At 45.0% G+C, this 144,179-nt stretch overlaps 2 protein-coding genes across 2 annotated transcripts; one reads left to right on the forward strand and one right to left on the reverse strand.

Moving 5' to 3' along the window:
* Positions 1-2,682: 2,682 nt before the first annotated feature.
* Positions 2,683-57,381, reverse strand: LOC141131612 (vomeronasal type-2 receptor 26-like). Its single transcript, XM_073619130.1, has 4 exons — positions 56,728-57,381; positions 53,519-53,758; positions 27,148-27,271; positions 2,683-3,587 (listed from the first exon to the last, which is right to left on the reverse strand). The coding sequence occupies exons 1-4, from the start codon at positions 57,379-57,381 to the stop codon at positions 2,683-2,685; spliced, it is 1,923 nt and encodes a 640-aa protein (XP_073475231.1).
* Positions 57,382-137,123: 79,742 nt separating this feature from the next.
* Positions 137,124-138,863, forward strand: LOC141131669 (zinc finger MYM-type protein 1-like). Its single transcript, XM_073619255.1, has one exon. It carries the CDS (start codon positions 137,124-137,126, stop codon positions 138,861-138,863), a length of 1,740 nt encoding a protein of 579 aa, XP_073475356.1.
* The last annotated feature ends 5,316 nt before the right edge of the window (positions 138,864-144,179 follow it).

A 144,179-nucleotide genomic window follows, 5' to 3' on the forward strand; every position in this document is an offset into this window, starting at 1 on the left:
GCGTTAAACTGGCAGTAATGCACACTCTATATGGCATTAAACTGGCAGTAACGCACGCAAAACTATATGGTGTTAAACTGGCAGTAACACACACAGAACTATATGGCGTTAAACTGGCAGTAACACACACAGAACTATATGGCGTTAAACTGGCAGTAATGCATGCAAAACTATATGGTGTTAAACTGGCAGTAACGCACACAGAAGTAAAAGGTGTTAAACTGGCAGTAACGCACAAAACTATATGGCGTTAAACTGGCAGTAACGCACACAAAACGATATGGAGTTAAAGCGGGGGTTCACCTATCTATCGTTTTTTTTTTTTAGTTCATTCACAAACTTTTCTTCTCAGCATTACATACTCACATATTGTGTGTAATATGTCTGCCTGTGTCAGATTTTGTCGGAAAGAATAACTTATATTATTCACTGCAGGCGGTTTCCATCTTCATTGTCGGCATTTGAAGCCCACAAGCATTTATTTCCTGGATGCGGTGAATGCTGTGCTCCCAGCATTCACCGCTCGTTCCCGCACATGCTCAGTGGCATCCTGGGAAGCCTGAGACTAGCTCCCAGGAGACTGTGCGGAGTCTGGGAGTTCTGGGAGTTTTTAGTTCATTCACAAACTTTTCTTCTCAGCATTACATACTCACATATTGTGTGTAATATGTCCGCCTGTGTCAGATTTTGTCGGAAAGAATAACTTATATTATTCACTGCAGGCGGTTTCCATCTTCATTGTGGGCATTTGAAGCCCACAAGCATTTATTTCCTGGATGCAGTGAATGCTGTGCTCCCAGCATTCACCGCTCGTTCCCGCACATGCTCAGTGGCATCCTGGGAAGCCTGAGACTAGCTCCCAGGAGACTGACGCTATCTGAACTGTACCTACTCTAGCTATACATTAATGTAAAGATTACTGACACGGTCTCACTACAGTACAGCGAAACTATGTGAGCTGTCCCTACTCTAGCTATACTCTATGCAAAGCTGAATGATGGTCCTCCTCACTACACTCACACTATCCCTAGACTGACACTAAACTAATATTCTACACTGACAATTGAAGCAAAATAGCACAGTATAGCACACTAAATAACTAATAGCACTGAACAGAGCCCTGTTCTATCTCTCTCCACGCCGAAATCACACTGAAAATGGCTGCCATTGAAAGAATACTTTTTTACTGTGGGGCGGGAATAAGCCATGATTGGATAAAGTCATGATGACAGTGTCCAATCATGACTCTGATAGTGCTCTGTGCCCTGATTGGCTGAACATTTCACTGCTTCAGCCAATCAGGGCTTGAAATGCACTGTTCAGCGCCGCAATGCATTGTGGTCAGTTCGGGGGCCTGAACAAGCGGTTAAACGACCCGTTCGTTTGGCTGTTCGCCTAACGACCGAACAACGAAAGTTCTGCCCGAACTTATGCTCGAGCCGAACCGTTCACCCATCCCTACTCTCTAACTGTAGGGTAGGTGCTTGTATTATAAGAAGACAAAGATCTCTTTCTTCTCCTGTCACAGAACAGCGATCTGCCTTGTTTACATAGGCAGACTGCTGTTCTGGCTGCCTCAGGAACGATCGTCAGGTTCCGGTGGACATCGGATCCGCCAAACCAGCTGATTGGCTCCCGCTGTGTTCAATCACAGTGGGAGCCAGTCACCGGTGGGGCACGTGTGCACCCCAGACCAGGAAGAACAAAATCATCTACAGAGGCTGTACAAATGTACAGAAGCCGCCCCGCTGCAGTACATTTACATGGGGCGGTCCAGAAACAGTTAAAAATGAATAAAACAACATTTTAAATCAGTTTTTTTTGTGTATTTTTTTTTTACTATAGCAATTTATTCATACTCAAAATATGTTGAAGTCATACCCTATAGCCCCAAAAGGACAGAGCTTAGAAACAGTAATAATAATATATATATATTTTTATTCTTTAGTGCCACAAATGACTATTTATGTCTTATAGGCTGGAAGAAGGCATGGTAGCAGGATATTTAGGTGGTGTTGGCTGCTGGTGCCAATGGTGATGGTAGTGTCTGGCATCAGGACCATGTGATTAAAAACAATGGGACTTCACTTAATTTTTATAATGGTCAACTTCTAAAAGCATTCAGGTGATACTCCAGTGCTCTTTTTTGGAAAAATGCCACCTGCTGTAATAATTAAAAAAAAATAGTGTTGAAGGCTAGGCAGCAGACAATCTATATGGAAAACTGAGCCTGTCAGGTTATTGATCCAACCTGTTGACCCAACAGCCCATGAAATCAATGGTTGTGGGTTTGAGGACCAAAAATCAATGCTTTTCATTTGCTGCCTATTCATCTCTAGATACATAGAATAGAGTGACCAGTGACGGCAAGCCTTGGCACCCCAGATGTTTTGGAACTACATTTCCCACGATGCTCAACTACACTGCAGAGTGCATGAGCATCATGGGAAATGTATTTCCAAAATATCTGGGGTGTCAAGGTTCGCCATCACTGGAATAGACCGATAAAACAGAAATTCAATTGTTGAATAAAATTATAATCCACATCCAAAATATGAATTCTATTTTTTTTTTATTTAAGATGATAAAGGATAAAACTGTGGATGAACAAATAATAAAAGAATGTTTTCAGGTGTATCATGTTATTCATGTGTTATTCAGTATAAGCATTTATTTGCTTTATTAATTTTTTTTCACCAACATAATTTTTCTGGAATTTATCTCAGGTTTAAAAAATAGGATATATATTTTTGGAAAAAATATACAGCCTAATATTCCAGCACTGGAGGCCAGTATGGCGAATACCTCCACAGCCACCATGTATTTCCCTCTGGTGCTCAGATAGGCTGGGATCATGGCAATCCAGACACTGCAGAACACCAGCATGCTGAAGGTGATGTACTTGGCCTCATTAAAACTGTCCGGTAATGTCCTCACCATGAAAGCCAGAACAAAACTCACAGCTGCCAGAAACCCCATATAACCCAACACAGAGTAGAAGCCGATAACTGACCCTTCGTTACACTGAATGAGGATCTTCCCAGGATAGGAGTCCATGTCATACTCTTGGTAGGGAGGAGACACTGACAGCCAAATAACACAGATCACAACTTGGACAGAGGAGCAGACTGAACATACAAAATAAGCCACTCTGACCCCCACCCACTTCCTCCAGGAACTTCCCGGTTTTGTAGCTTTAAATGCAATGCAGACAATGATAGTCTTGGCCAGAACAGAAGAAACTGCGATGGAGAAGAAGATCCCAAATGACATTTGTCTCAGCATGCAGGTTATATCCACAGGACGTCCGAGGAACAAGAAGACACAGAGGAAGCTCAGCAAGATGGAGGTCAGGAGGATGAAGCTCACAGTCCGGTTATTGGCTTTCACAACTGGAGTGTCCCGGTAGTAAATACAAATTAATAATATAATCATTGTTATGGCTGAAAAAAGTAAAGATGATAATGAAAATATTGTAACAATAACATCATTTTTATAGGACAAAAAATAATATACTTTGGGAACACATGTCACTTTTCTCTCATCTGGCCATTCTTCATTGGGACACCTGTAGCAGCTTTCACTGTCTGTTAAATAAGAGAAAAACTGTTGTAAATTAAAATATTTTTGCCAGCGCTAAAATGGTCTGTGTACAGCAGCGTGCGAACAGTGTAGATATACAAACACCAGATAATACAAATAAAGAAAAATGCAGCACTATTATAGGATGGATAAAACACAAATATAAGGCTAGGTTCACATCTATGCTGCTGTGCTTGATGCATTTTCAGGTACGTTTTGCAGTGCAATTTGCATTTTAAACCCTCGTTTCTAAAGCGTTTTTGCATGCAGTTTTACTTTTTTTTTCCTGTATATAGCTGGTTGCTAAGGAGGGGAGCGGGAAGCTGGCCGACACATCCTTAACAACCGATGAGTCATCAGCTGTCAGTAGGATACCCCTCTGACAACTGAATGTAAAAAAAAAAAATTGCCGGAAAAAATAAAAAAAAAATGAAAAAAGAAGAGTGGGGTCCCCCCCACCAGGTCCATATCAGGCCCTTTGGGTCTAGTATGGATTTGGAGGGGACCCTCAACGCCAAAATGTATACCAGACTCTTATCTGAGCATGCATCCCGACAGGTCAGGAAAGGGAGGGGACGATTGAGCGGCCTCTCCCCCTCCTGAACCATACTTGGCCGCATGCCCTCAACATAGGGGGATGGGTGCTTTGGGATGTCACGTGACGTCACAAGGGGTGGCAGACATCGGGCGACAACACAACAGAGGAAGACAGCCTTAGAAGAAGAGCGGCCTTTTTTGTTTTTAGCAGGTAACCGGCAGCAAGGAAGAAGACAGCTCTGGGAGAAGACACCTCTGGAAGAAGACAGCTCAGGGAGAAGACAGCTCGGGGAAAAGACAGCTCGCGGGAGAAGACAGCTCAGGGAGAAATCAGCTCAGATGGAGAAGACAGCTCGGGGGAGAAGACAGCACAAGGAGAAGACAGCTCGGGGGAGAAGACAGCACAAAGAGAAAAGACAGCTCGGGGAGAAGACAACTCAGGGAGAAGACAGATTGGGAAGAAGACAGCTCAGGGGAGAAGACAGCTCCAGGAGAAGACAGCACAAGGAGAAGACAGCTCGGGGTGAAGACAGCTCGGGGTGAAGACAGCTCGGGGAGAAGACAGCACAAAGAGAAAAGACAGCTCGGGGAGAAGACAACTCAGGGAGAAGACAGATTGGGAAGAAGACAGCTCAGGGGAGAAGACAGCTCCAGGAGAAGACAGCACAAGGAGAAGACAACTCGGGGGAGAAACCAGCTCGGGGAGAAAACAGCTTGGGGAGAAGACAGCTTGAGGGAGAAGACAGTTCCAGGAGAAGACAGTTCCAGGAGAAGACAGCACGAGGAGAAGACAGCACGAGGAGAAGACAGCTCGGGGGAGAAGACAGCTCAGGGAGAAGACAGTTCAGAGGGAAGAAAGCTTGGGGGAGAAGACAGCTCAGGGAGAAGACAACTCGGGGAGAAGACAGCTTGAGGAGAAGACAGTTTGAGGAGAAGACAGCACAAGGAGAAGACAGTTCGGGGAGAAAGCAGCTCAGGGAGAAGACAGCTCAGGGGAGAAGACAGCTTGGGGCTTATTTTTTAATAAAGGACTTGTCAAAAACTGGCTCTTGCTTTTTTTTACATTTCACTGCTTTTTGGTGTGAATGGGTAGGGGTACGATATAACCCTACCCATTCATATAGGGGTGGTGGAACCTGGGGGTCCCCTTGTTAAAGGGGGGTTCCAAATTTCTTTAAGCCTCCTGCTCACTGACCCTGACAACCACAGCCCAGGGTTGTCGGGAAGAGGCCCTTGTTCCCATCAACATGGGGGCAGGGTGCTTTGGGGTGGAGGACAGAGCAAAGCAACCAGCCCCCCATGTTGAGGGCATGCAGCCTGCCTCCCTTTCCTGGCCTGCTGGGCTGCATGCTTGGATAAGGGTCTGGTATGTATTTTGGGGGGGGGGGGGCATGCCATTTTTTTCTTAAATCTCCCCCCAAATCCATACTAGACCCCTGGTATGGACATGGGGGTGGGGCCACACCACTTTTTAAAAGTTTTTTACTTTTTGCCGGCAATTTTTTTTACATTCAGCTGTCAACGGGGAACCTCGCTGACAGCTGATGACTCATCAGTTTTTAAGGATGCAGCAGCCGGCTTCCCAGCCCCCTCCTTAGCAACCAGCTATAAACAGTGCTTAAACAGGAAAATACAAACCAGAAAATGCAAAACACATCAAAAATTGCATTACAAACACAACGCTTGCATTTCTGGTGCAATTTCATTGAAGTCTATTAGACCCAAAACGTGGAAAAAAAGTCCCATACCCTTTCCAAAAACGCACCGGCCGCAAAACGCATAGAAGTGAATGTGTACCATAGGAGACTATGTTAAATGGACTCTAGTGCATTTCTGCAAACTGCAAAACGCACTAAGAAACACATAGGTGTGAACCTAGGGTAAGTGAGTATCTGTGTAAAGTTTAAACACCCAATTCAAGATATATATAACAGAAAGTACATAAAATAGACTTAAAAAAATATATATATAAAAAATGTGTATGAACCACAGAAAAAAAATGTATAGAGTGTCTTTATGTGAAACATGAAGTCCGTATAACTCCAAAGTGATCAGCAAATTTCAGGTTAAACACCCTTGGTGTGTTGCCTCCACCAAAAAAATGCTGCCTGATTGTACACAGCAGGAGCCTGTCAGCAAATTCCAACCAATGATTCACATCCGGGACCTGCTGATTAGCTGTGTCCAATCACAGCCCAGAGCCCTGCGTTGACAATCAATGAGAGAGAACGATCTCTCTGATTTTCATCCTTGGGATGAAAAACTTAGATATCAGTTAATAAAAGCAGCAATCTTTACACATATTATACATAGTTAGGCACATATTCATCTCCTTGATCGCCCTAGATTTGAACCCCTTTCCAGCCAGTGTCATTGGTATAGTGACAGTGCATAATATTATCCAGGGCTTTTTTTTTAGAAAACAGGTGCAGGAACTCAACCACGACCTCTCAAAAAAACCCTCCCCCACCCCACACAAACACTCCAAACCGCATCAAATAGTGAGTGTGGTCAGATTTCACTAACAGTGGAAGGGGTGTTCTGACAAAATAGGCAACTCGGCAGAATATCAAACCACGTCACTTCCAGTTTATTTAAAAACATGGTTAATTGTAGATTTCTATGAAGTAATTTCACATGATGAGAAATACATGTTTTGACACAAGAGCGGCAACCGAATGAAGTCCGGTGCGCGGTGTTATGAACGGAGATTGTTACTCCGCTCCAACACTAACCAACAAAATGGGCGCCTCCGAGGCGGCGACAACTTCATCCCCGTTATCCGCTCTGCTGTGAAAACATCCAAATGTTCCTTTAGCTGACTTCTTTCGGTTGCCGCTGTTGTGTCCAAACACGAATTTGTCAAAATCTGCAATTACTGTGGGTTTAAAGAAACCGGAAGTGGTTCTATATTCTGCCGAGTTGCGTATTTTGTCAGGACAGGGGCAATAAATACCCGGAGTGCATTATGTACAGAGTGCAGAGTTTCCAGGGGGGGTGGGGATGTTACACAGAGTGCAGAGTTCAGGTGGTGTGTTTGGGGGTGGGCTATGTACATAGTGTAGAGTCTAGGGGTGCCCTGCATACAGAGTGCAAAGTTCAGGGATGCACTACACACAGAGTGCAAAGCTCAGGGGTGCACTACACAAAGAGTGCAGAGCTCAGCCTTCTTCCACAGCTGTTTATCTATGCATCCCGTATCCTCTTCACTTCCCCCCCTCTTCAACTCTGACCTCTGCATGCAACCCCCATCTTCCACATGTCTTACTTGTGTTGGTGTATTAAGCTGAAGCACCCAGCCGGCTCTAGTACCTCCCTGCACACTGTAGGTGGCTCTGCCTCTCTCACTTGCAGGGGAATCATTCAGTTGGGGTGTTGATATTTGCACCTGCATCTCTCTTGTCCCCATCCTGCACTCAGTGGCAGTCACTCAGGAGTTTAAATCTATGGGAGCTGTTGGGAAACAAGCTTACACTTGTAAACACAGAAGCCGGCTGATAGTGGTGAATATGGAGCAGAGGGCCTGAGCCAGAGGTGGTGGAACTGAGTTCCACCAAGTTCCAGCTGAAAAAAGCCCTGATATTATCACTGTATTAGTGTCACTGATGATGGCAGTGGTAGTCAGCTCTCCCCAGCTTCAGTTAGTGTCAAATTCGCCACCGCACTATCACAGTTCTATTATAAGTCACTGATCACGGCCTTTAGTAGTATAAAAAAAGTTCAGTATATACTATATTGTCAAAAGTATTGGGACAACTGCCTTTACACGCACATGAACTTTAAAGGTATGCCTATCTTAGTCCGTTGGGTTCAATATTAAGTTGGCCCACCCTTTGCATCTATAACAGCTTCAACTCTTGTGGGAAGGTTGTCCACAAGGTTTAGGAGTGTGTCTATGGGAATGTTTGATCATTCTTCCAGAAGCACATTTGTGAAGTCAGGCTGCTCTAATTCATCACAAAGATGTTCTATCGCATTGAGGTCAGGACTCTGTGCAGGCCAGTTCCTCCACCCCAAACTTGCTCATCCATGTCTTTATGGACCTTGCTTTGTGGAAGCTAAACAGTGGGGACCTTGAGTGGAAAGTGTGAACAAATTTTGCTTTTTGACTGCTGGTGATTGCTGGGTTGCATTTTTAGGTTCTTTTTGGGGCTTTTCCTTGTAGCTTTTTAACACCTTTTTCTGTCACTTTTTAAAACAGCTTTTTTTTCTTTGCTTCCTTCAGCCTACTAAGGGGAGTGGTTAATTGGTCACGGGTGCTTGAGGCCTATATAACCTTCTGTGGAACTCATTGTGAGCCTGCTCATCTTTGAGCTTGCTGGAACTTGGACCAAGTGAAACTGGACTAAGTGGTGAGTTAAAAAAAAAACAGAGTTAGTGGAACTGGACTAAGTGGTGAGCTAAAAAACCAGAGTTGAAAACAAGAGGTTGTAACAGGGGTCAAGTACCTGTGTAGGGTGAGTGTGTACCTGTGTATAGTGTGACCCGGAGGAAATCTAGACGGAGGGTCGGCATGACTATGGGAGGAACAGGTCGGCAAGGGTTAAGTTTTTACTGAGTTAGTTTTGTAAGAAAAGGGGTAGCTTACCTTATTGGAGGATCTGGTCAGGTGTTTGGGGTGGAGCAGGAAAAGGGGCTTGGGTAGTTGCACAGGCTGTTGGGAAATCATTCCAGAATATTCCTTGTTGGTAGAAGTTCTGTCAGCCCCTGCGGAGAGAAATACAGGCAAGATGAGCGATTTGGAGGCCTTGTGGAACCAGGTCAGGGCTGCAGCCTCTACACGGGGTCCTCAGTGGCTCCAGCAACAGTTATTAGGCATGTTAGGGGGGTCAGGGGTTGATCCATCTCCTCCTGGATCTCCCCCTTCATCTAAGCGCGCTAGGAGGGTTTGCCCTCCTGAGCGTTTAAGCCCTTCACATACCCCCCGGGTCCGGCGGCCGCATGGGAGCTCCACACGGAACCCTTCAGTGTCCTCTGCTGGGCCTTCAGCTTCTGGCTCCAGCGGAGGGCCTGGGAGGAATCCCCAGCATCGGCGGGACCTGCGGGAGGGTGGGACGCTGCGCTCTCTTCCCCCCTCCTCCCCCTCTGCAGTGACACAGGACGATGTGGCCGGCTCTCCTGCTGATGTGCCTAGCAGGAGGCCGGCTCGGCGTGGGACACAGTCGGATGCAGGGAGGGGCGGGAGCCCTGTCCCTTCTGGAGTGGTGGGCAGAGCGGACCGTGTGTGCCAGGAGGTCCGGTACCTGCGATCGTCGGCGGCGTCATCTGAGTGCTCAGCTCCCTCTCCTGTGGCTGGAGCGTTGGCTCGGCGTGGGAAGGCAGTTGAAACAGGCAGCAGAAGGCAGTTGGCGCCCTCTGCTGCTTCTTCACAGACATTACAGTCATCTTCAAGCAGTGATAGAGTGACAGCTGCACGGGGGAGTGGCCAAGCTCAATTAAAGGGCCGGCGACCCCCTTCCACGGTTGGGGGTGCACGTGAACCTCGCAGCTGTCAGATGGAGGCGGATGAAGATGCTGGTACGCCGAGGCGTGCGGAGCCGGAAGAATCGAGGGGAAGGACGCCTGTGGCACAGTCCGTGCGTGAGTCGTCAGCAGAATCCGGCGAGGTGTCCAGCGATGACGTCGATGGGCGATCACCGACCGTGCGCCCTACTGTGCAGAGTCAGCTGGGATCCGGATGTGCGGCTGCTCGGGATTCGGTGGGCAGGCAGCCTGGTGAGTCCAATTTTATTTCTGCTACTTCTGTAGAGCAAGGTGTTGGGTTCACGGCGGGTGGACAGGGGGGGTCACGGGGCAGGGAGCAAGCGGGTCAGATAGGTAGGGAACCTGGTGTGGCGGGTTTGGCGGAATTTTTTGCGGGTTTTTGGGAATTGTTGGACCGTTGCGCTCCGCCTGGGCCTTCTGGACCAGTAGCGGGGCCAACGGGGGCGTGGGTCCCTGCCGTGACCGCGTCGGATGGTTTGGGCCGCGATGCCCACGTTGTGCGTAGTTCTACGCTGCCGCCGGCGGTGAGCACGGCATCCCAGCGGGAAGGACAAACGGATACAGAGATCCCAATATCCTCGGCGGTAGTTGAGTCTGCTTCTCAGACGGTGAGGGCGGAGTCGCGTAAGGCTAAGGAGTCGGGGGACGATGGGGTTCGTTTGGGTGATAGAGCGCATGGTGAGGTTTACGTATGCTTTGAGGGTCCGTTAGGGGTGCATCTTAAGCCCGAAGTTAGGGAGAGGATTTGGCGGGGGGAATATGTGGAGATATTCTCCCTCTTGCCGCTAGAGAAGTTTAATATAGATAAAGGTAAAGCGGATGAGAGTAAAAAGGAGGAGGAAGAGAGGCGACGTTGGCGGCTTATCCCTAGGACTTTTTCTAACTGGCTGCAAGCCTTTGCGATATTGGCCAGCGTCATAGGTGAAAAGGAGCCGGAGAATTGTTCTCCGCTTTTTTGCTATTTAGACGCTATTGGGGAGGCTTATAGGGTATATGGCGGACTGGCATGGCTTCGCTATGATGAACAGTTTCGCCAGCGAAAAGCTGTCAGGCCTCAGCTAAGATGGGACCATAAGGATATTGGGCTTTGGATGAAGCTCATGGTGCAGGCTCGGGCTTCGGCCCAGCCCTTTCCAGGGGTGGGCGGCGGTTCAGGCGCTGGGCAGCCGGCCTCACAACGAAAAAACTACTGTTGGCAGTTCAACGAAGGAGCGTGCCGCTTTGGCGCGACCTGTCGGTTCCGTCACGAGTGCTCCGGATACGGAGGCTCTCACGGTTTTGCCAAATGCTTCAAGAAGGGGAAGCTGCAATCTAGTGAGTCCGCTTCGAAAAGGGAGGACGCCGGTAAATCTGTCCGAGATGCTGCCGTACCTAAGTAGGTATCCCAGAAGGGAGGCGGTAGTTTTTCTTGCTGAGGGCTTTGCCTATGGTTTTCGCATTCCTTGTTCGCTACCCTTGTCCGGGGACTCTGTGCCCAAGAATCTGAAATCTACTTCTCAGTTTCCTCAGGTGGTGACGGATAAGTTAGCTAAGGAGGTGGAGTTGGGTAGAATGGCTGGCCCATTCGATCACCCACCCATACCTGTGTTGCATGTGTCTCCTTTGGGGGTGGTGCCTAAAAAGGAACCACATAAATTTCGGCTGATACATCACTTGTCGTATCCTAAGGGATCTTCGGTGAATGATGCGATTGAGCCTGATTTAACGTCGGTGTCCTTTACGTCGTTTCATACGGCCGTCAGTTGGGTTCAGAGATATGGCCAGGGGGCATTATTGGCAAAGACGGACATTGAGTCCGCTTTTCGTTTATTGCCGGTTCACCCGGATAGCCAGCCGTTGCTGGGTTGTTTTTGGGATGGGCAGTTTTTTGTTGACCGTTGTCTTCCCATGGGTTGTTCTATTTCTTGTTCTTATTTTGAGACGTTTAGTACTTTTGTCGAATGGGTGGTTCGGGAAGAGTCACAAGTGCGCTCGGTTCTGCACTACCTTGATGATTTTCTTTGTATTGGCCCTCCGAAATCCACGGTTTGTTCGGTCTTGTTACGAACATTGGAAGGCGTGGCGCGGCGTTTCGGGATTCCGCTTGCACCGGAAAAGACAGAAGGGCCTTCGACGGAGATGTAATTCTTGGGTATCATCATTGATACACAGGCAATGGAGTGTCGCTTGCCGACGGCTAAACTGGAGGACTTGCGATTGTTGGTGAGGGCGGCCTTACAGGCGAAGAAAGTTAGGCTGAAGCAATTACAGTCTTTGCTGGGGAAGCTTAATTTCGCCTGCCGCATCATGCCGATGGGGCGCATCTTTTGCTGTCGCCTGAGTGCCACTACTTCTGGGGTACGAATGCCACATCATTTTATTCGGCTTTCGGCCGAACACAAGGCGGATCTGCGGGTATGGGAGGAGTTTCTGGCCACCTATAAAGGGAGGTCCTTGTTGATGGCCCCGGTGGTGTCGGCCTTTGATTTCGATTTGTATACGGATGCGGCTGGCAGTTTGGGTTTTGGGGCGTACTGTCAAGGGGCATGGTGCGCGGAGGCGTGGCCAGAGGAATGGCGTGTCGTGGGCTTCTTGAGTAATCTGGTGTTATTGGAGCTTTTCCCGATTGTGGTGGCAGTGGACATTTGGGGGTCTCGCTTTCAAAATCGGCGAGTTTGTTTTCACTGTGATAACATGGGGGTGGTGGCAGTTGTGTCTAGTCTGTCGACTTCGTCTCCGCCCGTAGTGCGTTTATTACGTTTTTTGGTCCTTCGTTGTTTGAGTTTGAATTGTTTTGTAAAAGCTGTACATGTACCGGGTGTGGAGAATTCCATTGCTGATGCCTTGTCTCGTTTTCAGTGGGACAGGTTCCGGAAGCTGGCGCCGGCGGCGGAGCAGAGGTCGGTTCCTTGTCCTACGCATCTGTGGAGACTGGCATTGGAATAGCTGGTGGCTTGGTACAGCGTTCGGTGAGTGCGGGAACATGGGCGGCTTACTCTTCGGTTTGGCGTGAATGGGACGGACTGGTAAGTTCCGTGGGGGGTTGTGTTTCGGACCAGGACAGGCTTTCACTGTTGTTGTAGGTGATTGGGTCGCAGTTTTCCAAGGGAGAGTTGGTATCGAAAATGAACCGGAGATTGGATGCGTTGGCTTTTCTTCATAAGCTACAAGGCCTGTGGGATATTACAAAGGACTTTATGGTGCGTCAGGCCATGAAGGGTTTCCGGCGCGGACGCGTGGTAAAAGATACCAGGCGCCCTGTGTCTTTTGGGCTGCTACAGGATATGGTAGGAATCTTGCCCAAGGTTTGTTCCTCGCCTTATGAGGTTCAACTGTTTACGGCAGCTTTTTCTTTGGCTTTCTTTGGAGCCTTGAGGATTGGGGAGTTGGTGAGCAAAAATAAACGCGGTGCAGGGGGTTTGATGTTTTCGGACGTGCAGATCAATGCGGATAGCATTCAGCTCCTTATCAGTAGATCTAAAACTGATCAATTGGGCAAAGGGGTTTATGTGACGTTATTTAAGGTGCTTCCGGAGGCAGTGTGTCCGGTACTTTCTGTTCAGCGCTTCGCTCAGGTTCGGAAGGGCGTGCAAGGGCCTTTTTTACAGCACGAGGATGGTTCATCCTTGTCACGTTTCCAGTTTGTGGCAATTTTTAAGCGCTGTTTGTTGACGGTTGGAATGCCAGCCTCTCAATTCAATACTCATTCTTTTAGGGTAGGGGCAGCTACGGAGGCAGCTCGTTGGGGTTTGAGTCCACAGATGGTTATGCGCATAGGGAGGTGGGAATCTGATCGTTTTAAAATTTATGTACGTCTGAACATGCTATAATGTTTTTCATGATGTTGTTGATCTGTTGTAGTTATGTTTTGGGCTATATGTTTTCTTTGGTTGTCTGTTACAGGTTTTCCTCAAGGCCTGGTGTGGATTCTGGGCGACTCTTATGTCTTCTGGGGGGCGATCAGAGCGGATGCGCGGCCCGAAGGGAGACAGCTTGGAGTTCCCCGGAGTGAAGCAGTATTCAAATGGTTGGGAGTTAGAGGCATGATGTGGGGATGGGTTCTTCCGGAATTCCACTATTATTCTAGAGTGGACAGGCCTCCTGATGTTTTGGTGCTCTCCGTGGGAGGGAATGATATGGGGGTCCGGGTAGCTAGGGACATTGTTCGGGATGTAAAATTTGACATTCTGCGACTGATGCGTGACTTCCCTGGAGTTGTCGTAGTGTGGTCAGACATAGTGGCACGACACACTTGGCGACATGCGCGTTCTGTTGAACGCTTGAACAAAGCCCGGATAAAGGCCAACAGGGAGATAGGGCGTTTTGTGTCTTGCCTTGGGGGTGTGGTGGTTCGCCATGGGGATCTGGACGACCTATCTATTAGGTATTGGAGGGATGACGGCGTACATCTAAATGCGGTTGGAACTGATTTTTGGTTTTTAGGATTGCAGGAAGGGGTTCAGAGGGCTCTGCAGGTGTGGAGGGACTCGCTTTAGTGAGGTGTCACACAAGCTCGCATGGCGGGTCAGGGGGTCTTTGGGGGGTCAAGAATTAAAACAGTTTATTAAATTTTGGGGGGACCCATGCAGGGTATGGGATCCCACCTTGGTTGGTTGTTGGTGGTTCTCCCAGGACTTAGGTCCCATGGGAAAGAGAAATTGGAAAGTCGCAATGTCCTCGAGCCGGCTGGGGCACAGCTGAGGTCACAGTTGTTATTGATAAAAATGGGACCCCAAAGACCCCCTCCTGGTGTTAAAATTTGTTCTGTTTATGGTTATATATATATTTTGTTAATAAAGGGCTGTTGTGGCCATTAAAAACCCATGTCACGCAGCGTTGTGTGGTTATTATAGGTTTAAGATAAGTATAAGACCGCAGTTGACGAATCCTATAGTCATGTAAGTACATGAGTGCTGCGAGTGCATGTAGGCTGTATTGAGTATTAGTGTCATGTAGTACCTGTGTATTGTGCGTACCTGAGTGTTGTCTAAGTAGTGTGTGTGGATCGTTAGTACTTGTGTATTGTGTGTGTACGTTGGTCTGCGAGTGCATGTTGGTCAGCAGGTGCACGTTGGTCAGCTGGTGCGCGTTGGTCAGCGGGTGCACGTTGGTCAGCGGGTGCACGTTGGTCTGCGAGTACCTGTGTATTGTCTTGTTGAGTACCTGTGTATTGTCTTATTGAGTATTAGTGTCAGGAAGCTAGTTGTTAGGTAATTTAGACAGGGTTGCGACTCTGTACATCTTGCGGCATGTATGCGTTCCTTGATCATCCAATAGAGGGCGAATACTGCTGTACAAAATGTAAGCACATTGTTTCCCTGGAAGCCCAGGTTCTGAATCTGGGGAAGCAACTGACAGCACTGAGAAGTCCCTCAATACTAAAGGAGAGCCAGGAACATACAAGACAGGTAGGAGCCAGCACAGAGGCGGGTGGAGACAAAGCGGTGCAGGCACTATGAAAGAGTACATAGGTGACAGTCAGGAAAGGTAGAGGGGGAAGTGCCAGGGAGGCTGATCCAGGGCTGAAGCATCCCAATAAGTGTGCTCCATTGAGTGAAATTGGTGAAACCAGTCAGGGACCACCACTACTGGAGCTGAGGGATTCCCCTAGATGCCTGGGGAAGAACCCCTCCAGTGAGAGTGGGGGGAAGCAAAGGGAAAGGAAAGACAGATTCTGGTGGTAGGGAACTCAATTTTTAGAAGGACAGAGAGGGCAATCTGTAACAAAGACCTGAAGCGCCGATGTATGTTGTCTACTGGGCGCTGGGGAAGACCCGGCTGTCATGGTGCATGTTGGCACCAATGACAAAGTCAGAGGCAGATGGAGTGTCCTAAAGAATGATTTTAGGGACTTGGGAGCTAAATTCAGGAAAAGGACCTCCAAGGTAGTATTCTCAGGAATACTAATGCCCTGTACACATGATAGGATTTTCGGATGGAAAATGTGTGATAGGACCTTGTTGTCGGAAATACCGACTGTGTGTAGGCTCCATCACACATTTTCCATAGGAATTTCCGACACACAAAGTTTGAGAGCTTGCTATAAAATTTGTTGTCGGATATTCCGATCGTGTGCACACAATTCCGACGCACAAAGTGCCACGCATGCTCGGAATCAAGCAGAAGAGCAGCACTGGCTATTGAATTTCATTTTTCTCGGCTCGTCATACGTGTTGTACGTCACCGCGTTCTTGACGTTCGGAATTTCCGACCAACTTTGTGTGACCGTGTGTATGTAAGACAAGTTTGAGCCAACATCCGTCGGAAAAAAAATGATGGATTTTGTTGTCCGAATTTCCAATCAATGTCCGACCATGTGTACATGGCATAACGGTACATCGAGCCACACCAGAAAGGCAGATGGAGATTAGGGAAGTAAACAAGTGGCTGAAGAGCTGGTGTAGTAAGGAGGGGTTTGGGTTCCTGGAGGACTGGGCCGACTTCTCAGTCGATCACCAGTAATATAGAAGGGACGGACTGCACCTAAATGAGGAGGGTGCAGATCAGCTGTGAGTAAAGATGGCCAAAAAGTTAGAGGGGTTTTTAAACTAGGCGATGGCGGGGGGGTCCAGAGGTAGAGATAGTCAGCTTGTAACATATTCCAGAGGGCAGTATTGGGAGCATTAGTGGTAGGTTGACTAAAGCGCATAAACCCAAGGTAAGTATAGTAACAAGTCCTAGTTGCAACCTCAGAACACCCAATAAGAGGATAGTATGTGACTGGTCTAAACTACGTGGCATGTTCACCAATGCCAGGAGCCTGGCGGACAAGATGGGTGAACTAGAGCTACTGTTGTACAAGGAGGATTTGGATTTTGTGGGAATTTCAGAGACCTGGTTCAAGAAGCTCTCATGATTGGCTGGCAACCATTCAAGGGTATACCCTTTATCGCAAGGATAAAAAAGGTGGAGGGGTATGCCTATATATCAAGAATAGGGATGAGCCGAACACCCCCCGGTTCGGTTCGCACCAGAACCTGCCAACGGACCGAAAGTTCGCACGAATGTTAGAACCCCATTGACGTCTATGGGACTCGAACGTTCGAAATCAAAAGTGCTCATTTTAAAAACTAATTTGCATGGTATTGTCCTAAAAAGGGTTTGGGGACCCGGGTCCTACCCCAGGGGACATGTATCAATGCAAAAAAAACTTTTAAAAACGGCCGTTTTTTCGGGAGCAGTGATTTTAATGATGCTTAAAGTAAAAAAAAAAAAAGTGAAATATTCCTTTAAATATCGTACCTGAGGGGTGTCTATAGTATGCCTGTAAAGTGACGCGTGTTTCCCGTGTTTAGAACAGTCCCTGCACCAAATGTCATTTTTAAAGGAAAAAATCTCATTTAAAACTGCTTGCGGGTTTAATGTAATGTCGGGTCCTGGCAATATGGATGAAAATCAGTGAGACAAACGGCATGGGTACCCCCCAGTCCATTACCAGGCCCTTTGGGTCTTGTATGGATATTAAGGGGAACCCCACACCCAAATTAAAATAAGGAAAGGTGTGGGGCCACCAGGCCCTATATACTCTGAACAGCAGTATACAGGCGGTGCAAACAAGACAGGGACTGTAGGTTTGTTGTTAAGTAGAATCTCTTTGTAATTTTGAACGGGTACATTTTTAACGTGTTTAGCTCCAGCCAAAAAATCTTTTTTAAGCTCTTTGGAAAACATAGGGAAGGGTTATCACCCCTGTGACATTTGTTTTGCTGTCTTCCTCCTCTTCAGAAGATTTCACCTCACTTTTTGTCCCAATGGATTGGAAAGCATCAGTGGAAAGGAGAAATGTTTTTCCCATATTAACTCTTACAGGAGAGAATTTCCCTTCCTAGGGGTAGATTTCATCTCACTTCCTGTTGTCTCCTTCCGTTTGCAAGTAGGAGTCGTTTGTAAGTTAGTTGTTTGAAAGTAGGGTCCTGCCCTATATACTCAGCAGAAATTTGGGCCTTAGGTGTTGCTGTGGCCACAACACTGTAAGCCCTCACAGGGCCCTGCTGTGAAATATTAGATCAAGAATTGTAATTACATGCCCCTGTTGAACAGGAGCTGAAAAATTAGGCCTTATGCCGCGTACACACGGTCGGACTTTACGGCGGACTTTGCCCGGCGGATTTTTTGACGTACTTTCCGACGGACTTTGTGAATGAACGGACTTGCCTACACACAATCCACCAAAGTCCGTCGAATTCGTACGTGATGACGTACGACCGGACTAAAACAAGGAAGTTCATAGCCAGTAGCCAATAGCTGCCCTAGCGTGCCTTTTTGTCCGTCGAACTAGCATACAGACGAGCGGACTTTTCGACCGGACTCGATTTCAACGGATAAATTTTAAACAAGTTTAAAATCTAAGTCCGTCCAACTTTTGAGAAAACAAAGTCCGCTGGAGCCCACACACATCGAATTGTCCGACGAAATCCAGTCCGCCGGGCAAAGTCCGCCGTAAAGTCCGCTCGTGTGTACGCGGCATCAGGCACTGGTGCTGGTGCCACAACACTGCAACCCCTCACAGACACTCTAGTTGGAACGCAGGAACGAGCCCTGCTGCAAAGTATTGCATCAAAAATTGTAATTACACGCCCCTGTTAAACAAGGGCTGAAAAATTGGGCCTTAGGCACTGGTACTGGTGCCACAACACTGCAACCCCTCACAGACACTCTAGTTGGAACGCGGGAACGAGCCCTGCTGCAAAGTATTGCATCAAAAATTGTAATTACACGCCCCTGTTAAACAGGGGCAGAAAAAATGGGCCTTAGGCACTGGTGCTGGTGCCACAACACTGCAACCCCTCACAGACACTCTAGTTGGAACGTAGGAACGAGCCCTGCTGCAAAGTATTGCATCAAAAATTGTAATTACACGCCCCTGTTAAACAGGGGCAGAAAAAATGGGCCTTAGGCACTGGTGCTGGTGCCACAACACTGCAACCCCTCACAGACACTCTAGTTGGAACGCAGGAACGAGCCCTGCTGCAAAGTATTGCATCAAAAATTGTAATTACACGCCCCTGTTAAACAGGGGCTGAAAAATTGTGCCTTAGGCACTGGTGGTGGCGCCCAGAACCAAAAATGTTCTTACAAGCTATCAGCGTGATGATTGAGGAGGAAGAGGATAATTACTCAGGGATAGTCACTCAGCATCAGCATAGGCAGTCTTTGAAGGGATCTGAGATTTCAAAAAAAATTATTCGGTTACATCAGCATCAGGTGCTTGGTAGCAGGTGGTGATTCAAGACTGATTCATTTTTATGAAGGTCAGTCGATCGACCGAGTCAGTGGACAGACGCACCCTGTGATCGGTTACCACGCCTCCAGCAGCACTGAATGTGCGTTCCGAAAGAACGCTGGATGCAGGACAGGCCAGTAGCTCAATTGCATACTGTGCAAGCTCTGGCCAGTGATCCATCCTCAAGACCCAGTAACCCAGAGGATTTTCGGTGGGAAAGGTGTCCAAGTCTGATCTTGCCCCTAGGTATTCCTGCACCATGTAAAACAGACGCTGGCGATGGTTGCTGGAACCGATCATACCTTGGGGCTGCGGACCAAAAAATTGTCTGAACGCATCGGTCAGACGGCCACCTTCTCCACCGCTCCTTCTTTGACTGACCGAAGCCTCAGCAACACGTTGTCCAGAAACAGGAGTTTGTAACCTCCCAGTCTCTGGGAACGCGTTGCACAGACCTTTCTGCAAGGCCTCCCGAAGATGTTTCATCCTCTGTTCCCTCTGCGATGGCAAGATAAGGTCCGCAACCTTACCCTTGTAACGTGGATCAAGGAGGGTTGCCAGCCAGTATTGGTCCTTCTCCTTGATACCACGAATATGAGGATCCTTTGCAGGATCAGGGAGGCCATGCAGCGTAGGTTTGCTAAGGCATTCGGTCCGGAGTCCTCTGGGTCACTAAGAACGACATGGTCCGCAGCCACCTCCTCCCAGCCACGTACAAGTCCATGTGTTTCTTGGGACTGATCCCTTAAAGACTGCTGCTGATGCTGAGTGCCAGGCTCCACCTCCATACTGACACAATCTTCCTCCTCCTCCTCCTCGTCCTCTTCCTGTGTGATCGGCGGGCACGCAGGAACACTGTCTGGATAAAGGGGGCCTTGAGAGCTAATGAAGTCCTCCTCTTCCTGCCTCTGTTCTGCCTCAAGTGCCCTGTCCATTATTCCACGCAGCGTGTGCTCCAACAGGTGGACAAGGGGGACAGTGTCACTGATGCATGCACTGTCACTGCTCACCATCCTCGTGGCCTCCTCAAATGGTGACAGGACAGTGCATGCATCCCTGATCATGGCCCACTGGCGTGGGGAAAAAAAAACAAGCTCCCCTGACCCTGTCCTGGTGCCATAGTCACACAGGTACTCATTGATGGCCCTCTGCTGCGTGTGCAGCCGCTGCAGCATGGCCAACGTTGAGTTCCACCTGGTGGGCATGTCACAGATTAGGCGGTTCTTGGGCAGGTTAAACTCCTTTTGGAGGTCCGTCAGCCGAGCACTGGCATTATATGACCGGCGGAAATGCACACAGACTTTCCTGGCCTGCCTCAGGACATCCTGTAAGCCCGGGTACCTGCCCAAGAACCGCTGCACCACCAAGTTAAGGACGTGAGCCAAACAGGGCACATGGGTCATTTGTCCCTGTCGGAGGGCAGAGAGGAGGTTGGTGCCATTGTCGCAAACCACCATTCCTGCCTTAAGTTGGCGTGGCGTCAACCACCCCTGCAGAGCTGACAGAACCTCTGCCCCAGTGTGGCTCCTGTCCCCCAAGCACACCAGCTCAAGCACCGCATGGCATCTTTTGGCCTGCGTACTTGCGTAGCCCCTTGAACGACTACGGAGCACCGCTGGTTCCGAGGAAGAGGCCATGGAGGAAGAAGAAGAGGAGGGGGTGGAGGAGAGAGGTGTGTCACAATCATTAGCATTTTGGAGGCGTGGTGGCGGAACAACCTCCAACACTACTGCACCTTGTCCTGCATCCTTCCCAGCTGCCAGCAGAGTCACCCAATGCGCCGTGAAACTTAGGTAACGTCCCTGTCCATGCCTGCTGGACCATGAGTCAGCGGTAATATGCACCTTACCGCTGACCGCCCTGTCCAGCGAGGCATGGACATTGCCTTCCACATGCTGGTAGAGAGCCGGAATCACCTTCCGTGAGAAAAAGTGGCGTTTGGGTACCTGCCAATGAGGAACCGCACATTCCACAAACTCACGGAAGGGGGCAGAGTCTACCAACTGAAAAGGCAGCAGTTGAAGTGCTAGCAATTTTGCCAAGCTAGCATTCAACCGCTGGGCATGTGGATGGCTGGGAGCAAACTTCTTTCGGCGGTGCAGCAGCTGGGGCAGGGAAATTTACCTGGTACAATCTGATGTCGGTGTACCAAAATCAGATTGCCCACAAGTACTTGGCTGTGACACACCTAATTCTACACCTTCATTCCTCTCAGTGCAGGTCTCAGAGAGGACTGAAGGTCTAGTGGGGTTGGAAATCTCAGCTGATGAGGAGCAAGGAGAGGTCCTCTTTGTTCTTTAGTGTGGGTCTTTTAGATACGCTTGCCAACGAACTGCATGGCAGGTCAACATATGTCTGGTCAAGCATGTGGTACCCAAGCGGGAGATGTTTTGGCCACGCGAGATACGCTTGAGACATATGTTGCAAATAGCAGCGGTGCGATCTGATGCACTCGTCTCAAAAAAGGACCACACCAAAGAACTTTTTGAATAACGCGCAGAGACTGCAGCGCCCTGCACATGTGGAGCTTTGGGGTGTGATGCAGTCAATGTGCTGCCCTTAGGCTGGCCCCTGGAGGGCATCCTGCCTTGTTGGTGATGTGCCGCCTCCTCCTCCTCCTCCTCTCTCCTATCAGGCACCCACGTTGAGTCAGTGACCTCATCATCCCCTCCCTCCTCATCACTGGAGCAAACCTGGCAGTATGCTGCAGCAGGGGGAGCATGACTGCCAGATTGCTGTCCTTCTTGGGCACCCCCTCTGTCCGTGCTCATGTTACTGCCTTCATCGAGCTCAGTATCATCATCAGAGCCTTCCAAACGCTGGGCATCCTCCTGGAGCATGTACCCAACACTGTGGTCAAACAGTTCGAGGGACTCCTCAGGAGGACATGGTGGGGCAAGGGAAGGAGTCACTGATGACATTGAGCCGAGGGAAGAGGCCGCTGCTTTGCCAGACAAAGTACCCTGGGCATTGGTGAGAGAGGATGAGGAGGATGAGGACGGCTTGGTCATCCACTCGACCAAGTCTTCTGCATGTTGCGGCTCAACATGGCCAGCTGCCGAAAAAAAGGCCAAGCGTGTCCCATGGCCGCGTGCTGATGAGGATGCACCGTCTCCACGACCAGCACTAGACACAGAGCCTGCTTGCCCTCTCTTATTGGCTTGTGACTGTCTGCCTCTCCTTCTTGGCCTTCCAGACATACTAATGGCCTGTAGCTGCACTAAGCTGGGATATATATATATATATATATATATATATATATATATATATATATATATATGTACTGATACTGCAGCTAGCAAAATCAACTGCCTGCCTGTAGTATGAGAACACCACCAACCTTCTACAGGTAGCTTTAGCTGAACACTGTGAGGTGGACGCACCCCACTAACTGTAAATAGTCTAGCTGCCTGACTGTGGTACTAATAGGATCAAAAGAACACCAGCAATTTTCTTCAGGTAGCTGTATTTACTGTAACAAGACAAGCCTGCCTGTCAGTAAGAAGATAACAGAAACGGATCTAGCTGAACACTGTGAGCAGGACGCACCCCACTAGCTTGTAGGTTTAGCTGAACACTGTGAGGTGGACGCACCCCACTAACTTGTAGGTTTAGCTGAACACTGTGAGCAGGACGCACCCCACTAACTTGTAGGTTTAGCAGAACACTGTGAGCAGGACGCACTGCACTAACTGTAAATAGTCTAGCTGCCTGACTGTGGTACTAATAGGATCAAAAGAACACCAGCAATTTTCTTCAGGTAGCTGTATTTACTGTAACAAGACAAGCCTGCCTGTCAGTAAGAAGATAACAGAAACGGATCTAGCTGAACACTGTGAGCAGGACGCACCCCACTAGCTTGTAGGTTTAGCTGAACACTGTGAGGTGGACGCACCCCACTAACTTGTAGGTTTAGCTGAACACTGTGAGCAGGACGCACCCCACTAACTTGTAGGTTTAGCAGAACACTGTGAGCAGGACGCACTGCACTAACTGTAAATAGTCTAGCTGCCTGACTGTGGTACTAATAGGATCAAAAGAACACAAGCAATTTTCTTCAGGTAGCTGTATTTACTGTAACAAGACAAGCCTGCCTGTCAGTAAGAAGATAACAGAAACGGATCTAGCTGAACACTGTGAGCAGGACGCACCCCACTAACTTGTAGGTTTAGCAGAACACTGTGAGCAGGACGCTCTGCACTAAATGTAAATAGTCTAGCTGCCTGACTGTGGTACTAATAGGATCAAAAGAACACCAGTAATTTTCTTCAGCTAGCTGTAAATACTGTAACAAGACAAGCCTGCCTGTCAGTAAGAAGAGAACAGGAACGGATCTAGCTGAACACTGTGAGCAGGATGCACTGCACTAAATGTAAATAGTCTAGCTGCCTGACTGTGGTACTAATAGGATCAAAAGAACACCAGTAATTTTCTTCAAAATACTGTAACAAGACAAGCCTGCCTGTCAGTAAGAAGATAACAGGAACGGATATAGCTGAACACTGTGAGCAGGACGCACTGCACTAAATGTAAATAGTCTAGCTGCCTGACTGTGGTACTAATAGGATCAAAAGAACACCAGTAATTTTCTTCAAAATACTGTAACAAGACAAGCCTGCCTGTCAGTAAGAAGACAACAGGAACGGATCTAGCTGAACACTGTGAGCAGGACGCACTGCACTAAATGTAAATAGTCTAGAAGATAACAGGAACGGAGCTAGCTAAACTGAATACAGTGTATATATATATATGCAACACCTGGGATGCATATATATAGACAATACACTTTAAGTGCAGCTAACTGACTGACTGTCCTGCCTAATCTAGCTAACTCAAATGAAATGACACTGTCTCTCTCTCTCTCTATTTCTCAGCACACCGGAACACACTGCACAGGGCCGCCGTGCAGGCGGCCTTATATAGTGTGGGGCGTGTACTAAATCCCCTGAGCCATAATTGGCCAAAGCCTCCTTGGCTTTGGCCAATTACGGCTCTCTGTTAAGGCGGCGCTGTGATTGGCCAAGCATGCGGGTCATAGTGCATGCTTGGCCAATCATCAGCAAGCAATGCACTGCGATGCCGCAGTGAATTATGGGCCGTGACGCGCCACACGAATTTGGCGCGAACGGCCCATATCGTTCGCAATTCGACGAACGATCGAACAGCCGATGTTCGAGTCGAACATGGGTTCGACTCGAACACGAAGCTCATCCCTAATCAAGAATAATGTACAAGTGAATGTGAGAGATGACATCACTAAGGGGGCTAGGGAGGAGGTGGAATCCTTATGGGTAGAGCTCCAAAGGGATGAAGCTAAGGAGAAAATATTACTTGGGGTATGCTATAGGCCCCCTAACCTGAAGGAGGAGGGGGAGACAGATCTCCTATCACAAGTTGGATTAGCAGCAAGGATGGGAAGTGTTATCATAATGGGGGATTTTAATTATCCAGACATAGCCTGGGCAGAGGGAACCACGCATTTGTCTAAGGCTCGCCAGTTCCTAAATGTCTTGCAGGACAATTTTATGGTTCAGATGGCAGACGCACCAACTAGAAATAAAGCGTTACTGGATCTACTGATTACCAACAATTCAGATCTGATCACGGATGTGGAAATACGGGGCAATTTAGAAAACAGCGATCAATGGTCAATTGGCTTCAGTATAAACCACACAAATAGGAAACATAAGGGGAATAGAAAGACACTGACTTTCAAAAGAGACAACTTCCCTAAACTACGAACCTTGTTAGAAGGCATGAATTGGGATAAAATCTTAGGAACAAAGAACACGGAGGAGAAATGAGTTTGCTTTAGGAGCATATTAAATAAGGGCATTAGCCAATGGTCCCATAGAGAATGAGGAAGGACATCTGGTTACAAAGGATGGGGAGATGGCTAAGGTATTGAATTTATTCTTCTCCTCAGTCTTCACAAGGTAATCGTTGGGCTTCAGTAACCAAAACTGCAGTGCTTATCCTTATGACACATCACAGGAAGCACCTCTTTGGTTAACTATGGACAGAATTAAAATTAGACTTGGGAAACTTAACATTAATAAATCACCCGGACCAGATGGCTTACACCCGAGGGTACTTGGGGAACTCAGTCAAGTAATTGCCAGACCATTTGTTCCTAATTTTTACTGACAGTCTACTGACTGGAAAGGTACCAGGTGATTGGAGAAAAGCCAATGTAGCACCAATATTTTAAAAGGGCCCAAAATATATCCCTGGGAATTACAGACCAGTTAGCCTAACATCAATAGTATGCAAGCTCTTGGAGCGGATGTTAAGGGACTATATACAGGATTTTAGTAACGAGAATGGTATCATTAGCAGTAATCAGTATGGATTCATGAAAAATTGTTCTTGCCAAACCAATCTATTAACCTTCTATGAGGAGGTGAGTTGCCATCTACATAAAGGAAGGCCCGTAGACGTGGTGTATCTGGATTTTGCAAAAGCATTTGACACAGTTCCCCATAAACGTTTACTGTACAAAATAAGGTCCGTTGGCATGGAACATAGGGTGAGTACATGGATTGAAAACTGGTTACAAGTACGAGTTCAGAGGGTGGTGATAAATGGGGAGTACTCAGAATGGTCAGGGGTGGATAGTTGGGTTCCCCAGGGTTCTGTGCTGGGACCAATCCTATTTATTTTGTTCATAAATGACCTGGAGGATGGAGTAAACAGTTCAATCTCTGTATTTGTGGACGATACTAAGCTAAGCAGGGCAATAACTTCTCAGCAGGATGTGGAAACCTTGCAAAAAGATCTGAACAAATGAATGGGGTGGGCAACTACATGGCAAATGAGGTTTAATGTAGAAAGATGTAAAATAATGCATTTGGGTGGCAAAAATATGAATGCAATCTATACACTGGGGGGAGAACCTCTGGGCGAATCTGGGATGGAAAAGGACCTGGGGGTCCTAGTAGATGATAGGCTCAGCAATGGCATGCAATGCCAAGCTGCTGCTAACAAAGCAAACAGAATATCGGCATGTATTAAAAAGGGAATCAACTCCAGAGATAAAACGACAATTCTCCCGTTCTACAAGACTCTGGTCTGGCCGCACATAGAGTATGCTGTCCAGTTCTGGCCACCAGTCCTCAGGAAGGATGTACTGGAAATGGAGCGAGTACAAAGAAGTGCAACTAAGCTAAAAAAGGGTCTGGAGGATCTTAGTTATGAGGAAAGGTTGCGAGCACTGAACTTATTCTCTCTGGAGAAGAGACGCTTGAGAGGGGATATGATTTCAATTTATAAATACTGTGCTGGTGACCCCACAATAGGGATAAAACTTTTTTGCGGAAGGGAGTTTAACAAGACACGTGGCCACTCATTAAAATTAGAAGAAAAGAGGTTTAACCTTAAAGTAGAGGGTTCTTTGCTGTAAGAGCGGCAAGAATGTGGAATTCCCTTCCACAGGCGGTGGTCTCAGCAGGGGGCATCGATAGTTTCAGAAAACTATTAGATAAGCACCTGAACGACCGCAACATACAGGGATATACAATGTAATACTGACATATATAATCACACACATAGGTTGGACTTGATGGACTTGTGTCTTTTTTCAACCTCACCTACTATGTAACTATGTAACTATGTAATGATTAAGCACAATCTTATTGTGTGAAACGCATCTACCCAGACTGCTTGTTGGTGTCCTGGAGCAGCGAGTTCCCTTTAATTTGACACTCCTAAACCTTGTGGACGGCCTTCCCAGAAGAGTTGAAGCTGTTATAGCTGCAAAGGGTGGACCAACTCAATATTGAACCCTACGGACTAAGACTGGGATGCCATTAAAGTTCATGTGTGTGTAAAGGTAAGTGTCCCAATACTTTTGTTACTATAGTGAACATACCATAGTTCAAATATCAAAATACCTTGTAACGTGTCTGACAAATGCTTGAAAGCTTTCGTTTTGTCTATTTTCAATAACGGAAGAAAAACTTTCTGCTGCCAATCTACACCGAACGACCACAATATGGAACCTTCATGGGTTACAAATAAACTAACTACAGGAACCTACAGTTTAGATCAGTAATGATAAGTGAATTGGTGAAATGATTATCCTCTTTGTACCTTAGCTATCTTGTTGAAGCAGGTACATGTTCTTTTCCACCCCTTCCCTTTAGAGGGGGTGGAAAAGAAGAGGCCCTCCTGTTCCTTCTGTATTGAACTGTACTGTAATTGTGCTGTCCCCCCTCTGCATTGTAAAGCGCTGCGTAAACTGTTGGCGCTATATAAATCGTGCATAATAATAATAATTTTCCGGTTACATTCGCTATAGACTCCACCTTCTGACCATCTATGGTTAGTTATCACATTCCTACCAGTTACATTGGACACCTCGCCCTCAGAACACGGGATGCAGTCATAGCAGCACACATGGGTTCTTCCATTAGAAACTTTTCTGTACCCATGAGGACATCTCTCATTACATCGGGATTCTGGAATCTTGAATCACATGTGGAATATAAAAGAGAAACATTAAAAATTGTAATGATTAATTATCAAAATGATAGATTTCAGCAAAATTGAGTCAAAGATAAAGCTAAATCAAAAGTGTTTTTGGTGGCTTGAAGAGGCAAAATTGTCACGGAACGTCCCACACTCCGCTTGAGTGCTTCCGTCATATACCACTTTCTCCCAGTCTGTATACAGATATCAGATATTCCAACCTCTCTGAGCACAAAACAAGGCGACACTTGCTTGTTGCTACCATGAACTCACTTTTTTTAGAATCAAAATTACAAGACTTTATATGCCGTTGGAACCTCCTCTAACAATACAACTCTAACCTAATTAACATAATTAACATGAGCTAATTAACTAATCCTTTATACAGCCTAGGTGACTGAGACATGACCTTTTGCCCAGACTGAGTTAATTATCACAGGACACCTTCTCACAATAGCAGCAGCTCCAATAGGAGTCGTCCCGTCTCCTACATTGTATAGAGGACAATGTCATCAGCTCATTCAATTAACATAAACACAGGTAGTTGGAGTGGATGACACCAGCATCTCCTCACAGGATGTGTCCCAACAGTATAATTCAGTCTTATCATTCTAATATGGCTTATAAAGGGTTCCCAGAGTCTGTGTGTTTTGGGGGGACATGGAGCTGAATCCAAAGTAACACCAACCCCAGGGTCCCCAGGCATACAGCTCACAGAGAGCACCATTCCCCCAAATGCTAGGGCCCATAATCAAAAGGCAACAGGCTTGCATTCAGTCCTCTCCAACAGCCTCTATCCCAGCTAGGTCTGTCACATTTCTCCCCTTTCGGCAGGAGACTAACACAGGAGGAGACCCCAGACGGGTTGACTCCGAAGTTAGTCAGTAGTTCCAGTCCTCTACTGCCTGTACCCACACAGTACCCCAAATAAATTATTCCAAACAGAGTATTGCTCACCCAGCCAACCTCTGCCTCTCTCAGAGAACATATCTGCCGCTGGGGAGAGGCCTGGACTGGCCCTTCTCCCTGGAGTCCTTTCTGCCGCTGGAGAGAAGACAGGGGGACTGAGCTCACTCCATCCTGCTGTTGGGGATCTGGGCCGACTGCCCAGCATCCCTGGGGTATATACAGGTGGGAACTGAAGCCCCATCCACTGACACCAGATCAAGCTGCAGTTGTGAGGTGATGACTGCATTCTCTCCTTGGATCCTGATCTGCAGATCGCGATAGACTGCCACCTCCTCAACTTGGGCCTCCACAATTGCTGCAAGTTTGGGGCAGAGGTCTTGGACCATCTGTCCGGTTGCCAGCACTTCTGCTGGGGATTTGCTAGGTGGTTCCTCCTCTACAGAAACGTCTATCAAATCCTCAGTCTCTGGAGTTGCTAAAAGTGTGGGACAAAGGTCTTGGACCCTCTGTTCAGTTACCAGATCTTCAGCTGGAGAAGTTTGTTTTAACTCCATAGATGCTGCTGGCAGAAAATCACATGTCCCTGTCAGTGTTGTGGGAGAAAGGCCGACTACCTCTTCCCTCAAGAAGGCCGAAGCCACTGTTGGTGCTGGGCAGAACACAGTGAACTTTGGCCCTGATAGCAGCTCTTCTGCTGGAGGCTCATCAGGTTGTTCTTCCTCAGTAGAAAAGTCTATCAAATCCCATGTCTCTGCAACTGATGTCTGGGGATAGAGGTTCACCATCTCCTGTCCATGGAACCCAGAAGATGCTATCATTTCTGGGCAGAGGTTAGCAGAGCTCTTCCCTGTTGTCAGCACTTCAGGTTTGGGGACGGCAATCTCCGGATTTTCCACTGCCGATTCTCTGGCATGCTGCTGAACTTGTTCTAGCAGTTTCCTGTATGCCCTTTCCAGATGCTGTTCCTTCCTTAGAAAATGGTCCAGATCAGGTTTGAGCTCTGAGACCCCTGCAAGACCAAGCATAGACTCTCTATATTCTCTCAGGTCCTCAAGGTCAGGTTCCCCTTCATCGCCAAACATAAAATGATCTGTAAGGCTCTCCCACAGCAATCAAGGGCCGCCAAAGTCATATCCCTCCGGAGAGCATTCTGTTGTCTCCCCTAAATATCCCTCCTCTGCGTGCCATTGCAGAGCCCGATAATGATTGTCCAGCTCTATCTCCTGCTGGACCAGCCTGTCCAACTCAGTCACCCATTGCTCCTGGGGCCGCTCTCCCAGGAATGCCATCCGCAATGCCCGTTGGTCACTGGCCCGTTACTCTTGGGTTGGAAAGCACTTGCCCTGTTTTATACCAGCGAGCTGAAGGGCTCCAATCCAGAGCTTCACCCGAATCAGCTGCCTGAGCTCCAGGTATTCATCCTCAGACACCGTTCTGGTGTATGTTGAAAGGATGATTCGCAGCAGCCCCGGGAACTCTGATGCCAGGTCCATATATCCGCTGGGGTGACTGAAGTCTGCTATGCTGATTTTGGATCCAGTTGGAGGTTTGGATGTCCCAGACTGCAGGAAGCTTTCCCGCTGCTTGCCACCAATGTCACGGAACGTCCCACACTCCGCTTGAGTGCTTCCGTCATATACCACTTTCTCCCAGTCTGTATACAGATATCAGATATTCCAACCTCTCTGAGCACAAAACAAGGCGACACTTGCTTGTTGCTACCATGAACTCACTTTTTTTAGAATCAAAATTACAAGACTTTATATGCCGTTGGAACCTCCTCTAACAATACAACTCTAACCTAATTAACATAATTAACATGAGCTAATTAACTAATCCTTTATACAGCCTAGGTGACTGAGACATGACCTTTTGCCCAGACTGAGTTAATTATCACAGGACACCTTCTCACAATAGCAGCAGCTCCAATAGGAGTCGTCCCGTCTCCTACATTGTATAGAGGACAATGTCATCAGCTCATTCAATTAACATAAACACAGGTAGTTGGAGTGGATGACACCAGCATCTCCTCACAGGATGTGTCCCAACAGTATAATTCAGTCTTATCATTCTAATATGGCATATAAAGGGTTCCCAGAGTCTGTGTGTTTTGGGGGGACATGGAGCTGAATCCAAAGTAACACCAACCCCAGGGTCCCCAGGCATACAGCTCACAGAGAGCACCATTCCCCCAAATGCTAGGGCCCATAATCAAAAGGCAACAGGCTTGCATTCAGTCCTCTCCAACAGCCTCTATCCCAGCTAGGTCTGTCACAAAAATGTTTTGGGAAATAATACACTTTTTAGAATTTTAACACAAAAAAAAACCACATAACCCAATTTTTTTTTTTAAATATTAAAGATGATGTTGCACTGAGTAAACAGAGACCAAACATGTCACACTTTAACCACCTTCCGCCCGCGCTGTAGCTGAACGGCGGCTACAGCGCGAGCTTCAGTTCCAGGAGGGCGTCAATAGAAGTCCTTCCGTGATCACGCTGCTCGCGTGCCCCAGGGAGGCCGGCGCACACTGTGATCACCGAGTCCTTCAGACTTGGCTGATCACAGAACAGGGTAAAGGGCCAATCACAGCGGCCATTTACCACGTGATCAGCTGTCAGCCAGCGACAGCTGATCAGGAAGTAAACAGAAGCTGGTTATCGGCTTTTTTTCTCCTCACGATCAGCATGAGGAAAAAAGGATAAAGCCGGTAACGGGCTTCTTTTACAGGGACATTGGTCCAGATCTGTGCCACCTATCAGTGCTCACAAGTGCTGCTAATCAGTGCTGACCAGTGCCATCTATCAGTGCCCACCAGTGCCACCTTACAGTGCCAATCAGTGCCCACCAGTGCCACCTTTCAGTGCCATCAGTGTCCACCAGTGCCACATTTAAGTGCTGTCAATCAGTGCCACCTATCAGTGCTACCAATCAGTGCCTCATCATTAGTGTCACATACTAGCGCCGCCTATCAGTGCCCATCAGTACCGAATATCGGTGCCCATCAGTGCCACCTATCAGTGCTGCCTAGAAGTGCCACCTCTCAGTGCCCTTCAGTGCCACCTATCAGTGCCTCCCCATCAGTGCCCACCATTGCTGCCTCATCAGTGCCCATCAGTGCCACCTCATCAGTGCCACCTCATTAGTGCCTATCAGTGCCCATCAGGACAGCATGTCAGTGCCCGTCAGTGCAGCCTGTCAGTACCCATCAGTGTAGCCTCATCAGCGCACATCAGTAAAGGAGAAAAATTACCTGTTTGCAAAATTTTATAACAAACTTTGAAAACATTTTTTTTACAAAATATTCTAAAATAGCCTTTTTTTGTTACTTTAGCAAAAAATAAAACCCCCAGAGGTGATTAAATACCGCTAAAAGACAGTTCTATTTGTGTGAAAAAAATGATAAAAATTTTGTTTGGGTACAGTGTTGTATGACCGCGCAATTGTCATTCAAAGTGCAACAGCGCTAAAACCTGAAAATTGGCCTGGGCAGGAAGGGGGTTTAAGTGCCCGGTAGGCAAGTGGTTAAAATTGCGCATGCCTGTGCAGCAGCGTCAAACAGCGTGAATATTACTATCCATAGGCAACTATTTAAAAACCTTTACAGGTTACCACTTTAAATTTACAGATGAGGTCTGGTGCCAGAATTACAGCCTATGACTTGATGGTTGTGGTGATACCGCACATGTGTGGGTGCGATCGCTGTTCGTGTGCATGTGGGACCGACGCATGTGTTCACCTTTGCGTGCAAGCACGGGGGTGGCGGGGGGTATATTATCTTTATTTTATTTTATTTACACTGTTGTTTAATTTATTTATTTTTTTCAATTTTTTTCCCTGTCACAGGGAATGCAAACATCCTGTGACAGCAATAGGCATTCAATATGTACCATTTATGGAGAGATCTGGAGTCTATAAGACCTCAAATCTCTCCTCTGCACTTACAGTAAAAGCATTCAAAACACCAAGATCTGTGTTTTTGAATGCTTTTCATTTTTTTGAAAATGGTGAAGTGATGTCATGTAACTACTTCTGGGTTACTATACCTAAGAGCCGATCAAAGGAAATCCCTGCTTGTTCTGGCTGTCTGGCCAGCCTGCTGGTAACGAGGGTCTTCCGGTGGGACAGTAGAGTCTAAGCAAGCTGTGTAAGATGATGGGGCCGTCCCCTCCCACTGCTTGTAATAACAATTAAGCGGCTAGTTAGCTGCTCTGATTGCTATTACAAGAGAGTCGACCAAAAAAAACGGCAGCTGCCAGCATCAAACTGGTACAACCACTTGAAGACCATTGACATGTCAGGTATGTGACTGGTCGGTAGACATGTGCAATTCGTTTCATTTCAAATTTGTTTTTTAATTTCGACAAATTCGTTAATACGGAAATATCAGAATTAACAAAAACTTTAACAAATTTTTCAGAATATTCATAAATTAGAATATTCGAAAATTCGTAAATTTGTAAATTTGAAAATTTAGAAAATCTGAAATAATAACTAATAATAACTTAACTATTACTAACTATTAAATTATAGGTATTGGAATTTCCTTTCAAATTTAGCTGTTAGTGAACGTAACGAATACAAATTTATCCAAAGTTATGAATTATCCGAAATAACGAATGCGGAATCTAAACGAATGGAACGTAACAAATTAATAATAATAATTAACAATAATAATAATAAAAATGTTTTATTATTATTACTATTATTATTATTATTATTATTATGTATTATTATTTTTTTTCATTACATTTGTTTAGATGTGGCACTCGTTATTTCAGATAATTCATAACTTTGGATAAATTTGTATTCATTACAGCCAAATTTGAAAGGAAATTCCAATACGTGTAAGGCTGGCCTGAGGCCAGCCTGTATTTGTGGAAGGAGTCTGAGAGGGCTATTTAAGCCTCCTCCTCTGTCAGGGCCGGGGTTGTCCGTGTTTCTGGGTAAACGCACGTCACTTCCGGCCTCCTTCCTGAGCTGCAGTCGGCGTCGCTTCCTCTCTTGAACACCACCAGGGGACCGCCCAACCGTCCTCCTGTCATCCCTGGGGTCCACCAGCATCGTGGGGGCCACCCCGCCCATCCTCCCCTTCAGCCCATGTTCCATCAAGCATCGTGGAGGGGCCGCCTACCCGCTTCTACCAGCGCTCATGTTGTGGGGGAGCGGGGGGGGGCGTCCGTCCGTCCGTTCACCTATCCTTCCTTCCTCCACCCACGTTCTCCACGGCTCCATCTGGCCAGGGTACCGCCCGCTCGCTTCTCCCGGCGCTCATGTGGGGGGGGGGGGCGCGTCCATCCATCACTTTAGCTGGGCTCAATCCTGCCGCCGCCTGCTTCTCCACTTTATTCATGTGTTCCTGCCAACACTGTGGGAGCCGTCCTTCCGTCACCTTAGCCTGGCTCAATCCCGCCCGCTTCTCCCTTTCATCCCTGTGTTTCCTGCCAGTGACGTGGGAGCCGCCTGCCCGCTTCTCCCGGCGCTCATGCGGGGGGGGCGTCCATCCATCCATTCATCCTCCACCCACCCACTTGCCACTCACCCACCAGTTCACCTCCCTGGAACTACACCAAGCATGGAGGGGATGCCCGCATGCCTCCCAGTTCTCATGGGGGGCGCTCACCCGCCTGCTCATCTCCCGGTACTCACATGGGGCATCATGGGGGGGGATCCCTGCACGCCTCCCAGGCATCCATCACTTCAGTCACAAGTGTTTATATCGTGACGCTTTGGCCCCAGGATTTCTGTCTTAGCGCTTCGGCCCAGGTTTTCTGTCATAGCGTTTCTGCCCAGGCGTTACTGTCATAGCGTTTTTCTGTCATAGCATTTTTCTGTCATAGCGTTCCTGTCATAGCGTTCCTGTCATAGCATTCCTGCCTCAGTGTTTCAGTTGTAGCGTTTGCCCCAGCATTTCTGTCATGGCGTTCGGCCCCAATGTTTCTCTCATGGCGTTTCTGCCCCAGCTTTTCTGTCATAGCGTTCTGCCCCAGCATTTCTGTCATAACGGGCGACCTCAGTATTTCTTTCATAGTGTTTTGCCCCAGCATTTCTGTCATAAGCGTTCTGCCCCAGCATTTCTGTCTCCGTGTTCAGTCTCGGCATTTCTGTCATAGCGTTTCTGCCCCAGGATTTTTGTCATAGCGTTCTGCCCCAGCATTTCTATCATAGCGTTCTGCCCCAGCATTTCTGTCATAGCGTTCTGCCCCAGCATTTCTATCATAGCGTTCTGCCCCAGCATTTCTGTCATAGCGTTCCTGCCCCAGCATTTCTGTCATAGCGTTCTGCCCCAGCATTTCTGTCTCGGCGTTCAGTCTCAGCATTTCTGTCATAGCATGCTGCCCCAGTATCTCTGTCATTGCGTTTCTGCCCCAGGATTTCTGTCATAGCATTCAGCCCCAGCATTTCTGTCATAGCATTCTGCCCCAGCATTCCTGTCATAGTATTCTGCCCCAGCACTTCTGTCATAGTGTTCTGCCCCAGCATTTCTGTCATGGCGTCCAGCCCCGGAATTTCTGTCTCGGCGTACAGTCTCGGCATTTCTGTCATAGCGTTTCTGCCCCAGGGTTTCTGTCATAGCATTTCTGCCCCAGGTTTTCTGTCACAGTGTCTCTGCCCCAGGATTTCTGTCATGGCGTTTTTCTGGTCATGGCGTTTTTCTGGTCATGACGCTTTTCTGGTCATGTCGTTTTCGGTCATGGTGTTTTCGGTCACAGCATTTCTGTCATAGTGTTCTGCCCCAGCATTTCTGGATCGGCGTTCAGTCTCAGCTTTTCTGTCTCGGCATTCAGTCTCAGCATTTCTGTCATAGCGTTTCTGCCCCAGGATTTCTGTCTTTGCATTTCTGCCTCAGCATTTCAGTCTCAGCATTCTGTCATAGCGTTTCTCCCCAGGATTTCTGTCATGGCATTTCTGCCCCAGGATTTTTGTCATTGCATTTCTGCCTCAGCGTTTTGTCATAATGTTTTTTCCCCAGGGTTTCGGTCATGGCATTTTGCCTCAGTGTTTCTGCCCCGGGATTTCTGTCATTGCATTTCTGCCTCAGCGTGTCAGTCCCAGCGTTTCTGTCATTATGTTTCTGCCCAGGATTTCTGTCATGGCATTTCTGCCTCAGCGTTTCTCCCCCTGGATTTCTGTCATTGCATTTCTGCCTTAGCGTTCTGTCATAGCGTTTCTGCCCCAGGATTTCTGTCATGGCATTTCTGCCTCAGCATTTCTGCCCCAGGATTTCTGTCATTGCATTTCTGCCTCGGCGTTTCAGTCTCAGCGTTTTTGTCATTGCGTTTCTGCCCCAGGATTTCTGTCTTTACGTTTCGGCCTCAGCATTCCTTTTCAGCATTTCTGTCATAGCGTTTCCGTCATAGCGTTGCTGTCCTTGCGTTTCTGCCCCAAGATTTCTGTCATAGTGTTTCTGCCTCAGCGTTCAGTATCAGCATTTCTGTCATAGCGTTTCAGCCTCAGCGTTTCTCAGAGGGGCATTGGTGTTCAGTCATGGCATATACTCCAGTAGCTGTTTTCATCTTCGTTGTTTGTCATGTCTCATTGTATCTTTGTTCATGTTTAACCTGGGTCAGTTAGCTAGGGCTCACATGTCGGGATCTGTCACATCTACAGATCCATACGGGCTGAGGTTTCGTTTGTTAATGATTGTTGACCACAATCTTCTCGCCTGTATACCATACGTCATACGATGCATGTCATTCACCACACCTGTATGACTACCCACCACGGTCTGTGGGTACACTAGGCCTGAGTTAATTACCTGTCTCTGCGCTGCAGGTTACTCGGGCACACTTACTACTTACACGGGGGTGGGGTGGGGTCCGTCATCAGGTTCATTTACGCGCAGTGGTCTTCACATTTCTGCTCATGTTCTCATACTCAGGTAGGCACAGAGGGGGTTTGTTGTTCTCGTGTCCTGTTGTCTGTCATTTCTCTAGTTTGTGTTCTCAGGTTGGGCTGTATTGACATCCATACCGATATCAACCATGCTTGCACTCACTTCCGTCAGTCCTGCATTGTTAGGGCTAGTTGTTTGGTGAAGATGTTGTTTCGCCACTGGGCGCACCCTTGGGTCGGAAGCAGTCAATTTTTCTTTCAGTTGACGTCCTGTTGCATAGAGGCCCTGGTTACCGCCCAGGAATTTATAGTCTCTCTCAGGGTGTGTGCTGAGCCACGTCACCTTGACGGTTCCTAAATGATAGGATTGGGCAAACGTCGTCATGGTTCTGGATTCCACTCTCGGCTCTGATCTCTTGTCTAGGATGTTGCCTGGAGAACTGCTCAGGGACATCAGTCCAGTCATCTTTTCCGATCCCCAGCCTGTTCCAGGTAGGGGGGCTTCAATCACTTTGGGTATGACTGTATCATGCCATGGGACTTATTTCCCCAGGATGGAGACTGGCCCTCCTTCCTCGGTCCAGGATTCAGACTTGGTCATCAGGTCACAGGCTGAAGCACGACTCGATCGAATCAGGTGGGACTAGTGTTCTGGGTCTGGCATGGTTTCTCCATGTTGACGATGCCTTTTGCCATAGTGCTTGGGCCTTATCCGCCTACTCCATCACTTATCCAGCATTTGAACTCCTGCCAGTTGTTCTTTACACTCACCCTCTCACTTCCCCATACCAAGTATGGGTAGGCTAGGGGTTGGGGGCATTTCACTGAGCTACTTCACTGGTGTCCATGTGAAGTATTTCGTTCTTCGTGGCCATCATTTTGCAGGGGCTCCTTGGACCAGCCCTTGCTCCCTTTCCCCCGCGTATCCTCTCATTCACAAGCAGTTCATTCTCATGTCTGGGTTATCTCGGGCATCAGGCTCATCCAATCTTTCATGGGACGTTTACTTGGGTTCTGGATAGCTTCGCAGGTTCTATAGGGGGGTTCACCTAGACAGGAGTTGGTGGGTTTCTCCTGTCATAGCGGATACTTACCGGATACACACGTTGCCACCCGGGTGCATGCTACCCCACTTGATGGATTGTTACCTTCCCTTCTTCACCTAAATTTGGTGTATTTTTGCCCTCTTTTCAGGCATACTGACCAGTCAGGCCAAGGCACACCTCAGGCCTTGGTTATTAGGAGAATCGCATTTCACACTTTAAGACTCTGACTACAAGTGTAAGGCTGGCCGGAGACCAGCCTGTATTTGTGGGAGGAGTCTGAGAGGGCTATTTAAGCCTCTTCCTCTGTCAGGGCCGGGGTTGTCGGCGTTTCTGGGTTCCCAACCACCCGTTTCTCCCAGCCTTCATACATACTCACAGTACTTTTTTCTTATTCTTACATTCAGGGTATGGCCTTTTTCAGGCATACTGACCAGTCAGGCCAAGGCACACCTCAGGCCTTGGTTATTAGGAGAATCGCATTTCACACTTGAAGACTCTGACTACAAATATAATTTAATAGTTATTTATTATTAGTTAGTTATTCTTTCTTATTTTTGGATTTTCTTTCTTATTTTTGGATTTTCAAATTTTCAAATTTACGAATTTATGAATTGCGATCATAATGAATGACCCGAAAAACGAAAAAAAAAAAAAGACGAATGAAACGAAAACGAAAATGAGCAAATTTTTTGGCAGTGCACATGTCTACTGGTCGGCAAGTAAATAATCTACATACCAGGCAAGTGGAAGCTATCATGCATTAAAGTGGAGTTCCATTCCCCCCCCCCACAAAAAAATTAATTAATACTGTAGCTTCCGACTTTTAATATTAAGAAATGTACCTGTCCGAGAATCCCGTGTTGTCGGCACCCCAGCCAATTTTCGGATCTCGGGTGCTGCCGCCGCCATTGCGCTTTCTAACTGGCCCGGTGGCGGAGGAGGGGGGCTAATAGACGTGCAATTTGTTTCATTCCGAATGAGTTTTTTAACTAATTTCGACAAATTTGTTAATTCAGGAAATATCCAAATTAACGAAAACCCGTTTAACGAATTTTTCCGAATATTAGTAAATTCGGAATTCCTAAATCCGAAAACCCAAAAATTTTAGAATCTGATATAATAACTAACTAATAATAACTTAACTATTACTAACTATTAAATCAGAAATAATAACTAACTAATAATAATGTAACTATTACTAACTAATAAATTATAGGTTTTGGAATTTCCTTTTCAATTTGGCTGTTAGTGAACATAACGAATACAAATTTATCCGAAGTTACGAATTATCCGGAAATAACGAATGCCGTATCTAAACGAATGGAACGTAACTAATTAATAATAATAATAAATAACAATTATAATAATGAAAACTTTTTATTATTATTATTATTTATTATTACATTGTTCACTAACAGCCAAATTTTAAAAGAAATTCCAATACCTATAATTTAATAGTTAGTTATTGTTAGTTAGTTATTCTTTCGAATTTTCAGATTTTCTTTCTTATTTTTCAGATTTACGAATTTACGGATTTACGAATTGCGATCATAATGAATGACTCGAAAAAAAAAACAAAAAACGAACAAAAGGAAAATGAACAAACAAATTTTTCAGCAGTGCACATGTCCAGGGGCCAAACTTCTGAGGGACGTTGCGGCAACACAGTCTCCCAGGAAGTGGGGACATGTACCTGTCAAAAACAGATACCCGTAACCCCCTCCCCCCTGAAAGGTGCCAAATGTGGCACTGGAGGGGGGGGAAGATAAGCGGAGCTTACACTTTTGGGTGGAACTCCACTTAAACCTTTTTAGATTGATATTATGGAGCAAGAAGAGTATAAGAAGAAAGATGCTTGAATGAATCACTATTACAAAACAGAAATATGCAAGCGACTCATTGGAACTATAACGTGATGGCAATTTTTACAAACAACACCATTTCCTACATACTTCCATCACATGAATCAGTAACACTCTCCATATTTTTTCTGGCAGGCCTGATGCGTTTGTTGCAGCTCCCATTTGCTTGGGCACAGAAGCCCATTCATTAGAATCATCCGCTGTACCTGCAGGAAATGCAGGAAAGAGATTCCTTTACCTTTTTAAAATGCACCCGCAGGGACAGGGACGGGGGGGGGGGGGGGGGGCGGAAGGAACGGCTGCCCTGGGCACTGTGATATCATGTGAGGTGGGGAGGGCACCACAAGGGGATACGAGGGGGGTATTTGTGTTGGGAGGAGAAAGTTGGAGGGTAGCAGAGGATAAGAATAGGAAGGAAAGTTGGGAGGGGTGTAGGAATGGTGGGGATTTATGTTGGGAGGGGGAATGGGAGAAGGGAAGAGGATTTGTGCTAGATGGGGGGATTCGAGGAGTTTGTGCTAAAAGGGGTGATATGGTAGAGGGAGGGGAAATTGTGCTAGGAGGGTATTTTTTTGGTGGGGGGGTGGATCTGTGCTAGTAGGGATGATTGGGGATAATTTGTGCTAGGATGGGAGTGGGGGGAGAGGATTTGTGCTTGGAGGGGAAGTTTGAGGGGTAGAGGATTTGTGCTAGGAGGGGTGATTTTATTTGGGAGGGAGGTGAGATTTGTGCTGAAGGGATTTGGTGGGAGAGAGAATTTGGGGGATGGGGGCAAATATTCATGCTGGCAGCAAGGATTTCAGCTGGGGGAAAGGATTTTTGCTTGCAGGGGAAATTTGAGGGTAGAGAATTTGTGCTAGGAGGGGGGATTGGGGGGGTTTGTGCTAGAAAGGGGTTTTATGGTAGAGGGGAGGGAGGGTTTGTGCTAGTAGGGATGATTGGGGATGATTTGTGCTAGGATGGGAAATGGGGGGGATCTGTGCTAGGAGGGGGTGGGAGTGGTGGAGAAGATTTGTGCTTGGAGGGGAAATTTGAGGGGTAGAGAATTTGTGCTAGGAGGGGTGATATTTTTTTTTTGGGGGGGGGGGGTTGTGCTGAGAGGAATTTGGTGAGAGAGAGAATTTGAGCTTGGGGGGGGGGCAAAGATTTGTGCCAGCAGTGGGGATTTCAGTGGGGGGGGGGGCAGATCTGTACTGAAAGAAGGTAGGATATATGCTTAGGGGGAAGGCATGCAGATTAGTGCTCAATTTCTTTTTTGGGGGGGATTTTTGCTGACACATGCTCATGGGGGTGGGGGGGACACATAATGCTCATGGGGGGGCACAGTTTGGTACATTTGCCCTGGGCTCTAGATGACCTTGTCCCGTCACTGCGCCGGGAAGTTGCATATTGCTTTTGCACCATGCATTTTCCCACACATGAAAATGTTTTCCAAATTCAGATGCATGGGGGTGCCATTAAAGATGAAAGAGCAGCACGTTTTGGCTGTGAGTGGTTGCGTGTGAGGGTATCGGTACAATTTACATGCTGTCCTGTGCTCACAACCGCCCTGAACTTAGCCTTATACTGGCCATACACCAGACGAAAAATCAGCCGAGTGCGCTTTCGAAAAACGAACATACGTTCGTGAGAGCAAACAATGACACAATCAAGTAATGACCGATTTTCGAACAATAAATAGTTTATGAACATCAATTTATCGTTTTGTTGTGCGGTTTTTGCATATAAAAAGGAAGTGACAAAATGTATTTGACCTCTGCACCCTGGCTTCCTGTGGTGTACGTATACGCCCAGAGGAGCAACGTGCGTACGTCAGGTCCATCATGAGCATCTCTACTGCATCACCTACATCAGCACCACCTTCAATATGGATGTGGATGAGAGGACCATTGCCATAGTAATGCTTAGAGTGATGGCTATACAGCAAGCAGAGGAGCCCAGAAGCAAAAGGCGAAGGTTATGGAGTAAAGAGTGACTGAAGAACTGTGATAACTTCTCTCATATGATATTGGTTCAAGAGCTCAAGGAGAACAATCCCGATGATTATCGGAACTATCTGAGGATGCCTGATGAGTTGCTCTTGAGTCAAGTGTCACCCCTCACAAAAAAGGACACAGTCTTAAGACCTAGCATCACAGCAGAGCAGAGACTGGTAGCAAGCAACACTTCGTTTCCTGGCAACTGGACGAAGTTTTGAAGATCTCAAGTTCACCACTGGAATCTCTGCCCAGTCGCTAGGCCGCATCATACATGAGACCTGTCAAGCCATCATAGGAATCATGCAAAATGAATACTTAAATGTAATGACACAGTGCTTTTATTTTTAACTCTAAAACACTCTACAACAGAGCTTGCTTTGGTAATCTTTGCATTTTGAAGCTCTGAACATATGAGACAGCTCAAACTAGTTCATAACATGTCCAACTGACAAACATAAAATGTTTTAAACCAAATGTATGTTATTCATAAAGATGTGTACTGATAATCATGTCCCCAGTTGTTTTGTGGACGATCCTGCTTTGTGAATGGTACATGCCACTGATGCATTTGTTGAAGTTGTTGAGATGATTGGGTGCGTGTGGTTTTGTGGTCAGCTAAGTTTGTATTTGTGGTGAGCTCCCCTCTTAAGCCTTAAGAAGCTGAATGAGTAATGGTTCCAGTAATTGTTTTTGGTCTTCTGACATCTGGCGTATTTTCTTGGCAGTAAATGCACCCAGGTCATCACATTCATCCCTCTTCTGATTTAACGCTGCAGATGCTTGTAGTAGAAAGTTGCCTGTAGACTCTTGCCTCGTCTTTCTCTTTTTGTTCCTGCTTTCTGGTAGTGATGTGACAGTTTGTGATTCATTGCTAAATAGATGCTGTATAATAAAGGAAAAAAAAAATTATAGATACCGTATTTATCGGCGTATAACACGCACCGGCGTATAACACGCACCGGCGTATAACACGCACCCCAATTTAGGAGGGAATTTTAAGGAAAAAAAACTTTTAGGAGGGAAGTTGAAGGGAAAAAAACTTACATTTAAATGCCCATCATTGCAGCCTTCTCAGTGCAGCCTTCCCCAGTGCAGCCTTGTCAGTGCAGCCATGTCAGTGCAGCCTTGTCAGTGCAGCCATGTCAGTGCAGCCATGTCAGTGCAGCCTCGTCAGTGCAGCCATGTCAGTGCAGCCTTCCCCAGTGCAGCCTTTCCCAGTGCAGCCTCCCCCAGTGCAGCCTCGCCCAGTGCAGCCTTGCCCAGTGCAGCCTTCGATCCCCTGTCTTCAAAATCGCCGACCGCGATTTGAAAATGGCGCTGCCGGCGCCAAAATACACAGAGCCGGTCCTCGGCTCTTTCCGGCGGCTCTCGTTCACTTTCGGCTCCACTCGTAGTCCCGAGCGGAGCTATCCGAACCTAGCCGTGTAGGTTCGGATAGCTCCGCTCGGGACTACGAGTGGAGCCGAAAATGAACGAGAGCCGCCGGAAAGAGCCGAGGACCGGCTCTGTGTATTTCGGTGCCAGCGGCGCCATTTTCAAATCGCGGTCGGCGATTTTTGAGTTGTGCAGCTCAGGGGATCGGCGTATAACACGCACCTGCGACTTTCCCCTGATTTTAAGGGGAAAAAAGTGCGTGTTATACGCCGATAAATACGGTAATTAAGCCTAAAAATGTTTTTAATATATATTTTTACCTTTCACAGCTACCAGCATCTGTGCAGGAATGGAAAGCAACAGCTAAACAATTTAACGACTATTGGAATTTCCCCAACTGTGGTGGTGACATAGACGGGAAGCATGTTCGCCCCCAGCAAAATCTGGCTCCTTCTATTTTAAATACAAAGGCTACTTTAGCATCGTCCTAATGGCAATTGTGAATGCAAAGTATGAGTTTATCTTTGTGGACATGTGGGCAAAAGTGGCCGAAATTCATATGGGGGAATAATTGAGAAAACCGCATTTTCTCATCGTTTAAAAAATGGACTTCTGAATCTACCATCCCAAGAGGACACAGTGGAAGGACTAAACTTCATATTTCCAATACCACCTCTACTCCAATGACATCCCCAGCCCTATCTCTCCACTCCTCAACTCACCCCCTCGATCTCCTCACGGATCTCAAACTTACTGAATGACATATCGGTATGGATGTCACACCACTTTCTGAAACTCAATCTTTCTAAAACTGAGCTTGTAATATTTCCTCCTTCCCGGTCCCCCCCACCCTATGACTTTACCATTAAGATCAACAGCACAACCATTGGTTCCTCCACACATGCCAGGGTGCTGGGTGTAATTCTTGACTCTGACCTCTCCTTCAGTCCCCACATCCAATCACTGGCTAAATCCTGTTGCCCTAACCTCCGCAACATCTCCAGAATTTGACCCTTCCTGACAAATGACACCACAAAGCAACTTATTCACTCCTTGATTATTTCCCGCCTTGACTACATCAACTCTCTCCTTAATGGCCTACCCTCACGCAGGCTATCCCCCCTTCAGTCTATTATGAATAGACTAATACACCTCACTAATCGATCAGTGACTGCTGCCCCTCTCTGCCAATCCCTTCACTGGCTTCCCCTACCCCACCGTACAAAATTCAAAATGCTAACCACAACATACAAGGCCATCCACAACATCATCCCCAGCTACATCACCAACCTCATCTGCTGATATCGCCCAAATCGTCCCCTCCACTCCTCCCAGGACCTCCTGCTTTCTAGCTCCCTTGTTATCTCCTCTCATGCTCGCCTTCAGGACTTCTCCAGAGCCTCTCCCATCCTCTGGAACTACCTACCCCGGTATATCCGATCAGCCCCTAACCTATCCACCTTTAGCAGATCCCTAAAAACTCACTTATTCAGGGAAGCCTATCCCACACCAACCTAACAACTGTCCCTGAGCTACCCCATCAAATCATTCCCCGCATCTATTACCTTTTGTACCACCACCCACTCCCTTTAAAATGTAAGCTCTATGAGCCAGGCTCTCCTGTCCCTTCTGTATTGAACTGTACTGTAATTGTGCTGTCCCCCTCTACATTGTAAAGCAATGCGTAAACTGTTGGCGCTATATAAATTGTGTATAATAATAATAATATTTATTGCAGATGACGCATTTGCATTATCTGACCATGTGTTGAAATCATTTGCCCTTAAAAAACCTTACACCTGATCAAAAAATCTTTAATTACAGGTTATCTCGTGCTAGACGAGTTGTAGAGAATGCATTTGGTATTATGGCCAACCACTTTCGTATCTTCCATACAGCAATAAATGTAGCCCCCCCCAAAAAAATTAACACTATAGTTCATTGTTGCTGTGTGTTGCATAATTTCTTAAGGCATACTACTTCCACCTACATGCCACAATCCATGGTGGACCGGGAAGATACTCTATTTGGGGATGTCATGCCTGGTGAGTGGCGTAATGATACTAAAGGACTTTTAAACCTAGGCCGTGCCCCACCACGTCTCTCTAGTCAACTAGCCCATCAGAATCGCCTGGATTATATGCAATATTTTCTGGCTCTTGGAGCAGTAGATGGACAAAACAACCTCTAAATGGTATATGTAAATTTGATTGTCTACATTTAGCGATTATTTCAGTACTAACCACAGGTGTCATGTTATTTGTGCCTTAAGAAATCAAATGTACAAAGGTACTGTTAACTTTTTTGGCTTTACATTTTGATGTGTGGTGTAATTTTGTATTATCTTTAATCTAGATGTTTTTATCTGTACACATAAAAGTGTATAATAAAAACCTATATGATTACTTACCTGACTGTCTGCCATTTCCTCTATTGTTCCATCTTCTTCATCTCCTGAAATATTCCCACTGATACAGTCTAAACTTGACACAGAGGGTCGTGCTTCCTCCTGGTCAGTCAGAAAACGGAGACTCTCAAAATACCACAGGCATGGCACGTACACTTGATCTGCACCAGATCTTTTGGAATAATTCATTTTATTCAATTCTTTTTGAATATAGTACACAGATTTGCTATTTTTTTTGTTCACATAGGATTAGGGATGAGCCGAACACCCCCCTGTTCGGTTCGCACCAGAACATGCGAACAGGAAAAAAGTTTGTTCGAACACACGAACACCGTTAAAGTCTATGGGACACGAACATGAATAATCAAAAGTGCTAATTTTAAAGGCTAATATGCAAGTTATTGTCATACAAAGTGTTTGGGGACCCGGGTCCTGCCCCAGGGGACATGGATCAATGCAAAAAAAAGTTTTAAAAACGGCCGTTTTTTCAGGAGCAGTGATTTTAATAATGCTTAAAGTCAAACAATAAAAGTGTAATATCCCTTTAAATTTCGTACCTGGGGGGTGTCTATAGTATGCCTGTAAAGGGGCGCATGTTTCCCGTGTTTAGAACAGTCTGACAGCAAAATGACATTTTGAAGGAAAAAACTCATTTAAAACTACCCGCGGCTATTGCATTGCCGACAATACACATAGAAGTTCATTGATAAAAACGGCATGGGAATTCCCCAAAGGGGAACCCCGAACCAAAATTAAAAAAAAAAATGACGTGGGAGTCCCCCTAAATTCCATACCAGGCCCTTCAGGTCTGGTATGGATATTAAGGGGAACTCCAGCCAAAATTTAAAAAAAAAAAGACGTGGGGTTCCCCCTAAATTCCATACCAGACCCTTTAGGTCTGGTATGGATTTTAAGGGGAACCCCGAGCCAAAAAAACCCGGCATGGGGCCCCCCAAAAATCCATACCAGACCCTTATCCGAGCACGCAACCTGGCAGGCCGCAGGAAAAGAGGGGGGGATGAGAGTGCGGCCCCCCCCTCCTGAACCGTACCAGGCCACATGCCCTCAACATTGGGAGGGTGCTTTGGGGTAGCCCCCCAAAACACCTTGTCCCCATGTTGATGAGGACAAGGGCCTCATCCCCACAACCCTGGCCGGTGGTTGTGGGAGTCTGCGGGCGGGGGGCTTATCGGAATCTGGAAGCCCCCTTTAACAAGGGGACCCCCAGATCCCGCCCCCCCCCGTGTGAAATGGTAAGGGGGTACTCACCCCTACCATTTCACTAAAAAACTGTTAAAAATGACAAGAGACAGTTTTTGACAATTCCTTTATTTAAATACGTCTTCTTTCTTCTATCTTCCTTCATCTTCTGGTTCTTCTGGTTCTTCTGGCTCCTCTGGTTCTTCCTCCGGCGTTCTCGTTCAGCATCTCCTCCGCGGCGTCTTCTATCTTCTTCTCCTCGGGCCGCTCCGCACCCATGGCATGGAGGGAGGCTCCCGCTCTTCTCTTCTTCTCTTCTTCTCTTCTTCATTTTCTTCTCCGGGCCGCTCCGCACCCATGCTGACATGAAGGGAGGCTCCCGCTGTGTGAAGACGTCTCCTCGTCTGACAGTTCTTAAATAACGGGGGGCGGGGCCACCCGGTGACCCCGCCCCCTCTGACGCACGGTGACTTGACGGGACTTCCCTGTGACGTCACGGGGAATGCCACAGGGAAGTCCCGTCATGTCCCGTGCGTCAGCCCGTTATTTAAGAACTGTCAGACGAGGAGCGCCGTCACACAGCGGGAGCCTCCCTCCATGCCAGCATGGGTGCGGAGCGGCCCAGAGAAGAAAATGAAGAAGAGAAGAAGAGAAGAAAAGAAGAAGAGAAGAGCGGGAGCCTCCCCCCATGCCATGGGTGCGGAGCGGCCCGAGGAGAAGAAGATAGAAGACGCCGCGGAGGAGATGCTGGACGAGAACGCCGGAGGAAGAACCAGAAGAGCCAGAAGAACCAGAAGAAGATGAAGGAAGATAGAAGAAAGAAGAAGTATTTAAATAAAGGAATTGTCAAAAACTGTCTCTTGTCATTTTTAACATTTTTGACAGTTTTTTAGTGAAATGGTAGGGGTAAGTACCCCCTTACCATTTCACACAGGGGGGGGCCGGGATCTGGGGGTCCCCTTGTTAAAGGGGGCTTCCAGATTCCGATAAGCCCCCCGCCCGCAGACCCCCACAACCACCGGCCAGGGTTGTGGGGATGAGGCCCTTGTCCTCATCAACATGGGGACAAGGTGTTTTGGGGGGCTACCCCAAAGCACCCTCCCAATGTTGAGGGCATGTGGCCTGGTACGGTTGAGGAGGGGGGGGCCGCACTCTCGTCCCCCCCTCTTTTCCTGCGGCCTGCCAGGTTGCGTGCTCGGATAAGGGTCTGGTATGGATTTTTGGGGGGACCCCACGCCGTTTTTTTATTTTTTTTGGTGCGGGGTTCCCCTTAAAATCCATACCAGACCTGAAGGGTCTGGTATGGAATTTAGGGGGAACCCCACGTCATTTTTTTTTAAAATTTTGGCCGGGGTTCCCCTTAATATCCATATCAGACCTGAAGGGCCTGGTATGGAATTTAGGGGGACTCTCACGTCATTTTTTTTTTAATTTTGGTTCGGGGTTCCCCTGTGAGGAATTCCCATGCCGTTTTTATCAATGAACTTCTAGGTGTATTGTCGGCAATGCCATATCCGCGGGTAGTTTTAAATGAGTTTTTTCCTTCAAAATGTCATTTTGCTGTCAGACTGTTCTAAACACGGGAAACATGCGCCCCTTTACAGGCATACTATAGACACCCCCAGGTACAAAATTTAAAGGGATATTACACTTTTATTGTTTGACTTTAAGCATTATTAAAATCACTGCTCCTGAAAAAACGTCCGTTTTTAAAACATTTTTTTGCATTGATCCATGTCCCCTGGGGCGGGACCCAGGTCCCCAAACACTTTTTATGATAATAACTTGGATATTAGCCTTTAAAATTAGCACTTTTGATTTCTCCCATTGACTTTTAAAGGGTGTTCCGCGGCATTCGAATTTGCCGTGAACACCCCAAATTGTTCGCTGTTCGGCGAACTTGCGAACAGCCAGTGTTCGAGTCAAACATGAGTTCGACTCGAACTCGAAGGTCATCCCTACATAGGATATATCTACTTTGGCATACACAACAGTGCATAGTTCCGCTAATTTAGTATACGCTTCATTAAGCTTAAGGCGGTCTGAATAGTCTTTTGAGCGTACTTTCCATAGACATGGAGGGTCTCGGTACATTTCAATGAATTGGGGCAGGAAATGTGGTGAGGTAAATTTGTCCACCATTGCTCCTGAAGTAAGAAACAATGCATCATTGCCAAACTACACCAAACAATTAATACCCTAGAACTATTGTACTGGTCTGCTTACCTTCAGTTGTTACGAATCTTCTGTGGATTGGTCAGTGTAATCGTTCTTGACAACGTTCTGTATGCCGGGTCAGCGTGTACCGTGGTGCTCTATGGGAGTTTACAAGCTCCACCCCTCTTCATCCCACACCATCTTTAGCAGCAGAATGATGAAAAGAAGCATGCTGTTCCCGAATGAATAAGCCGGCACAGGGTGAAAAAAAAAAGCAACACCTATGTCCCTGGATGAGATGAAAACTATGGTGAAGATTCTTGATAAAAATGATTATGATGGGAGGCTCTACAACTTCCCCAGGCCTAATACAAGAAAAGACACCATCATGGAGAAGGTTGTCCATGTGCTTGAGAAGTATGTGTAATATTCTCGTTTTTATGGTAATAATTTCAATAATTCATATTGATGAGGAAAGTTCCAAGAATGTCCGTTCAGTTCTCGTGTCAAAACTCAAAAATGTATTTAATAATAAAAATAGCAAAATATTACAAGAACAATATCAAAGTATAGAATGTCATTAATAATGTATTATATTCTTAAGGTGAAGCTTGAATCAGATGTGTGTCTGTGTGTAGATGTAGCTGTCCTCGTGCTGTGTGTCTGCCTAACTGTTCTCCTCGTGTGAGTGTTCAAAATCTCTCTGTTTAACTTCTCCTAAAATCTGACCCCTCCTTCCTAAAAAGTTTTGGTTTGTCTTAATAGACTTGTAGTCCTACAGAAAATTGTGGGCTTTCCTGAGACATAGCTTTCCTCCCACCTCTCACAAGGGTGGGGGTCAACATTCCTGAAGTGTGGGCCAAGAGGAGCTATATGTAAAAACATTTAACTTATACAATATAAGTTTCCTTTAACTTCCAAATCAAATACTACATATATCAGTATGTATATTATATTCATTTAAAACGCAATGTTCTTATTAATATCCTAATCAAGAAATATTGTAATATAAAGGACTTATCTCTCAGTGAATGACGTACACATGATCCGATTGTTGGCAGGGGATTGTCTGTCTATTTTCTGATGGTCAGTACACAAGTCTCCGTCACGCAAAAGTCTTAAGTACAAACACGCATGGTCGGAATCAGTGCTCTCCAAACACGAAATTAGTGGAAGGGGCCCAAAGGGTGGCCCTCAAGAGCTGAAATTCCTCATAGTACGTTACTATGTTAGTGTTTGGCTGACAAATGTGTACTGTAATGCCTTGTACACCGTGGAATTTTGTCCGAAGGGCGTTGGCCCAAACTTGTCTTGCATACAGACGGCCACACAATTGTTGGCCAAACAATTATGAACGTAGTGACGTACTACATAGTTTTTCAGCTCTTTAGCACCACCCTTTGGGCTCCTTCTGCTAATTTCGTGTTAGTAGAAGTTTGGTGAGTGTTGATTTGCGCTTTTTTTCCCCTATTTTTCAGTTAGAGCTTTTCAATTCATGCATTTTAGTTTGTTTCTGAACGGCCGTTCGTCAACCAGCCATGTTGCGGAATCAGAGGAGATAACGTGTTATTTACTATTGGCTTTGGAGTTATTGCTTTGACATTATTTTTTTGATTGAATAATGATTTGATTTGGTATATTTTCTATTCCTAGAATGCATAGAATGTACTTTTTGGTTAAGTTCTATTGGCAGATAGCATGTCTAATTCTATTTGTTTTATTTGTTTAATGCACAATAAAAAAATTGTGTAGAATAATACTTGGCTATGTGTTTTATTTCAAATGACAGTTTGGGAGTAGGCAGTTACATTTTAGAAAATACAATGTAAAATTGACAAGGGACACCAACATAGTTGTATCTTTGATCTTAAAAACTACGGAATAATGGTGTTGTGGTAACTTGTCCAAATAAAAAAAAAAACATAATAATATTATTCTTGATATCACTAGAAAAAAAAAGCCTTTGAAAATTTTTTTACAATAACTCCATCAGTATCACCAACAAAGCCGCTTCATTATTATCCCATTAAAGAAGAATAGAATGTGCACTGCATTTGGAGATTTCATAATTTGCTGCATCATGAATGTTAATTCTCCATTATGAACGGTAATTTACAAGACCATCCGCTTCCGGCTCGCCCTTGCTTCCGAGCATGAGTGTTTGTACACGGCAGGCTAGTAAATTTTCGGCAGACAACGGTCTGTTGTCAGATTTTCTGATAGTCAGTACACAAGTCCGTCACTCAAAAGTGGAAAGCACAAACACGCATGCTCGGAATCAGTGCTCACCAAACACGAAATTAGCAGAAGGGGCCCAAAGGGTGACGCTCAAGAGCTGAAATTCCTCGTAGTACGTTTGTGTTTGTTGGCACGACAATTGTGTAACGTTAGTATGCAAGACAAGTTCCTGGCACACGCCCTTTGGACAAAAATCAGACGCTCGGTTGGCCAACAATCTGATCGTGTGTACGAGGCTTAATGCAAAGATTACTTGACCTCTGTCCAACAAAGTTTTATGTTGGTAGTTGACACACTATGTAAAATGTAACATGTGTCACTTTTGTCAATTATTTTTTTCTTTCCTGTTTGTATAGTTCAGTTCATGTGGTCATTGTTTGCCAAAATTTGCACCAAAACTTCAGCTATTTCTAATGTTGAGGACAAGCACTTTATTGTGGAAATACACAGTGTGTCTGTAATGTGGGTGCTTCATGCACATTTATACTTCAGGCCTGCCTAGGAAAAACCTGGTTTGAGCAAAGCTGGCTTTAACCACTTGCCGACCAGCCAGGTCGGCACAATCCTGCGAACCGTCGTAGCTATACGTCGGTCCCTTTAAGCAGGATAGCAGGCATGCACACGCCCGCTGCACAGCGGGGGTGCCGATGCTTGTGACCGCCGGACACGATGACCGCCGGCCACGAGGGATCGCGGCCACGAGAAGCAGGACAGGGACATGTGTATGTAAACACACAAATCCCTGTTCTGTGAGGAGAGGGGAGAGAGATCGTGAGTTCCTACGAGCTGGGAACCATGATCTGTCATCCCCTCTAGTCAGTCCCCTCCCCCCTACAGCGTTAACCCCTTCCCTGCCAGTGACATTTATACAGTAATCCATGCATTTTTATAGCACTGATCGCTGTATAATTGTCAATTGACCCAAAAATGTGTAAAAAGTGTCCAATGTGCCCGCCATTTGTCACAGTCTCGATAAAAATCGCAGATCGCTGCCATTACTATTAAAAAAAATAATGATAATAAAAATGCCATAAATCTATCCCCTATTTTGTAGACGCTATAACTTTTGCGCAAACCAATCAATATACGTTTTTTGTGATTTTTTATTACCAAAAATATGTAGAAGAATACATATCGACCTAAACTGAGGAAAAAATTAGCTTTTTAAAAAAAAAAAAAAGAAATTTAGGCTATTTATTACAGCAAAACGTACAAAATATTGTGTTCTTTTCAAAATTGTTGCTCTTCTTTTGTTTATAGCGCAAAAAAATAAAAGCTGCAGAGATAAGCAAATACTATCAAAAGAAGGCTCTATTTGTGGGAAAAAAAGGATGTCAATTTTGTTTGGGTGCAGCGCCGCATGACCGTGCAATTGTCAGTTAAAGAGATGCAGTGCCATATCAAAAAAAAATGGCCTGGTCATTGAGCAGCCAATTCTTTCGGGGCTGAAGTGGTTAAAGTTTGTGCAGCCATTCACCCCTACTATAGTTGTGTGCAGTCACAACAAGTCAAATATGTATGGACACACATGGTAGTAGTGTTTTCATGCACCCAAATATCCCATTTGTGGACATGCACACTATAGTAGGGGTGACGGCCATCACAAACTTTAAAAATAAACTCAAACCAGGTTTATTCTGCAGGACCAAAATCTCCAGACTGCCGATAATGTTTGTAAAAAAATTACAGTTTTGAAAACCTTGAGAGATCATTAAAAATCATTGTTTGATGGATGTATAATGTTATGTATGTGACAATAATGTTTAACATTTTTGGGGGCTATTTAAAAATTAAAAAAAAATATGCACAAAAAAGTTTGTAAAAATATTTCTTTACTTTATCGAAAAAATAACAATTGCAATAAAGTTTTAACCACTTGCTTACAGGGCACTTTTACCCCCTTCCTGCCCAGACCAATTTTCAGCTTTTAGCGCTGTCACACTTTGAATGACAATTGCGTGGTCATGCTACACTGAACCCAAACCTCTGGGTTTTTTATTTTTTGGTAAAAAAAATTAAAAAAGACCGAAAATTTTGAAAAAAAAAACAAAACCATTTTATATTTTGTTATAAAATTTTGCAAACAGGTCATTTTTCTCCTTCATTTATGTACGCTGATGAGGCTGCACTGATGGGCACTGATAGGCTGCACTGATGGGCACCGATAGGCTGCATTGATAGGCACTGATAAGGCGGCACTGGTGGGCACTGATAGGCAGCACTGGTGGACACTGATAGGCGGCACTGGTGGGCACTGAGAGGCGGCACTGGTGGGCACTGAGAGGTGGAACTGGTGGGAAGTGAGAGGTGGCACTGAGGGGTGGCACTGAGAGGTGGCACTGAGGGATGGCACTGATGGGCACCGAGGGGGGGCACTGACGGGTCGGCACTGTAGGGCATTGATAAGTGGCACTGAAGGGCACTAATAGATGGCACTGATAGCTGGCACTGATAGCTGGCACTGATGGGCACTGATAGGTGGCACTGATAGCTGGCACTGATGGGCACTGATAGGTGGCAGTGATGGACATTGATGGGCATTGGTAGGTGACACTGATAGGCAGCACTGCTAGTTGACACTGAAGAAGCATTGGCTGACAACTGGTCACGTGGTAAGGGGCCGGGATCGGCCCTTTACTCTGATCTGTGATCACCCGAGTCTCGGTCAAAACAGCGCGCAAAGGGGAGGACGTCTATTGACGGCCTCCCGGCAATGTAGGTCCGTGCTGGAGCCGTCATTCGGTTATAGTGCAGATGGGAACAGGTTATTATTGCATATTTGGTCTGTTGTACTCGTTTTTTACAAGATCATGATTGACGAGGGTGCAGGTTATATAGTTGGTGGTGCGTACGATTTGGCGTTACTTTTTGATGTGAACGTTCTTTGGCATGAATATTTCCCTTCCGGGTTCAATGTTTTTTCACCCATGCGCAGTAGCAACCATTCGTTTTTTTTCATGGAACGAACAACGCGATTAACCTTGCAATTTATCGTTCATACGGCAGAAGTTTTCCAAACTTGACGTTCGTTTTTTTTTTTTTTTTTTTGCCACAAACACGTCACAACCGATTAACGATTTGTGCCCATTAACTTGGCGAAAAAACGAATGAAGTGTCTAAATGACCGATTTTCATCTGATTTTTTCGTCTAGTGTATGGCCAGCATTCGTGCCAATTGGTAAATAAAATGTACAAATAAAACAAGACTCTCTATAAATACAGAGATCATTTCTTACAATGGCATTTTTCCATGAGACATTATTAAGTTCAATACTGAAAATATCATCATCATTGTCGTCATCCAGAGTCTTGTTAAAGGCAAGCAATGGCACCGTGAGAAATCTGTAGTCGGTCTCGTTTTTGTAAATGATAATATTTGCTAAAATCAACTTGTTGGGGACTTCTGCTTTATCATTGAAGAAGATCTCCGCTCCAGTGGAATCCGAGTGAGGAACCCTTCTCATATAGCTGTGCAACTTCAATGGAAAAATTGAGAGACAAATGATAAAGTAAAATAAACAGAATATGAAAGTAATCTTTACATAGACATTGGTTTACAATTAGGGGATCAGCAAAATTTTGAGTTTTTGCTAAATCTGGGTGAAAATTAGAACATTTCTACAAAATTTCACAATTTTTGGGGAAATGTGCTGGAGCCAATAAGGAAGGAGAAATGAATGTAGGCTTCAGGGTGTTCTGAGTGAGTTTCAATGCGCTTTAAGCTTTTCACTGCCATGTAGACATGTGCCATTTGTTTTTAGTTTCCGAATTCGACAAATTTGTTAATTCGGAAATATTCAAATTAACGAAAACCTGTTCAATGAATATTTCCGAAATTCAAAAAGCTGGAAATTCGAAAGAATTCGGAAATTCTTTAACTCGAAAACCCAAAAATCAAAAATTCGTAAATTAGAAGATTTGGAAATTTGGAAATTCAAAAATCCAAACATCCGAAAATAAGAAGTAAAATCCGAAAATTCAAAAGAACAAAAACAAGAACGAAAATTGGAAAATGTGTCTGCTTGTCGACCGACTCACACCGATATACTGTACATTGGCAGAAGGGCATGTACAGGCAGATTAACTTACCTGTACATTGCCCTCTAAGAAGTGGTTTGCGGGCACTGGCGTGCCCGCCGCGAGCTCCACCAGCCGCACTCCATTCTTAGATTAAGCGCCTGGCATAGATTTTTTGGGGGGACCTAACACTTTTTTTGATTTTTTGTCAAATCCAACTCAAAAGATTTGGTATGTATTTTGGGAGGGGGGGGGGGGACATTTTTAAAATTCCTTCTTTAGGATGTGCAACTGGAAAAATGACATTTACTAATAAATAAGTACAGTTTAAATTGTTGCAGGGGTGTACCTACAGGGTTCACAGAGGTCTCAATTGTGACCCGGTCCCTTACTCCAGGGGGCCCGTGTACACCTGCATAGAATCGGCATACAGAGGAACTGATGTCTTTCATTTCCTCCTGCAGCCACTGAATGCTTGCTTTTCCTTCTCTCCCTCCCGCAGGCATTAAGTGGGTGCCGGAGGGAATGGGGGACATCAGTTCCTCTATATGCCACCGATGCTATCCAGTTCCTGCTGCCAGGTGTGGGTGCGGTGTCCAGCTTGTCATGCCTGTGCCTCAGGAACTCCCGCACTGCTTCCCTGCTCTGTTCTTCATTCATCCAGACTGCGGAAGCCCCGGAGGAAGCGGAGAGGGGGGCGGAGGGAGAGACATGACGGTCCGGAAGTGCGGGAGAGGAACTTACAGCGACCGCCCGGGAAAGTGACAGTGTGTTGGAGCCCAGTATGTTAATAGTAACCATGCCTGATGTGCCTGAGCCCATCCGCCCTCCTGTCGCTGAGCCATATATCACCGGAATTAATTTTCGCTACTGCCTTCCTGATTCTTTTCCCTGCCAATCAGGAAAGCGGTTCCTGAGACCCGATTGGCTGAGAGGAAAAGCAATCCTATTGGCCACCGAGGAGGAGGAGACCCAGGGGAAGCCACCATGAAGCAGAGGATGAGGAGACGCAGGGTAAAGCCGCCGCCCAGAGGAAGCGCTGCCCGTGACCTAGATGGGGTAAGTGGTGACTGACCTTTGGTGCGTGTGATCAGACAGACTGATCGGCCACTGACCCTGGGGGGGGTGAATTGTTTGCCCCCCTCAAAAAAATGAAAACCACCAGCTGCCACTGATCAAAACAGTTGTAATTATCTATTCTTGATGACCATAGTCCATCCAAAAAACAACTGTCCATCAAATGTACCATATATTATGTATTCTATTTAACTGTTTGCTGACTAGCCACCGCAGTTATACTGTACGTGTAGCTGTACGTTGGCCCTTTAAGACGCTGTAGGAGGCGCACGCGCGCCGCCGGAGGCACCCGCACGTGCCCGCAGCGTGTGCCCGGAGCCAGTGCGAGTGCCCAGTGGGCGCGATGACCGCTGGGCACCCACGATCGCTCATGACAGAGCGAGAACCGTGAGCTGTGTGCGTAAACAAACAAATCCCGATTCTCTCAGGGGAGAGGAGAGAGATCGTGTGTTCATAATAAGTATGAACACCGATCTCTCTCCTCCCCTAGTCAGTCCCATCCCCCCTACAGTTAGAACACACCTAGGGAACACAGTTAACCCATTGATCGACCCCTAGTGTTAACCTCTTCCCTGCCATTGACATTTACACAGTAATCAGAGCATTTTTATAGCACTGATCGCTGTATAACTGTCAATTGTCCCAAAAATGTGTCCAATTTGTAGGCCGCAATATCGCAGTCCCGATAAAAATTGCAAATCACCGCCCTTATTAGTAAAAAAAATAAAAAAGTAATAAAAATGCCATAAATCTATCCCCATGTAGAAGAATACATATCGGCCTAAACTGAGGAAAAATTTTTTTTTTTTTTTTTTTAAATTGAGATATTTATTATAGCAAAAAGTAAAACATATTGGGGGCTATTTACTAGAGGCAAATCCACTTTGCACTACAAGTGCACTTGGAAGTGCAGTCGCTGTAGCTCTGAGGGGGACATGCAAGGAAAAAACAGCACTTTAGCTTGCGCATGATTGGATGATAAAATCAGCAAAGATTCCCCTTGTTTCAGATCTACCCCTCAGATTTAAAGTGACTGCAATGGCAGTGCACTTGTAGTGCAAAGTGGATTTGCATTTTGTAAATAACCCCCATTGTGTTTTTTTCAAAATTGTCGCTCTTCATTTGTTTATAGCACAAAAAATAAAAACTGCAGAGTTGATCAAATACCACCAAAAGAAAGCACTATTTGTGGGGGGAAAAAAAGGACATCAATTTTGTTTGGGTACATCGTCGCATTACTGCGCAATTGTCAGTTAAAGCGATGCAGTGCCATATCGCAAAAAACGGCCTGGTCATTGAGCAGCCAAATCTTCCGGGGCTGAAGTGGTTAATGTACAGGGTACAAACTTACTAATCGTTGTGATTTATTTGTTCCTAGTTTGTCTTTGCTGAGCTTCATTCTGTGCAAGGCCTGAGCCATCACATAAACGGAGGTGTAGGCATAGAAGGGCTTTGAATCCTTGATGTTATAGAACATCGGGGAGACATGACCTATTCCTGAACAATTTATTGCAGAAAACTTATATATAAATTCTTGGATGATATTTTTTAATGGGTTCGAAGAAAGACAATGGAACGCTTGAAGCCAAATGTCCTCGATCATTGGATCATTGGGGCGGGTGGATGGATTTGCACTGTCAATAAACGTATCCAGGTTTGGAATTGTTTTTGATGGTAATATAAAAATTAAACTACAGTTAATTATGGAAAAGAAATCAGATTGCATATACTTAGAATTGGTCCATGAGTCATGTACTATCAAAGTTTTATTTTCTATAGTGGTTTTAAATTCATCATACACATACAGATAGTCTAGGGAGAAATGACCACAAATGATGATGACATCACTACTTGACTTCTTAGCGGCGGTCAGCATCCTCTGTTTATTAATGTGATCCTTATCTGTAAGCTTCATTATAAACTCAATGCAGATGGTGTGCCGACTCATCATTTTACTCAACTCTTGTAATTCTGTGTCTCCACTTCCATCACTTGGTGTGATCATTCCAACCCAATTCCATCCGAAATGCTTCAGACATTTTATAACAGACGTGTAACGGACACGGTCATCCTGAATAATTCGGTAAAAAGTTGGATAAACTTGTCTGTTACTGAAAAGGGGGTCAGTGACAAGATAGTTGATCTGAAAGAAAAATGCTTTGAAAAGTTCCAAAGATGTGTTTTTTTGTTACAATTTTGTATTATATTGTTATATTAGAAATAAAATCATTTTGTCAGAGGACCAATACTCACACAGCTAATACTAATGCTAATGCTAATTCCCGTGCAGCTAATGCTCATGCACGAGCTTGGGTTAAGTATTATGACTAACGCCGTGTACACACGAGCAGAATGTCCGACAGAAAAAGTCAGACGGAAGCGTTTCATCGTCTATGCCGATCGTGTGTGTGCCTCATCTGACTTTTTTTTTTTTCGACAATTCTGACGGACCTAGAAATGGAACATGTTCTAACTACTTCCGACGGAACCAATTCCTATCGGGAAAACCGATCGTCTGTATGCTGTTCCAATGGACCAAAAATGACGCATGCTCTAACGCAAGTACAAGAGGGAAGCGCCCGGTGTGGTAAAACTAGTGTTCATATTGGAGCTAGCACATTCCTGACGCTGCAAATTCTGTGATCTTTTAATGCAGCGCACTCTCTTCTTCTTTATAATGCTAGAAGAATGACGTTGTTTTGCTGCTCATATTCACACAGAGTTCTCACAAACTTATTTCTTCATTATTTATCCTCATCTCATGAATAATATTCTATTTTTTAAAAGCCCGATCTCCATAATAATGTTTCCAATTATTTTTTATAGTCATCTTTTATTAATTTTTATTTCATCAAGATCTTTTTTTAGGATTATTTAAAAATTATTTTCTAGTGATCTCCATATTTTTTTTTTTTTTGGTGTGTCAAGTTACCACAATAACATTATTATCTTTTATTTGTTTGAACCCCAAGGAGGTTGGTGTCCCTTGTTAATTTGACATTGTCTTTTTTTAAATCTACCTGCCTACATACAAACAATCTGTCATTTTTGAATAAAAACACATAGGCAAGTATTTTCTGAAAATAAATTATCCATTTATTCTGGGTAACAAAATGAAGAGGAAGGCAATGCTGGAGAAACTTTTGGAATTTGTGAAGCCTTTTGGCCCCCAGGGCCAAGTCTGTGGAAAAGAAAATTGGGATCTTGAGGAGTCCATATAATAGGGAGCACAATCTGGTCCAGGACTCCCAGAGATCAGGACCAGCAGCAGATGACATATATCTCCCCAGGTACTACCACAGCCTGTTTCTTCTGTCAGACCAGACTGAACCCAGGTTATCACTTTCTTCTCTTCACTGCAGCCTTCCCTCCATGCTTAACTGCAGCCTTCCCTGTAGGCTGTGGCTCTGGTGGTGGACTTGTGGCAGGAGGGGGAGGAGGAGGATGGACGAGCTCACATACATGGCTGTTGTCAGTCAGCTGGCCCCTTAACTCCTTCTGAAGGGCCTGTGCAAAAATACCCTCACAGAGTAAGCGTTGGCCCTCCTCTAATTGTAGCAACCCGGTGGCTAGAAAGCAGCCATAGGCCTCTTCAGCATTGGGGGGGCTCCTGAGGACGTCGCTGGCTTCCCTAATGAGGCCCAGTGCTGCTTCCTCCGTCATTGTCCCCTTCCTGGGCCTTTTGGTGGTAAGGCGGAGGGGAGGCACCTGGGATTGGGTGAGGCCACTGGGCCTGGCCACCTCCTGGCTGACACAGTGCCAGGCCTCCTGCTGGCTGACACTGTGCATGGCCACCTCCTGCCTGCCACTTTCCAGACCCTCTTCCTGGCTGAGCTCATCCTGTGTATAAAAAAGAGACATAGTTTAAGTTTTTGGTTCATCAATCACACACAATTTTCAGCTCACGACTTGCAAATTCAATGTTAATAAATATAAAAGACTTTCATTCTGACCGCAGCATTTTTCAAGCTGGTCACAAACATTTTTGGCCACTACTGTCAATTGATATGTATACATCATTTTTTGATAAAATCATTAATTTGTTATCAATTATAACATCTAGATAACATCATTAATATTAGGACAATAAATATGCTTAAAAATAATATACCTGACTCCAGCTGGGCGCATCCACTTCTTCCAGGATGGAAGGCCCAGTTTGTTCCTCGTCAGCCTCTGCTGGGGTGGAGGGAAGGGTGGAGGGAAGGGTGGAGGGAAGTGTCGAAAGAGAATCCCTGGCTTCAGTCTGGTCATCCAGAAACCACAATTTGTTGAAGTACCACAGCCTGGGTACATACACATCCTCTGCTGATGCTCCTGATCTCAGTGATTTCTGGATCTTATTGTGCTCCTCCTTCTTATACATGTTCCTCAAGATCCCAATTTTCTTTTCCAAGAACTGGATGTTTGCATCTGGGATCCGAGTCTTTACAAATTCCAGAAGTTTCTCCAGCGTTGCCTTCCTTACTTGTTTATTGTAATATAAACTGTGTTTGACCTCCCACAGATTCCTCATCTCCCTGTACTTGTTAATGAAACTGGACATAAATTCAGGGTCCTTAAACTGATTTATTTTTTCTTTAAGACGATACACAAGACAAAAACACTAATGTCAGCCTAAACTCTCATAATCGTATCCCAATATATGCCTCAATCTTTAAGCAGTATAGGCCACTGATGTTCCAAAGTTAAAAATGTTTACTTTCGTTATAGCACATTCGTCCTCCTTTCTCAGCACACCGAACGTACATACGACACACACGTGTACTTTATATACACTGCGCATGCGTCGCCTGCGTCGCCCGCCCCTGACGTTCTTTCTAATGTATTCCGGCCCCTTCTCTTCGGCGCGCAGTAGGAGCGACATGGAGAATATAGAGCAGGTGTCTGTTATTAGTAATTCCAGTAACGAGGAGAAAAGCCCGGAGCCAGAAACCTCACGATCCCGGAGGAGATTTAAGGCCTCAAATATGTCCTTTGTGGAGATGGTGAACATCTTGAGGATGACCGACTATGATGGGAAGTATGGACCGTACCTAAACCCTAATGTGAGAAAGGCCAAGATCATGACTAAAGTTGTGAAGAGTCTGCAGAAGAATTTTGGGGTATGATGATCCAAGGAGCAATTGAGTAAACGATGGTCAGACCTGAAACTGGGGGAGCATGATCAGTACTGAGAGATCAAGAAAGTGCTTCGAAAAAGTAAGTACTTGTTGTGTGTTCTTCTTCTTATTATTATTACTTGCATGCTGCGCTATGTGATTTTCTTTACTGTAGGACATTTTAAAATTGCAAGTTTCAGGTTATTGGGCACAGTAATTGTTCCTAGTAAACATCATTCACTCATTAAATACAATGTTTTGGGAAGATACAGGTTAAATACATTTGGTCATGCCTAAATATCTGTATGCTAAAGTATACCTTTTGTTTCCTTCTCATAGGGGAACAAAGACTCAGAGGACACCACTCAACAGAGGACACCAGGAACCCCCCACCTGACAAAGAAGGGGAACTCCAAAAAGCACCACACCCTGAGGATCTGGAGGAAGGAGAGATGGAGGAATTTAGCGAACTTGTCACCACAGCAGGTGAGTGTCTGACACCCCGGCTTCAAGTAATATATTTATGCCTGCATATTTATAATACATGTTTTTCCAAAATTTTTAAGGTGATTTGCTGGTTGCGGAAGAGCAAGCTCAACATTTCACTAGTGACAGTGCACAAAGGCTAATCCAGGACATCATGACATGGAATCGTGAAATTGACATCATAAGAAATAAACTAAATTTTATGGAGTAACAAATGAAGAACATGATTGATGTGTTGGGGAGAATTTAAAAATCTTCAAAATGCAACCATTTTAATAATTGTTTAAAAAAACCTATTTCTTGTAATTAGTAAAAGCCACATTTTGAAGATGCACACAGTGTGTCAACATGTGCTATCTGCCATCAGGGGAGATCAATGTATGCGTTTGGTGGGTGCAACCCCTTCCTCCCAAAAGAAGTAGGTGAGAGGACGGAGTTGCCCCCCAAAACACGTCCATTGATCCCCCCATGATGGGAGATAGCACATGTTGACATTAGGCATGGGATCAAGAGGGAAATACCCATTTTGAATCCCAATTTGTGTGCATCTTCAAAATTTGGCTTTTACAGGGGTGACTTCACCTATCAAGACACTTTGGACAATAGAATGTCTGATATTGCCTTCTGTTTTTCTTCATAGAACTTTGTAAGTTCCAGAGTTTTGTATGTTATGTTATTAAACATGCCTATTTAGAACAAAAATAATTTTTTTTTAACATTAAACAATAAAAAATAAAAATTGTTGTCAGCAAACATTTTATAACGCACACGTGTGAATGTGCACTCAGTAAAAAAATGTGATAATCAACAATGTGTGGCTTCTTCTTTCAATGCTCAATACAAGTTTTTTAAGTAATTTTGTGTTTGCAATGGGCCTTATTTACTAAAGGAAAATCCACTTGGCACTAGGGATGAGCTTAGAGTTCGAGTCTAACCCATGTTCGACTCGAACATCGAATGTTTGACCGTTCATCGAATTTCGAATTTTATGGGCCGCTCGCGCCAAATTCGAGTGGCACTTCACAGCCCATAATTCACTGCGGCATCGCAGTGCATTGCTGGCTGATGATTGGCCAAGCATGCACTATGACCCGCATGCTTGGCCAATCACAGCGCCGTCTGTACAGAGAGCCGTAATTGGCCAAACCAAGGGTGGCTTTGGCCAATTATGGCTCAGGGGGTTTAGTACACGCCCCACACTATATAAGGCCGCCTGCGTGGTGGCCTTGTGTAGTATGTTGCGGCGGAGAGAGATTATATATTCAGTTTAGCTTGATCCGTTCCTATTATTCGCTTCCTACTGACAGGCAGGCAGGTGTTTTTACAGTATTTACAGCTACCTGAAGGAAATTGCTGGTGTTCTTCTGATCCTATTAGTCCTATTAGCTACAGTATTTACAGTTAGTGTAGTGCATCCTCTGCACAGTGTGCACCTAAAGCTACTTGAAGAAAATTGGTGGTGTTCTTCTGATCCTATTAGTACCACAGGCAGCTGCAGTATTTACAGTTAGTGTAGTGCATCCTCTGCACAGTGTGCACCTAAAGCTACCTGAAGAAAATTGGTGGTGTTCTTCTGATCATATTAGTACCACAGGCAGCTGCAGTATTACAGTTAGTGTAGTGCGTGCTCTGCACAGTGTGCACCTGAAGCTACCTGAAGAAAATTGGTGGTGTTCTTCTGATCCTATTAGTACCACAGGCAGGCAGCTGCAGTATTTACAGTTAGTGTAGTGGGTCCTCTGCACAGTGTGCACCTAAAGCTACCTGAAGACAATTGCTGTTGTTCTGATCCTAATAATACCACAGGCAGGCAGCTACAATATTTAAAGTTAGTGTACTGTGTCCTCTGCACAGTGTGCACCTAAAGCTACCTGAAGACAATTGATGTTGTCCTGATCCTATATTAATACCACAGGCAGGCAGCTACAGTATTTACAGTTAGTGTACTGTGTCCTCTGCACAGTGTGCACCTAAAGCTACCTGAAGAAAATTGATGGTGTTCTTCTGATCCTATTAGTACCGCAGGCAGTTGCAGTATTTACAGTTAGTGTAGTGCGTCCTCTGCACAGTGTGCACCTAAAGCTACCTGAAGAAAATTGGTGGTGTTCTTCTGATCATATTAGTACCGCAGGCAGCTGCAGTATTTACAGTTAGTGTACTGCATCCTCTGCACAGTGTGCACCTAAAGCTACCTGAAGACAATTGCTGTTGTTCTGATCCTATTAATACCACAGGCAGGCAGCTACAGTAATTACAGTTAGTGTACCATGTCCTCTGCACAGTGTGCACCTGAAGCTACCTGAAGAAAATTGGTGGTGTTCTTCTGATCCTATTAGTACCACAGGCAGGTAGCTACAGTATTTACAGTTAGTGTACTGTGTCCTCTGCACAGTGTGCACCTAAAGCTACCCGAAGAAAATTGGTGGTGTTCTTCTGATCCTATTAGTACCACGGGCAGGCAGCTGCAGTATTTACAGTTAGTGTACTGCGTCCTCTGCACAATGTGCACCTAAAGCTACCTGAAGACAATTGCTGTTGCTCTGATCCTAGTAATACCACAGGCAGGCAGCTACAGTATTTACAGTTAGTGTACTGTGTCCTCTGCACAGTGTGTACCTAAAGCTACCTGAAGAAAATTGGTGGTGTTCTTCTGATCCTATTAGTACCACAGGCAGTTGCAGTATTTACAGTTAGTGTAGTGCGTCCTCTGCACAGTGTGCACCTAAAGCTACCTGAAGAAAATTGGTGGTGTTCCTCTGATCATATTAGTACCGCAGGCAGCTGCAGTATTTACAGTTAGTGTAGTGCATCCTCTACACAGTGTGCACCTAAACTTACCTGAAGAAAATCGGTGGTGTTCTTCTAAACCTATTAGTACCTCAGGCAGCTGCAGTATTTACAGTTAGTGTACTGCATCCTCTGCACAGTGTGCACCTAAAGCTACCTGAAGACAATTGCTGTTGTTCTGATCCTATTAATACCACAGGCAGGCAGCTACAGTAATTACAGTTAGTGTACCATGTCCTCTGCACAGTGTGCACCTGAAGCTACCTGAAGAAAATTGGTGGTGTTCTTCTGATCCTATTAGTACCACAGGCAGGTAGCTACAGTATTTACAGTTAGTGTACTGTGTCCTCTGCACAGTGTGCACCTAAAGCTACCCGAAGAAAATTGGTGGTGTTCTTCTGATCCTATTAGTACCTCGGGCAGGCAGCTGCAGTATTTACAGTTAGTGTACTGCGTCCTCTGCACAATGTGCACCTAAAGCTACCTGAAGACAATTGCTGTTGTTCTGATCCCATTAATACCACAGGCAGGCAGCTACAGTATTTACAGTTAGTGTACTGTGTCCTCTGCACAGTGTGCACCTAAAGCTACCTGAAGAAAATTGGTGGTGTTCTTCTGATCCTGTTAGTACCGCAGGCAGTTGCAGTATTTACAGTTAGTGTAGTGCGCCCTCTGCACGTTGTGCACCTAAAGCTACCTGAAGAAAATTGGTGGTGTTCTTCTGATCCTATTAGTACCACAGGCAAGCAGCTGCAGATTTTTAGATGCCATGTGGTGCTTGAGCTGGTGTGCTTGGGGGACAGGAGCCACACTGGGGCAGAGATTCTGTCAGCTCTGCAGGGGCAGGTTCAGAGGTGGTTGACACCACACCAGCTTAAGCCAGGTATGGGGGTTTGCTACAATGACACCAACCTCCTCTCCGCCCTCCGACAGGGACAACTGACCCATGTGCCCTGTTTGGCTCACGTCCTTAACTTGGTGGTGCAGCGCTTCTTGGGCAGGTACCCAGGCTTACAGGATGTCCTGAGTTAGGCCAGGAAAGTCTGTGTGCATTTCCGCAGGTCATATAATGCCAGTGCTCGGCTGGCTGACCTCCAAAAGGAATTTAACCTGCTCAAGAACCGCCTAATCTGTGACTTGCCCACCAGATGGAACTCAACGTTGGCCATGTTGCAGCGGCTACACACGCAGCAGAGGGCCATCAATGAGTACCTATGCGACTATGGCACCAGGACAGGGTCAGGGGACCTTGGTTTTTTCCCCACGCCAGTGGGCTATGATCAGGGATGCATGCACTGTCCTGTCACCATTTGAGGAGGCCACGAGGATGGTAAGAAGTGACAGTGCATGCATCAGTGACACTGTCCCTCTTGTCCACCTGTTGGAGCACACACTGCGTGGAATAATGGACAGGGCACTTGAGGCAGAAAAGAGGGAGAAAGAGGAGGACTTCCTTACCTCTCAAGGCCCCCTTTATCCAGACAGTGTTCCTGCGTGCCCGCCGATCACACAGGAAGAGGATGAGGAGGAGGATTGTGTCAGCATGGAGGTGGAGCCTGGCACTCAGGATCAGCAGCAGTCTTCAAGGGATCATTTACAGTCCGAAGAAACCCATGGACTTGTACGTGGCTGGGAGGAGGTGGCTGCGGATCATGTCGTCCTTAGTGACCCGGAGGACACTAAGCAAACCTACGCTGCATGGCCTACCTGATCTTGCAAAGCCTGAGGAAGGATCCTCGGATTCGTGGTATCAAGGGGAGGGATGATTACTGGATGGCAACCCTCCTTGATCCACGTTACAAGGGTAAGGTTGCGGACCTTATCTTGCCGTCGCAGAGGGAGCAGAGGATGAAACATCTTCAGGAGGCCTTGCAGATAGGTTTGTGCAAAGCGTTTCCAGAGACTGGGAGGTTACAATTTCCTGGTCCTCCTGGACAACGTGTTGCTGAGGCTTCAGTCAGTCAACGAAGGAGTGGTGGAGAAGGTGGCCATCTGACCGATGCTTTCAGACAATTTTTTAGTCCGCAGCCCCAAGGTCTGATCAGTTCCAGCAACCATTGCCAGCATCTGATTCACATGGTGCAGGATTACCTAGGGGCAAGATCAGACTTGGACACCTTTCCCACCAGTCCTCTGGGTTACTGGGTCTTGAGGATGGATCACTGGCCAGAGCTTACACAGTATGCAATTGACCTACTGGCCTGTGCTGCATCCAGCGTTCTTTCAGAACGCACATTCAGTGCTGCTGGAGGCTTTGCAACCGATCACAGGGTGCGCCTGTCCACCAAATCGGTTGATCGGCTGACCTTCATAAAAATGAATCAGTCTTGTATTACCAGCTACCAAGCACCTGATGCTGATGTAACTGATTGATTTTTTTTTTAATGTCAGATCCCTTCAAGACTGCCTATGCTGATGCTGCGTGACTATCCTGTTATGCTGAGTCACAATCCTCTTCCTCCTCCATTTTCATGCTGATAGCTTGTAAGAACATTTTTGGTTCTGGGCACCGCCACCAGTGCCTAAGGCCCAATTTTTCTGCCCTTGTTTAACAGGGGCGTGTAATTAAAATTTGTGATGCAATAGTTTGCAGCAGGACTAATTCCTGTGCTCCAACAACAGCATCTGTGAGGGGTTGCAGTGTTGTGGCAATTGTTCTGCCCCTGTTTAACAGGGGCGTGTAATTACAATTTTTAATGCAATACTTTTGCAGCAGGGCTCATTCCTGCGCTCCAACTAGAGTATCTGTGAGGGGTTACAGTGTTGTGGCACCAGCACCAGTGCCCAAGGCCCAATTTTTTAGCCTCTGTTTAACAGGGGTGTATAATTACAATTTTTAATGCAATACTTTGCAGCAGGGTTCATTCCTGCGCTCCAACTAGAGTATCTGTGAGGGTTTGCAGTGTTGTGGCACCAGCACCAGTGCCCAAGGCGCAATTTTTTAGCCTCTGTTTAATAGGGGTGTATAATTACAATTTTTAATGCAATACTTTGCAGCAGGGTTCATTCCTGCACTCCAACTAGAGTATCTGTGGGGGTTTGCAGTGTTGTGGCTCCAGCACCAGTGGCCAAGGCCCAATTTTTCAGCCCCTGTTTAACAGGGGCGTGTAATTACAATTTTGATGCAATACTTTGCAGCAGGGCTCATTGCTGCGCTCCAACTAGAGTTTCTGTGAGGGGTTGCAGTGTTGTGGCACCAGTGCCTAAGGCCCAATTTTTCTGCCCCTGTTCAATAGGGACATGTTATTACAATTCTTGATCTAATATTTCACAGCAGGGCCCATTCCTGCGCCCACCAAGAGTAACTGTGAGGGCTTACAGTGTTGTGGCAACACCACCACCAACACCACCACCACCAAAGGCCCAATTTGTCCACCACTGTTCAACAATGGCATGTAATTACAATTCTTGATTTAATATTTCACAGCAGGGCCTGTTCCAGCGCCCACCAAGAGTAACTGTGAGGGCTTACAGTGTTGTGGCAACACCAACACCTAAGGCCCCAATTTCTCCAGAGTATATAGGGCAGGCCCCTACTTTCAAACATCCAACTTACAAACGACTCCTACTTGCTAACGGAAGGAGACAACAGGAAGTGAGATGAAATCTTCTGAAGAGGTGCACAGACAGCAAAACAAATGTTACAGGGCTGATAACCCTTTCCTAGGTTTTCCAAAAACAGATTCTACTTAACACGAAACCTACAGTCCCTGTCTTGTTTGTACCATCTGTATACTGCTGTTCAGAGTATATAGGGCCTGGGGGCCCCACGCCTTTCCTTTTTTAAATTTGGGTGCAGGGTTCCCCTTAATATCCATACAAGACCCAAAGGGCCTGGTAATGGACTGGGGGGTGGGGGTACCCATGCCGTTTGTCTCACTGATTTTCATCCATGTTGCCGGGACCTGACATTACATTAAAGCCGCAAGCAGTTTTAAATTACTTTTATTCCTTTACAAATGTCATTTTGTGCAGGAACTGTTCTAAGCATGGGAAACACACACCACTTTAAAGGCATACTATAGACACCCCCCAGGTACGTTATTTAAAGGAATATTTCACTTCTTTTTTTTCACTTTAAGCATCATTAAAATCACTGCTCCTGAAAAAACTTAAATTTTTAAAACTTTTTTTTGCATTGATACATGTCCCCTGGGGCAGGACCGGGGTCCCCAAACCCTTTTTAGGACAATAACTTGCATATTAGCCTTTAAAATTAGCAATTTTGATTTTGAACGTTCGAGTTCCATAGACTTTAATGGGGTTCTAAAGTTCGCGCAAACTTTCAGTCCGTTCATAGGTTCTGGTGCGAACCGAACCGGGAGGGGTGTTCGGCTCATCCCTACTTGGCACCCAAAAACAAACACAAGCAATAAAGAAAATTCGAGATTTTAACAGATTATGTTTTGGTTTTATTATTTTGTCTGGCATAGCAATGGCCCCCCTACCCATATAATAATTTACATATATCTCCTGAACTTCATGGGCGCTTTGGGCGGCCAAGCCAGTACGGCCAGTATCCAGGCCCGTCAGAGGATTATCGGTAATAAGTCCGGCCTCAGGCCCAACCGAGGCTATATAATTTGTGGAATTTTTTCTTAAATAATTGTGCAGTATGCAGCATGATAGGATGATATGATTGAGTTTGTAGTCCGCCATATGGATTGCTGTCAGAAACAGGCGGAACCGGCTGGCCATTATCCCAAAGGCATTCTCAGCAACTCTTCTCGCTCTGGCCAGCCGGTAGTTAAAAACCCTACTCTCCAGGGCAAGGGTCCTTTGGGGGAATGGCCTCATCAGGTGCTCGCTCAGACCGAAGGCTTAATCTGCAATAAAGACATTATCCACATGAGGTGGCAATGCCAGGCCACCACTCTGGAGACGCTGGTAAAACTCCGTCTGGGCGAAGACTCCTCCATCCGACATCTGGCCATTCTTCCCCACGTCCACATACAATAATTCATATTGTGCCGACACCACCACCATTAACACTACACTATTAAACCCCTTATAGTTATAATAGTAAGACCCCGAATGGGGTGTTGGCACGATGTGGACATGCTTCCCATCTATAGTCCCTCCACAGTTGGGAAAGTCCCAACAGTCGACCAAATGGGAGGGCACAGTCTGCCATTCCTGTGGCGTTGAAGGAAACTTTGGAGTCAGACAAGAAAAAAAATATAAGTACTTTTGCACATAACATTGCAAGCAGATGACACAAAAAACATTTTTGCCCAACATCAGTATAAAATTTATTTTAAGGAGTATTTAAAGACAAAAAATATAAGGCCCACTTATCAGATCCCCCCCCCCCTCTGATGGCCCATTGATAAAATTTTAGGGGGGGGGGCTTATAAATTAATTTAAGGACACACATAACATTTGGACAAATTTTTTTTTGGGGGGGGGGCTTATAAATTAATTTAAGGACACACATAACATTTGGACACATTTTGGGGGGGCTTAGAAATTAATTTAAGGACACACATAACATTTGGACACATTTTAGGGGAGGGGGCTTATAAATTAATTTAAGGACACACATAACATTTGGACACATTTTAGGGGGTGTTTAGGGTAAAACACTACAATGGAGCTGACAATATACATTGTTAAGTGACTAGACTATAGGTGTATATGGGCCCAGGATAGCATGCTGTCGAGGTTATTGAAGGCAAATATGCATGAAGGAGCATTAAAAGATTACAGCATGCATGAGGACAAAGGGGACATCATATTACAATCATGGTAATTAGGGAACGATGAAAGAAATGTAATACAATAGCAAACATTAAATACATAGAATGTGATGTTAAAGGAGAACACTTACCTTAATATAGTCCTTCTGCAGGACCTGAATGATGGCAGAACAGCTCTCTGGAATAATGATCCCCAGAGCCTGGAGGGAGATGCCTATTGAGAACTTGAGGTCTTCTCCCGAACTTGGCGACTTCTCCCAGTCGCCAAGTACCGCAACGTGGCAACCAACCCTTTGCTGATGGCTTGCCTCATGCAGGTATCCTGCCTGCTGATATAAGGGGTCAGCAAAGCCAACAGATGGTGAAAAACGGGGTCCGTCATCCTGAGAAAGTTCCTGAAATCCTCAGGATTATTCTCACGGATCTCACGAAGCAAAGGGATTTGAGAGAATTGGTCACGCTAGAGCAACCAAGTCTTGGTCCATGAACTCCTCCTCCCCTGTTCATGGACTGGACTTGTGTTAAAGCTAGAACCCCAACACCAAGCCCCTGCACAGCACGAACTCTATGATGAGTACGTACCCACAACATGGCTTCAAAACAGTCGGCTGGTCAGAACGAACTTAACAGAATGCACTGAAGAACAGCAAGGCCTGTGAAGAGCGAGCTGAAAGTCAGCAACGAGCGGACAAGAATGCACTGAAAAAACAGATACGAACTGACTACACGCACTGAAAAACAGATACAAACCCACAAGCACAAACTGAACAGCAGTTAAATGATCTGAAAAAGTCTGAAAAGCGCGAATCTTCTCTAACCAAACTTCTACTAACATGAAATAAACACGAGCCTAGCAGAAGGAGCCCAATAGGTGGCGCACTGGCTATTGCACTTCCTTTTTCTAGTCTTGTCATACGTGTTGTACGTCACCGCGTTCTTGACGGTCGGACTTTGGTGTGATTGTGTGTGCGCAAGACAGTTTCAGCGGAATTCCATCGGAACTCCGTTGGAAAAACCTTCAGAGTTTATTCCGATGGGAAAACTGGTCATGTGTACAGGGCATAAGGCCTTGTAGGCTGAAACGCATCAGCTGCTCTTATCTGCGTTTATAAACTGTGGTTTTTCTAATAAAAATTACGATTTTTATGAGTTAACAAATTATGGGTATTGGAATTTCCTTTCAAATTTGGCTGCTAGTGAACGTAACGAATATGAATTTATCCGAAGTTACGAATTATCCGAAATTATTAAATCATATGCAGCCACTTGTGCCCATCATATGCAGCCATTTGTGCCCGTCGAATGCAGCCACTTGTGCCCATCAAATGCAGCCACTTGTGCCCATCATATGCAGCCACTTATGCCCAGTATATGCAGCCAATTGTGCCAATCAAATGCAGCCACTTGTGCCCATCAAATGCAGCCTCTTGTGCCCATCATATGCAGCCACTTGTGCCCATCATATGCAGCCACTTGTGCCAATCAAGTGCAGCCACTTGTGCCCATCATTTGCAGCCATATGTGCCCGCCATATGCAGCCATTTGTGCCCATCAAATGCAGCCACTTGTGCCTGTAAAATGCAACCACTTGTGCCCATCATATGCAGCCAAGTGTGCCCATCATATGCAGCCACTTGTGCCCAGTATATGCAGCCACTTGTGCCCATCATATGCAGCACTTGGGCCCATCATATGCAGCCACTTGTGCCAATCAAATGCAGCCACTTGTGCCCGTCATATGCAGCCATTTGTGCCCATCAAATGCAGCCACTTGTGCCTGTAAAATGCAGCCACTTGTGCCCATCATATGCAGCCACATGTGCCCATCATATGCAGCCACTTGTGCCCATCATATGCAGCCACTTGTGCCCACCATATGCAGCCACTTGTGCCAATCAAATGCAGCCACTTGTGCCCATCATATGCAGCCACTTGTGCCCGTCATATGCAGCCATTTGTGCCCATCAAATGCAGCCACTTGTGCCCATCAAATGCAGCCACTTGTGCCCATCATATGCAGCCACTTATGCCCAGTATATGCAGCCAATTGTGCCAATCAAATGCAGCCACTTGTGCCCATCAAATGCAGCCTCTTGTGCCCATCATATGCAGCCAGTTGTGCCCATCATATGCAGCCACTTGTGCCAATCAAGTGCAGCCACTTGTGCCGTTCATATGCAGCCATATGTGCCCGCCATATGCAGCCATTTGTGCCCGTCAAATGCAGCCACTTGTGCCTTTCAAAGGCAGCCACTTGTGCCCATCATATGCAGCCACTTGTGCCCAGTATATGCAGCCACTTGTGCCCACCAAATGCAGCCACTTTTGTCCATCATATGCAGCCACTTGTGCCCACCAAATGCAGCCACTTGTGCCAATCATATGCAGCCACTTGTGCCCATCATATGCAGCCACTTGTGCCAATCAAATACAGCTACTTGTGCCCATCATATGCAGCCACTTGTGCCCGTCATATGCAGCCATTTGTGCCCGTCAAATGCAGCCACTTGTGTCTGTAAAATGTAGCCACTTGTGCCCATCATATGCAGCCACATGTGCCCATCATATGCAGCCACTTTTGCCCAGTATATGCAGCCACTTGTGCCCATCATATGCAGCCACTTGTGCCCACCATATGCAGCCACTTATGCCCAGTATATGCAGCCAATTGTGCCAATCAAATGCAGCCACTTGTGCCCATCAAATGCAGCCTCTTGTGCCCATCATATGCAGCCACTTGTGCCCATCATATGCAGCCACTTGTGCCAATCAAGTGCAGCCACTTGTGCCGTTCATATGCAGCCATATGTGCCTGCCATATGCAGCCATTTGTGCCCATCAAATGCAGCCACTTGTGCCTGTAAAATGCAGCCACTTGTGCCCATCATATGCAGCCACGTGTGCCCATCATATGCAGCCACTTGTGCCCAGTATATGCATCCACTTGTGCCCATCATATGCAGCCACTTGGGCCCATCATATGCAGCCACTTGTGCCAATCAAATGCAGCCTCTTGTGCCCATCATATGCAGCCACTTGTGCCCATCATATGCAGCCACTTGTGCCAATCAAGTGCAGCCACTTGTGCCTATCATTTGCAGCCATATGTGCCCGCCATATGCAGCCATTTGTGCCCGTCAAATGCAGCCACTTGTGCCTGTAAAATGCAACCACTTGTGCCCATCATATGCAGCCAAGTGTGCCCATCATATGCAGCCACTTGTGCCCAGTATATGCAGCCACTTGTGCCCATCATATGCAGCCACTTGGACCCATCATATGCAGCCACTTGTGCCAATCAAATGCAGCCACTTGTGCCCATCATATGCAGCCAATTGTGCCCGTCATATGCAGCCATTTGTGCCCATCAAATGCAGCCACTTGTGCCTGTAAAATGCAGCCACTTGTGCCCATCATATGCAGCCACATGTGCCCATCATATGCAGCCACTTGTGCCCATCATATGCAGCCACTTGTGCCCACCATATGCAGCCACTTGTGCCAATCAAATGCAGCCACTTTGCCCATCATATGCAGCCACTTGTGCCCGTCATACGCAGCCATTTGTGCCCATCAAATGCAGCCACTTGTGCCCATCAAATGCAGCCACTTGTGCCCATCATATGCAGCCACTTATGCCCAGTATATGCAGCCAATTGTGCCAATCAAATGCAGCCACTTGTGCCCATCAAATGCAGCCTCTTGTGCCCATCATATGCAGCCAGTTGTGCCCATCATATGCAGCCACTTGTGCCAATCAAGTGCAGCCACTTGTGCCGTTCATATGCAGCCATATGTGCCCGCCATATGCAGCCATTTGTGCCCGTCAAATGCAGCCACTTGTGCCTTTCAAAGGCAGCCACTTGTGCCCATCATTTGCAGCCACTTGTGCCCAGTATATGCAGCCACTTGTGCCCACAAAATGCAGCCACTTTTGCCCATCATATGCAGCCACTTGTGCCCACCAAATGCAGCCACTTGTGCCAATCATATGCAGCCACTTGTGCCCATCATATGCAGCCACTTGTGCCAATCAAATACAGCTACTTGTGCCCATCATATGCAGCCACTTGTGCCCGTCATATGCAGCCATTTGTGCCCGTCAAATGCAGCCACTTGTGTCTGTAAAATGTAGCCACTTGTGCCCATCATATGCAGCCACATGTGCCCATCATATGCAGCCACTTTTGCCCAGTATATGCAGCCACTTGTGCCCATCATATGCAGCCACTTGTGCCCACCATATGCAGCCACTTGTGCCAATCAAATGCAGCCACTTGTGCCCATCATATGCAGCCACTTGTGCCCGTCATATGCAGCCATTTGTGCCCGTCAAATGCAGCCACTTGTGCCCATCAAATGCAGCCACTTGTGCCCAGTATATGCAGCCAATTGTGCCAATCAAATGCAGCCACTTGTGCCATCAAATGCAGCCTCTTGTGCCCATCATATGCAGCCACTTGTGCCCATCATATGCAGCCACTTGTGCCAATCAAGTGCAGCCACTTGTGCCGTTCATATGCAGCCATATGTGCCTGCCATATGCAGCCATTTGTGCCCATCAAATGCAGCCACTTGTGCCTGTAAAATGCAGCCACTTGTGCCCATCATATGCAGCCACGTGTGCCCATCATATGCAGCCACTTGTGCCCAGTATATGCATCCACTTGTGCCCATCATATGCAGCCACTTGGGCCCATCATATGCAGCCACTTGTGCCAATCAAATGCAGCCTCTTGTGCCCATCATATGCAGCCACTTGTGCCCATCATATGCAGCCACTTGTGCCAATCAAGTGCAGCCACTTGTGCCCATCATTTGTAGCCATATGTGCCCGCCATATGCAGCCATTTGTGCCCGTCAAATGCAGCCACTTGTGCCTGTAAAATGCAACCACTTGTGCCCATCATATGCAGCCAAGTGTGCCCATCATATGCAGCCACTTGTGCCCAGTATATGCAGCCACTTGTGCCCATCATATGCAGCCACTTGGGCCCATCATATGCAGCCACTTGTGCCAATCAAATGCAGCCACTTGTGCCCATCATATGCAGCCAACTGTGCCCGTCATATGCAGCCATTTGTGCCCATCAAATGCAGCCACTTGTGCCTGTAAAATGCAGCCACTTGTGCCCATCATATGCAGCCACATGTGCCCATCATATGCAGCCACTTGTGCCCATCATATGCAGCCACTTGTGCCCACCATATGCAGCCACTTGTGCCAATCAAATGCAGCCACTTGGCCCATCATATGCAGCCACTTGTGCCCGTCATATGCAGCCATTTGTGCCCATCAAATGCAGCCACTTGTGCCCATCAAATGCAGCCACTTGTGCCCATCATATGCAGCCACTTATGCCCAGTATATGCAGCCAATTGTGCCAATCAAATACAGCCACTTGTGCCCATCAAATGCAGCCTCTTGTGCCCATCATATGCAGCCACTTGTGCCCATCATATGCAGCCACTTGTGCCAATCAAGTGCAGCCACTTGTGCCGTTCATATGCAGCCATATGTGCCCGCCATATGCAGCCATTTGTGCCCGTCAAATGCAGCCACTTGTGCCTTTCAAAGGCAGCCACTTGTGCCCATCATATGCAGCCACTTGTGCCCAGTATATGCAGCCACTTGTGCCCACCAAATGCAGCCACTTTTGCCCATCATATGCAGCCACTTGTGCCCACCAAATGCAGCCACTTGTGCCAATCATATGCAACCACTTGTGCCCATCATATGCAGCCACTTGTGCCAATCAAATACAGCTACTTTTGCCCATCATATGCAGCCACTTAAGCCCGTCATATGCAGCCATTTGTGCCCGTCAAATGCAGCCACTTGTGCCTGTAAAATGCAGCGACTTGTGCGCATCATATGCAGCCACATGTGCCCATCATATGCAGCCACTTGTGCCCAGTATATGCAGCCACTTGTGCCCATCATATGCAGCCACTTGTGCCCACCATATGCAGCCACTTGTGCCAATCAAATGCAGCCACTTGTGCCCATCATATGCAGCCACTTGTGCCCATCATATACAGCCATTTGTGCCCGTCAAATGCAGCCACTTGTGCCCATCAAATGCAGCCACTTGTGCCCATCATATGCAGCCACTTATGCCCAGTATATGCAGCCAATTGTGCCAATCAAATGCAGCCACTTGTGCCCATCAAATGCAGCCTCTTGCGCCCATCATATGCAGCCACTTGTGCCCATCATATGCAGCCACTTGTGCCAATCAAGTGCAGCCACTTGTGCCGTTCATATGCAGCCATATTTGCCTGCCATATGCAGCCATTTGTGCCCATCAAATGCAGCCACTTGTGCCTGTAAAATGCAGCCACTTGTGCCCATCATATGCAGCCAAGTGTGCCCATCATATGCAGCCACTTCTACCCAGTGTATGCAGCCTCTTGTGCCCATCATATGCAGCCACTGGGGCCCATCATATGCAGCCACTTGTGCCAATCAAATGCAGCCACTTGTGCCCATCATATGCAGCCACTTGTGCCCGTCATATGCAGCCATTTGTGCCCGTCAAATGCAGCCACTTGTGCCCATAAAATGCAGCCACTTGTGCCCATCATATGCAGCTATTTCTGCCCAGTATATGCAGCCACTTGTGCCAATCAAATGCAGCCACTTTTGCCCATCAAATGCAACCTCTTGTGCCCATCATATGCAGCCACTTGTGCCCATCATATTCAGCCACTTGTGCCAATCAATTGCAGCCACTTGTGCCCATCATATGCAGCCACTTGTGACCCTCATATGCAGCCATTTGGGCCCGTCAAATGCAGCCACTTGTGCCCGTCAAATTCAGCCACTTGTGCCCATCAAATGCAGCCATTTGTGCCCATCATATGCAGCCACTTGTGCCCAGTATATGCAGCCACCTGTTCCAATCAAATGTAGCCACTTGTGCCCATCATATGCAGCCACTTTTGCCCTTCATATGCAGCCACTTGTGCCAATCAATTGCAGCCACTTGTGCCCATCATATGCAGACACTTTTGCCCCTCATATGCAGCCATTTGTGCCCGTCAAATGCAGCCACTTGTGTCCATCAAATGCAGCCTCTTGTGCCCGTCAAATGCAGCCACTTGTGCCCATCATATGCAGCCACTTGTGCCCAGTATATGCAGCCACCTGTGCCAATCAAATGCAGCCACTTGTGCCCATCATATGCAGCCACTTGTGCCCTTCATATGCAGCCACTTGTGCCAATCAATTGCAGCCACTTGTGCCGCTCATATGCAGCCATTTGGGCCCGTCAAATGCAGCCACTTGTGCCCATGAAATGCAGCCTCTTGTGCCCGCCAAATGCATCCACTTGTGCCCATCATATGCAGCCACTTGTGCCCAGTATATGCAGCCACTTGTGCCAATCAAATGCAGCCACTTGTGCCCATCATATGCAGCCACTTGTGCCCATCAAATGCAGCCACTTGTGTTCATCATATGCAGCCACTTGTACCCATCAAATGCAGCCACTTGTGCCCATCAAATGCAGCCATTTGTGCCCATCATATGCAGCCACTTGTGCCCAGTATATGCAGCCACCTGTGCCAATCAAATGCAGCCACTTGTGCCCATCATATGCAGCCACTTGTGCCCTTCATATGCAGCCACTTGTGCCCATCATATGCAGTCACTTGTGCCTGTCATATGCAGCCACTTGTGCCTGTCATATGCAGCCATTTGTGCCCATCAAATGCAGCCACTTGTGCCCATCATATGCAGACACTTGTGCCCAGTATATGCAGCCACTTGTGCCAATTAAATGCAGCCACTTATGCCCATCAAATGCAGCCACTTTTGCCCATAAAATGCAGCCACTTGTGCCAATCAAATGCAGCCACTTGTTCCCATCATATGCAGCCGCTTGTGCCCATCAAATGCAGCCTCTTGTGCCCATCATATGCAGCCACTTGTGCCCATCATATGCAACCACTTGTGCCAATCAAGTGCAGCCACTTGTGCCCATCATATGCAGCCATATGTGCCCACCATATGCAGCCATTTGTGCCCGTCAAATGCAGCCACTTGTGCCTGTAAAATGCAGCCACTTGTGCCCATCATATGCAGCCAAGTGTGCCCATCATATGCAGCCACTTGTGCCCAGTATATTCAGTCTCTTGTGCCCATGATATGCAGCCACTTGGGGCCATCATATGCAGCCACTTGTGCCAATCAAATGCAGCCACTTGTGCCCATCATATGCAGCCACTTGTGCCCATCATATGCAGCCATTTGTGCCCGTCAAATGCAGCCACTTGTGCCTGTCAAATGCAGCCACTTGTGCCCATCATATGCAGCCATTTCTGCCCAGTATATGCAGCCACTTGTGCCAATCAAATGCAGCCACTTGTGCCCATCAAATACAGCCTCTTGTGCCCATCATATGCAGCCACTTGTGCCCATCATATGCAGCCACTTGTGCCAATCAATTGCAGCCACTTGTGCCCATCATATGTAGCCACTTGTGCCCGTCATATGCAGCCATTTGGGCCGTCAAATGCAGCCACTTGTGCCCGTCAAATGCAGCTTCTTGTGCCCACCAAATGCAGCCACTTGTGCCCATCATATGCAGCCACTTGTGCCCAGTACATGCAGCCACTTGTGCCAATCAAATGCAGCCACTTATGCCCATCATATGCAGCCACTTGTGCCCATCAAATGCAGCCACTTGTGCTCATCATATGCAGCCACTTGTACCCATCAAATGCAGCCACTTGTGCCCGTCAAATGCAGCCATTTGTGTCCATCATATGCAGCCACTTGTGCCCAGTATATGCAGCCACTTGTGCCAATCAAATGCAGCCACTTGTGCCCATCATATGCAGCCACTTGTGCCCATCATATGCAGTCACTTGTGCCTGTCATATGCAGCCACTTTTGCCTGTCATATGCAGCCATTTGTGCCCATCAAATGCAGCCACTTGTGCCCATCAAATGCTGCTACTTGTGCCCATCATATGCAGCCACTTGTGCCCAGTATATGCAGCCACTTGTGCCAATTAAATGTAGCCACTTGTGCCCATTAAATGCAGCCACTTGTGCCCATAAAATACAGCCACTTGCACCAATCAAATGCAGCCACTTGTGCCCATCAAATGTCGCTACTTACCCTGGCAATAAACACACACCCCCCCACTCGGGGCTTGCAGCTGCTGGCACTTGCACACCCCCCTAGGGGCTCGCAGCTCTAGACCCCCCACCCCCAGGGGAGGTCAAGCACTTACCTGAGACTCGCATCCCCTGTGTTTCCATCCACTCTCCTCCACACTTGGGCAGCAGCAGGGGAGGTACTCGCTCCTCTCATGCTTCCTCCGCTTGCCAAAGTGACACTAGGCATTCAATAGGTCTCACTGACCTGCCTCCTGATTGCTGGGGAGGCACTGTAGTGTGAAAATACCAAAAATTGATTTGCTATGGTCACACAATTGGGTGGGATCAGGGCGCACTCTCTGCACCCCGAGCTCTCCCTTTTTTGAAGCCGATTAGAGCATCTAATAACGTGCTTAAAAAAAAAACACCCCCTCCCTCCCCCGCCATAGGAATCCATGTGTCTGATGTCCTGAAAGCAGAGATAGGGAGGCAGCTGAAGGGAAAGGGGGGGCGGCGCCCGTGCACCCTCAATGCACAGGCCGCCACTGCCCTGGAGTATGCTATTTGCTGGATGTTCTCCAGCTTTTCAGTGTCTCGTGTTCCTGTGTTCCTGCTTTTGCTGACTGGTCTTCCGTTGCTGATGCGCCTTGTTCCTGACCTTGATCTGTGGATTCTGGATACCGATCTTGCCTTACTTCTGACTATTCTCTACCTGCTTCCCTGCTACTGACCCTGGTCTGCCTGCCTCCCTGCTACTGATCTCAGCCTGCTACTGAACATTGCTCTACCTGCCTCCCTGGTACAGGCCTCTGCCTGCTACTGACCTTGATCTGCCTCCCTCCCCGGTACTGATCTCGGCCTGCTACTGACCTTGCTCTGCTTGCCTCGCTCTCTCCAGTATCGGCCTGAGCTCAGTTGCCTCAGCTCTAGTCTCCCAGATTCTCGCAGTCTCCCAGACTTTTTCAGCTAGTCCAACTCTCTTGATTCAATTGCCTGGAAACTCTCCCTCATGGAGGGCTGTCTCAAGGATCTTGCCTTGGTCCCCAAACAGGAGTCAACCTCCCTCCTGGCTGCAGCATCTGCAACTCAAACTGCTTTGAGTGATGCTCAGATCTGCCTCATAGTGTCTATGTACAGAGAGAAGACTGAAGGGGAGGGTTAAAGAGGACCGAGCATGTTAAGTGACCAGCTAGGAGACATTAAAATAAAGGTAAATATATATATTCATATAATATATATATATATATATATATATATATATAAAACAAAAGTGAGTACACCCCTCACATTTTTGTAAATATTGTATTATATATTTTTATGTGACAACTCTGAAGAAATTACACTTTGCTACAATGTAAAGTAGTGAATGTACAGCTTGTATAACAGTGTAAATGTGCTGTCCCCTCAAAATAACACACATAGCCATTGATGTCTATTTTAGAAGAAAACAAGTACAGAAATCTCAAATATCATGTGTACATGAACAGGTGTTGGCACAACAATACAGTAGTACAGAGGCAAATGCTGACAGTGCAATAGAAACCTTTTCATGCTGTTGCAGGGTCTTTTAGTCTCTTAATCTCTGCAGGGCAGTCCAACTTGCTTTGTTAGGCTCTGTCTGGTGATAGGACCTGTATAGTGTTTAACTATCCTTCTGGTTCTCTGGTTGTCCGCCCAGAGAAGAGAACTGTTAGAGGTGGTTAGGAAAATTACTTTTGGGCTCGGTTGGTAGAGGTTGTAAGTGTCCATGAGAACTGGTACGTTGTGTCTCAAGCTCGATCATGGATCTAATTGAGTTCGGTAGGGGAATAAGTGAGGTGAGATGTAGTCACAAAGAGAATCTGTATGTGATCAAGTTGAGATTTTCATTTTTGAGATGTGGGGGTAAGGCGGGAGGGAAGGGAAGGGGAGGTGACAGAGGGATGGATGGATGAGAGTGAAGCGGGGGGGGGGGGGGAGAGAGAGAGGAGAAGGGGGAAAAAGGGAAAAGAAAAAAAAAGGCGGGGTTCCATCTCTGACTCCTCTTCCCAGGTCATAGAGGAGAGTAGGGGTTTCCGTTTCTACTTACCGGGCAAGTTCAGGGGGTCAAGGGGTAATCAGGAGTGTGGACTGAGACTTGTGCATTGTTTTAGATTTGGTCCCCCTGCCCTAGTCTCCATTACCAATTTTTTCCCCTCCTCTCGCTTCTCGGTTCCTCACCTGTGTATGGGATTAAATTAGATTGTCAAAATACTCCCTGTTAGCCATTAATGTCTAAACCGCTGGCAACAAAAGTGAGTAAACCCCTAAGTGAAAATGTCCAAATTGGGCCCAATTATCCATTTTCCCTCCTCAGTGTCATGTGGCTCGTTGTTGTTACAAGGTCTCAGGTGTGAATGGAGAGTAGGTGTGTTAAATTTGGTGTTATCGCTCTCACTCTCTCATACTGGTCACTGGAAGTTCAACATGGCACCTCATGGCAAAGAATTCTCTGAATCTTAAGAAAATAATTGTTGCTCTACATAAAGATGGCCTAGGCTATAAGAAGATTGCCAAGACTCGGAAACTGAGCTGTAGCACGGTGGCCAAGACCATACAGTGGTTTAACAGGACAGGTTCCACTCAGAACAGGCCTCACCATGGTCGACCAAAGAGGTTGAGTGCATGTGCTCAGCGTCATATCCAGAGGATGTCTTTGGGAAATAGACGTATGAGTGCTGCCAGCATTGCTGCCGAGGTTGAAGGGGTGGGGGGGTCAGTCTGTCAGTGCTAAGAGCATACGCACACTGCATCAAATCTTTAGAAGCCTCTTCTAAAGATGATGCACAAGAAAGCCTACAAACAGTTTGCTGAAGACAAGCAGACTAAGGACATGGATTACTGGAACCATGTCCTGTGGTCTGATGAGACCAAGATAAACTTATTTGGCTCAGATGGTGTCAAGCGTGTGTGGCAGCAACCAGGTGAGGAGTACAAAGACAAGTGTGTCTTGCCTACAGTCAAGCATGGTGGTGGGAGTGTCATGGTCTGGGGCTGCATGAGTGCTGCCAGCACTGGGGAGCTACAGTTCATTGAGGGAACTATGAATGCCAACATGTACTGTGACATACTGAAGCAGAGCATGATCCCTCCCTTCGGAGACTGGGCCGCAGGGCAGTATTCCAACATGATAACGACCCCAAACACACCTCCAAGGTGATGGACTGGCTAAACATGTCTCCAGACCTAAACTCTATTGAGCATCTGTGGGGCATCCTCAAACAGAAGGTGGGGGAGTGCAAGGTCTCTAACATCCACCAGCTCCATAATGTCGTCATGGAGGAGTGGAAGAGGACTCCAGTGACAACCTGTGAAGCTCTGGTGAACTCCATGCCCAAGAGGGTTAGGGTAGTGCTGGAAAATAATGGTGGCCACACAAAATATTAACACTTTGGGCCCAATTTGGACATTTTCACTTAGGGGTGTACTCACTTTTGTTGAGTGTGTTGAGTTATTTTGTGGGGACAGCAAATTTACACTGTTATACAATCTGTACACTCACTACTTAACCAGTTCCCCACCGCCCTATAGTAAAATGACGGCGGCAGGAACCCTTCCTCCCTTCGGGTGGGTGTCATATGACGTCCTTGGCTTCCCAGCATTGTGGAGAGCGCTCACCACATCACTGGGGACCCAATGCAGGTGCCCGGCAGCTGCAATGTCCGCCGGCCACCCGCGATTGCTCATCACAGAGCAGGGACGTGGATCTGTGTGTGTAAACACACAGATCCATGTCCTGTCATGGGAGAGGAGAACTGATCATATGTTCCTTGTACAGAAAAACACTGATCGGTCTCCTCCACTCATCAGTCCCCTCCGCCCACAGTTAGAATCACCCCCTAGGACACACATTTACCCCCCTTCAGCGCCCCCTAGTGTTAACCCCTTCCTTGTCAGTGATATTTATACAGTAATCAGTGCATTTTTATAGCACCGATTGCTTTATAAACGTCAATGGTCCCAAAACAGTGTCAAAAGTGTCCGATCTGTCTGCCACAATGTCACAGCCACGATAAAAATCACAGATCGCCGCCATTAGTAGTAAAAAAAAAAATAATAATAAAAATGACAAATCTATCCCCTATTTTGTAGACGCTATAACTTTTGCGCAAACCAATCAATATACGCTTATTGGGATTTTTTTTTACCAAAAATATGAAGAAAAATATCGGCCTAAACTGGGGAAATTTTTTTTTTTTTTTTAAATAGGAAATTTTTTATAGCAAAAAGTAATAAATATTGTGTTTTTTTCAAAATTGTCACACTTTTTTTATTTATAGTGCAAAAAATAAAAAACGCAGAGATGATCAAATACCACCAAAAGAAATCTCTATTTGTGGGGAAAAAATTATCAAAATTGAATTTGGGTACAATGTCGCATGACCGTGCAATTGTCATTCAAAGTGTGACAGCGCTGAAAGCTGAAAATTGGCCTGGGCAGGAAGGGGGTGAAAATGCCCGGTATTGAAGTGGTTAACATTGTAGCAAAGTGTCATTTATTCAGTGTTGTCACATGAAAAGATATAATAGGATATTTACAAAAATGTGAAGGGTGTACTCACTTTTGTGAGATACTGTGTGTGTATATAAATATATATACAGTCCTGGGGGGGAACCTTTAGGGGAACAGGGAAGCCATTGTGGAGAGGGTGGGGGGGGGGGGGGAGATGGGCTTTGATACATTTGGAGCAATCACTTACCTGCATATATTGAAAGAGACTGAGTAACTGTGCCATTGCATGAGTTGTATGAAAACTAGTGTCTCCAATAAAACCAGCCACTTCCCTGTGCCCCCTACAGGAATAGTTTGGAACCTCCTTCCTTTCTCCAGATAATATCTTTAGGGCATATCCCAAGGCTAATTTTGGATCTCCACACGTATTAAAGATATGATAACCCAGAGTAACATTAGGCAGAAGATCGAGGTCTTTATTAATCTCATCAACAGCAAATATCAATGCCAAAATGCTTCTGTACTGCTCAATGTTAATACTATGAACAAAGTATATGGAAAAAAATCAATATAAAAATGTAAAACACATGTAATGAAAAATAACCTACCAAAAAGGAAATAGAACTAATGATAAAAGTCAACAGTGTGAGGGTAATCCATACTATAGATAACTGATGGTTTAGTAGTTTTTTTAGTGAACAGTGTGGACATCAGAGGTTTGTGTGCAGAGTAAAGATGAAGTTCAGGTTTGTTCTTTTTGACTGCTCCCCACTGCCCGTTCTCCATGAGCAAGGGATTGGTTGTTTAACAGCCCTACTTGAATTTGAACTTGTGCAATGGCATAGGCCCTGGCTTTTAGGGGTGACAGTGGTTTGTTTTCCTTTCCCCACCCATCCACAGCCATTGTTGACTTTCTCCATCCTAAAGAAGGCATCTGCATTGCTTTTTTTACACCAATAATTTATTGGGTGTAAAAGCTAGTTCTGAACATGCTGGCCCCTGTATGACACCACTTGGGGGCCAGTATGTGAAGGACAGAAAAACAGTAAGTATGACAAGGCCTAATATATGCAGGATAGGGGGAAAGGAGGTATGAAATGGCCCAGTATGTGCAGGACAAGAGAACAGTAGGTGTGACAAGGCCCAGTATGTGCAGGACAGGAGAACAGTAGGTGTGACAAGGCCCAGTATGTGCAGGACAGGAGAACAGTAGTTATGAAATGGCCCAGTATGTGCAGGAGAACGGGAGGTATGACAGCATCCAGTATGAGCAGGACCGGAGAATGGTAAGTATGATAGGGCCCAGTATGTCCAGGATAGGAGAACAGTAGGTTTGACAAGGCCCAGTATTTGCAGGACAGGAGAACGGGAGGTATGACAGGGCCCAGTATGTGCAGGACAGGAGAACGGGAGGTATAACAGCGCCCAGTATGTACAGGACAGGAGAACGGGAGGTATAACAGGGCCCAGTATGTGCAGGACAGGAGAACAGTAGGTTTGACAAGGCCCAGTATCATAGTTGCCAACAGTCCTGATTTGCCCGGGACATTCACAGAAATCAGTCCGATGTCCCAGTCTGAGCATGTTCTGGGCAAAATCCCAAAAAGCCGCGTCTGTCCCGGACTTTTGGCACTGCCATCAAGTCAGTAAAGTCACAACAGCCTTCACATGCAGCACACCCAGATCCCTCCCCCAACCTATTCCGGCTCCCCCAGCAGCAAAGCTATTCGGCGGCTCAGTATTAAGGACTCTGATGTGAGGAAGTCAGGTGGAGCCTGCCTCGCAGTGTGATTGCATGTGAGGAAGGAGTAGGCTGTGGCAACAAAGAGAGAGCGGACCCGAACAGAGGTAAAATAGTGCTAACTCCAACTGTGGCTGGGAACGGGGCCTGGCGGGAGAGGTAGAGGAGCCTGGGTTGAGGAAAGAGTGGGGAATCAGGGGATGAGAACATTCCAAATACCACTGACCTCAACCACCATTGCCATTCTAATTAATCCTGCACAGAGAGAACAAAGATCAAAGTTTTTATGACTGGTCCAAATGATGGTACCAATGGGGGGTCAGGAGAGAACAGTATAGTACAGGGGGCCAGGAGACAACAGTAATGGAGGGGGCAGAAGAGAACAGTATAGTACAGGGGGCAAGGAGAGAACAGTAATGGGGGGCCAGGAGTGAATGGTATAGGGGGCCAGGAGAGAACAGTAATAGGGGGGCCATGATTGGACAGTATCGGGGGTACATGCGGGAACAGTATAGGGGGACCAGGAGAGAACAGTAATGGGGAGCCAGGAGAGAACAGTAATGGGGGAACAGGAGGAAACAGTATTGGGGGCCAGGAGGTAACAGTAATGGGGGGCCAAGAGAGAACAGTAATGGAGAGCCAGGAGAGAACAGTAATGGGGGCCAGGAGAGAACAGTAATAGGGGGACCAGGAGAGAGCAGTAATGGGGGCCCAGGAGAGAACAATAATAGGGAACCAGGAGGGAACAGTATAGCACAGGGGACGGGGAGGGAACAGTATAGCACAGGGGGCCAGGAGAGAACAATAATAGGGAACCAGGAGGGAACAGTATAGCACAAGGGATGGGGAGGGAACAGTATAGCACAGGGGGCCAGGAGAAAACAGTATTGGGGGGCCAGGAGGGAACAGTATAGGGGGACCAGGAGAGAACGGTAATGGGGGACCAGGAGAGAAAATAAATATGGGGCCAGGAGGGAACAGTAATGGGGGTCAGGAGGGAACAGTATTGGGGGACCAGGAGGGAACAGTATTGGGGGACCAGGGGAGAACAGTAATGGGGGACCAGGAGAGAAAATAAATATGGGGCCAGGAGGGAACAGTAATGGGGGTCAGGAGGGAACAGTATTGGGGGGCCAGGAGGGAACAGTATAGGGGGACGAGGGAAGAACAGTAATGGGGGACCAGGAGAGAAAATAAATATGGGGCCAGGAGGGAACAGTAATGGGGGTCAGGAGGGAACAGTATTGGGGGACCAGGAGGGAACAGTATAGGGGGACCAGGAGAGAACAGTGATCAGGAGCCAGGAGAGATCAGTAATAGGGGGCAAGGAGTGAACAGTATAGCACAGGGAGCCAAGAAAGAACAGTATAGGGGGACCAGGAGAGAACAGGATAGCACAGGGGGCCAAGAGAGAACAGTATAGGGGGACTAGGAGGGAACAGTATAGCACAGGGGACCAGGAGAGAACAGTATAGGGGGACCAGGAGGGAACAGTATGAAACTCCAGTTGAGAAACACTGATTTAACTCATCTCAGACACTAACCAAACCCCCTTTAAGCCACACCCAATAGTTTAGCGTAATTTTTTTTAACCATGCCCACTTTTTGCCGCTGTTCTCTCATTCCTGCTAGACCACACCCAAAATGAATGCTCCCCCTAATTAAAATCATCTCTGCCTAAACACAAAAAAAGTGTGTATGCAGTATGTGCAGGACAAGAAAACAGTAGGTTCGACAAGGCCTAGTATGCGCAGGACAGGAGAACAGGAGGTATGACAAGGCCCAGTATGCGCAGGACAGGAGAACGGGACGTATGACAAGGCCCAGTATGTGCAGGACAGGAAAACAGTAGGTTCAACAAGGTCTAGTATGTGCAGGATAGGAGAACAGGAGGTATGACAAGGCCCAGTATGTGCAGGACAGGGCAACAGGAGGTATGACAGGGCCCAGTATGTGCATTACAGGAGAATGGAGGTATGACAATGCCTAGTATGTGCAGGACAGGAGAACGGGAGGTATGACAGTGCCCAGTATGTGCAGGACAGGAGAACAGGAGGTATGACAGGGACCACTATATGCAGGACAGGAGAATGCTAGGTATAAATAAGGTTGCCATCTCATCCCTTTAAAACGGATCACATATTATTACACAGGTTCTGGGGCTAATGTAATGCAGGTAAGGCACTAAGTGAATTTAATTACCACCTTAATCAGCCACGGAACCTGTGTAATTAATATCTGTTCCGTTTTAAAGGGATGAGGCGGTAACCTTATGTAGCTCTGACAACTTTTGTTTTTAGCCATATGTGTGTTATACAGTACATAAGTTGTTATAGTGCCATCTTGTGGACAATTGAAAAGGTACAATACTTTTACGTTTCATGATTAAGTGAAGTGACATGGAAGTAATTGATTGTTTACTTCTGAACTTTAACTATGACCTACCCACAATGCTCCGGGACAAGAGGAGAACTGAACTGCATTGTGGGAGCATATAAAAGGGCTGGGAGCGGCCATCTTAGGTCTCTTGTTCCTGGGACGCGTGGCCTGCCAGCAGAACTCTGTGGGTGTGTGTGTCCCACAGGGTTGCGGCCTACTTTGTGAAGGAGCGGAGAAGCTGCAAGGATCTTGCCATCGTATCACAGTGTGCTGGAGCAGCAGAAGTGATCGTTCCGGAGACCCGTGGGGAGGTAACCGAGGACTCCTAGTCGTTAGTGAACGGAACCGTGTGACGGCGTGGTGGTGCCTCCATACGGACTGAGAACTGCTGAAACGGAGACATCCATCTGCCCGTGTGGTGAGAGGGTTAACACCCGGAAGTTTGTTTAATACTACACACACACTTAGAACTGTTACAGAGTGTTGCTGGGACTGTTAGTCCCACAGAACAAGTTAAGTTGGAAAACAGTACATCTGCATAGACTTCAGTATTCAAGAGCAAATGCTAGATGTTTGTCTTCTTCATATGAGAACACTTAGTCAGTCTGCCTGATTATAACTGCTTTAGTGTGTTACCTTACACTGCGCAACACCCAAGAGGAACCCCTTGTGGATTACAATTACAAGTTCTTAGCTAGCGAAGACTGAAGATGTCAAGACTACCTTTTTCATTGCAGGGCCCTGCATTTAGTTACCAAGGATAGTGACTTTACAGTTTAGAGCAGGGGGAGCTCCCTGGTATAGATATATACAATTAGGTATATTTGTGTATGTTACCGATTGTCATAACCATCTACTACACTATTGCACTACGTTGGTGTGATAGTGTAGTCATTGTAATAACCCTTTATAAAAATATACTACTTACTCAAAGATAGAAGTTATTTCTGGTTATTATTGAAGTTTGTGTGCAGTGTTGTTATTTCTCCTGCAGGTGGAGCTACAGACATCCAGGTAGAGGTAAATACCAACATAAGTGTATATTGTGGGTTAAAGTCATAACTCATATCATTACAACACTGCACTACAGTTGTGTCAAGGAGATTGAACAATTTAATAAGGGTGAAGAGCATAGAGGACAGGCCCGCTTAAACCAGGAGCTCCATCGAGAGTTATTGCTACACTTAGGTATAGCAAAGTCCAGTAAGGGTGACAAAAAGTATTTTGTTATTTTAAATATTTGTGAAATAAAAAAAAATGCTACAGGTTACTCCACCAAATTATGAGCTTTTCAGAAAGGCTCAACATTTTCAACCTTTCAAAATACCAGGGGTCAAACCCATGACCTTGCATACATTGGACATGAGCACCAGAACAACTCTTGTATGGAGAGAGGAAATGTTTATGTCTATTACATTTTCATGGTGAAGGCTATTTGTTAGACTTCTGTTTGGTGAGTTGATGACAACTATGGGGCTTAATCACATTAATCCACTTTTTTAAAGGTTGAACATTGACAGAAGGTTGCCATGCTCAGCATCTATCTCAAAGCCTGCCCCTGTCACTGGAGGAAAGCTTGCAGCTGTGGGTGGCAGTGACCGATCAGAGGTGCAGATCTCCTGATAGAGGGGCAGTGACAGACAAAAAAAAAGAACCCCCTTGTCTCTGCCCACAGATCTACCTCCTTCTTCTTACAGGTCTCTTCTCCCTTTTCCAGGACCTTCCAAAGACATCTATTGGTAGGTACTGTATGATGTCACAGGGAATAAATGTGCAGATTTCTGCAGATTTTATAAAAAGATAATGATATACACTATATTACCAACAGTATTCGGATGCCTGCCTTTACACGAACATGAACTTAAATGACATTCCAGTCTTAGTCCGTAGAGTTCAATATTGAGTTGGCCCACCCTTTCCAGCTATAACAGCTTAACTTTTCTGGGAAGGCTGTCCACAAGAAGAGTTATAGGTGCAAAGGGTGGGCCAACTCAATAGTAAACCCTATGGACTAAGACTGGGATGCCATTAAAGTTCATGTGTGTGTGTAAAGGCAGGCGTCCTAATACATATATACATATAATATAATATAGTGTGCTTGGGTTAAATAAATCCGTCATCTTGAAGTTCAGCTTAAAGCATACAAGTACAAGTACCATATAATACAGCAATATGTAAATGTAACTTTAATTCACATTATGGCCCACTTTGTGAGAGCTTACATCTCCAAATGAAACAAGCTAGAGATTAGGTAATAGGGCAGATAAAGGGAATTAAAAAAAAAAAAAAATCCATATAAATTGTGAATAATACAATTTTTATATACAATTCCTAAAGACATGTACTTACAATGTACACAGGGTACGAAGTATTGCTATCCCGTGTGCAGTGCTGTACTGTGTAGTTCTGGAGTGGGCAGACAATAGACCCCCCATAATGATGTCTCCCTCTTGGTAATATTCATACTCAAACACAGGATTTGTGGCAGTAAGTCTACAAAGTGAAGCGGAACTCAGAGTTCTTATAAAATACGTGATGAGGAGATGAGTCAGCAGGTGGACAGAAGAGCAATTCATGCTGTGTGGCAGATCTCTCACCGTATTATCACCGGGGGCCCTGCTTATCCTCACATACCATCACCAGATCTTTATATACAAAATATCAGACTGTTATAGACTTAGATCTTCGGCTGCACAACAACGGACTGGTAACAATGATTAGCTTAGCTTCAGAAATACATTCTCTGCTACATAATAGGAATTGTGCTGAACGTACTTTTGTTGTGCTCAGAATATTTCCCCTCAAATAATCCCAACACAAAGATAAGCTTCTGTGTTAAACTGAGTTAAGCAATGTGATTACAATTCGGTGAACAAGCACAGTGCTCTACCCACAACCTATAGATTACAGGGATGATGAGCTTGGGTTTGGTTCAAAGTTATGTTTGGCTAAAAACAGAAGGAAGCCAATAGTACTGGGCCAATCACCTGCGGGCTGGTGATCTGATGTACACAAAGGAGTAGGGATGCCCATGACATCATTAACCAATATGGCCACATGACCATATTTGGCCAATGAAGTCATGAGCATCATCGCCCCTTTGTTTACTGTAACTACAGGGTAGGGATTCCACCGCTTGCACATGAATGGTGTAATGCTCACAGCTTTCTTCCAGGTTCGTACCGAACCCAAGTTTATCCACTCCTCGGGTTGGGCTCAGCCTTTCCTTCTCTGAGCTGGTCGCCCAGCTGTCGGCTAATTGCCAGCTCCTATCTCTCCACAGTTACTCAGCTGTTGATGATATCCTGCTCATCAGTCCTGCCTACTTAAGCCGTCCAGTCCAGAGGATCTCTGCCTTCACCTTGGACAACATCACAGAAACGATCTCCTGTGATCCTGTTCAAGACTTGCTTTGCTGACATCACTTCTGGCTCCAGATCCTACTTGATGTTCCACTACATTGATTCCTGACTTCTGGCTTGGCTGACTAACCGTTCCGGTTACCGAACTTTGGCTTTTGACTACGCTTGTTCTTTTTACTTTTATTATTCAACAAGTGTGATTTAACTGTACTTCTGTCTCGGCCTGATTTCATGGTTTCTGAAAACCACATCCAAGCACAATGTTCCCCATGCACACATTCAAGAAACCGGCTGTTTCGTGATGCTGGGTGCTCTAATGACCATAGGCTGGAAACCGTGGATAATCAAAGTGCAGTAAATGTTATCAGCACTTCAAGGATTCCTCGAAAGGGTCCAAAGCTTTATTCCATAATCACATGATAGATAATATACAGCAATGTTTCAGAGCCACGCAGGGCCCCTTCATCACTTGTCTGACAAAGGGTCTCTGTGTGGCTCTGAAACATTGCTGTATATTTATCATGTGACCACTAGGGATGAGCTTCGAGTTCGAGTCGAACCCATGTTCGACTCGAACATCGTCTGTTCGATCGTTCCCCGAATTCCGAACGATATGGGCCGTTCGTGCCAAATTCGTGTGGCGCGTCACGGCCCATGATTCACTGTGGCATCGCAGTGCATTGCTGGCTGATGATTGGCCAAGCATGCACTATGACCTGCATGCTTGGCCAATCACAGCACCGTCTGTAGGGAAAGCTGTAATTGGCCAAAGCCAGGGTGGCTTTGGCCAATTATGGCTCAGGGGGTTTAGTACACGCCCCACACTCTATAAGGCCCCCTGCACGGCGTTGAGAGACAGAGACAGAGAGACAGTGTCATTTGATTTAAGTTAGATAGATTAGGCAGGACAGTAAGTCAGTTAGCTGCACTTACAGTATATATATGCATCCCAGGTGTTGTATATATATATATATATATATATATATATATATATATACACACACTGTATTCAGTTTAGCTAGATCCGTTTTCCTGTTATTATCTTCCTACTGACAGGCAGGCTTGTGTTGTTACAGTATTTACAGCTACCTTTAGAAAATTGCTGGGGTTCTTCTGATCCTATTAGTCCCACAGTCAGGTAGCTAGACTATTTACAGTTAGTGTAGTGCGTCCTCCTCACAGTGTTCAGTTAAAGCTACAAGTTAGAATAGTGTGACCTCTGCACAGTGTTCAGCTAAAGCTACAAGTTAGTGTAGTGCGTCCTCCTCACAGTGTTCAGCTAAAGCTACAAGTTAGTGTAGTGCGTCCTCCTCACAGTGTTCAGCTAAAGCTACAAGTTAGTGTAGTGCGTCCTCCTCACAGTGTTCAGCTAAAGCTACAAGTTAGAGTAGTGTGTCCTCCTCACAGTGTTCAGCTAAAGCTACAAGTTAGTAGGTGTATGGGGTAAATCCGCACAATGAATTGAATGTTTTAGTTATGGATATGGCTGCTGCCTCTACACATACAATACCACCTAAGTGGAAAGTATTAAAAAATGGTAAAAAAGCAGGAGTAGTATGGCGCTGCCCTTATGGAGACAAAATTTTTTTTTTTTTTTTTTTTTATTCTTTCTTTGTAGTGAATGTATTGCCTAGTATCCTTATAGAACTGCTTCTAAAACCTGTATATGTTCAAAAATTGAATAAAACTGACTGGTGGTGAATATTTCTATTCAAAATGAAAATACAACAACTGGTGCTCCAATTGTTCAACAAAGGTGCATTGTGCCCTTTAAGTTAAGTAATAAAGTAGTTGTGGATATAGATGTAATATCATCTAGGTGGAAAGTGTTAAAAAAAAAAAAAAAAAAAAAAAAAAAAAAAAAAAAAAGGAAAACAGGAATAGTATGGCGCTGCCCTTATGGAGACAAAAAAAAAAAAAAAAAAAAAAACCTCTCTTTAAAATGACTTTATAATTCCTAAAGTGTGTGTGCCAAAAATGAATAAATATGTGACTGGTGCCAAGTCCTTACTGTTAAAGGTACAATTGCAACATAAGGTGCTTCAATTATTCAACAAAAGTGCATAGTGCAGCATCACTAAAGTGACCAGTGTTAAATCACACAAATCCATACAACATTGTGCAAAATATCCATCATAAATAGTGACTCTTGTGCTGTGACCAGTATTGGTTGGATAAAAGTACAAGGAAGTTGGGACTTTAAATGAAACAACTGGGTAGTGGAGGTATATGCAAATTATAATTTATTTGAGTAACATAAATACATAATTCATCTTGTATATAGCAGGGTTTGCATAGGACCTGAACATGATGTATAAAAAGGTGTATAAAAGTACATACAGACAACGTATGAGTAAGGTAATGAGCATATATATAGTAATGGCAAAAAGCCCAATACTGGTACATGCGTCCACATAGTATAAATGTATTCATAAATGAGTATATAGATAAAATCAAAGAATAAGAATGGTAAAATAGGTAAGTATCAGTCCATATAAGGTGTAGTTGTGGCATCAGATGTAGTTCGACGCGTTTCGTGGGTTTTTCCCACTCGTCAGGAGCAGATGCAATAGACATATCTATGGAGTATATAAGTAAAGATGGAATAAGTCATACCCTAAATAGAATACGTATATATTATTTTAGATGTATAAAACTAAAAAAACGTCCACACTCACCCATTCAGACAGCAAATGCAATGCGGGGCAGTCAGCATAAGGGTGGCCGAGGACATAGCTCCCCCACGGGAGCTGAGGCGGCATATTTCATAGAAGCAATGTCGGGCAGTGTGGGGACGTGTGTGGTGGGACTGAGGTATCCATATAACAAACCACAGTGTATAATCCATAGAGGACCATCTGGGAACAAATATCAAAATGTATGTATAGTATAGAAATGTAATTAAAATATAATTAAAAGTAATAATGGTATATAGATAATGAACCCAGTAGGTGTCGGAGAAGAAAGAGGTGAAAGTACAGTGCTAATAGGAGTGTGAAAGAAAAAGGGGGGGGGGCTGAGTGTAGGGGTGATGAATGATTATATAGATGTGGAGGGATTATTTGGAAATAAGAAGTTGCCACGTGGAAAGAATAATAATGTGAAGACTGCATCCGACAAAAAGAGGGTGGAAAGAGGAAGAAGGAAAATAAAGAACAAAACAAAAACAGGTAAGTGCCTTACCCCAACAACGTATCAAAACACCAACCAGCAAGCCGATACAGCTGGTGTGTAGAGACCCCAGATGGAGACTGTTCATAAAGAGCAGCTCACTACACTGGGGGGATGAATTTATGCCGCCAACGCCACGTCAGTGAACCAATAAGGGGGAGAATAGCGCACCTGAGCCGAGTCTACACTCCGCAACAGGCGCGGGAACTCCCCCATATGGATACACCAGATGACATGGCCGAGGCGTCGGCGCAGTGGCGTCATTACTGACGTCACACGCACGGCGCATCTGCCGTCACATACCACGTGACAGACGTGGTGCCGATGCGCAAAGGGGCACCCGCCCGCTCCCCCAGAGAACAAAGGAAGGAGGGGGAGGGGCCGCTGAGCGCATCGCAGCTCCCGTGATGGAGAAAACCACGGCAAAGCCCGAATGCCCGACCATCCACACAAGCGAACTTGCCAATCAGAAGGAAGGATGTGTCGGGTATCTTAGTAAAAACAAATCATGTGGAAACATATGCGCCAGTATGTAGAAGTATTACATGTAGAGGGATACCATATGCAATAGTCAAAAACATGAACATAAACAAGAAAAAGAAATATATATAATTGATAATGACAATCAATAGGCTTATACAAAGATACCCTATAAATGAGGGCCGGCCTCACACAAGGATGGCAGGGGAACACTGCCAATCCTACATACCCAGTTGCTTCCATCCCGGTATACATTGGTAAACAAGAACCCGCCCTACGCACGTTTCATCGTCAGACTTCTACTGGGGCGTTCATCTTGCTGAGGAGGTACAGCAAGATGAATGCCCCAGTAGAAGTCTGACGATGAAACGTGCGTAGGGCGGGTTACAAACGTCTTGCAGCTCCTCTAACAAAGGGAATTCGCTAACTTTTGGCATGCTTGATTTGTTCATTTGAAATGTGAGTACATTTGTCTATTAAGTTTTAATAAAAGTCCTCCTATGGTTTTACGCGATGGGCATACCTTCTTTCCTTTACATGTAATTACTACACCACAATACGCAAGTAAAGTTTGGGGGATATCCTTGATTGCTGCACAGTGGCAGACACTGTGACCGCGCATACCCCTGCAGGGGAAAGGAGAATCCAGTGAGTGCAAGCATTGTCAGAGCATGCAGACAAGGCACTAATTAAAGAAACCAGCACCTGGATAAGAAGCTTTCCTACAGATATTTGACCCTCAAAGATTGAACACTACAAAATACTCCAAAAAGAACTTGTTTTTTTCATAAACGGAACTTTTCCTATCCAACCAATACTGGTCACAGCACAAGAGTCACTATTTATGATGGATATTTTGCACAATGTTGTATGGATTTGTATGATTTAACACTGGTCACTTTAGTGATGCTGCACTATGCACTTTTGTTGAATAATTGAAGCACCTTATGTTGCAATTGTACCTTTAACAGTAAGGACTTGGCACCAGTCACATATTTATTCATTTTTGGCACACACACTTTAGGAATTATAAAGTCATTTTAAAAAGAGTTTTTTTTTTTTTTTTTTAACACTTTCCACCTAGATGATATTACATCTATATCCACAACTACTTTATTACTTAACTTAAAGGGCACAATGCACCTTTGTTTGTTGAACAATTGGAGCACCAGTTGTTGTATTTTCATTTTGAATAGAAATATTCACCACCAGTCAGTTTTATTCAATTTTTGAACATATACAGGTTTTAGAAGCAGTTCTATAAGGATACTAGGCAATACATTCACTACAAAGAAAGAAAAAAAAAAAAAAAAAATTTTGTCTCCATAAGGGCAGCGCCATACTACTCCTGCTTTTTTACCATTAAAGCTACAAGTTAGTGTAGTGTGACCTCTGCACAGTGTTAAGCTAAAGCTACAAGTTAGGGTAGTGCGTCCTCCTCACAGTGTTCAGCTAAAGCTACAAGTTAGTGTAGTGCGTCCTCCTCACAGTGTTCAGCTAAAGCTACAAGTTAGTGTAGTGCGACCTCTGCACAGTGATCAGCTAAAGCTACAAGTTAGTGTAGTGCGACCTCTGCACAGTGATCAGCTAAAGCTACAAGTTAGTGTAGTGCGACCTCTGTACAGTGTTCAGCTAAAGCTACAAGTTAGTGTAGTGCATCCTCTGAACTGTGTTCAGCTAAAGCTACAAGTTAGTGTAGTGCTTCCTCCTCACAGTGTTCAGCTAAAGCTACAAGTTAGTGTAGTGCGACCTCTGCACAGTGTTCAGCTAAAGCTACAAGTTAGTATAGTGCGTCCTCTGCACAGTGTTCAGCTAAAGCTACAAGTTAGTGTAGTGCGTCCTCTGAACTGTGTTCAGCTAAAGCTACAAGTTAGTGTAGTGCGTCCTCCTCACAGTTTTCAGCTAAAGCTACAAGTTAGTGTAGTGCGACCTCTGCACAGTGTTCAGCTAAAGCTACAAGTTAGTGTAGTGCACAGTGTTCAGCTAATGCTACAAGTTAGTGTAGTTTGTCCTCCTCACAGTGTTCAGCTAAAGCTACAAGTTAGTGTAGTGTGTCCTTCTCACAGTGTTCAGCTAAAGTTACAAGTTAGTGTAGTGCGTCCTCCTCACAGTGATCAGCTAAAGCTACAAGTTAGTGTAGTGCATCCTCCTCACAGTGTTCAGCTAAAGCTACAAGTTAGTGTAGTGCGACCTCTGCACAGTGTTCAGCTAAAGCTACAAGTTAGTGTAGTGCGTCCTCTGAACAGTGTTCAGCTAAAGCTACAAGTTAGTGTAGTGCGATCTCTGCACAGTGTTCAGCTAAAGCTACAAGTTAGTGTAGTGCGTCCTCTGAACAGTGTTCAGCTAAAGCTACAAGTTAGTGTAGTGCACAGTGTTCAGCTAAAGTTACAAGTTAGTGTAGTGCGTCCTCCTCACAGTGTTCAGCTAAAGCTACAAGTTAGTGCAGTGTGACCTCTGCACAGTGTTCAGCTAAAGCTACAAGTTAGTGTAGTGCATCCTCTGAACAGTGTTCAGCTAAAGCTACAAGTTAGTGTAATGCAACCTCTGCACAGTGTTCAGCTAAAGCTACCCGTAGAAGGTTGGTGGTGTTTTCCTGATCCTATCACTACCGCAGGCAGCTACATTATTTTAACGTTAGTGTAGTGCGTCCTCTTCACAGTGTTCAGCTAAAGCTACCTGTAGAAGGTTGGTGGTGTTTTCCTGATCCTATCACTACCGCAGGCAGCTACATTCTTTTAACGTTAGTGTAGTGCGTCCTCTCCACAGTGTTCAGCTAAAGCTACCTGTAGAAGGTTGCTGTTTTTTTCCTGATCCTATCACTACCGCAGGCAGCTACACGTTAGTGAAGTGCAACCTCTGCATAGTGTTCAGCTAAAGCTACCTGGAGAAGGTTGGTGGTGTTTTCCTGATCCTATCACTACCACAGGCAGCTACATTATTTACACGTTAGTGTAGTGCGACCTCCTCACAGTGTTCAGCTAAAGCTACAAGTTAGTGTAGTGCGATCTCTGCACAGTGTTCAGCTAAAGCTACAAGTTAGTATAGTGCGTCCTCCTCACAGTGTTCAGCTAAAGCTACAAGTTAGTGTAGTGCGACCTCTGCACAGTGTTCGGCTAAAGCTACAAGTTAGTGTAGTGTGTCCTCTGAACAGTGTTCACCTAAAGCTACAAGTTAGTGTAGTGTGACCTCTGCACAGTGTTCAGCTAAAGCTACCTGTAGAAGGTTGGTGGTGTTTTCCTGATCCTATCACTACCACAGGCAGCTACATTATTTTAACGTTAGTGTAGTGCGTCCTCTTCACAGTGTTCAGCTAAAGCTACCTGTAGAAGGTTGGTGGTGTTTTCCTGATCCTATCACTATTGCAGGCAGCTACATTATTTACACGTTAGTGTAGTGTGACCTCTGCACAGTGTTCAGCTAAAGCTACCTGTAGAAGGTTGGTGGTGTTTTCCTGATCCCATCACCACCGCAGGCAGCTACATTATTTTAACGTTGGTGTAGTGCGTCCTCTGCACAGTGGTCAGCTAAAACTACAAGTTAGTGTAGTGCAACCTCTGCACAGTGTTCATCTAAAGCTACCTGTAGAAGATTGGTGATGTTCTCATACTACAGGCAGGCAGTTGATATTTTGCTAGCTGCAGTATCAGTATATATATATATCCCAGCTTAGTGCAGCTACATCTCACTGCAGGCCATTAGTATGTCTGGAAGGCCAACAAGGAGAGGCAGACAATCACAAGCCAATAAAAGAGGGCAAGCAGGCTCTGTATCTAGAGGCAACAGTGCTGGTCGTGGAGACGGTGCATCCTCATCAGCACATGGCCGTGGGACACGCTTGGCCTTTTTTTCGGCAGCTGGCCGCGTTGAGCCGCAACATGCGGAAGACTTGGTCGAGTGGATGACCAAGCCGTCCTCATCCTCTCTCACCCATGCTCAGGGTACCTTGACTGGCAAAGCAGCTGCCAACGTGGCCTCTTCCCTCGGCTCAATGGCATCAGTGACTCCTTCTGTAGCCCCACCATGTCCTCCTGAGGAGTCCCTCGAAGTGTTTGACCACAGTGTTGGGTACATGCTCCAGGAGGATGCCCAGAGTTTAGAAGGCTCTGATGATGATACTGATCTAGATGAAGGCAGTAATGTGAGCATGGACAGAGGGGGTGCCCAAGAAGGACAGCAATCTGGCAGTCATGCTCTCCCTGCTGCAGCATACTGCCAGGTTTGCTCCAGTGATGAGGAGGGAGGGGATGATGAGGTCACTGACTCAACGTGGTTGCCTGATAGGAGAGAGGAGGAGGAGCAGGAGGCACATCACCAACGATGCAGGATGCCCTCCAGGGGCCAGCCTAAGGGCAGCACACTGACTGCATCACACCGCAAAGCTCCGCATGTGCAGGGCGCTGTTGCCTCTGCACGTTATTCCAAAAGTTCTTTGTCGTGGGCCTTTTTTGAGACGAGTGCATCAGATCGCACCGCTGCTATTTGCAACATATGTCTCAAGCGTATCTCGCGTGCCCAAAATATCTCCCGCTTGGGCGCCACATGCTTGACCAGACATATGTTGACCTGCCATGCAGTTTGTTGGCAAGCGTATCTAAAAGACCCACACCAAAGAACAAAGAGGACCTCTCCTTGCTCCTAATCAGCTGAGATCTCCAACCCCACTATACCTTCAGTCCTCTCTGAGACCTGCACTGAAAGGAATGAAGGTGTAGAATTAGGTGTGTCACAGCCAAGTACTTGTGGGCAATCTGCTTTCGGTACACCGACGTCAGATTGTACCAGGCAAATTTCCCTGCCCCAGCTGCTGCACCGCCGAAAGAAGTTCGCTCCCAGCCATCCACATGCCCAGCGGTTGAATGCTAGCTTGGCAAAATTGCTAGCACTTCAACTGCTACCTTTTCATGTGCGGTTCCTCAGTGGCAGGTACCCAAACGCCACTTTTTCTCACGGAACGCGATTCCGGCTCTCTACCGGCATGTGGAAGGCAATGTCCATGCCTCGCTGGACGGGGCAGTCAGCGTTAAGGTGCATATTACCGCTGACTTATGGTCCAGCAGGCATGGACAGGGACGTTATCTAAGTTTCACGGCGCATTGGGTGACTCTGCTGGCAGCTGGGAAGGATGCAGGACAAGGTGCAGTAGTGTTGGAGGTTGTTCCGCCACCACTCCTCCAAAATGCCACTACTAATGATTCTGACACACCTCTCTCCTCCACCCCCTCCTCTTCTTCTTCCTCCATGGCCTCTTCCTGTGCTTTGTCCTCGGAACCAGCGGTGCTCTGTAGGTGTTCAAGGGGCTACTCAAGTATGCAGGCCAAAAGATGCCATGCGGTGCTTGAGCTGGTGTGCTTGGGGAACAGGAGCCACACTGGGGCAGAGGCTCTGTCAGCTCTGCAGGGGCAGGTTCAGAGGTGGTTGACGCCACGCCAACTTAAGGCAGGAATGGTGGTTTGCGACAATGGCACCAACCTCCTCTCCGCCCTCCGAAAGCGACAAATGACCCATGTGCCCTGTTTGGCTCAGGTCCTTAACTTGGTGGTGCAGCGGTTCTTGGGCAGGTACCCGGGCTTACAGGATGTCCTGAGGCAGGCCAGGAAAGTCTGTGTGCATTTCTGCCGGTCATATAATGCCAATGCTCGGCTGGCAGACCTCCAAAAGGAATTTAATCTGCCCAAGAACCGCCTAATCTGTGACATGCCCACCAGGTGCAACTCAACGTTGGCCATGCTGCAGTGGCTGCACACGCAGCAGAGGGCCATCAATGAATACCTGTGCGACTATGGCACCAGGACAGGGTCAGGGGAGCTTGTTTTTTTTTCCCCACGCCAGTGGGCCATGATCAGGGATGCATGCACTGTCCTGTCACCATTTGAGGAGGCCACGAGGATGGTGAGCAGTGACAGTACATGCATCAGTGACACTGTCCCCCTTGTCCACCTGTTGGTACACACGCTGCATTGAATAATGGACAGGGCACTTGAGGCAGAACAGAGGCAGGAAGAGGAGGACTTCCTTAGCTTTCAAGGCCCCCTTTATTCAGACAGTGTTCCTGCTTGCCCGCCGATCACACAGGAAGAGGACGAGGAGGAGGATTGTGTCAGTATGGAGGTGGAGCCTGGCACTCAGAATCGGCAGCAGTCTTTAAGGGATAATTTACAGTCCCAAGAAACACATGGACTTGTACGTGGCTGGGAGGAGGTGGCTGCGGATCATGTCGTCCTTAGTGACCCAGAGGACTCCGGACTGAATGCCTCAGCAAACCTACGCTGCATGGCCTCCCTGATCCTGCAAAGCCTGTGGAAGCAGGCTTTCCTGGCTGGAAACCCTCCTTGAACCACATTACAAGGGTAAGGTTGCAGACCTTATCTTGCTGTCGCAGAGGGAGCAGAGGATGAGGCCTTGCAGAAAGGTCTGTGCAACGCGTTCCCAGAGACTGGGAGGTTACAAACTCCTGTTTCTGGACAACGTGTTGCTGAGGCTTCGGTCAGTCAAAGAAGGAGTGGTGGAGAAGGTGGCTGTCTGACCGATGCATTCAGACAATTTTTTAGTCCGCATCCCCAAGGTATGATTGGTTCCAGCAACCATCGCCAGCGTCTGTTTTACATGATGTAGGAATACCTAGGGGCAAGATCTGACTTGGACACCTTTCCCACCGAAAATCCTCTGGGTTACTGGGTCTTGAGGATGGATCACTGGCCAGAGCTTGGACAGTATGCAATTGAGCTACTGGCCTGTCCTGCATCCAGCGTTCTTTCGGAATGCACATTCAGTGCTGCTGGAGGCTTTGTAACCGATCACAGGGTGCGTCTGTCCACGGACTTGGTCGATTGACTGACCTTCATAAAAATGAATCAGTCTTGGATCACCACCAGCTACCAAGCACCTGATGCTGATGTAACTGAATAAATTTTTTTGAAATGTCAGATCCCTTCAAAGACTGTCTATGCTGATGCTGAGTGACTATCCTGTTATACTGAGTAATTATCCTCTTCCTCCTCAATGATCATGATTGTCACGGAACGTCCCTCACTCCGCTTGAGTGCTTCCGTCAGTATACTGCTTCCTAAGTTCTGGAACTCGAGTCCAATGGATCTGGCTATAGGCACCCCCAAGAACTAGACAACACCAGTCTTGGAGTACATCAGGACTAACTCTTTATTTGAGATCTCACACACATTTATACAGCAGGCTGACTCAAAACTAACCTAATTAACATGAGCTAATTACAATTAACAATACAAACAACAATCTCCCCCTTCCTCAGCCTAGACTGTTCGTCTCCTAGCCAGTGCTGGTGGCTAATGTGATCAGCTCATTCAATTAACACACATTACCATAAACATCAACACAGGGTTAATTAGAACAAACAACAATGAGTTGAATACCCTTAGAACCTAGACTAAACTTATTTACATTAAACACATTATAGCTGACATCAGACAGGTGGAGTTGATGACATTAGCATCTTCTCACAGGATGTGTCCCAACAGTATAATTCAGTCTTATCATTCTAATATGGCATATAAAGGGTTCCCAGAGTCTGTGTGTTTTGGGGGAACATGGAGCTGAATCCAAAGTAACACCAACCCCAGGGTCCCCAGGCATACAGCTCACAGAGAGCACCATTCCCCCAAATGCTAGGGCCCATAATCGGTGGGCAAGAGGCTTGCGTTCAGTCCCCTCCAATAGCCTCTGTCCCAGGTGAGTCTGTCACAATGATGATAGCTTGTAAGAACATTTTTGGTTCTGGGCGCCGCCAGTCCCGCCACCAGTGCCTAAGGCCCAATTTTTCAGTCCCTGTTTAACAGGGGCATGTAATTACAATTTTTGATGCAACTCTTTGCAGCAGGGCTAGCTCCTGCACTCCAACTAGAGTATCTGTGAGGGGTTGCAGTGTTGTGGCACCAGCACCAGTGCCTAAGGCCCAATTTTTCAGCCCCTGTTTAACAGAGGTGTGTAATTACAATTTTTGATGCAATTTTTGCTGCAGGGCTAGTTCCTGCGCTCCAACTAGAGTATCTGTGAGGGGTTGCAGTGTTGTGGCACCAGTGCCTAAGGCCCAATTTTTCAGCCCCTGTTTAACAGGGGCGTGTAATTACAATTTTGATGCAATTCTTTGCAGCAGGGCTAGTTCCTGCGCTCCAACTAGAGTATCTGTGAGGGGTTGCAGTGTTGTGGCACCAGCACCTGTGCCTAAGGCCCAATTTTTCAGCCCCTGTTTAACAGGGACATGTAATTAGAATTCTTGATCTAATATTTCACAGCAGGGCCCTTTCTGCGCCCACCAAGAGTATCTGTGAGGACTTACAGTGTTGTGGCACCAGCACCACCACCACCACCAAAGGCCCAATTTTTCTGCCCCTGTTCAACAGGGGCATGTAATTACAATTCTTGATATATAATAATAATAATATTTCACAGCAGGGCCCTGTGAGGGCTTACAGTGTTGTGGCCACAACACCTAAGACCCAAATTTCTGCTGAGTATATAGGGCAGGCCCCTACTTTCAAACATCCAACTTACAAACGACTCCTACTTGCAAACGGAAGGAGACAACAGGAAGTGAGATGAAATCTACCCCTAGGAAGGGAAATTCTCTCCTGTAAGAGTTAATATGGGAAAAACTTTTCTCCTTTCCAATGATGCTTTATCACCAATCACCAAAAACATTTGTCATTGGGACAAAATGTGAGGTGAAATCTTCTGAAGAGGAGCACAGACAGCAAAACAAATGTCACAGGGGTGATAACCCTTCCCTAGGTTTTCCAAAAAGCTTAAAATTTTTTGGCTGGAGCTAAACACGTTAAAAATGTACCAGTTCAAAATTACAAACAGATTCTACTTAACAACAAACCTACAGTCCCTGTTTTGTTTGCACCGCCTGTATACTGCTGTTCAGAGTATATAGGGCCTGGGGGCCCCATACTTTTCCTTTTTTAATTTGGGTGCGGGGTTCCCCTTAATATCCATACAAGACCCAAAGGGCCTGGTAATGGACTGGAGGGTACCCATGCCGTTTGTCTCACTGATTTTCATCCATATTGCCAGGACCCGACATTACATTAAAGCCGCAAGCAGTTTTAAATGACTTTTTTTCCTTTGAAAATGACATTTTGTGCAGGGATTGTTCTAAGCACGGGAAACATGCACCACTTTACAGGCATACTATAGACACCCCCCAGGTACGATATTTAAAGGAATATTTCACTCTTTTAAAATTTTTTTTTATTTATGTCAGAAAACCGGTTGACCGGGACATACATTCATTTACCAAAGAAATATGTTTCAGGGAAGGGTATAGCGGTGTAGGTTGCCTTGTTAATTCTTTTACGTATAGCCAGTCTCATAACAGGCTTTCCTCTGGTCATCTATATATCTGTTTACCTTATGTTTTGATTATGGTATGTCAGGATGTCATACACCCGTGGTGAGTGGTTCCCTGTTCTTTTAGGAATAGCAGGGGTTAGAACAGGTTAATAGCGGGCAGAGCCCATACAGAGTAGAAAGAGAAAAAGTGGGGTTAGGGCGAGGAAGGGGTCACACAAGGAGAAGGGTGGGGTAATAGTTCACGAACGTGGAGCTGAGCTTTCGCCTGTCATATGCTTTTCCTAATTACATGCTATAAAGTTATATTCACTGTTATATTCACTGAGCATGGAGGGCCTGCCTCAAGGGAAAATCTTGTTAAGTAGTGCTGGGGTTCTGTACCAGTGCGTGAGGATTTTGTAGTTTGTCTCCTGGATCTTAGTGCACAAGGAGGATTTGTGTGTGAATTTAAGGATGTGCTGTGTTTTGCTGGTTGTAAAGTGGCAGTTCAGTTCCTTTTCCCACTTGGTGAGGCTTTGCAGTTGACCTTCCCCTGGTGGTACTATTAGTATACCATATGTTAGTGAGAGTGAGTGTAGTAAGGCCCCTGTCACCGTACATAGCTCCTCCATTGACATGAGGGCCTGATTGGTATCATTGGGTGGTGGCATACTCCATAGGAAGTGGTGGAGCTGCAGCGCTCTCAAAAAATCTAGTCAAAACTGTCCCTCTGGGTCTGATAGTTCCGCGATCGATTTCCATCGACCCATAGCACTGAAATGTGAGGCTTGGTAAAGTCCCTCCTCACCCAGTTCCCGAAATCTCCCATCACTCAGATCTGGTTCAAACTGAGGGTTACTCAATATGGGTCAAAGAGGTGAGTTTCGGGAAAAGAGGGAGGAAGAATCAATCAGTTGTGCACAGACCTTAACAGTAATACCTATTAGCGGATGGCATTTAAGATCTGATGGGAGGGTGGTGTAGCACCAGGGGGCTCTACGTAGGGGAGTCGCACTCTGTGCTTGTTCAAGTGGCGTCCACAATTTGGTGTTTGTATGTTGGCACCAATCTATAAGTCTACTTAAGTGGGTCGCCTTATAGTAGGTACGAAGTTCTGGCATTGCCAGGCCTCCATTGGGTTTGGGGAGTGAGAGAATCTTTCGATGTAGGCGCGTTTTTTTTCCAGCCTCATCCAGTTCAACATTTTGTCCCCTAGTCCTATGTGCTTCAGCGTTGTGAGCATGAACTTCCAGCTAACCCGGTCGAACGCTTTTTCAGCGTCTGTCCCAAGAAAGACGCATGGAGTCTTGGTGCTGTTAGCTACGTGTAGTAGATTGAGGACTTTGATTGTATTGTCCCTAGCTTCCCTGGTTGGGACAAAACCAACTTGATCTAGGTGTACGAGATAAGTGAGGTGGTGTTGTAGTCTGGAGGATATGATCTTTGTGAAGAGTTTGAGATCGGTGTTTAGAAGGGAGATTGAGCGATAGGACCCGCATTGACCTGGATCTTTGCCCTCTTTTGGTATAACTGAGATTTGCACCTGCAATGTGGATTTGTGAAACTTTCCCCCAGTGCTAAGATTGTTATAAAGTCTGACTAGATGTTGGCCTAGGGAGGGGAGTAAAGTTTTGTAGTAGGAGATAGTGAGTCCATCCGGACCTGGAGCTTTACCTGGTTTGGTACTATTTAGTGCAGGTTGAAGTCCAGGCAAGGTAATGGGGTCTTCTAATAGCATTTTTGCTTCATCTGGGAGGGACGGCATAAGGGATGACGATATATAATCTGCAATCTCTTCTGGGGTGTTTTGTGTCTCGTTTAGGTTGTATAAAGAGGAGTAGAAGGATCTGAACTCCTGCACAATATGCAGGGGTAGGGAAACCTTCCGTCCCGTGGGGGATATGATGTGAGGTATGTAAGACGCTAGTCTTTGCTCTCGGAGCGATTAGGCAAGTAGTCTCCCGCATTTGTTACCGGATTCATAAATTTTCCTTCGGCTAATCTGTAATGCCGCTTTTGCTTTGTAGCGTAAGAGGTCAGTGACCTGCATACGAACTAAGTCAAGTTCTATTTCGAGTTGTTTGGTGGGGGTCTGCTTGTGGTTTGCTTCTAATGTTTGTAGTTTCTTTAGTAGTGAGTTCAGTTGTGCAGTCCTTTGTTGTTTGAGTCGTGAGCCATGTTTGATGAGTATCCCCGTAATAACGGTTTTGTGCGCTTCCCACACCAATCCGATGTCCCAGTCAGGTGTGCTATTAGAAGTAAAGTAGTGACCTATTTCCTTAGTTACCTCCGCCAAAACCTCTGGATCTTTCAGCAGGCCCTCGTTCAGTCGCCATGGTGGTCTCTGTGTCGACGAGGTGTCTGAGATAGCGTAACGCAGTGTTATCGGAGCGTGGTCTGACCACATGATTGATCCTATTGTGGATTCTTTAATCGCTTGCAGGTGTCTGTGAGGGATCAGGAAGTAGTCGATACGAGAGTACGTCTGGTGTGGTTTAGAAAAAAAGGTATAATCCCTTTCTCCTGGGTGAAAAAGACGCCAAGCATCTATCAGTTGCATGGAATGTAGCGTCAAGCTGATACGTTTACGCATGTCTCACGAGGTAGAGGACGTTCCAGTGGAAGTGTCCTCTGACGGTGTTAGGGGGACGTTAAGGTCTCCGCCCAGGATCAGTTGCCCGTCCGAGAATTGCAAAAGTTGTTCTAAATGGCGTTTAAGGAATATGTCTTGTTGGGTGTTGGGGGCGTATATGTTAGCTAGAGTCACTTTTACGTCTCTTATCTGCCCCTTTAGGAAGAGGAATCTACCTTCCCTGTCATATTTTACATCTGTGAGTGACCAAGGTATTTTAGCTGAAATTAGAATGGAAACCCCTCTGGATTTAGCTTCCGTGTATCTTGAGTGGTATACCACTGGGTAAAATCTGTTCTGAAGTGTCGTGTCGGTAGGGTACCTTCTCTGAAGTGTGTTTCCTGCAAAAAGACGATGTCAGCCCCCATGCAGCGCATGTCATGGAGCAGCATTCGTCTCTTCTCAGGTATGTTTAGGCCTTTAACATTCAGTGAGACTATATTTAGTATAGCCATGTTCACTTTTTTTTTTTACTTTAAACATCATAACGTTCGCGCAAATTTTCGGTCCGTTTGCAGGTTCTGGTGCGAACGAACCGGGGGGTGTTCGGCTCATCCCTAGTGACCACAGAATAAAGCTTTGGACCCATTCCAGGAATCCTTGGTGTGCTGATGACATTTTCTCCAAGTTTATCCACAGTCCCAATATTTTTTCAGTGTTTCTATTAAAATTCAGAAAATTCAAATCATCTTAACTACTTCCCGCAAACCGCCGTCATTGTACATCGGTACTTTGACGTAGAATACCGGGGCTATGTCAGCATATAGCCGGTATTTTCTTCAACAGGGTGCGGTCCGCTTTCAGATAAAAGTGGTCTCTGTGGTGGATTTTATTTATTTGTTGTTCCAGTATTGTTGTTTTCTTCAGTTTGCGTTCTAGTAAAAATTTTAAACCTTCAATGCTTTTCTCATTGAAGAACGTGAACCATTCTTCCATTGATTCTTTGTCAGTTAGCCCATCATTAGGTGGCAATTCCCACCTTAATCTCCTGGGGACAATGTTTTCTCTAATATATTTTTCAAACGTATTGGTGTCCCACCATAGGTTGATTTTTTTCTCCATATGGTGTCCTAATTTCCTAGTCATACTTTCTAGGTCTGTATTCCGTGTTTTATTTTGCGGGTTAAATACCTCATCTAAATTTACTTTTCTATTTTCAATATAGGTAAATACATCCATATTAGCTGCAAAGGTGGTATATGTGAAATCTCAAACAATGAATTATTAAAAATTTTCCTTCGCGCTGGTGGATAAATAATAAATGATAATAGTGACTAGGACATATATAATTAAGTGTTTCTTGTCAGACAGTGAAAGATATATACTATCAATAGATAGCTGCCACTATAAACCATGGCTATACAATATACCAACGGGCCAATTTACAAGACTCAAAAGGAATTGTACGAAAGAAGAAGACTATCGGAACCAAGCACAGGTGATTGGAGAAAGATTCAGGGCAAAAGGATATGATGAACACTGGATAAAAAACCAGACTGAACATGTCAACCTGATCGATAGGAAGAAAATGCTTGAAGAACAACCCAAGAAAAGACTACAACAAGAGGCACCTAGCATAATACTAGACTTTAATATACAATATAAAGATGTAGCAAAAGTCATTCAAAAACACTGGCACATCTTAAAAAACGATAGGGACCTCAAAGAAATACTACCAGAAAGGCCCAATATAGTATACAAAAGAGCACCGACTATTAGAGACATAATCGTGAAGTCAGTTATTGACCCTCCCCCAACATCCACATATACATTTTTTTCAGGAAAAGGATTTTATCCCTGTCGCAATTGCTACGCATGCTGCCACGCGAAAAAATTTCAAGGAAAACGTAAAGATTTTACAGCTACTAATACAGGACAAAATTTTAATATTAAGGATTTTATAGGATGTCATACAAAAGGGGTGGTCTATGTGTTGCAGTGCAGTTGCAACCTTCAATACGTAGGCCGCACAAAAAGAGCACTTAATACACGAATAAAAGAACATGTACAAAATATAAAATCTGGCTTCCCCAAACACAGTGTGTCAAAGCACTTTGCATTAGTACATAATAGAGACCCCTCGCAACTCCAATTTTGGGGAATTGAAAAACATAAACCAACATGGAGAGGAAGCCATTTGGTTTGTGATATTAGCCGTAAAGAATCCAGATGGATTCACACTTTACGTACCCTGGTACCTGGGGGTCTAAACGTGGAATTTGACTTAAACTTCTTTTTAAATAATTTTTAATATTCTTTTATACTTTTAACAATGTTCAACATTAAATAAATTATTTAATACTTAAAAAATTATTTGAAGATTAAAACACCTCCAATACGTTATTTTAAATAATAAATTATCACACTCTCTCCCCATTGCTGGTGATTATCCCATCATATAATTAATTTTAATACGATTGTGTATTATAGAGGATATTGCAATTATCTACGAATGTCACCAATATCGATTATCTATTATTAATATATTTATGGACTATTTTTGTATTGGTATTATTGGATGAGAATTGTTTTTAACATGAATTGTCACTAATGGTTTTAATATTATGTATAGAATATGTAGATTAGTTGGTTGACCTATCAAGGCACTCTCATACTTGCTTCATTCATACATTAAAACAATAGCAATCTGCAATTTATTTATTATAGATCTCCAAATACGAAGACGCTGCAAACACATAGGTTTAATTTCACACACATTTTTATTGTAGAAGGGCTCCTTCAAATATCGGAGTGAATATAACAAAGGAACCTGTTGTATTACCCTCTAGAACTCCTACAATATAACCCTTGTTGTGATAGATGCCAACCGCAATAAGATTTAACATGTAATTTTAATCCTACCAAAAAAATGGCCGCCCACATAGGATTACAACATGTAGAGAAGCATCACATCACACATATCCACAACAAAATGAAGGAGAACTAACTTCCTAAATCCAAAGAAAAATGGCCGCCGAGTAAAAATTAACATAACCATAAGTAAAATGGCGGATTTAGAACTTCCGGTTTCAGTACACAGTCCACCGAGTAAAACGAATACAACCACAAGTAAAATGGCAGTTTGAGAATTTCTGGTTTTATTATACATAAGCGAACATAGAACAGCCAATCCGGTTCCCCAGATGAAGACACGTGACGGTGTCGTAACGCGTAGGGATTGGCTGGAGCGGCACACACAGACTGAAGCACAAGTGAGAGGGCGCTGAGAACGCCAAACCATTTACCTATTTACTCTGCCTGTTTTTAATGTAACAAATGTAAGAGCAACACCTAAATAAATATCCCCCTGTTTGTTTTTAAAACGTTAATGCACTAGTGGAGCCTTCTTTCTCTCTCCCCTCCTCCCTCATTTTTTACTGAGTTTACCAGAGCGGAGTGATATAGAAGAAATCATGGAGAGATAACAGCAAAGAAAGTGAGACTCCTAGACACTGCTTCTACGGCTTAAAGTCACAACCACTGAAAGCCTGATTAATACAAATCTAAGGTGAGAGTTCTGTGAGACCACAGTAGGAGGCATCATTACAGGAATAAGATACTCAGTATACAACAAAGAATAAACTTGAATAGAAGAACTATTTATGAACTTTTATATATATTGCCACCTATCCCCTATCTCTAAGGACTTTTTACATTTTATTACCTGCATTTCAAAGGCTATATTTAAGTGAATTGTGACTGCACTTATTTTTAGAAAAGATTATTGCTGGCACCCTCTACTGTTTAGGATATCACCCTTGATTGGTTGCATATTTATTTCACGGAAGGATTTTTATTCACAAGTTTGCATATTTATTTCACAGAAGGATTTTTATTCACAAGTTTGTATTCACGCCAATTTATTTATTTACATATATTATTTATTTCACAGGAAGATTTTTTACTCACAAGCCTTTATTCACGTCAATGTATTCATCAGATTTTAGCATGTTTTTTATTCACGGATATTTTCTCACAACACTATAATAGATATATATACGTTTTTTCACCTCTCTAACATAGCACCAGCACTTTATCAAAAGTTAGTGGTAATTGCTATAAGCTGCAACATAGAGATTGCTGATCCTAGCAACCTCAGTTACAGCAATCCCTTAATATAGCACCATCACTTTATTTAAAGTCAGTAGCAACTGCTATATGTCATAACATAGAGATCGCTGAACCTAGCAACTTTAGTCGCAGTAACTACTATCTAATATAGCCACTATTTTCGTTTACACAGTACTTCACACATATTTATTGCTGATATTGCGCGCAATTTATTTTAATATTTGAAAAAAATATATACTGTTTGGGGGTTCTAAGTAATTTTCTAGCAAAAAATATGATTTTAACTTGTAAACACCAAGTGTAAAAAATAGGCCGGTTCCAGACAGTGTCCAATAATGGAGTAAATCTAGCTCTTGAAAAAATCTGGAATTGAACGAAATGCTATATGTTATTCATGAGTTTACAGATCATGTATGTGAGCATCATCCACTATTATTTGTTTATTGTTAGGTATTGTTTTCCACATTTTATTTATGTATGTGAGCGCCATCTTGACATTTTTTATTTTGCATAATTAAGGTGTTTAGTTCACCTATAAAGGGGCAGCCACATTTTTTTTAATTTTTTTTTTAACTTTCAAAATGTTTTATTGGTTTTCAAAAAGGAAACAAACAATATGCAATAATGAGAATAGAAACAAATCAATCAAAAATGTTCCCCTGATGGGGATGCAAGACATATCTGAAAACATTAAATAGGGATCTAGCACAAATAAATCAACCTAACAGGTTCCTAAGAAGCAAAGATACCTCTTACACATATGGAAATTCCCTCTGATCTTCGACCAGAAGAAGGGAGGGGCAAGGAGAGGTTCCGCCGGCACCCCAAAAGGGATCACACTGTGTCCGGCCAAATCTCAACGAGCCCCCTAATTCGCCTCACAGTAGATAAGGCTTGGGGACTAGGGTATAAGTTGAGGCAGCTAAGACCTGTGTTACTTGCCCCCAGGGGAGAGACTCCCCTCTGGGGACCTAAATGCATTTAAATCTGGAGAACGTTCTAAGTACTGTGGAGGAATAAACAGACAAGGGCAGGAGAGAGGGAAGGGAAAAGGAGGAAAGAAGGGGAGAAGAAGGAGGTAAAGAAAAGAAAGCCTATCAAAGGGAGAGGGCCCCACAGCCCTTTGTGGACCTGGGAATATTACGGTTGCACTCCTGGAATCAGGGAGATGCCCATATGCTTTGTCCAAGGTTCCCAGATAGCTTCAAATTGTGCTTTGGTGTTGTGAAGAATACTGGCGAGTTTCTCTTGGGACATAATCCACGATATTTTACGGGTAGCCGCCTTGACGGAAACCTTGGGTTGTTTCCAGGCTTTGGCAATGGTTAGCTTAGCACCTAGGAGAATGAAATGTATTAGTTTACACGTAAGTTTCGGTGTTTTAGGTAGGTTTGCATTGAGGAGGGCTATGGCAGGGATTTTTGGAATTTGGGCTTTAGTGACTTTTCTGATCAGGTAGAAAATCCTGCTCCAGAAGGGCCTCAGTCTCGGACATTCCCAACGTATGTGGGCTAATGAGCCCCTAAGTTGACAACCACGGTAGCAACTGGGGTCTGCTGAGGAGAACATTTTGTCGAATCTGTCCGGGGTTAGATACCACCTAGTAATGACTTTGAGGCTGGATTCTATCAGGGATATGTTCTTTATGCCCTTAGAGGCCCTATTAAAGGAGACCCTCCATTTATCAAGGTCCCACTGTAGGGACAGGTCGCTCTCCCACGCGAGCATGTATGGGGTCTTGACAGATTGATTGGAAAGTGACTGGTAGATGATGGAGATTCCGCCCCTCTGTTCTGTGGACTGCCCACACAATAATTTGTATGGTGTGAATGTGTGAGGTGAGGATTTCTCCCCCCCAATATGGCAGAGGAAGTGTCTTATTTGGTGAAATCTGTAACATTCAGAGTTAGGAATCTCTAGATGTTCGCACAAAAATCAAGGGAGCTGAGGTAGAGACGGGGAGAGGGTTGGGGGGGCGTTTTATGGGGGGGACCCACAGTAGGAAGTCAATGGTGTAGGATGGTACAGCCTGTCGCTCTATTTGGATCCAATCTGGTTTCTCAGCCTTCGAGTAAACTGTAGAGATCTGGGCTAGCCTGGCTGCTTGATAGTACCAGAATAGCTGGGAGAGACCTAAACCCCCTTGTGGTCTGGACAGGAATAGGGTGCTTAGCTGGATTCTGTGTCCTTTACCCCCCAAATAAATTTGACTACTTTTCTTTGAAATGAGGTTAGATGATCTTTAACAATGTTTATCGGAAGGGCTCTGAAGAGGTAGAGGAGTCTGGGTAGTAATGTCATCTTAACGGTGTGGATTCTCCCTAACCAGGATAACCCACCCTTTGACCAGTTTCCTAAGTCAGCTTCGAGCTTACGGTATGTATGGGGAAAGTTGGCAGAATATAGTTGCTCTGTTTTAGCTGTGAGTTTAATCCCCAGATAATCAATAGAGGAGTCGCTCCATTTAAAGTCGAAGGAACTTTGGAGAGAGGACACTGTGTCTGTTTTGAGGGAGATGTTTAGAGCTGATGACTTAGAGTAGTTAACCTTTAACCCTGAAATCTTTGAAAACTCCTTCAGGAGTTTGCAGAGGTTTGGGAGGGAGGTGGTCGGGGACGTGGTGAAAAGGAGCATATCGTCCACAAATAATCTGCATTTGTGGACTTGGCTCCCACAGGGCACCCCTTGAATGTTAGGATTAGATCTTATTGCTATTGCAAGTGTTTCGGTTGAATTGATGATAGGCAACTCCTATCCTCATATTGATTAGTGGTTCCAAATTAATAATAACTACTGCAGTAGGGAACAGACACAAAAGATACGCTCAGCATCTTTCCAAATTACTGTTCTGCTTTATTATGACGCAATTGAAGGTTTTTATGCACATGATTACGTAGGTATCACATTAATATTACAATTGTACATTTATGGTAACAAGGGGCGTTACATAGACAGGCTTATTCTAATCAGGACTCAAAAGAATGTAAACATTTACTGAAAACATTATTAGTGCCGTGTGCACAGTGAGGGCAGTGTGCAATACATACAAAATAGAATACAATTATATACAGAACTTACAAATTTCCATTACAGTCTCCCCTCTTTTGATCAATATTTTGATCACTAACCATACCTGCTATCACCTTTAACCTGGAACCTCCACACGCTTAGGTGGAGGTAGTCCTGGCCAAAGAGGCAAAAAACTCCATTGTGGAGAAAATAATAGCTGAGCAACTTTTTCATTACAAAATGACTTTTCATTGTGAAAAACAAATGATTGATAAGACATATTTACAGAGTACTGGCTGTACACTCCTGTGGCCAGAATGGCCTTCTAGCTTAATTGTTGGCATGCTGACTTATCAGCATATGTAAACACAGACAATTCTACATAAAATGGAAGACGTACAAAAGACAAATATGACTTCAACATGGCTAAACTATTTTTCAAATATATAAATCCCGTACAATTAAAGTAACTGAATCAAAAAGTACCCTAGACTGTGATCACAAGAGGGAAACAAATCAAACACAGAGATTTCTTTAATTTAGTCATTTTTGCAGTGTCTGGTGTGGATCCAGGTGACTTTTCCTTCAAGTTTTGCAAAAACTGTACATGAAATAGATGCTGTATTGAGTCTCCAAACATTTCCTTATATATAAATGTCTCTTAACAATCCACAAGTCACCTGGCTTTAGTTTTAGATCCTTCCAAACTTTTAGGATCTGGAATTGGGGAGAAAACACATAAATGAGTTTGTCAAAAACCTTAAAAGATCAGCAACATTCTCTATGAGATCCAAATGAAGGACTTCAGCTGCTGAGACAAAATATAAGCAAGTGAGTAACACACTCCCAAACCAAATCCCATAGGGAGAGAGTCCAATATCCCCCTTAGGGCTTCATAAAATATAAGAAAACATTCAGGCAAAAGTTTTCTAGTTTCTTACTCTACTTTGTCCGCTACATTGTAGACAGTGGAGGTGTAAAAATAAAACCTCAAAACTTCTATTAAGGACTCTCCTATAAAAAATGATTTCCTCTGTTACTCTCTGTACTTTCTGGCACTCTGTACTTACAAACTACTTCTGATAACACTTTTTACTGTGGCCTTTGCAGTAGCATTTGCCACTGGACATCCAAAAAACATGTCCATACAGACAAAATGCATACTCGTAAGATCCTAACTTGGGCATCTGGATATATCTTTTTGTAATCTCTGGGAGGGATGTTCAGCTTTTGGTAACACCTTTGGTAACAGGTAAAACAAGAAGTGGTATGTTAGTAAAACAACTGTGGTGAACCCTGGCTCTATCCCACGCTCATTTACTAAGGCAGCCATAACTGCTTGTGACTGATGACACGGTCCATGTGTCAAGCTGAAGGGAAAAGAGTGGCTGGCAGACATAAATGATCACCTTTTCCAAAGTCCTGTTTCATAAGAAGTTGCCCCCTGTGGACCACTTGTTCTTCTCGTTCTGGGGTCCTTAAAGTTGAATTATTAATCCCAGCTATACTGGGCCAGAACTAGGGTGGAATCTGTGAGTTGCACAGACCCATCAAGTGTCCGGGGCTGTAAATGCAGCATCCTTAGTCACCTGGTCTGCTTCCATGTGTGAAAGTTAATATGGCTACCTCAGCAAGAAGCTGGAAGGCTGAAAACAGCCGATCAAATTAACTTGGCATGCTTGGTTGGTTTACCTGCCGAAGTAAAAACAAACTTCTGGCCCTTTAAATGGAACCAAAAGCTCTCTATATCTCGACTATCTATATAAATATACACTCTTTTTATAGCTCACAGGCTTTGCTAAAACATGGAGCTCTGTTTCTTGAGCTGGGGAAAAAGGATCCAATGACTTTGAATACAGAGTATCCTTCTGGGTGATAAACTGCATACTCAAATCTACAAAAAATTAAATATCTGGGTCTTCAGGGAGTGTGTCCCGCACTGGGCTCACAGCAGCTGATTCCTACACCATCAATTTAACACATGTGTCTTCCTTTCTCTTGAATAAATGTACGCATTTTTCATTGTTAGATTTGTACATAAACAAACTCATATTTTAAACCTTTCATTAAACAAACATTTAGTTAGCTGTATATTTGCTGCACAGAATGTCGGACCATTAAAAATTAAATGTTTGACCAAAACAATATCTAACTTTGTCTAATAGCACCTTTGCATAAAAGCTACAGCTCTGATATATCGGGATGAACCCTTCATTACTGGGTCCAGCTTGCATAAATATATTACAATGGCTTGTTTTCTATCACGCTATTTGTGTAAGAACTCCAGTCTCATGTTTCAAAAGACAACTTTTTCCTGGCAATATTATAATAAATGATAACAATACCCTACGGTCATGGAGAGATGCCCATAAATCCAAAATATTCTTCTGCTTATACCACTGCACTTACAAGAAAAATGGGCACATCATTTCACAATCCACACATTCTGCTTTGGATTTCAAAAATAAAAATAAATAAAAACAAAAAGACCAACAATCTGTATGATGGACCAGAAAGCATCAAAAACTATAAAACAACTGGCTGCAGGTGGCATCTATCCTAACAGGGTGTGTGGACTTGATGTGGTGGGTCTGTTATATTTAAATTTTATTTATAACAACTCTCACATCATGGACTAACATCAAGTTATTATCAAGAACCTTGAAATTTCATTTTTGTAGAAAAACTTCTTATGTATCCCATCCATCTTGGCTTTGTTAAATATTATGGCAACTTTATTCAAAATAACAACCTCATCTTAATCTTTTTTTTTCTCAATAAGGGCTTATTGAATAAATGTAAAATTACAAAATTGTTATCTTAATCTAAACTAATCTCATTCATTACAAATTTCCCCATTAACCTGAATTTCATTTCCAACCAAAGGTTGTCTAAACCAGTTTCATTATATCTATATAATTGTTAAACTCATTAGAAATGAATACTCATTACTACTTAATTTTACTTAATTTCCCTTTTTTAAATGCACTGTTTCCACTATCAAAGGATATTCAATTTGTGTAATACACGGTTAAATGTAACCTTCATTTTACCATGTTTGGAAAACAGATTCAAAATAATTGTGATCACATTGTTTACCATTAGATTCGTTAACCCGGCACATTTTGTTATAAATGTTTTGTCTAAAAAACTGGAATTGGCATGATGTCCTTCCAGCTTATCACTAACCTCTCATCCCAGCCACATTTCTTTCATGAGAGCACAAAGGAGGGGCTCACATCTGCGTACATGACACACACAAGCAATAGCACTAAAGGTCCCAGCATTCGCACACACACCAATATCTCTCTAAAATCGCTTACATTTTTCCCATTTGTACACAACACATGCATATCATTCTCTCAATTTCTTTTAACTCTAATATTTCCCTGCCTAAATTCTGCTTTCCTTATTTTGTTTAAATAACTTTTATATCTAGCTTCTATGATTCTATGATCAGATGGGGAGCCACAGTGCTCATCCCATCTTCTCTCTCTGACAACATATAAAGTATTCTGTTTTACCTCTCATTTCTCTGTTTCTGACTCTAATAGTTGTAGTGCCTGACCCCAAATTCATCCCACAACTTAACATGAAAATGTCCCTTTCTGTCTAGTGTTAATGTCACCCTTGATCCATCCTGCTCACATAGATAGCTGTTTTTCTAGCTGTTTACTCTGTGTGATTCTTAGTCCCTGTGGACTTTGGTAACCCAGTTACCCAATGTGGATCCCTGTCCACTCTAACCATTAATCTAGGGCTCAGTATAGGCGGAACCGCACCTTTGGTTCATATATAGCGCTCCTCTTGCGCTGGGCATTTTTGAGGGTCTCTTACCCTTCATTCCCTTACTTAATTCAATGCCCATAATGACTGGCCAGTCTTCTCTCTTCTCTACTTGTGCCTATACCCTCTTGCCTCTAAACTACTTTATCTAGCAGATGTACTACATTTACCTGTGAACAGCACTATTCTTCCCTTTCTTATCTATAACACTCCGATGGACAATAGACAGGGACAACATAACATATAACCACCAATCAATACAGTTCGATTAAGGGGAGTAAAATAGGTACCCTTTGTCCCGAAAATGCCTTACCGATCAAGGAAGTCTGATAACTCAAATGTAAGCAAAAGGCTTACCTCAGCCGGCTGATTATCAGAAATTCCCGGATCGTCTCAAGCTCCTCGTTTCGGATACTCAGGGTCACCTGGAATCCCCTCCTAAGGCAAAGCTCGCCATGCTGACTCGGTTGAATTGATGATAGGCAACTCCTATCCTCATATTGATTAGTGGTTCCAAATTAATAATAACTACTGCAGTAGGGAACAGACACAAAAGATACGCTCAGCATCTTTCCAAATTACTGTTCTGCTTTATTATGACGCAATTGAAGGTTTTTATGCACATGATTACGTAGGTATCACATTAATATTACAATTGTACATTTATGGTAACAAGGGGCGTTACATAGACAGGCTTATTCTAATCAGGACTCAAAAGAATGTAAACATTTACTGAAAACATTATTAGTGCCGTGTGCACAGTGAGGGCAGTGTGCAATACATACAAAATAGAATACAATTATATACAGAACTTACAAATTTCCATTACAATTGCGATAGCGAAAATGAAAGGGGAGAGCGGGCTGCCCTGTCTTGTGCCTCTTGCTATGGGAAGGGGTTTAGAGTACTGGCCTTGTAGATGGATAACCGCTCGCGGTGTGGAGTATAATGATCGGAGGGTCCCTAGAAAACTGGTCCCAAATCCCCACTTCTCCAGTAGGGAGAAAAGATAGGGCCATTCAATCGAGTTGAAGGCCTTATGAAGGTCTAGCGAAAGGATCATCCCTTCTTGCTTGGGGCCCCCTTCCCAGTTAGATTGGAGAATGGATATGATATCTATCGCTCTCCTGATTTGGTCTGGCCCTTGTCTACCTGGAATGAAGCCTACCTGGTCCTTATGGACATAAAGTTTAATAAAGGAAGCTAGACGATTGGCTAGGATTTTGGTCAGGATTTTAAGGTCATTGTTAATTAGGGAGATGGGTCTGTAATTTTCAACTTCCTCGTGATTTTTATTGGGTTTGGGGATGACTGAGATAAACGCAGTGTTCAGGAACGGGTCCAGTGGGGAGCCTAATCTTTTGTAATTGAAAAATGTAGCCAGATGGGGTGCCAGGATTTCGCCAAATTCCTTGTAATAGCGGACTGAAAGACCGTCTGGACCTGGAGCTGAGCCAGACTTAAGGCCTATAATAACATCCCTAATCTCCTCTGCTGTAAAGGCTCCATCCATTATATCTTTGTGTTCTTTGGTGATGGAGGGCAACTCCAAGGTCTGAAGAGATTAGTTGGTCAAGGGGCCCTTCGCTGTGTGGGAGGAGTTATACAGGTTTGGAGTAAAATTCGTGGAAGGCAGTCATGATTTTGGTCGGGTTAGCTGTTGGAGGCTGACCTGCTATGTGCAGTTTGGGGAAGGTATGAGAACAGAATTTAGGGGTTAGTTCTGTGGCTAACATCGAGCCGATTCTATCTTTTTGGCAGTAATATTTGGCTCCACTCCATCAAATGTTTTTTTCTGCTATAGCCGTTAACGCTAGATTGAGCTCGAGTCTTATTGCATCCAGACTTTCTGATAACACCCTTAATGGGTGTTTTTTGTGGTCCGCTTTTAGGTTAATAAAGGATTTTTCTAAACGTTGGATATCACTCAGGCGCTCCTTCTTCGACTGGATCGCTATCCTGATGAGTACCCCTCGTATGGTTGCCTTATTGGCAGCCCAAAGGATCTCGAGGGATATGTTGTCTACGTCATTTAGGAGGAAATATTCTTTAATAGCTTTTGCTATTACCTTGGTGTGGCTTGGGTCACTAAGGAGCAACTCATTCATTCCAAAAGGAGCCTCCTTTCCCCGAGAGGGTATTTCTCAGGGAAAGGAGGACCAATGAATGGTCCGACCATGCTGTGTCTATGATAGAAGCCTTATTAGCCAGGGGTATGAGATTTGTAGGAGTGAGTATGTGATCGATTCTGGCATACGATTGGTGGGGAGAGGAGAAGTGTGTGTAATCTCTACTTTTGGGGTTCAGTTCCCTCCATATGTCAACTAATCCATGGGAATGCAGAATTTTGGCTATTCTGGTGCTCAATTTCGTGGGGCGCGTAAGCTGGTCTTTGGGGGGCCTAGTTTTGTCTAAACCCTGATCAAAACGCCACGTTGGAGTCTCCCCCTAAGATGACCTTGCCTTCCAGGAGGGGGTCTAGAGTTGCAAAGAGATCCTGGAAAAAGGTAGCTTGACCCTTATTCGGGGCATAATAAGAAATGATAGAGTATAGAACTCCTTCCAGAGTGCCCTTCACAAGAATATACCTTCCCTCTGGGTCTCGAAAATCAGAGATATGTGAAAATTTGCTGTTTTTGAAGAAAAGAATTGCCACCCCTTTCGTCTTATTTGGTGCGTTAGCGAGGTAAAAGGATGGGTAGTATGAGTGGAGAAACTTGGGTCTGTACCGGATCGGAAAGTGCGTCTCCTGTAGAAGCACTACATCCAGTTTGAGGGACTTGTAATGGTCAAAAGCAAGTCTCCTTTTCCTGGGAGAATTCAGGCCCTGAACGTTATGGGAAGCAACCCTGAGATCAGATCCCTTCAGGTTTGAGTCAGTCATGAGAACAGAGGGGAGAGAGGCCACTGATCCAGAAGTCACTTACCTTTAGATGTCTTCTACTTTTAGCATGGGGGATGATGTTGTGGAGGCCACTGAAGTCTGTATGGGTGATGTGTGGGATAATCTCCCGCCGACAGGCTAGAAAAGAGAAGAAGAATGAGTGGGGGGAAGTGGGGAGGGAAAAACAAACAAACAATAACAAAGACATAGACATGGGTCCCCTAACAGGACCCGTGGGGAGTGACGGAGTAGTGTCCGCCTTAACCCCACTATTCACCTTCAGTCTACCCGGAGGGTCGACCGAATCCCCAAATCCAGAGGACACGCTCGGTTCTCTGGAAGTGAATGAAGGCGCAAGGGGACCACCCCGGACCCCAGCTATATCATGTGTTTGCAACTAAACTTTCGCACAATTGAAATAATTACAACTAAGTTTTACTCAGCCCGAAACTCCAGGCACTAAATTTAAGAAAAAATAAATAAATATATAAAGTCACGTAAAAACTGAAAAACAGGCCATCATCACCCTCCTCCCTCCAACCTCCCCCGACCCCCCCCGGCCTGGCAGGGGGGGGAGGTCGGAGAAGCCCAGAGCACAGAGGGGGGAAGAGAAAAAGCAACTGATAACCGGGCCGTAACTGAATGAGGTGAGGGCAAGGGATCATTGAATAAAAATGTTGACCCCAAAACAGTCGGGGATAGGCCCTATAACAATTGACCCACGTATTGCAGTCACATAATATCTCTGCTATATGGGAGAGAACCCCCGTCGACCAGGAGGAGCAAGTCTCATTTGAATCGATTCTTCACCTGGAGGGTATAGGGTTCCACCGACCGGCTCCAGGAGGGTGTGGATTGCAGCTAAGCTGGTCGAAGACGAAGTATCTCCTCATTGCACATAGGATATTTGCAGTGGAGGGGTCTGTAAAGAAAAGGTAAGTCCTGGAACAGGGGCCAACATAGTCCGGCATTTGGGGGGGGGGGGGTTGGAGCTCCAGCTCCCTCAACTGAAGGGACTACTGCCCCAAAGAAGGAGTCCAAGAAAGGACAGTGGAGTATAAAGATCAAGGCTGACTCTTCCGTATTTGCTCTTCTTAGAGGGACCTTAGTTCCAGAGGGGGGAAACGGGGCTGGCAGGCGGAGGACTTTTGGCCGAAACCGAAGAAGATGTGGAGAAGTCCATGGGTGCCTCCTGGGAGATTAAGGAGAAATTAAGAATTTAAGAATTAAGATTTAGGGAGAGGAACAGTCTTTCGCCATCCACGAGGTTGGAAAATGAATGGGTCTTGCCCTGAATTGTGAACTTTACGGCAAATGGGAAGGACCAGCGGTACTTGATGTCTCGTTGTAATAGGACCGTAAGGAGAGGTTCGAGGGTACGTCTTCTTTGGATGGTGGCAGGGGCCAAATCCGCAAATACCTGAATCTGGTGCCCCCGGTATTGAAGCTTAGGCTTCAGATGAGATTGTCGCATGACCTCCTCCTTAACCGCATAGAAGTGCGGTTTCACAATAATATCTCTGGGGCTTCTGTCCTGTCTGGGGGGTCATAGAGCCCTGTGTGCCCTATCCAGCTCAAGACGTTGTGGCGGGATATTTGGGATGAGTTCAGAGATAATGTCCTGTACCGTGGGAGGGATATCCGTGTAGGATTCTGGGAGGCCTCTGATTCTAAAATTATACCTCCTGGACCTATTTTTAAGTTCATCTATTCTGGAGAGGGCCGTTTCCAGCTGTTCTTGAATGGTCTGGAGGTGCGCTGCATTTTGGTTGGTTCTAGAGACTGTGCTTTCGATTTTATCCTCCATGGCTTCTATTCTGGAGCCTAGACTTGATAGGTCCACTTTAATAGTGTTGGTTATCTGGGTAGCTGTGCTGGCAAGACCTTTCTCTAATAAAGTTAGAATTTTGCAAAGAGGTCTTCCTGAAGTGCTGTAAAGTCACTGACTGAGTAGCCTGGAGACTGGTGTGCAGATGAGAGTTGTTGAGCGTGCATGGATTGGGCCAGGGCATGTTCCTCCTGATGCACGTGGCTCAAGGGTGCCGTGGAGGCCTTAGTAGGGGCCTGGTGTTTAAGGGGGCCTTGATGGGCTGCATGGGGCAAGCTGGATGGTCCTTGTGCCGCTTGGGCATAAGTTAGAGTCGGTGGGGTTAATACTGGCCTGTGATCCGGAGCCTTAGTTTGTGGAGCTGCATGAGGCTGGAACAGGTCCGTGCTGGAGGCCATCTTGGTGCACCCGTCCACCCCCGCCGAGTCAAATTGCGGGCCGGAATGCTTATTTGTGGGCTGTGGCGGCTCAAGTGTAGCTCGAAGGTCTGGGGTAGTGCGGAGCTCCCAGCTCAGGCAGCCATGTCGGAGCTCTCGCGCATGCGCACTATTTTTTTCAATTTTTTTTCACAATTATAGGGCCCACTCTTGCACAGAAAAAAATATGGTAGCCCAGAACTTTTATGAGTGATGATGTCCTTCTCATGCCGCGTACACATGAGCGGAATATCCGACAGAAAAAGTCTGATGGAATCTTTTCATCGTATAATCCGCTAGTGTGTATGCCTCATCGGACCTTTTATTCTGAATATTCTGACGGACCTAGCAATAGAACATGTTCTAAATCTTTCCGCCGGAACTCTGCTGGAACCCATTTTTATCGGGAAACCTGTTCATCTGTATGCTGGTCCGACGGACCAAAAACGACGCATGCTCTGAAGCAAGTACGAGACGGAAGTCGGAAGCTATTGGCTACTGGCTATTGAACTTTTTTTAGTCCTGTCGTACACGCTGTACGTCACCGCGTTCAGGAAGGTCGGACTTTGGTCAGACTTTGGATTGACCGTGTATAGGCAAGACCGCTGGAATGGAATTCTGTCGGAGTTCCATCGGAGAAACCTTCGGAGTTTATTCCGACAGCAAAACCGGTCGTGTGTACGCGGCATTAGGGGACACTGTTTCTGGGCTTGCTGCCCTCTAGTACTGGCGCTGTCCTTACTGTCACTAGAGAAATAAAAAGAAAATACTGTCCTAATATGAATATTCATATAAGGACAGTACTAATAATTCACTTGTGTGTTGGAGAAGACTCTTGAAAGTCCCTTGGGTGGCAAGAAGATCAAACTTGTCAATCCTGAAGGAAATCAACCCTGAATATTCACTGGAGGAACCGATCCTGAAGCTGAAACTTGAATACTTTGGCCACCTAATACAAAGAGACAACTCATTTGAAAAGACCCTGATGCTGGGAAACTTGGAAGGAAAAAGGAGAAGAGGACGTCAGAAAACAAGATGGATTGCGTTATGATCGCAACTCGTAAATTCTTAAATTTGAAAATTCGTAAATTCGTAAATTCCTAAATTTGAAAATCCAAAAATTCGAAAATCCAAAAATTCGAAAACCTGAAAATAAGAAAGAAAATCCGAAAATTTGAAAGAACTAAAATCCGAAAATTCTAAATAATAACAAACAAACTAACTAATAATAACTAACTATTAAATTATAGGTATTGGAATTTCCTTTCAAATTTGGCTGTTAGTGAACGTAACAAACACATTTATTTGAAGTTACGAATTATGCAAAATAACGAATGCTGCATCTAAACAAATGGAACAGAACAAATTAGTAATAAATAATAATAATAAAAAGTTTGTATTATTATTATTATTGTAATTTATTATTATTAATCTGTTACATTCCATTTGTTTAGATACAGCATTCGTTATTTTGGATAATTCGTAACTTCGGATAAATTCATATTCGTTACGTTCACTAACAGCCAAATTTGAAAGGAAATTCCAATACCTATAATTTAATAATTAGTTATTATTTCAGATTTTTGAATTTTTGGATTTTTGGATTTTCGAATTTCGAATTTCCGAATTTTAGAATTTACAAATATACGAATACAGGACAGGAGAACGGGAGGTATGACAGGGCCCAGTATGTGCAGGACAGGAGAATGGGAGATATGAAAAGGCCCAGTATGTGCAGGACAGGCAAACAGGAGGTATGACAGGGCCCAGTATGTGCACAACAGGAGAACGGGAGATATGACAAGGCCCAATATGTGCAGGACAGGAGTACAGGAGGTATGACAAGGCCCAGTAAGTGCAGGGCAGGGGAACAGGAGGTATGACAGGGCCCAGTATGTGCAGGACAGGAGAACAGGAGGTATGACAAGGCCCAATATGTGCAGGACAGGAGTACAGGAGGTATGACAAGGACCAGTAAGTTCAGGACAGGGGAACAGGAGGTATGACAGGGCCCAGTATGTGCAGGACAGGGGAACAGGAGGTATGACAGTACCCAGTATGTGAAGGACAGGAAAACAGTAGGTTTTACAAGGCCCAGTATGTGAAGGACAGGAGAACAGGAGGTATGACAAGGCCCAGTATGTGCAGGACAGGGTAACAGTAGGTTTTACAAGGACAAGTATGTGCAGGACAGGGGAACAGGAGGTATGACGGGGCCCAGTATGTGCAGGACAGGGGAACACCCAATAAGAGGATAATATGTGACCGGTCTAAATTGCCAGGAGCCTGGCGGACAAGATGGGTGAACTAGAGATGCTGTTGTATGAGGAGGATTTGGATTTTGTGGGAATTTCAGAGACCTGGTTCAACAGTTCTCATGATTGGCTGGCAACCAATCTAGGGTATACCCTTTATCGCAAGGATAGAGAGGGTAAAAAAGGGGGAGGGGTATGCCTATATATCAGGAATAATGTACATGTGAATTTGAGAGATGACTTCACTAAGGGAGCTAGGGAGGAGATGGAATCCTTATGGGTAGAGCTCCAAAGGGATGAAGCTAAAGGGAAAATAATACTGGGAGTATGATATAGGCCTCCTAACCTGAGGAAGGAACGAGAGACAGATCTCCTATCATCATTTGGATAAGCAGCAAGGATGGGAAGTGTTATCATAATGGGAGATTTTAATTATCCAGACATAGACTGGGTGGAGGGAACCACGCATTCATTTAAGGCTCGCCAGTTTTTAAATGTCTTGCAGGACAATTTTATGGGTCAGATGGTAGACGCACCAACTAGAAATAAAGCATTACTGAATCTACTGATTACCAACAATACAGACCAGATCACGGATGTGGAAATACGGGGCAATTTAGGTAACAGCAATCACAGGTCAATTGGCTTCAGTATAAATCACACAAATAGGAAACATAAGAGAAATACAAAGACACTGAATTTCAGGAGAGCCAACTTACCTAAACTACGAAGCTTGCTAGAAGGCATAAATTGGGATAAAATCTTAGGAACAAAGAACATGAAGGAGAGATGAGTTTGCTTTAAGAGCATATTAAATAAGGGCATTAGCCAATACATCCCATATGGTAATACATTTAAAAGAGCGAACAAAAGTCCTGGATGGCTTAACTCCAATGTAAAAATGCATATAAAAACAAAGGAGAAGGCCTTCAAAAAATAAAAGGTTGAGGGATCATCATCAGCATTCAGACTTTATAAAGAATGCAACAAGAAATATAAGGGTTCAATAAGGACGGCTAAGATAGAACATGAAAGACACATAGTGGAGGAGAGCAAAAAAGATCCCAAGAAATTCTTGAAGTATGTAAACAATAAAAAAGGGAGGACAGACCATATTGGCCCCATAAAGAATGAGGAAGGACATTGGGTTACAAAGGATGGGGAGATGGTGAAGGTATTGATTTATTATTCTCCGCAGTCTTCACGAGGGAATCGGGGGGGGGGGGTCAGTAACCAAAACTGCAGTGTTTATCCTTATGATACATCACAGGAAGCACCTCCATGGCTAACAGAGGACAGAATTAAAATTTGACTTGGGAAACCTAACATTAATAAATCACCGGAACCAGATGGCTTGCACCCGAGGGTACTTAGGGAACTCAGTCAAGTAATTGCCAGACCATTGTTCCAAATTTTTACTGACAGTCTACTGACTGGAATGGTACCAATGGTACCGGCTGATTGGAGAAAAGCCAATGTAGCACCAATATTTAAAAAGGGCCCAAAATACATCCCTGGGAATTACAGACCAGTTAGCCTAACATCAATAGTATGTAAACTCTTGGAGGGGATGATAAGGGACTATATACAAGATTTTAGTATTGAGAATGGTATCATTAGTAGGGACTGACCCGCATGCTTGGCCAATCACAGCGCTGTCCATAGAGAGAGCTGTAATTGGCCAAAGCCAGGGTGGCTTTGGCCAATTATGGCTCAGGGGGTTTAGAACACGTCCCACGCTATATAAGGCCGTGCTTAGAGAGAGAGAGCATCCTTAGAGAGAGAGAGAGACAGTGTCATTTCATTTGCGTTAGCTAGATTAGGCAGGACAGTCAGTGAGTTAGCTGCACTTACAGTGTTTTGTGTATATATATGCATCCCAGGTGTTACATATATATATATATATATATATATATATATATATATATATACACTGTATTCAGTTTAGCTAGATCCGTTCCTGTTATCTTCCTACCGACAGGCAGGCTTGTCTTGTTACAGTATTTACAGCTACCTGGTGTTCTTTTGATCCTATTAGTACCACAGTCAGGCAGCTAGACTATTTACAGTTAGTGTAGTGCGTCCTCATCACAGTGTTCAGTTAAAGCTACAAGTTAGTTTAGTGTGACCTCTGCACAGTGTTCAGCTAAAACTACAAGTTAGTGTAGTGCACAGTGTTCAGCTAAAGCTACAAGTTAGGGTAGTGCATCCTCCTCACAGTGTTCAGCTAAAACTACAAGTTAGTGTAGTGCGACCTCTGCACAGTGTTCAGCTAAAGCTACAAGTTAGGGTAGTGCGTCCTCCTCACAGTGTTCAGCTAAAACTACAAGTTAGTGTAGTGCGACCTCTGTACAGTGTTCAGCTAAAGCTACAAGTTAGTGTAGTGCGTCCTCCTCACAGTGTTCAGCTAAAACTACAAGTTAGTGTAGTGAGACCTCTGCACAGTGTTAAGCTAAAGCTACAAGTTAGTGTAGTGCGTCCTGCTCACAGTGTTCAGCGAAAACTTCAAGTTAGTGTAGTGCGACCTCTGCACAGTGTTCAGCTAAAGCTACAAGTAAGTGTAGTGAGACCTCTGCACAGTGTTCAGCTAAAGCTACAAGTTAGTGTAGTGTGTCCTGCTCACAGTGTTCAGCTAAAACTACAAGTTAGTGTAATGCGACATCCCCACAGTGTTCAGCTAAAGCTACAAGTTAGTGTAGTGCATCCTCCTCACAGTGTTCAGCTAAAACTACAAGTTAGTGTAGTGAGACCTCTGCACAGTGTTCAGCTAAAGCTACAAGTTAGTGTAGTGCGTCCTCCTCACAGTGTTCAGCTAAAGCTACAAGTTAGTTTAGTGTGACCTCTGCACAGTGTTCAGCTAAAGCTACAAGTTAGGGTAGTGCATCCTCCTCACAGTGTTCAGCTAAAGCTACAAGTTGGTGTAGTGTGTCCTCCTCACAGTGTTCAGCGAAAACTACAAGTTAGTGTAGTGCGACCTCTGCACAGTGTTCAGCTAAAGCTACAAGTTAGTGTAGTGCGTCCTCCTCACAGTGTTCAGCTAAAACTACAAGTTAGTGTAGTGAGACCTCTGCACAGTGTTCAGCTAAAGCTACAAGTTAGTGTAGTGCGTCCTCCTCACAGTGTTCAGCTAAAGCTACAAGTTATTTTAGTGTGACCTCTGCACAGTGTTCAGCTAAAGATACAAGTTAGGGTAGTGCGTTCTCCTCACAGTGTTCAGCTAAAGCTACAAGTTAGTGTAGTGTGTCCTCCTCACAGTGTTCAGCGAAAACTACAAGTTAGTGTAGTGCGACCTCTGCACAGTGTTCAGCTAAAGCTACCTGTAGAAGGTTGGTGGTGTTTTCCTGATCCTATCACTACCGCAGGAAGCTAAATAAGCTACAAGTTAGTGTAGTGCAAGCTCTGCACAGTGTTCACCTAAAGCTACTTGTAGAAGGTTGGTGGTGTTTTCCTGATCCTATCACTACCGCAGGCAGCTAAATAAGCTACAAGTTAGTGTAGTGCGAGCTCTGCACAGTGTTCACCTAAAGCTACCTGTAGAAGGTTGGTGGTGTTTTCCTGATCCTATCACTACCACAGGCAGCTAAATAAGCTACAAGTTATTTTTTGGTGAGCTCTGCACAGTGTTCAGCTAAAGCTACCTGTAGAAGGTTGGTGGTGTTCTCATACTACAGGCAGGCAGTTGATTTTGCTAGCTGCAGTATCAGTACATATATATATATATATATATATATATATATATATATATATATATATATATATATATATATCCCAGCTTAGTGCAGCTACAGGCCATTAGTATGTCTGGAAGGCCAACAAGGAGAGGCAGACAGTCACAAGCCAATAAAAGAGGGTGGGCAGGCTCTGTGTCTAGAGGCAACAGTGCTGGTCGTGGAGCGTGCATCCTCATCAGCACGTGGCCGTGGGAAGGCTCTGATGATGATACTGAGCTAGATGAACGCAGTAACGTGAGCATGGACAGAGGGGGTGCCCAAGAAGGACAGCAATCTGGCAGTCATGCTCCCCCTGCTGCAGCATACTGCCAGGCTTGCTCCAGTGATGAGGAGGGAGGGGATGATCAGGTCACTGACTCCACGTGGGTGCCTGATAGGAGAGAGGAGGCGGAGGAGCAGGAGGAGGCACATCACCAACGAGGCAGGATGCCCTCCAGGGGCCAGCCTAAGGGCAGCACACTGACTGCATCAAACCCCCAAGCTCCGCATGTGCAGGGTGCTGCTGTCTCTGCTCGTTATTCCAAAAGTTCTTTGGTGTGGGCCTTTTTTGAGACGAGTGCATCAGATCGCACCTCTGCTATTTGCAACATATGTCTCAAGCGTATCTTGCGTGGCCAAAACATCTCCCGCTTGGGCACCACATGCTTGACCAGACATATGTTGACCTGCCATGCAGTTCGCTGGCAAGCGTATCTAAAAGACCCACACCAAAGAACAAAGAGGACCTCTCCTTGCTCCTCATCAGCTGAGATCTCCAACCCCACTATACCTTCAGTCCTCTCTGAGACCTGCACTGAGAGGAATGAAGGTGTAGAATTAGGTGTGTCACAGCCAAGTACTTGTGGGCAATCTGTTTTCAGTACACCGATGTCAGATTGTACCAGGCAAATTTCCCTGCCCCAGCTGCTGCACCGCCAAAAGAAGTTCGCTCCCAGCCATCCACATGCCCAGCGGTTGAATGCTAGCTTGGCAAAATTGCTAGCACTTCAACTGCTGCCTTTTCAGTTGGTAGACTCTGCCCCCTTCCGTGAGTTTGTGGAATGTAATACTTTGCAGCAGCGCTAGTTCCTGTGCTCAACTAGAGTATCTGTGAGGGATTGCAGTGTTGTGGCACCAGCACCAGTGCCTAAAGCCCAATTTTTCTGCCTCTGTTCAACAGGGGTGTGTAATTACAATTTTCGATCTAATATTTCACAGCAGGGCCTCTTCCTGTGCCCACCAAGAGTAACTGTGAGGGGTTGCAGTGTTGTGGCACCAGCACCAGTGCCTAAGGCCCAATTTTTTTGGCCCTGTTCAACAGGGGCATGTAATTACAATTCTTGATATAATATTTCACAGCAGGGCCCGTTCCAGCGCCCACCAAGAGTAACTGTGAAGGCTTACAGTGTTCTGGTACCACCAACACCCAAGGCCCAAATTTCTGCAGAGTATATAGGGCAGGACCCTACTTTCAAACATCCGACTTACAAATGACTCCTACTTACAATCGGAGGGAGACAACAAGAAGTGAGAGGAAATCTACCCCTAGGAAGGGAAATTCTCTCCTGTAATGGCCCGTACACACGGTCGGACTTTGTTCGGACATTCTGACAACAAAATCCTAGGATTTTTTCCGACGGATGTTGGCTCAAACTTGTCTTACATACACAAGGTCACACAAAGTTGTCGGAAAATCCGATCGTTCTTAACGCGGTGACGTAAAACACGTACGTCGGGACTATAAACGGGGCAGTGGCCAATAGCTTTCATCTCTTTATTTATTCTGAGCATGCGTGGCACTTTGTCCGTCGGATTTGTGTACACACGATCGGAATTTCGGACAACGGATTTTGTTGTCGGAAAATTTGATAGCCTGCTCTCAAACTTTGTGTGTCTGAAAATCCGATGGAAAATGTGTGATGGACCCTACACACGGTAGGAATTTCCGACAACAAGGTCCTATCACACATTTTCCGTCGGAAAATCCGACCGTGTGTACGGGGCATATGAGTTAATATGGGAAAAAGGTGTCTCCTCCACTGATGCTTTATAACAAATCCTTGTTTCCCTAAAAACTCCAAATTTTCTAAATCGTCATTGGGACAGAAAGTGAGGTGAAATCTTCTGAAGAGGAGCACAGACAGCAAAACAAATGTTACAGGGGTGATGATAACCCTTCCCTATGTTTTCCAAAAAGCTTAAAAATAGATTTTTTGGCTGGAGCTACACTTACAAAATGTACCTGTTCCAAATTACAAACAGATTTAACTTAAGAACAAACCTACAGTCCCTGCCTTTCTTGGGGCTACCTGTATACTGGTGTTCAGAGTATATAGGGCCTGGGGGCCCCACGCCTTTTCTTTTTTTAATTTGGGTGCGGGGTTCCCCTTAATATCCATACAAGACCCAAAGGGCCTGGTAATGGGCTGGGGGGTTACCCATGCCGTTTTCCTCAATAATTTTCATCCATATTGCCGGGACCCGACATTACATTACAGCCGCAAGCAGTTTTAAATGAGGTTTTTTTTCCTTTGAAATGTCATTTTGCTGTCAGACTGTTCTAAACACGGGAAACACACGCCACTTTACAGGCATACTAAAGACACCCCCAAGGTACGATATTTAAAGGAATATTTCACTTTTATTCTTTCACTTTAAGCATCATTAAAATCACTGCTCCCGAAAAAATGGCCATTTTTAAAACTTTTTTTTGCATTGATACATGTCCCCTGGGGCAGGACCCGGGTCCCCAAACCCTTTTTAGGACAATAACTTGCATATTAGCCTTTCAAATTCGCACTTTTGATTTCTCACATTCGAGTCCCATAGACTTTAACGGTGTTCGAAAGTTTGCGCGAACTTTTGGTCTGTTCGCTTGTTCTGGTGTTCGGCTCAACCCTACTGATGACCCCCATGGAATAGCAATGGCACATCACCTGGCCCATGTGTAGTGTTTGCAGCCTCCCATTCTGCTGTGGTTCATTCTCCATGATCGAGTGTAAAAACATACCCAGCCTTTGAAAGGCAGTGAGAATGCATTGTATCGCCTCCTCACCACTTGCTTTAACCCTTTGGACCCTGTACAAGTAACAGCATTCACTTGACTGGCCATGATCGGTGGGCATACAGGGGGTATAATTCCTTCCACAGCTGAAAAGAAAAGCATCGCAGCCATGGCAGGTGTACACCCAAAGGCTCTTCCTCTGTAGCTAAAGGGGGTAAAAATCGAAGGGTGGTAAAACCACGGCTCAATCATGAGGTTTTACCACCCCCCAACCTCACGTGTGAACGAGCCCTAATGGTGCAGCCAGACACTCCGAGCACCACAATCACCACCACACCAACCACAGTGTCTCCAGACCAGGGTATCAAGAATCAGTGTTCCTGATTTGTCTGTTTATTGACCATGTTACTGCCTGTTGCCTGGACCAGTCCCTTGCCCTTATGCTGACCATGACTCTGTCTGCACCTGAACTGTCCCTCTGTACGTCTGACTAACTATGTTCTAGGAAGACACCAGTCCCAGCCATCCCTTGCAGACAACTGCATGCCTGGAACCACAGGAACTCTTTTTTTTCCAAAAATGATTTTTATGTATAGGAGTAACATACAGAAGGCTTGAACAATAGAAACTCTTTTCTTCTTCCTTTCTTTAATCTCCTGTACTTTCTGGCCCACAAACATGGCATTCCTGGAAGCAGTCAAGTACCGGTAGACTAGGCTTGCTAGGTTTATAGCAACTGGGACTGCTATAGGTGACACTATCCTAAGCTGTATTCTATGACCACTCGTATAGAGGTGACATTTACAGTACATTTCCTTACATACAATCAGTGGTGTCGCTAGGGGGTGGCTTCTGGGGCTAAAGCCCCAAATCTGGGGCCCATAGCCCCGAGTCTCTTACTGGGTGACCTTGTTTCCTGGATATCTTAATTCCGGGACAATACAATGTCCCGGAATGAAACTAACAGAGTGAGCAAGCTTTGCCATAGCACTGGTGCACACTCTGCCTCCAGCTGATACTCTGATAGCTGATAATCTACTGGTCACTGGTTGCTAGAGCCGCCTGATGTCTAGCAACCAGTGATGTCATGGCTGCAACTCCCTGCCCTGCATTCAAAGTCAGCACCTAGTCAATTCCACTATTGACATCCACCCACCTCCTCTATCTTCTGGCAAGTGACACTGCATCTGGGACAGGTCAGTAGGGGGCCCCACTCCCGGCACCCGAAAGAACCAGTCTGGAGTCTTCTACTTCAGATCCAGTGGGATCTCTAATGGGCACCTGACCCTTCACAGCATGGAGCAGCCGGAACCAGTGATGTCCCAATCACACAGTAATGCCCCGTACACACGGTCGGATTTTCTAACGGAAAATGTTCGATGGGAGCTTGTTGTTGGAAATTCCGACCGTGTGTAGGCTCCATCAGACATTTTCCATTGGAATTTCCCTCACACAAAATTTGAGACCTGGATCTCAAATTTTCCGACAACAAAATCCATTGTCGTAAATTCTGATCGTGTGTACACAATTCTGACGCACAAAGTTCCACGCATGCTCGGAATCGAAGCACTGGCTGTGTATGACCACCTGAAATGGCTACATACTCTTCTGGCCTGCTTTAGTACATCTTGCAACCCTGGGTACGTACTTAGGAAACGCTGCACCACCAAATTGAAGACGTGTGCCAGGCATGGCACATGTGTCAACTTTCCCTGTCCAAGGGCGGGCAGGAGGTTTGAGCCATTATCGGACACCACCATTCCTGGCTCCAGCTGGCGTGGTGTGAACCACCTCTGGGCCTGTCCCTGCAGAGCTGAAAGAATCTCTGCTTTGGTGTGTTTCCTGTCCCCTAAACACACCAGCTGAAGCACTGCATGACACCTTTTAGCCTCACTCTGGGAATAGCCCTTTGAACGCTTAGGGGGTACCTGATGTTCATAGGACAAGTCTGCAGAGGATAGCGTGGAGGTGGCGAAGGAAGAGAAGCAGTGGAGGCTACTGAGAGGTAATGACTTGGTATCGCAGGGGCCGACTGAAGTGGGTAAGGAGGAGGAGGGACAGATTTATGCCAAGGGGCTGAGTGGTTGGACGTTAAATGCTGTGGTACCCAAATGGTTGGTGTTTTTGCTATATTTGATGTGCCCGAGACACAGTTTGCAGATAGCAACAGTGCGATCTGCTGCAGATGTGCTGAAAAAGGCCCAGACAGCTGAGCTTTGGGGAGTGGGCCGGGAGATAACTGCTGCAGAATGTGATGGAATAGGGTGGCTGCTCTCTACTCTTTGATGTCGGCCTCCTTTGGGTTGTGCCGCCTCACCTTCAGTTTCCTCCTCTGCTCTATCTTGCACCCAAGTTGCATCAGTGACCTCATCATCATCATCATCTTCATCTCCATCTCCTCCATCTTCATCGTTACCACTGGAGACAACTTGACAATACACTGCAGCTTGGGGAAAATGAATGCCAGTTTGTCTACCAGTGTTCCTCTCTCTCTCTCGGCTCATGTTCCTGTCATCCTCAACCTCAGAACCAACATCTGAATCCAGTAATGGCTGGACATCATCAAGGAACAAGTGGCTGACGCTGTGGTCAAATAACTCAGCTGACTCCTTAATGGCTGATGTTGGGGCTATGGAAGGAATAGATGTGGACAAGGAGGCAGGTTTATCCACTCTGGCAACTGCAGGGGACTGCACACTTGTCTCTGCTTGCGTGACAGAGGATGAGGAGGATGAGGAAGGTTTAGTAAGCCAGTCCACCACCTCTTCTGCATGCTGTGCAGGGGCTTCGGGAGGGGGTGGCTAGCTGTGGCTGAAGCCCCAAATGTGACCCTGAAAAGCCCCGAGTCTCAGCCATCTATTTTACCATTATTAGCCCCGAGTCCCCCATGAAAGTGCGGCGCCGCACTGCGCATGAGCGGCAGCCAAAAGTGCGGCGCCACACTGCGCATGAGCGGCAGCCAGGAGTCAGGGCGTGTGATGTCATGATAGGCGGCAGCGGCACGCACCGTGATGACGCATCACGCATGGCCGGCCCCTACCTTCATAAAGCGGCGGCCGGCGGGAGACAAAGCGCGTGCTAACATCTGAGAAGGTGACGACATCACACATGGAGCGTGACCAGCCGCCGCGCTCTCCGCCCGGACCCAGAAGGCAGCCGCCAGCCAGACTAAGCCAGCGTGCGACCACTGCAGGCCAGGACAGGCCAAACAAGGTGACACTGACAACCTGACCTGACTGCTGCTGAGCCTGAGTCTGGCTGACAGACTGACTGAGCTGAGGAGTGGAGGTGAGGGGCCTAAGTTGACCGACTCGAGGCAGAGGCAGCCAGTGGGCGGCACGGCACGCACTCGCACTGACTGGTGGTTTAGTCTGCACTGCTCAGGCCTATATATATATGCCCACCAGCCCACGCCGCACCACGCACTTGACTTCAAGAACCAGAACTGAGTGAGAACAGTGAACTGAATGTGAGTTGCACTCACTGACTGGCTGTGCCTGCCCTGCGGCCTTGTCGGGTGGAAAAGGTGCGCACTTGAGTATCATTCAGTAGTAGTACAGTAGGCGGCGGCTGCAGCAGGCCCTGTTTGGACTAGTCTCAGTCAGTCTCAACTCTCAACAAGTCATCATCAAATCAATCATTCATACCTACTGCCAGTGGTGGACTGTCTGTGTGTGTGTGTGCTGTGGTCACACACTGGTCGTCATCAATCAACTCATCATGCTTCGTGAGATGGAGCCCAGCAGTAGCGCACTACAGGTAACTATATGCAAATGCATGCATGGAGAAAATGCTTATATGTTATGTCTGATCACATTGATGATAAAATAAAATCCTATATAGTCTAATTTAAATCACATTCACAGACTGTTTATTAAAATAATTTAGTAAAAAGTCTTTATAGTCTGAAATAAATTAGAACATTACCTACTGGGCCGGCTACCTAGATTACCCTTACCCATTTGATTTAATATAATATATACTTCAATGGATAAATGGAGAAAATGCTGGCTTGATGTCTGATCACATTGATTTTAAAACAGAATCCTATAGTATAATTTAAATCACAGACTGTGTTTATTATAATTTGTAAAATAGAATGTTGGTTTAAGACAGTCTGAAAGAAATTAGAACATTGCCTACCTAGATAGATTTCATTACAGTCATATTACGGTAACCTTGCCTTACCCATTTAATAGATATAAAATATACTTCAATATATAATTCCACAAAGGAAATGGGGACAACTTGGCAAGCGACATTTTGTATGTATTAATCACGATTTACTCTTGTAAAATGCTGACAACCAGAAAATAGATTTTTATACTGTATATTACTTTTATCTTTTTCTAATAGTATTTTATGTGCAACATACCATCAACATTAAAGTTTTTTATGGAATTGCACCACCGAAACGCATGTCAACAACAACAATGCATTCGAATATGCAACAACAAAACAGGTAAAAATCTCTCTCTCCTTGTCTTCTCTCTCCTTGTCTTCTCTCTCTCCTTGTCTTCTCTCTCTCCTTGTCTTCTCTCTTTCTTTGCCTTTTTCTCCCCTGTGACCTGTCGGATCATGTATGGTGCAGGTGGTACATAATCATTTGAGTCGAGCAAGCATGGTGGTGGGAGTGCCAGTGGGACCCTATTTCAATTGTAAATGCCCAATTGAGGTTTCATGTAGTTTAGAGCAACCACCGTTAGCACTACTTACTGCTAGCCTAGCGCATTCACTTTTACATCTATACTATTAATATTTTGAGGCCAACACAGCCCTGCCCTGCTGCCTGTTATGTTTTAACATGATTCATGTTACAGTCAGATAATAAATTGCTGATGCTAGCAACACCTTGGCAATGCCACTGATTCGTTTAGGCTATAATAAAATGTATTTGTCATCTAGGAGAATTAAAAACCTCCCAACCCTGTATGTGGTTTGTATATTGCATAATGTTTTTGGCCAAACACAATGCAGCTGTTGACAGCTTTCTGCTTTCCCTTCATTAGAAGTTGGTCAGGCTGACTTGATGGGCACTGGTAAGGCTGAGCCTGAATGGAAGAGACACCAAAGAGGCAAAACCCCCCTATGACAACAGGTAAGTAGACAAAAAATTCTAAATAAAAAATATATTTTCCAAAAAATGACACTTCATTTGCAATTTTCAATAGTTTTGCCATAAAGATTTCAAGTTTTTCAATAAAAGTAATCTGGAGCATGGAGACTGTCTGTCAGAAGGGTTTATTAATGTAAAAATCTGTCATGTGAGGTCACGGTGTTGACACTACCAGTAGAAAAGTTTCTAACAATTCATAAGTTTCAACTGACACCTCATTTATTTAAACTGGCTCACTGTAGGACAGTGATTTTTACCCTTGGCCACCCAGATGTTTTGGAACGACATTTCCCACGATGCTTGAATACACTGCAGAATATGCGCATCATGGGAAATGTCGTTCCAAAACATCTGGGGTGCCAAGGTTCTTGAGACCAGACGGTCTATGAGACCACTCTCATAGCTGAGACCAGAGTAATAAATTCGAAATAATTTCTTCATAGGATATGGATATCAGAATTTTTTTCAGCAAAAAAGGGTCAAAAGCATCAGGAGAAGCTGAGCCTGAGTCTCAGGAAGAAGCCGTGAGCACGGATCAAATTTCAGAATGTGATGACAGTATTTTACTTGCAGAGGAAGGCACTTCTAGTACCACAACAGATACAGAAGTGGGTGATGGATCCATTGCTATGACTGCAGTTTGTGATGTTACTGATCTAGATGTGGATAGTGGTTCTATGCAGCCTAAACTAAAGCAATATCCATATGAAATGTTTGGTTCACAAAAGCGATCATTCCAATTTCACTGGTTTGAAAAATATAATTGGCTAGAATATTCATGTACGAAAAATACTGCATTTTGTTTTGCTTGTCGAAATTTTGCCCCAAAAGGCAAGAGGCACAATCTGGATGCATTATTAACACACAAGGTTTTAAAAATTGGAAACTTGCTTTAGATTCCTTTAAGGAGCATGAAAGAAGTGCTCTTCACAAGTCTAGCATGTTGGCATGGGCAGCTTGTAAAGATGCTAAACTGCGTGGAAATGTTGTAGAACAAATAGAAAAAGCTACTGAACTCCAAATTCGAGAAAGGCGAGAATATCTAGAACGAATAGTTGCAACCACAGTGCTTCTTGCCAAGCAGGGCATATCATTTCGAGGTCATTTAGAAGGAGAAGGAAGCCTAAATAGAGGCAATTTTAAACAGTGCTTAAATTATTTACGTAAATTTGATCCTTTCCTTCAAAAGTACAAGCCTCCAGGCAATGCTACGTACACTTCAACTTCATCACAAAATGATCTCATACAGTGCTGTTCAGAAGAAGTAACAAGTACAATTGTTAGCCAGTTAAAGAAATCTGGAATGTATGCCATAATGGCAGACGAAGCAAGGGATAAAAGAAAAGAGCAACTTGCTATCTGTGTACGCTTTGTTGAACCTGACACAAGTGCTGTAAAAGAACATTTTCTGGGATTTTGTGAACTGAAAGATTTAAGTGCAAATTCAATAACAGAATCTTTGGAAGATTGCCTCACAGTTAATGGTTTAGCCAATGTCCTCTGTGTTGCTCAAACGTACAATGGAGCTGCAGTTATGAGTGGCGTAATTGGTGGTGTACAAGCAAAGTTTCAGAAAAAACATCCTGAAGCTATTTATGTTCACTGTTATTCCCATGAACTAAACCTTGTACTCTGCTATACCTGTAAAGCAATCCCAGAGGCTTCAGATTTTTTTCAAACATTAGAAAACCTTTATACTTTTTTTAGTGTTTCTTTTACACAGCATCAAAAGTTCATTGATGTTCAGGCGCAACTTGGACTAAAAGAAACAGAACTAGTACAGCTCTCAGAGACACGTTGGTCTTGCCAGATACGTTCCATTACTGCCCTAATACGCAACTTTACAGCTGTTGTGCAGTGTCTTAAAGAGGAGAAATCTGCCATAGCCACTGGCTTGTTGATTAAATTGCGCAGGTTATCAATGCGTTACTGCCTTTTTGCATTTAAATTGTTACTGGGTACTACAGAAGGTTTCCATAAGTTGCTTCAGAAGGAAAACCTAGATTTGTCTACTGCATTAGAGTATAAAAAAGATGTTTGTACTTCATTAAGATCTGTAAGAACCAATGTCAAATCAAGAGATATACTTCAAAAAGCTGTTTCTTTGTTTGACACTGACACTGAGAATCCACAAACATCCAGGCAAATTAAAAAAACAAAAATGATGGAAGACTTTGTGTACGAAGCCAGACCAATACCACGTGATCATTTGTCAAGTGAAGATGATCTTAGAACAAAAATCTTTTACCCTTGCTTGGACCGAATGCTCTCTAAACTTGACCATCGTTTCTCAAGTATTAAAGAAAATTTGGTCAAGGGCATTGAGGCATGCAACCCACTTTCTTCATCTTTTCTATCAGAAGACATAAAGGCACTTGCACAACATTACAAAATTGATCTGCACTATGAAGAAGTAGTTGTTGCTAAAAACTTCTTTGAACGCAAAAAACAGGAAGGTGTGGTACTAACAGTACAGCACATTTGCAAACTTTTGGATCCTTTAATGTTTCCAACGGTTAAAAAAATCATGCAAATTATCCTAACAATTCCTGTGAGCAGCTGCTCTTGCGAAAGATCATGTAGTGCTTTGAGACGTCTTCATACATGGCTCAGAGGTACAATGGGGCAAGCAAGGCTTCATCATCTTGCAGTTCTTTCCAATGAAAAGGGCGTTTTGTAATCGTTGTCTGATGAATGTGTAATTGATCATTTTGGTAACAAACAATCACAAAGGCATACCTTGGTTCTCTCAAGAGATTAACCATTACAAGCACTTCAGCTGCCTCAGTAAATTGAATTTGCTCCTGGCTGAAACTAATATTCTAAACTATACCTATAGTAGGGGTAGGGTAGCTCAAGAATAATAGGGCGTACACACGGTCGGACTTTGATCGGACATTCCGACAACAAAATCCTAGGATTTTTTCCCACAGATGTTGGCTCAAACTTGTCTTGCATACACACGGTCACACAAACTTGTCGGAAAATCGGATCGTTCTAAACGCGGTGACGTAAAACATGTACGTCGGGACTATAAACGGGGCAGTGGCCAATAGCTTTCATCTCTTTATTTATTCTGAGCATGCGTGGCACTTTGTCCGTCGGATTTGTGTACACACGATCGGAATTTCCGACAACTTTTTGTTGTCGGAAAATTTTATCTCCTGCTCTCCAACTTTGTGTGTCGGAAAATCCGATGGAAAATGTCCGATGGAGCCCACACACAGTCGGAATTTCCGACAACACGCTCCGATCAGACATTTTCCATTGGAAAATCCGACCGTGTGTACAGGGCATAACAGTTAATGGTGGTTGGCTGTTTGGGATGCTGTGTACAGTATCTCACAAAATAAGTACCCATACACCTCACATTTTTGTAAATATTTTATTATAGCTTTTCATGTGACAACACTGAAGAAATTACACTTTGCTACAATTGAAAGTAAAAGTAGTGAGTGTACGGCTTGTATAACAGTGTAAATTTGCTGTCCCCTCAAAATAACTCAACACACAGCCATTAATGTCTAAACCGCTGGCAACAAAAATGAGTTTACCCCTAAGTGCAAATGTCAACATTGGGTCCAAAGTCTTAATATTTTGTGTGGTCACCAATTTCTCGCACTGCTTTAACCCTCTTGTGCATGGGAGTTCACTGGAGCTTCAAGGTTGCTACTGGAGTCCTCTGGCTCTTCCACTCCTCCATGACGACATCACGAAGCGGAGCTGTTGAATGTTTGATACCTTCCGCTCCTCCACTTGCAGTTTGAGGATGCCCCAACGATGCTCAATCTGGTTTAGGTCTGGAGATATGCTTGGCCAGTCCATCACCTTTAAACTCATAAGTCTATTTCCCAAAAACAACCCTTGGATATGACGCTGAGAACGTGCACTCTGACTCAACTTCTTTGGTCGACCATTGGCGAGGCCTGATCTGAGTTTAACCTGTCCTGCTAAACTGCTGTATGTTCTTGGCCACCATGCTTCGGCTCAGTTTCAGGTTATTGGCAATCTTGGAGCCAAGGCCATCTTTATAGAGATCCTCAGTTCTTTCCCATGAGGTGCCACCGTGGCATGTATTTAGATCTTCCAGTATCAGAGCGATAACACCAAGTTTCACACCTGAGACCTTGTTGTAACACTAGCGACTAACGAATCACATGAAACTGGGAGGGAAAATGGCTAATTTGGCCCAATTTACCCCCCAATTTGGGGGGTATACTCTTGCCAGCAGTTTAGACCTTAATGGCTGTGTGTTGAGTTATTTTGAGGGGACAGCAAATTTACACTGTTATACAAGGCGTACACTCACAAATTGTAGCAAACTGACATTTCTTCAGTGTTGTCAGATGAAAAGATAGAATGAAAGATTTACAAAAATGTGAGGGGTGTACTCTTGTGAGATGCTATATGTACCCCTTTATTGCAAAATTATTTCCTACAGTAAGACAATGTCTGAACAAGTACAATTGTTAGTGAATTTAATCGAATGTATGCCATAGTAGCAGACAAAGCAAGGAAGGGATAAAAGAAGGCAGCAACTTTGTATCTATGCAAGCAATGTTCAACCTGACACAAGTGCTGTCAAATCTTTCAGTTCACAAAATCCCAGGAAATGTTCTAAGTGCAGATCCAATAATAGAAAATCTTCAAAAGATTCTCTGGCGTGTCACTTGTGTAGACAATCTCTTCTCTGTCTTACTCAGACATCAAAAATTAGTTACTGAAAATGGAATATTGTAATACTATACTACAGTTTAAAAATGATGGCACTTTACAGTACAGATTGTTTACTATATGGTTAACGAGTTGTAATATTTGTAGTTTTACAACTACAACAAATTGTTTGCACTTTTATTTAAAGTTTTAAACTGGTGTATTTTCAACTCATAAAGCAACTTGCACTTTTTTTTTTTTTTTTGTTTTGTTTTTCAAGAAACTCCAAATTGTAGTGAACCAAAATACAAATGGCAAAGATCAAGCCATGGATACTACTAGTACTACAGTCGATTTTGGAGAATTTCTCCATATTGGTTATTTTTACCTCCATTTAGCATTTTGATCTTTGCTATCGTTTGGAGTTCATTGAATAAACCACTGTTATGTGTTAAATGAGTGTTATAACAAGTGTCTTAAATATCGACTAAGAAACCCATGCCATGTTTAGGGTATTCTCTCCTTCCAGTATACCTCTATGAGTCTGACCCTAAAAGTGGGATAGTTCTATCTATACTATAGTCTATAGGCACCAAAATAACTTTAGCTTAATGAACCATTTTTTGTGTATTAATCCTGCCCCTGCAATCTGTCTCACTGCTCAATTCTCTGCCATTTAGCTGTTAAATCACTGAATTTTTTTATGTTTTTGTTTTTCAGCCTAGTCATAACCCTGCCTTGTGTGACTAACACAGCCTCCTTAAAATGTTGCTGTCAAGAGACATCTAATGTTTAGACTTCCTTTACTGCACATTGGGGTTGATTTTCTAAAACTAGAGAGTGCAAAATGTGGTGCATCTGTGCATAGTAACCAATCAGCTTCCAGGTGGTATTGTGAAAGCTGAACTTTCTAAGCTGAAGTTAGAAGCTGATTGGCTACCGTGCACAGCTGCACCAGATTTTGCACTCTACTGTTTGGTGTTTAAAAGTTATCTCCTGCACTGTAATTTGCCTTTAGGAGACACCTCCCGTATCGTATGTGCTTAAGGTTAAATTTACAGAGGAGATTAAAAACCTCTACAGTGAGCAAATTCTGATGGAAAATTAAACCCTTTTTTTTTCATGGCTGTGTCAGTCACATCCAGGGGAGGTGTAACTAGGGCTGCCTGCATCCATTCAAAGGACAGAAACAAAAGTGTTTCAACGCCTAAATGGCAGAGAAACTAAAGGTGTATGGGTGGGGTGGTCTATACACAAATGGATTAAGCTAATTTTGTTGCCTCTTACCTATAGTATCCCTTTTAGTAGTGAATGGACGTGTGTAAACTGCCTTTTATGGATAGTTTTGGGCTTCAAGATTTTAAACTGATGCTTATTTCACATCAGTCAGTACCTTGTACTTTTTTGGTTGTCTTTTTCACTAAACTCAAAATTCTAGTGAACCAGAACCAAAAAGGCAAAGATCAAGCTAAAATTGCCAAGCTATGGCTACAAGGCGAGTTTGATAATTTCTCCATATTAGCTATTTTTACCTGCATTTTGCTCTTTGCTTATAGTTTGGCATTTATTGAATAAACCCGTTATGTGTTATTTTCTCCTTCCAGTCTACCTCTATGACCCTTGGGCCTGGTTCACACCTATGCATTTTTATTGTTTTTTTGCATTTTGCAGATTTGCGCTACAGTCCATTTAACATTGTTTCCAATGAAGCACACTCTGTAGTGCAAATATGCAAAAAGCACTAAAAATGCATAGGTGTGAATCAGGCCTAAACGTGGGATAGTTCTACAATATTTAAAAATATACTATAGGCACCAAAATAACTTTAGCTTAATGAAGCAGTTTTGGTGTATGAATCATGCCCCTGCAATCCTACATGCAGTCTCACGGCTCAATTCTCTGCCATTTAGCAGTTAACTAACAGATTTTTTATTTTTTTGTCTTTCGGCCTGACTGAGCCTAGTCATGCCTTGTGTCAGTCACTCACACTGCCTCCCTAAAATTTTGCTGTCAAGAGACATCCAATGTTTAGAATTCCTTTACTGTACATTGGGGTTGATTTTCTAAAACTAGAGAGTGAAAAATGTGGTGCATCTGTGCATAGTAACCAATCAGCTTCCAGGTGGTATTGTGAAAGCTGAACTGAACAAGCTGAAGTTGGAAGCTGATTGGCTACTGTGCCCAGCTGCACCACCAGATTTTGCACTCTGTTTTGTGTTTACAATTTATCATCTGATTCATGCACTGTAATTTGCCTGTAGGAGCCACCTCCTGTATGTCATGTGCTTAAGGTTCAATTTACAGAGGACTCAGAGGAGATTAAAAACCTCTACAGTGAGCAAATTCTTATGGGAAAATTAAACCCTTTTTTCATGGCTGTGTGAGTTGTCAGTCACATCCTGGGGACGAGGTTTAACTAGGGCTGCCTCACCTGCATCCATTCCATGGACAGAAACAAAAGTGATTAAACGCCTAAATGGCAGAGAAACTAAAGGTGTATGGTCTATACACAAACTGATTGAGCTAGTTTTGTTGTCGATTACTTGTAGTATCCCTTCTAGTAGCGAATTGATGTGTGTAAGCTGCATTTTATGGGTAGTTTTTGAATTTTATATTTAAACAGATGTGTATTTCACATCAGTGAGTACCTTGCACTTTTAAGTAGTGAATTGATGTGTGTAACCTGCATCTGTTTGTATTGGATGTTGATAACTTTGTTTTAAGTATAATAAAAATACAACTTATTAATACATTTTGTATGCTTTTTTTTTTTTACTTGAGACAAGTTGATAGTCTGAATTTACTCTTCTGCCAATGTGTTTTGGTGTGCGCATTGCACAAAGGGGATGTGTGTGCGCAGTGCCCAAGCATATATTCTATTTTGCTCCCTGTATAAGATTACTACTGATTTAAACATAGGTTTATATAATACTCGTCGTAGGTGAGGTCAGTGTATGTCAGTTAGCCAGGTCAGTGTAGTGTATGTATGTCAGTTAGGTAAGGTGAGGTCAGTGTATGTATGTCTCTACTGTCCATCAGTGTATGTATGTCAGGTAGGTGTAGTGGAGATTTGTAAGTTCTGTATATAATTGTATTGTATTTTGTATGTATTTCACACTGTCCTCACTGTGCACACAGCACTAATAATGTTTTTAGTAAATGTTTACATTCTTTCGAGTCCTGATTAGAATTAGCCTGCCTATGTAACGCCCCTTGTTACCATAAATGTACAATTGTAATATTAATGTGATACCTACGTAATCATGTGCATAAAAACCTTCAATTGCGTCATAATAAAGCAGAACAGTAATTTGGAAAGATGCTGAGCGTATCTTTTGTGTCT

The sequence above is a fragment of the Aquarana catesbeiana genome, linkage group LG01 (assembly GCF_042186555.1).
Source record: "Aquarana catesbeiana isolate 2022-GZ linkage group LG01, ASM4218655v1, whole genome shotgun sequence".
Lineage (NCBI taxonomy): Eukaryota > Metazoa > Chordata > Amphibia > Anura > Ranidae > Aquarana > Aquarana catesbeiana.

Bases quoted from the DNA above. Each gene is read 5' to 3' on its own strand.
- LOC141131612 (XM_073619130.1), bottom strand. From the start codon at position 57,381: ATGATCACACCAAGTGATGGAAGTGGAGACACAGAATTACAAGAGTTG. The intron at 27,272-53,518 runs GTAAGAAATGAT...ATGTGATTCAAG, and splicing joins TCTCATGGAAAAATGCCATT to ATTCCAGAATCCCGATGTAA. The intron at 3,588-27,147 runs GTAGGAATGTGA...CTTATTTAACAG, and splicing joins CGAGGTGTCCAATGTAACTG to ACAGTGAAAGCTGCTACAGG.
- LOC141131669 (XM_073619255.1), top strand. From the start codon at position 137,124: ATGTTGGCATGGGCAGCTTGTAAAGATGCTAAACTGCGTGGAAATGTT.